Source organism: Pimephales promelas, chromosome 3 (genome assembly GCF_988280905.1).
Source record: "Pimephales promelas chromosome 3, fPimPro1.hap1.1, whole genome shotgun sequence".
Lineage (NCBI taxonomy): Eukaryota > Metazoa > Chordata > Actinopteri > Cypriniformes > Leuciscidae > Pimephales > Pimephales promelas.
The window spans coordinates 18453479-18575374 of record NC_142771.1 but is presented as its reverse complement, the minus strand read 5'-3'; the positions used below and the strand labels follow the sequence as shown (position 1 = coordinate 18575374).

Here is a 121896-nt window from a genome sequence, read left to right as displayed (position 1 = left end):
AGAATATGAAAGGACATAAGATATCCTCAATTTATTAAAGTCCCCCTGTGGTAAAAATCTAGTTTTTAATGTTGTTTATATGTAGCCTAGTGTTTTTGTGCTTTTGCCATGTGCAAATTCAGAAGTCAACACCATTGCTTAGTATTTTTTTCTTAAAACTGCAGCGAACCAAAGACAGTCTCAAAAACGGGGTTTGAAATCGCTGGTTTTTCTGACGTCACAAACTGGGGGACTTAAAGAAAGGCATGCATGGGGATAATATCCCTATGGTAATATCCACACAGCCTTCAAGAGCAAATGTATTGGTGGGGTGCAATCCGTTCATGGCAAAAAAAAACTGAAGCCATGTGGAATGACTAATGTTGTTAGGCTACGCTATGTTTCACTGATACAATATACCACTGAACTCTGTAATGGAGGTGTCAACGTTAAGTTAATTTGTAACCATCTTAAATTGATTACTCACTAATGAGTACGATGAATATTTAACCAAAAATAAATATTGGGGACATAAAAATGCACTGCACTGAGGCCATGGGTCATAAATATGATGTATGCCTAATCAATGAACAAATTTTCATTACCACTGAACTTGGTAATTTTCATAAACAGACTGTTGATTGATGTAATTGAGGAAACAATTCATATAAACATATACAAGAGAGCATTATATGACATTAAATGATCATTTTGGGTCCACTGTTGTCTTTTCACTTTACAATGGAGTAATTATTCCAGGCTATATGGAAGCTTGTTTCTGCCACATAAAAAAGTTTAAAAAGGTAACTTGTAGGCCTACCACCTTTTATCTCACAGTTTCGTTTAATTTATTTATTTATTTATTTATTTTTTATCAGAATTAAGGGAATGTTTTCCTTTGTTCGAAACAGTTTGTCCACTGTAGTAAAACCGGTAAATCACTGAGCAAGCAGTCACCATCGAGAACGTTTTAGTGAAATATAAAAATTCCACTCAGACAGGCACAGAAATAATAATAAAGAACGATTTCAGCATATGTTCTTCGGGATGATCTGGTAAATAGACTTTTTCTTAGTCACATGTGAAGGGTTCACATAGGCTACTGTCCAATTTTGACTGTCTTGTCCTCCATAGGCATAACAATTTTTATAATCAAATGGAAGAGACTAACTAAACTCTAATGTGTATTTCAGATGTATTTTCTTTACATAGGCTATTTGTTCTACTGTTCATGACTCTCCTTCTTTCATGTATCCTCTTTGCCCTAATGAACTCACAAGCAAACTTTTATCTTTTATCTTCGAAACACAACCCAAATATGTTCTTTGCATGAATAATAATTACTTTTTCTGGGTTAGGTGAGATTTTTTGTTTTACCAAACTGACCAAAAGAGTAAAGACATTTATAATGTTACACAATATTTCTATTACAATTAAATGCTGTTCTTTTGAATTTTCTATTCATTAAAAAATCCGTAAATAACCTATATACATATAGGCCTATAAATCAAATTAGAGAACACTTATGTGTTACGCGTAAAGTGACTTTGAACTGAAAAGCGCTCAATAAAATAAGTAATCCATAAAGTTGTAAAGGTACGGGGCGTGTATACATAATAAAGGCATCTCAACAGAGACAGATCAGAGACTCTTGATGAAGAAATCTCAACGAACACGACAGCATCTGATTTACTGTACATCTTATTAGAGAGCGGGCATTAGAGAAAACTGCAATCAGAACACAGAACAGAGCAAGTATGAAGTTGAACACAGCTTTGAGTGTTGTTGGAACCATACTTCTCAACATCGCAGGTAGATAAAGTCTAAGTGTATGTTTAATAATGTTTAAATTGACAAGACAATTGAATGCTGTTGCTATATAAAACCTTTGTAACTCTCTCTCTCACACACACACACACACACACAATTTGAATTTAGACTTATAGGCTATGCTGAAATGCTGAGATGCTGGCTACGCATGCAACGGGGAAAAACCCTTTTCATGTCTGGAAATTGCACAGTTAGGCCTCTTTTGTTTTCAAAGAGGAAAAAGGAACATGTAGCCTATAGCCATACGAAAACGCTTTAATCAAATGACTCAACATCCAACTTAAACATTCACAGACTCCGGACAATGTATAGCTTAAATTGAGTGTTTGTTAGTGATATAAAATTCCATAGTTTATTTCTGATCGCAGTTATATGTAAATTTCTAACGTAAAAAGAAAAGAAAAACACTCAAAGGGGAACGCCCACCACATGCGAAACAGGCCTAATTTATCTCACATGACTAACAAATTAAATAATACTTTCATGCCATGACAATGGGTCATTTTAACAATGTGGCTATAATCCGTGTATATTATCTTGATTCATGCCAATGTGCCTGTCAACACATTTATGTAAAAGGTATATTTAGAACAGTGAGGCTGCATTCAGGTAACACAAACCAGTTCATCGGCTCTGTTTATATCTGGTATCTGTCTCCTTCATAGGTTCTCTCGGCCAGTTAGATGGTAAGTTGTCATATAATGACCATAACACTCTTGTTCCACATTGCTTTTGGGCATTTTATTTGGAAATTCCCACATTTTCTTTCCTATAATCAGTATGTGGTCAAGCTCCCCTCAACAACAAGATTGTTGGAGGACAGGATGCAACGGCAGGGTCTTGGCCGTGGCAAGTCAGCATTCAAAGTGACTATTTTGGAGGCCATTTCTGTGGCGGGAGTCTAATCAATAAAGACTGGGTTTTGTCTGCAGCTCACTGCTTCCAAAGGTATGAAATTGAAGCTTAAAGGTTTAGTTCACCCAAGTTTAAATTTGTTAATCTTTTAAACACAAATGGAGATATTTTTAATGAAATTTTAGAGATGCTCATGTCAAGCATGTATGCTTGAGCTTCAGTTTAACAAATCTGATTGCTCTACGTTTGCTGATTAACATTGACATGTAAAAGCCTAAATTAAATCGGATCATCAAACACTCTAAAAAAAAAAAATGTGATAAATAATTTATGACAACATGTTTTATATTGCTTAAGTCATCTACATTAAAAAAAACAAGATTCAAATAGTTTCAAAGACAGTTTAATGCAATTTAAGTTTAAATTAACATCCAATTTAATTGTACTTGGAAATTTAAGGCAGCAAATTTTGCGAAGACTTGAATTAAACCGCTAAGATATCATATGGATTTGTTATTCATTCTCTTAATGAATGTTTTGAAGCTTCAGAGTGAATATTTCAATGGAGGGACAGAAATCTCTCAGATTTTATTTAAAATATCTTCATTAGTGTTTCGAAGATAAATGAAAGTGTAATAACAACATAATTTTCATTGTTGGGTGAACTAACCCTGTACATACTTCTCAAGACACAATTATAAATTGACAACGCATTCTCACCCCAAGGCGTCACCTTTGACCATGCTTCAATATTTGACGTTTTAGGCGCCCTTTAGCGTCACTTACATGACGCGATCCTACGGCGTCATCTAACTGACGCTAAAGGAAAGCGTCTGTTAGAGGACGCGGTTAGGTTAACACAGTCTCATCCCAAATCGTCATATAACTGACGTTTTGGGACGTCTTTTGACCATACGTCAATATCCGCCTTTTTAGGGCCCCCTTAAACGTCGGTAGATGGCGATCCCGGGCCGTCATACAAGTGACGCTTTACCTTTAACGTCAGTTAGGTGACGGGTTAGGTTTAGGGTTAAGTTTAGGTATGGGGTAGAGTTAGGATCCCATAACCTCATCTACCGACGTTTAAGGGGGCCCTAAAAAGGCGAATATTGACGTATGGTCAAAAGACGTCCCAAAACGTCAGTTATATGACGATTTGGGATGAGACCGGGTTGGTTAGGTTTAGGTGTGGGGTGGGGGTAGGGTACACGCGATCCTAGGGCGTCATCTAACTGACGCTAAAGGGCGCCTAAAGCGTCAGATATTGAAGCATGTCCAAATGCTTTCCAAGGCGTCAGTTAAGTGACGCCTTGGGGGTGAGAATGGGCTGAAATTGATCACAATGGAATTAAAACTGAGTTCGTCTATTCACAGCTCCTCCATGGGTACCATTATGATCTACCTAGGACGTCGGAGCCAATCAGGCTTAAACCCTTATGAGGAATACAGGACAGCGATTCAATTTATTAACCATCCAAACTATGACAATCCTAGCGATGACAACGATATAGCATTGCTCCAGCTCTCCTCTTCTGTGACGTTCTCTGATTATATCAGGCCTGTCTGTCTGGCGGCTGCTGGTAGTGTGTTTGCTGCAGGTACAGAGAGCTGGGTCACTGGATGGGGCCTTTTACAAGCTGGAGGTGAATTTACTTGCAAATACTGTAAAGCTCAAAAATTCACTCTAAATGGCTATTAAATGACACTAAAATCGTCCTCTCATCTATGTCACAGGCACCCAGATTCCTGACATACTGCAGGAGGTGATGATACCAATTGTGAGCAACAGTGACTGTGATAATGCTTATGGAGGTGGCATCACAAGCAATATGATTTGTGCTGGATTGCTAAATCAGGGAGGGAAAGATTCATGTCAGGTACAGCATCCATTTGAACCTTTTTAAATGTAAAAAAAAATTAACCAAGCCCAAAAATATGAACCAAGCCCAAACATTGAAACTCAAAAATATGTCACGCTCACATTTGAGATAGATAGCCTATTTTACAATCACTAATATGAAATCAATTAGGACAATGGCTACTTCAGTGACAGTTGCATTTCTTCACTGCTATTCAAAACACCTACTGTATCACGTGGCTTTATAGACCATTTCACAAGATGTAAACAAGACTGGTCCAGAAGCACTTCCTGTTTCAGTTTGTAGCTGTTTTCTTTATTTCACATGTAAAGAAAACATCTTAAATATGTTTGTTTAACTTTTTGATTCAGTTTTAAATGTTCTGTTGGTTGTATTTTATCCCAGCTTTTATGTAGTGTAAAAAAACTGAAACAGGAAGTGCTTCTGGACCAGTGTTGTTTACATCTTGTGAAATGGTCTATAGTAAACAGTCTGTCGAATATGCACTCCCGCCTACTGTTTGTCGAATACTATAAATTCAGACACACTCCTCTTTTGCAGTAGCATTTTTCACATGATTCTTCATATGGAAGTATATAATCGGACTCAGCTGTCTCATATTAGTACAGTTTTATCATTGTTAGAATATACAAAGTGTTAAATATTTCAATACAAACATTTTAGTCAAATATAATTAATGCGATATGTCTAACTTTAAACCCCACGGGGGATAAACTTTAATTTGATATTTGAAGTGATATTTGCTATTGCTGTGATGTCATGTTAGTGAAACGCCAGTAAACACGTCATTAGAGAAGAGAAGAGATGTCGCCGCAAGCGGAAGAGGACGAGTAATAATAAACACTGCAATATTCCATAAAAATAAGAATAGTTTATTGTAAATTTTTCATGGTGACTTTAACAGTTAACTGTATATTTTCTGATATAAATGTTTTTATCAATACAGGGAGACTCTGGAGGTCCATTGGTCAGTAGGAACGGCTCCCAGTGGATTCAGTCTGGCATTGTGAGTTTTGGTCAAGGATGTGCCAATCCCAAATATCCTGGTGTGTACGGCCGAGTGTCTCGGTACCAGGATTGGATCAACTCGTACATGGGCAGCAACCAGCCTGGATTTGTCGAATTCAATTCCAGCGGATTCAGAAGCAAACCTAACCTGCTTTTATTTTCAATTTCTCTCTCATTCTCCATTATTCCTTTCATATGCTCCCTATATATCTCTTCAGAGAAATTGTTTGAATGATTATTCTCAGGGTTTGATTAAGAGGACAATTGTGCTGTACAAGTTCTAAAAAGAGAGCAGGTATATTGTTATTTTGTCAATATACTATTCTTGGAAAGAAACTCTTATTATTGAGCTATTTTTTTTTTTTACATTAATAGAATGTGCACTAATGAAGTTCAACAAACATGTGCCCTTTATTCAGAATGTTTGAATAATGAGGGTACAGATTATACCATTTGTAATTTCACTCTCTGAAAACTATGAAAAGTTCTTAGTGTTTAAAAAAACCCCAACAACATTAAAAAGCATTATTAACATTCCCTTTCATCTTGCGTACTATTTCATTTGGAACTTACATGAGGAAATGTCAAAAACGTGACACAAATTCATTACATTTACAGTTACATTTATTCATTTAACAGACGCTTTTTATCCAATCCAAATTTTTAACCATCATTCCACAGCAGGGAACAGTCACAGTAAAGGTCGGAGAAAGAAAATGTTTTGCCTCTTTGAGATGGTGCCACAAGACGACATTCGCTTGCAGAGCGTAAGTTTCTGGATGGCACATAAGTCTGAAGTAGTGAGTTTAGGAGGGAGCAGTGAGGTTTGTGAGGAGAGGAAGCTGCAGACCAGCCAGGAGAGCATTACAATAGTACAGTCTGGATAGAACAAGCACTTGAACAAGGAGTTGTGTATGCTCTGTTAGGAAGGGCCTGATCCTCCTAATGTTATACAAGGAAAATCTACATGACTGGGCAATTAGCAATGTGGTCTTATGAAGTTCAATTGATCATCAATTACAACCCCAAGATTCCTGAATGACCTTGACGGAGTTATGGAAAATGAGCTTAGCTGAATGGAAAAAATGTGATGAAGTGTTGGGTTGGCCCGGGACCACAGCTCGGTCTTCACAAGATTTAGTTGAAGGTCGTGGTCCTTCATCCATCCAGAGATGTCTGTAAGACAGGCTGAGATAAGAAACAGCTATGGTGGGATCGTCAGGCTGGAATGAGAGGTAGTGATGTCACGTAGATGGAAACAAGAAGTGGTCTGAGCACTGAACCCTGAGGCACCCCAGTAGCTAGATGTTGGGTCTTAGACACCACACCCCTCCACGACACCCTAAAGCACCTACCTAAGAGGTAAGACTTGAACCATTGAAGTGCGGAACCCGAGAGCCCTTCATCTTTAGGATCGAGGATCTGGAGGCAGGAGACAGATCCAGCAGGATGAGAAATGAGGATTTGGAAGCTGCTCTTTCCAGTCTCGGAGCTTCAATTACAGAAAGCAGGGCAGTCTCAGTTGAGTGTCACTTTTTAAAACCAGACTGATTGTTGTCCAAGAGGTTGTTATGTGTAAGAAAGGAAGAGATCTGGTTGAAAACAAGTCGTTCAAGTGTTTTCGTGATGAATGGAAGAAGGGATACCGGTCTGTAATTTTGCATATGTGCTGGATTCAGAGTGGGTTACTTAAGCAGTGTTACCCGAGCCTGCTTAAAAGCTGCGGAAAAGGTACAGTGTGTAAAGAAGTGTTTATGATGTGTGTGAGTGTAAGTACAATTGAAGAAGAAATGGCTTGAAGTAGATTAGTGGGGATGGGATCAAGCGGACAGTGTGTGCAGGGTGATCGGAAAGGAGGAGTTTGGAGACTTCTGTCTCTGAAAGTAGAGAGAAGGATGGTATAATGTATGCGTTTGTGGTAAAAATGAGTGTGTCAGTTTGTGGATTGGTAAATTGACCGCTGATGGTAGTTGTTTTATCTAGGAAGGATGTGGCAAAATTGTCAGCTGTTAGGGTTTATGAAGGAGGAGGTTAAGAAGAGAGGAGAAGGTTTTGAAAAGCATGCGAGTCAGAAGAATTGTTAATTTTGTTGTGATAGTAAGTCATTTTGGCAGAAGAGATATTAGAAGAGAAGGAAGTGAGAAGGGATTGATAAAGACCAAGGTTTGTATAGGATCTTTCGATTTGCGCCACTTCCCCTCTGCACCCCTGAGTTTAGAACGATGTTCAGCGGAGAACTTCGTAGAAATTCAGATGCAGTTCTGTTTTTTTTTTTTTTTTTGTAGCTAACCAAATCTTTTTCATCTTGAGATCAAATAAAAGGTCAAAAGCCCATTGGGGGGTAAGTAGGGGGAGCTGCTTTCTTTCAAATCATAAGAATAAGTTGCCTATCCAGTAGAGTTGCCTACACTGTCAGCCTGCAATTTACAGTTTTTCCTCAATTGCTAAAACACTAAAATCCATTGGCTGAACAAAGTTCTCAGTTGCCTGAACTCATTTAGCTAATTGTGGAGTCTGTTGTCAATACTGTAAACAATTTCACAAAACACAATTTGCAGATCTCACTTAGACTTTAATTCAGCAAAACTCTGAACACATTCTCATTCTCAAAACACATTCTGCTCTCTAATCCATAGGCTACTGGTAAACAGAAGTGGCAACAATCATATACAAATAGAGAACACATGTCATTTGATTGAACAAAACCACTCAAAACTGATTCAACCGGTTTCAAATGATGTGACAACCAATATTAGCCATTTCAGAGAGCAAACTGAACTGAGAGGTTGTTGAAGGTGGAAAGGAGAAAGTCTGAGAATAGAGAGAAGAAACAATTGTAAGAGGACGAGGGCATATGCGAGATATAGGCAACGAGGAGGAGGAGGGCAAGAAAGAGGAAGAGGAGGAGGAGGAGGAGAATGAGGGGGGCAAGGGACAATATTAGCCTACTTGTGATGTCGACGAATTGCTCTGGCCTGACCCGGGACAGGCCAAAGACAAGAAGCACATTGATCACGTTTACTCCTTTCATTTGTGTCCCTTTGAGTATCGTATAGCCTACTGGAGTAGGCTACAGTGCACTCCTGTAGACTGTACAATGAAAAAATATGAAATTTATTTTGAGATTTGTTTTGACGTATAGTTCTCCCTGAGTTAATATTATTATTGTATTTTAAATGCAATTTTCTCTGCTATAGCCTGACGATAACATCGAGGATTCGAGGAGTGCCAAAATAACAAACGGGACACCCTCTTTTGGACAGACACGCGGCATTTGGGGAAGGGGGGGTTGCAATGATTGAGACTGATGCCATCTAGTGGAAACATAATATCCACAATAGGCTACTCAACCCCACTCGCATAGTTATGGAAACATGTTTCCGTCACGAGAAAAAAAATGAAAAAGGTAATTGGTGATAGGCCTAAAGGTATTTTTTTAATCTCACAATTCAGAGAAACAAGTTAACAAGCTTCCGTAAACTTTCATTATACCTGGCCAACAATAGTATGTGTCAAAATGGCATTTAACTTAGCAACTCCACTTACATTATAGAAGTATTCAGGTGAGCGGGGCGTGTAGCTACAAAAACACTGGCTAGAATTGAAAATAAGGTGTGTCAGAGGTAAATAAATGCAGGGTCCCATTGAATGTGGCAGCACTTGTTTTACTTGTCATTAGACATTCAGTGTCTATTTTCAGTAAAAGAAACAGACAAGAACATGAGGATGACATTGGGTCAAACTGTGTCTGTTTCAGTGGCCATACTTCTCAGCAGGTAAGTAACTTGCCAGATCTTAAAACAACCTTGTTTAATGGTAAAATTGTTTAAATTATGTAGAACACATTTATTATTTTCTTTGTAACACCTAAAATTCATATCCTTCCAAACAAATGTTCTTTTTATTAAAAACTAGCTATAGCTAGCTACAGTTAGAATTATTTTTCTAAGCATGCATTTATTTGATTTCAGATGACACACATTTTAAAAAGAATTTTTGTCTGTAATTTTTAAGTGTTGACTGCTTAAAATGCTAAAATGCAACAAACTGTGTCTTAATTGTTATGTTTAATAGAATGAAAGTAGGTGTTTAGGAGTCTAATCACAAAATAATGAAAGTTTTTATGGTACAGATACTTTTTATGATGTAACTGCTACTACTAAATATGTCCCTCACTGAAAAAAAACGAGTTTTTGGTTGACTTAAGTTACACGGTTGCCCTAAAATATTCAGTTCAGTGTTTTCTTATGTAAAATTTCTTTACCAAACAAGAATGACACTCTCAATTGCTTATAATTCACTCCAGTTTATGTTACATAGTCCATGTTTAAAGTACAAAATTATTCAAGTGTTCCGCTGTAGAATGGATGGTAATGAAACTTGTAGTAATTAAATAGTAGAAACTAGAAACAGTAAATAACATGGCATTATTGTAGAAATGTTGCAAATTTCTGTCTTAATTTTTGTGGTGTGTCAGGTTTTGAACTTAAGTTGAACAGTTATGAAAGGGGTATGGAAATGTGCAATTTGGATTAATGCTTTAGTGGTGTTTGTGTCTAAGTGAGAAAAAAATGCATGCAAATGAAAAGATGTCATCACTGAATGCATTCTGTGCCAAAGCAATGATAAATAGTCCACAGTTTAGCTTACACAGACTGCTGTTGTGAGTTTTAAAAAGGAGACCCTAAGGCCATGTTTACTAAAGCCATGCAAGCCAATCAGAATCCTCAGAATCGACAAGAGAGAACTTAAAACCCTAAAACGCCGTTTCTCCCAGTTGACACGACAACACATAACCGCCGTTTTCAGAAATCTCCACTTTGTCCAGAGTTTTTAGAAGTAATCGTTTTCTGTGATAAAAACTGTTTTCCCTTTGTGTAAACGGGGCCTAAGTATTGAGAAATAGCAATTGTAAAAATAAACAAACTTTTAAAACAAATAGATTGGTTTAATCAACAGAAACTCCAAAGATTGTTTGACAAAAGAAAACAAAAGAAAAAAAGTTGATAAATCATGAAAATAATTTTTGTTAAGTAAAAAAAACTCTTAACTTTGCTCTTCTTAGCTATCTCCCCAACTTCAGAACAAATCATTCTTTTGAGGAAAACTTGAAAAAAACAACAACACTTTATTCAGTACAAAGTTGGTCGGAGTAACCTAAGGACTCTAATTAAGTGTTCCACAGAAGGAAGTCTGTCATGTTTAGAATTCTTTGATAATGTTGAAAGAAAAGGGAACTATTCAAACAACCAGTTTTTCAGTTTGGTTAGCATACATCTGCATAACCTGTGCAAACCAGTTCTGACTGAAATATGCACGTCCAAGAAAAGTAACACAGAGAAAACTAATGATCATTAAATCTCAAACCTGTTTAGGAACTCTAAATATATCCTTGTTTTTTCTTATTACAGGCTCACTTTGCCAGTTAGACGGTAAGATTCTACACTCTTAATGACTGAGAAAACCTGAATGTTTAAGTAACTGGATCATGATTTGTCGATCTCAGGGGATTTAACTCCAACAATCTTCTTTTCTCTCTTTAGTGTGTGGCCAAGCCCCCCTCAACACCAAGATTGTTGGAGGACAAAATGCAGTTGTGGGGTCTTGGCCCTGGCAGGTAAGCCTTCATCGAATTTCAACTGCAAGCCATTTCTGTGGCGGGAGTCTAATCAATAAAGACTGGGTTTTGTCCGCAGCTCACTGTTTCAGGAGGTATGATGTATTATATTACTGGGTACGCTTCATATGTAGACAGATAAAGGAATTAAAACTGATTTATGTTCTCTATTACCAGCATCACCGCATCTAATGTAAAAATCTATCTGGGACGCCAGCTCCAATCGGGCTCAAACCCTTTTGAGCTCTCCAAGACAGTGACTCAGATCATCCCTCATCCCAACTATAGCCCAACTACCCAAAACAATGATATAGCACTGCTCCAGCTCTCCTCTTCTGTCACGTTCTCTGCTTATATCAGGCCAGTCTGTCTGGCGGCTGCTGATAGTGTGTTTGCTGCAGGTACAGAAAGCTGGGTCACTGGATGGGGTAAACTCAATTATGGAGGTCAGTTCAATCAAACACGTCAACGATTCAAAACTTTGAATAATGTGTCGCAAGAAAATTTCCACTGGTTTATGTTATAGACACCTCTATTCCAAACACACTGCAAGAGGTGCAGATACCAATTGTGAGCAACATTGTTTGCAATGCAGCCTATCGAGGCAGCATAACAAGCAACATGCTATGTGCTGGAGTAAATGAGGGTGGCAAAGATTCATGTCAGGTATATCAGTTTCACGTCATATATCACTCATTGTCTGTATATACTGTCAAGAGATATTAACATTAAGTGTTTATCAATGCAGGGAGATTCTGGAGGTCCATTGGTCAGTAAGAACGGCTCCCAGTGGATTCAGTCTGGCATTGTGAGTTTTGGTCAAGGATGTGCACTACCCAATTTTCCTGGTGTGTACGCCAGAGTGTCTGAATACCAGTCTTGGATCAGCTCTCAGATAAGCAGCAACCAGCCTGGATTTGTCTCATTCACTTCTGCTGGATCCAGCTTGGGCTCACACAGTCACCTCTTTTTTTCCCTTTCTCTCACATTGTCCATCATTCCCCTTATTTTCTCCTTTTATCTGTTTTCTTGAAGACCGAGGCATAATGTAATCTTTATCTGATTATAAAGTATAAACTATTTAAACAGTACACTAAAAGTTTGGGGTTAGTAAAATGTATTTTAAATTGATCGATGAATCATGAAAAAAAGTATCTTGTTTTCCACAAACAAATCAGCACAACTGTTTCACATTGATAATAATCAGAAATGTTTCTTGGGCAGCAAATCATCACATTATATGACTTCTGAAGGATCATGTGACACTAAAGAGGAGTAATGATGCTGAAAATGCAGCGTTGCATCACAGGAATAAATTTGACAAATTATTAAAACATGGTTATTTTAAATGGTAATAATCACAATATAACAATTTTGGCTGGACTTTTTATCAGAGACTTCTTTAAAAACATGAAGAAGCAAAATCTTACTGACCCCAACTTTTTAAACGGCTGTGTATATAAGCCACATTTTACTTATATTGGGAGAGACCAGAGAATCTTAATTAACATAAAGCAATACAAATGCGCAAATGCCACTTCTGTATTTAAATAAAGTTTTGAAGAACTAATTAATAGTCTTTTGTGTTTGTTCCTAATTGTGAAATCTCAAAACAACCAAACTGTGTTTTGAAATGAACAGGGAAAGGTAGCACACAAACACACACCGGACACACACACACACACACACACACCAAGAGAAATGTATATCCAGATATTTAAGAAAATTCACTTTTATTACTTTTCAAATACCTTTTATGCACAATGATTAAATTGCTTTGTCCTGTTATGTAATTCAACAAAAAGAAAAAAAAAAATCACAAAAACATGTTATGTATTTTTGCGGAGATTTGATTTTCACAAGAATGACCACCTTGTGTTCTGGTCACCAAGGAGACATGTGAGTAAAAAGCATGCTTGAGATACAACATTAGATATGGGCTGCGTTCCAGTCCAAAATTATCATGCCCTTCACTCGCTAACTTCCCTTCATCTCGTTCACTCGGATGTACGTCATTGATTGCGTTGCACGAGTGCCCACTACTGGCGGAAACCACAATGAGCTGAACTGAAAGATCCGACCTAAGCCCTTGATCACTTTGAATCAGCTATGAGTTGATTTATCATTTAAATGTTTTCCCCTTTCCTTTTTCTTTCTTTCTCTATAATTCTTTTTCCCCTAAGAATTTGTTTAATGCAGCATCCACATGTATATAGGTGTGTTTGGGTTATTTTAAAATAAATAAATTATAATTAATATATCATAGAGTGTGTGGTGGTGATTGACTTTCTGTGGTTACGTCACAATTGTACTACATTGTGGGACATATAGATGCCTGAAGTGCACAGTAGACTCGCTCCCTCGGTCTAAATCGAGGGAACGAGTATCTGTCCATATAAACTTCCCTCGTTCACACGAAGTGGAATGCACTTCAAAATGGCGGCAGGGATTCCTCCGAGCGTAAGTGCTTAGGGAAGTTCGTAAGTCTAAAGGTGCGTTCCATTCGACAGGGTCCCTACACAGTGTTCACTGCTCCCTACTCCCTGAACACGGTATATCAGTTGAAGTGGACTTCACTGACTTCCTGTGAAGTGATGTATCGATGTTACCTTATTCTCTATGCCGTTTGCAGTGCCCTTCGAACTTAACATGTTCGTTCCCTTCGAATTGGAATCTCACTTAAGATGGCGAAATACTCTGTGAAGTCCACTTCGCAGTCCACTTACGGTCGAATGGAACGCACAATAAAAGTGGACTGGAACGCAGCCCCGGTGTATGAAGTAAACCAAACAAATCATCACCCACAGGGCCACAGTTCCCTTTCAAAAGCTCGTGCATGCCAAAGATTTTGGCTTAAATGAGCTCTGATGGTGACGTAATTGGAATGCGCTATGAAAGAAATGTGTCAAAGGTGCGATCATCAGTTTCCTTTATCTTTAGAACCGCATTGTGTTAGCACTCAAAAAAATGTCTCGCTTATCTCCAAGCCAGGAGTTAGTTTTGTCAGGCAGGAATTTTTTTTCACTCTCTTCCTCCTTTACTCTCACAAAAGAAGAGTTGAAAAAAGTCTTGTCGAGAGAGTCAAAGAAATCCCTGCTGCTCACGGCCCATTTCAGATGACGATCGATGACGCATCTATTTTGTCTCGAATGTCTGGGGAAAGACATGTCCTATCAGCCTTCGAGAGGACAGAGTGTGAGCACTGTGAGACGTTTCCCATCAAAGTGCTCCCCTCCAGGCTCACATATATCAGACAAGATCGAGCTGGATGTTAAATGTGCTGCCTCTGAGCGCTCCACTTCAGTGACGACAGATCGTATGAGGAGCTTCTCGAGGTAGTCACTCTGTCTTTAGTTCACAAGTTCACATGCACTTGCAAATAATAAGAATTACAATAATAATTTGTTACATTTGTGTAGCGTTTTTTTGGGTACTCAAATCGCTTTACATAGAAGGGGGGAATCTCCTCAACCACCACCAATGTACAGCACCACCTGGATGATGCAATGGCAGCCATATTGCTCTAGAACACCCACCACACACTAGCTTACTGGTGCAGGGACAGTGATGAAGCCAATCAAGCCATGATGGACAAAGGCCAAGGGACAAAATTTGCCAGGATGCAGGGGTTATACCCTTACTTTTTTCGAAGGACATTTTGGGATTTTTAAGATGTAATGATTTAGAATGTATGTTAAACTGACATTTTAAAGATGTCTATCAGATGTTAGTAAACAGCAGATGCTTTCCACATGAAGTGATCTTTAACGGACATCTTGCAGATGTACGTGTGCTATATTACGCGAGGGAGATCACAGAGTCTGTGCAGTGTTTCGCCATTTCACATTTTAGATATACACTCACCTAAAGGAGTATTAGGAACGGAACACCTGTTTAATTTCTCAGTAATGCAATTATCTAATCTACCAATCACATGGCAGTTGCTTCAATGCATTTAGGGGTGTGGTCCTGGTCAAGACAATCTCCTGAACTCCAAACTGAAAGTAAGAATGGGAAAGAAAGGTGATTTAAAAGTGATCTACAATTTGCAAGAGGTCACCAAAATTGGACTGCTGAAGACTGGAAAAATGTTGCCTGGTCTGATGAGTCTCGATTTCTGTTGAGACATTCTGATGGTAGAGTCAGAATTTTGCGTAAACAGAATGAGAACATGGATCTATCATGCCTTGTTACCACTGTGCAGGCTGCTGGTGGTGGTGTAATGGTGTGGGGGATGTTTTCTTGGCACACTTTAGGCCTCTTTGTGCCAATTGGGCATCGTTTAAATGCCACGGCCGACCTGAGCATTGTTTCTGACCATGTCCAACCCTTAATGGCCACCATGTTGAATCCACGTAGAATTAAGGCAGTTCATAATATATATATAATATATATATATATTGTCATGAACAGAAAAGAACAAAGCGTACCAGAGGAGTAACCATCACAAATGTCTGGATGATAGCAAAGAGCCTATATCCCAGTCAACAATTTCATCTCACAGTGATTTCAGCTCCCAGGGTACTCATGATGTTGTGACAATGCGAGGTCACAGCAAGCTAAAAGTGTAACCTTACAGCGCACTCCTTGTGTGTTCTTACTATGGCCACAATGCGAGGTCACAGCAAGCTAAAAGTGTAACCTTACTGCAATCCCTGTTTGTTCTTACTATGGTCACAATGTGAGGTCACAATACACTCACTGAGCACTCAAACTGTGAGCCTTACCATGTGAGACTGTAGTACTCCTGTTAAAGACAAGACAATGAAGAGAAGGACGCATTTGTGATTGCTTCTCATCTCTGCATTTACTACTAATGGATAAAAGTACATGCATATTACAGCTGTAAACATTTTGCATAATCAGGGTTGCAATTGCCAAAGTGACACCCTAATAGATAACTTTTATATACAAAGCAAACACTTTAACTTTAGCACATATCCCCTTTATCTAAACAATAATATGAGTGATGATGTAAAATACATTACGAATCCACTCCCTTTTCTCAATTTAGAACACATACAAGTCTGTTGTCTGCATGTTACATTGAATGACAAGACACGTGAAATTCACTCAACTACAGTCACTAAAATGTAACACATTACAGTTTACAGACATAACCGCCGATTAACGACCACGTTTATAAACTAAGGATGATTTATAACACTAGACCATATTACCCCTTATGGATTAGAACAGTTTTTATACTTAAATCACTTATTTGGCGGACTTTTGGCGCTAATCGCGGAGCATTTATGCTAACCATGTGCTCGACGTGACAAGCTCATATGACATTATTCCTATAGCAAAACAGCTGCGTTAAACACACGCACAACTCGTTCAATATTATTAACAGTGTGTTCATGCTTAAATCGGAGGTGTTATTTGCAGTTACCTGTTAAAGACAAGACAATGAAGAGAAGGACGCATTTGTGATTGCTTCTCGTCTCTGCATTTACTATTAATGGAGCGTCTTCTTCTTCTTCTTCTTCTTCTTCTTCTTCTTTGAGGTTATTGGCGGTTCGCATTCTTAAAAAGAGCATTACCGCCATCTACTGCAGGAATAGATCAGAGACACACTTATACCACAACTCCCAGAACAATCAGGACTTGTGCTTTCAATGTTGCTGCGTGTTCAGCTCATAGACTGTAAAAAATATGGACGTAGTGTCCGTGACGTCACCCATAGGTTTCTGAAGAGCGATTTTGAGGCCTAAAGTGGGCGGGGCCGACCGTCGCCATCTTGGCAGTGCGTCACCTCTCGTCACTACCGGATAAATTAAAATGGGCAAAGAGGCGGGACGCGGGTGGAGCTGAGGTGCTAATGCTATGCTACTGCCGCTGAATTGACAGCTGATTGAAAAAGTAAAGCCAATGGTTAAAGTTCATGTTTTGCCCTTCGAAATATTATAATAGTTAAGACGTAACTAAAAGTGAGACTACTTTACTTTTTTTTATCAACTTTATTAATCTCACAAGGGGCAATTAGTTAAGAGCATATATACAAGTACATTAACACAGATCACACATTTCTCACAACATACAAGCAGTCAACTATGTGCATTGTGATGCATTATTATTCTGCTAGTTAAAATGTATTTGTTACTTACAATATTGCTCTAAGCTTGTGCATGTGACAGTGATTCAAGGCAAGCACACATGTCAGTCGGCATCTCACGTCAAGTTCGTAAAGAGCTTTAATTCAGTCCATTTTACAATCCGATTTTGGCCGCCTCTCAGATGGGTCAAACCAAATATTAACGTTACCTCAGAACTTCAAGTAAATGAACTAGAAATCCGCGCTCATTCAAGGGTGTGCATCTATTGCATGGACGGAGAGAACGCGCTGAAATCATCAGACATCCATTAGTGCATGCGAGGGAAACAGCTGGAAACACGGCGCTGGTTGTTCTCACCATACTCAACACGACGGAATCCAACGGCGTGCACGGGCGAAGGTATAATACATGCATTAAATTGTATGAAATAATCCCGGAAAAGCAGAAACACAGCTGAGGGTGACGCTAACAGACAGCAGACAAACGACTAGCAGTGAAAGCGGCAGCATGAATCCACCTGTCACTCAAGTGGCCACGCCCTTAATTATGCAGAACTTTAAGGCTTAAATATAATTTAAACAGATGAGTTGTAAAAAAATTCACCCCCCTCACAGTTGTCATGAAGGGAAAAATGAGCTCAATAGACCAAAGCCACTTTTTGCTCCAGGCTGTAAACATGTTTTTTTCTGCTGTAAAGTTGGGCATTTTAACATGGGGGAGATACAGATTTGACTCGCTTCTGCAGCCTGCCTCAAGCGGCCACTCGAGAAATTGCAGTTTAATTCACTTCCGTATTGGCTTCAAGAGGGAGACGGGGAGGTTGCCGCTTGGTTCAGCTCCTCCTCCTCCACTGGCGCGTGCGCGGGTTACTATGCGACGCACGCGATGACGTCATCACGCTGGTATGCCAAGCGGAATTATTTATATGAATAAATGCCCATAAAACACACTCCTTTTTAAGCATAAAGCACAGATAAACATTGTAACCATACTTAACAGTATTAGAAAATTAACAAGCAAAGAAAGGCCTATAGGACTCACTATTACAAGACCACTGTGATAAACTCTCATCCTGTTTAGTGTGAGTTCACTGTGATTTAACATTTCTCTAATATTGGTCAGGTAGCCTATATCACAAACATCATGTAGAAGTTATATTTTATTTTATTTCCATCAACAAAGTATTTAAAAAATTCAGTTTACCTTGTTTTTTGTTTTGTTTTTGTTTTTACTCTTTTCAGCCTGGTGTTGGCACTTGACACAAATATTTCTATTTGACGGATGCATTCAGATTCTATTCTAGCGATATCATAAAAGTACAGACTCCCTCTATTGTTTTGTTTCAGCAAACAATCCAGGTCTGTTTTGAAATGCACATTTAATCTAATCTCCAACAGTCAGTAAAAATATGTTATGTATTTAAATGCTGGCACACATTTTACACAATATGACCAGTTTAAAGAGGTTGCTGTGCAATTCAAGACCAGCTTCCGTGAAGAAATACCTACTCTTACCACAAGAGGGTGTGTGTGTATATTTTTATCTCTCAAATCCACAAGGGGTTTGTTGTTGGTGAATATGATTTCACGAAGTTCAACATGTTCCTGGATCAACATTCAGGAACAATTTCAATCAACCAATCACATTTGAGGTAGACCTATTAATCCAAGTTTACAGTTTATGTCAAGTTTAGACTCACAACCAGGGTTAGGTGCATCAGTGTTATTCACACATCATTTCCATCTGATTTTAAGGATAAGATATGGACAGGGTTAGGTTTAGATGTTGATCTAGGAACACGTCTTATTACACGTCTTACATGTCAAAGTCACAGTGACTGGTTTAAACTGCCAGTCGTGTATTAGTCTTGTGTGTATGTTAGAAGAATGTGTGTGTTTTGTAATGTGGTCTTTTGCCCTTTATACATACACTGTGCACTGTCATCACTTGTGCCTTGTCTCCCATTTTGTAGTGTTGCCCATTGGTGTGGATTACAGGCTGTGTGTGTCTGTACAGCCTGTTGCTGTGATGACTGATGCGTGTGTCTCAATCAGATTTGCCCTCTTATGCAATATAATTCTTCCACACCACACCAATTAAGCATACAGTCTCCTAGTTGTATTAAGCATGGGGAACATTTATTTAAAGGAACAGAAGTCACGTTGTTTGTTATGGTCTCACAAACTCTTGAAAAGAAAGGAAAATAGGTTTTAAATTGTGCATTCAGGATCGTTCAAATACATTTTACATGTGGGTCCTGAAAGCTTTGTTACAGCACTCTCTCTAAACAAGTGTTTATCTCTCTGTGTGTGTTGCCATGCAATGACTCGCAACACAAATCGGTTATGCGGGTTATCTGAGAGCTCAAGCACATTAAGGATACTGGCACATAATGGTGAAGATCATACCACTTCATACCAATAAGCTTCCAAGAGACAGATGGGGGTCGAAATAAGATCAGCTGACAACCCACCTCCCCAAAACAGCACATGGACAGACATGCTCTTCAAGCTGGTGATTAGATAGGATGAACAGTGATGCTCCAATCAAATCTGTCTCTCCTAGAATCATGAGATAAAGACCTAAATAGACTTGGGCAAACTCATTTTGATAATTTAGTTATTATAAAGCTCGAAAGGCATTCATAGATTCGGATTATGGCTGTATGAGGCCCTGGAGCATCAGCCTCTTTCCAGCAAGCAGCTAAAAAAAAGTTGTACTCTGATAAACAACACTGACACACTGATTCTGGGGTGCAGTAACTGTACATTGCACAAATTTAAAATTTTGAATTTAAAATTTAAATTTTCTCACAATTGCATCTTTGTTGGTATCGGTATCAAAAAAACCAAAACAAAACCCAAAAAACTTGTCAGAACGTTCGCATCTTAATTCCAGTTGTATATTTTGCATACATTTCAAATGAATGTCTACATACAATATCATAATATCATACAAAATCATCTCACAATTATTGTAATATCCAAATAATCAGACATAAACTTTAAAGCTGAGTTTCCAAAGCCGACATGGAAGAATGCGGTGACATCTGCAGCAGCTGAGAAAACAGACAAGAGAAAGAACGAGAACAAGCCACCAGCACCTCTCCTCCCTCTCATTCTGTTCGTCTCTCGTTCTTTGGCTCACTTTGTTCGACTAAAAATATCTAACAGTTGTCAGTGTGACAAAAGCGCAAGTGGAGACAAATTATCATTATGACTGGAATAAAAGCATACATTTTAATTAAAGTGAGGTAGAGAATTCAGAAAGAGAAATGAAGCGACAGATGGAAAGAAAAAGAGAGATAGATGCATTTGAAGAAGACAGTGTCTCTTGTGTCACGCCAGGATTTGAAAATGTATTATTAACGATTTCACTGTGAAATCAATGAAGAGGTCACTGTCATAACATATTACCGTAAAAAAACAAGCAGATTTATAATGCTGGAATAACCTGTAGTTGAGCCTTGCCTGACTGCCATTCCTCTTTGTATTTCCCAATCAACAACACATCCTTGTGAGAACTGCTAATATTAATAATAATTTCAAAACATATATGATTATAGTTGAACTCACACAACGCTAGGACTTGTTTTTCAGTTTGCGGCATTTCCCTTAGTTTGTTGTCATTGTTTTAATTGATTTGTCACTTAGTTCAGCTTGTTATTGTCACGCAGTAGGTTGAAACCAAATGCAGCAACCGTAGTACTTTTATTAAATAAACTAAAGACTAGACAGAACTCAAAAACCTCAGACACAGAGAACAAGCTCAATATCCAACAAGATCAAGAACCCACAAACACTGTAACAAGACACAGGGTTTAAATACAGAGACTAACAAGCTAAACAAGATAACAAGAGGTCGTGGTCAATTAGAAACACCTGGGGATACCAATAAACTAGAAAAACTACAAAGGACTACAAAACATGACACAAAACAGGAAATAGCTAAAGTTCACACAAGACAAGGGAAACAGGCAGGAATCATTACAGGTATCTATCAATTTTGATTGATTGATTTTATTTTACCACTTAAATACAGTAGCCTATATAAGAAAATATGAAGCATTACTCTGTCATACATTTAAAACACATATATAGTCAGGGATGACACAATAAAGTCCAAAGACTTTATTTCTCTCTGTTTCTTTTTAGTTTATCATTCACTAGCCTCCTCCTCATTCATTTCTTAAAAGTTAGACATCAACCTTCTTAGTTCTTTATAAAAAATGGCAAGAAAAAATTATAAAAGACTGCATGTTTTCCCATTCATTTTTTAATAACGACCCCAGGTGTAACAGTGTTACATTTTTCTGCACAACAATAATTTAATCTATTTTTTTCACTAAATAAATTCACATTTATTCCACAAGGTGGCAATGTCTGATACATAATGATGACATGAAGTTTCAATCATAGTTACAGCAGGCAGAAAACAAAAGAATAGGAAGTATCATCAGCAAAACTTGAAATGGCTCCGAGATTTACTGCAGAACTACTTGCATAAATATCACCACAAACAACAATATAGCATTGAATAAACATACATGCGTCTACTTATACACATTCAGTATTGGAAACTTACGTTGTCAAGAATGTACACACATCTTTAACAAAGTCTCGTTACAGCTGCAGATATGAACTTGTTTGTACATGTCCCGACTCCGCCCACAAGCGATGTCACAGATTAATTCAAATTAAGAGTTCGACAGGGATTTTATACACTACTGATACTATCAAATATTAGCGTTATTGTCACTTGATGGTGGATTTGGTGAAGAATCTGTCAGCGATCATTATATTGAGTTTTAAAGATGTTGAAAAAATGAATATGTTTGAGATCACGAATATGAGCCAGATGCTGAATCCGGGAAATGAGCTCCGACGAGGACAGCGATGATGGTAACATCATGTGAAGGTAACAATAACAATTCCTCACTAATTGTATTCAAAGACAAAACAAAACTTGATTTTATCCCAATAAAATTTTATTGAAGTGATTTATCAATACTTCCAACAACAAATATCATCTGTCAATAAAGTGCAATTCTTATTTATCAAATAACTGAGTTTTAATAAAAATAAAGATTTTTCTCTTTTACTAAACATTACATTTTTGCATGACCAAACCTGACGGCATGCAGCAAACATAAACATGAGCTCAAAAATGAACCTGTGTCCATTTAATTAATGGCAACCCCAAAAGGTGCTGTTATGATTGTATTCTCAATACAAAACTAGCAAATACTATTTACACCTCAAATTTCCATACGAAACCATTATGCTTGTCGTCAAGATCATGATCAGGATCATCATTTTTCTTTATCCCATCCTGATCATCATTTCATCATTTTTGGGTTTCACTCAATGAACGTTCTTTTTGACTATCCCTAAAAACCTGTTTCTACATGCTCAATCCTTCTGTCTCATCCTGCATTTAATAAAGTCCATAAAGTCTTCAACTCATATTTGTCTTCCTGCTTCTCAGCCCCTCTGGGCCTCCTGGGACATGGATCGGCCCAGGGCTCTGGGTGCTTTGGCAAACTCCATTCGCATGGGTTTGATGGGCGGCAGGTCCCTGGTGATCTGTTCCACTGGTCTCTTGTCTGGACAGGCTCCGTCGGGAACCCGGGCAGGAGGGAGATCTTCCAGGGTGTGTGGGGCTCCCCGGCTCAGTCGGACGCCCAGTTCTGCTGGCTTGAAGATGGGCAAGGGCAGAGTGTTCCTGTAGGGTAAGAGCTGGTGCTCCCTTACACCTGTCTCCACAGTGCCCACTCTGACCACCCCTGATGGACAGGCTTGATTGAGAGGACGGACCTGCCAATAACGGGACAGAGTCTCTCGGCGAGAGTCGTCCGACATCAGCATTGACTGGCTGTAGAGAGAGAAAAATTGAAAAAATTATGAATGAAAGGGGAGATTTGATATTTAATGTGTGTTCATAATTATTTTATGAAAGCGGCACTGGAAATAATAATTTTGTTAAAGTGTATTTTCATTAAAATATATAAAGAGGCACAAGATATTAAGGCTTGTTTTTAGAGAATGTTTCTTGATTTGAGTTTATTTTTCTACATCTTATTAGAAATATAATCATTATTTTTTCTTTACATATATGCTTTAACAGCAAAAACAAATTTGCCAAGTCTTATTATTTTATTTTTAGTTTTTTTCATTTTTTTTTTCATAGTTTTTAAAGGGAAGCACCACTGAGAGTAAATACTACAGAAAAATAACACAAATGTAATTTCTGCCTGAATAAGTTAGTTCAGTCATGATCCAAAAACTCCCGAAGAAAATTATATGTTATAAGTCGGCCTACACAATTTAAGCTTGAAGAAATTAAAAGTGTAAATAGGCCATGAATAATTAATAAGGTTGCATTTTTCCCAACTGTATTTACACCGTTGTATTATTGCTTTTGTGGTTATGTTTTGTAACTTGCTGTTTTGTGACATCTGGAGTTAATTTTCTACTCAAAATGAAACATTCGTACTCAAAAATGATCCAACGAATGTTACCGTTATTAGCACCAATTATTGAGGTCTCATTATTTCTGTTATGTAGATATTGCCTGCACAATATATTCTGTATTATTTTCTTAGATGTTCTAAAGTCTACACTTGAAAAAGCAAAGCTTAATTCAGTGTCATATTACTTGAAACTTCAAAGTAGAAATTACTGAACAAACTTTAACTGGCAAATTTAAGTACATTTTGCTTAATTCCATTTGTGAAATGTAGCCTACTGAAAAAAAATCTGCATGCAAAAACTTGCAAAATTAAGTCAATTTACTTAGTCTTAGTCTAATTAAGAAAAAAATATTATTATTTACCAAATGGAACATAGCTTTTTTGAAAGGGTCCTGCACAATTAAACTGCCATCTCGTGAGCTTAGAATTATAAGGTTCTATCTCCACTTTTGGTCGAAATTGAGTTTTTGACATAATCTGATCCATTAGGTGTTTATTAATGCCTGTGTGGTGTTATTTTTGTAAAAAAATATTTTGTTAGTAGTTATTAATAAAATAAAAAGGTTCCATCTCACAAAACATAAACCGAGTTGGGATTATAAGGTTCTATCTCCAGTAGATTCAATATCCAATCAAAACCCTTCTTGCTGCAGATATGAATATCTACTCACCGATCCTCGGGTTGTGTCTTCATATTGATGCTGCGCCAGTCGGCAGTGTAACTCTCTCTCTTAGTTGGATTTTCCTCCTTCACATTGCAACTGAGCTCGGCTCCAACCACACAGCCTCCTTTCTTCTCCAGGACTGTGCACAGCATCTTCAGCTTCTGTTTATAAGTGGCTTGAAAACTTAGCTGTTATGCTGTGAGACAGTTTAGTCAATACTGCTTTGAAGATTTAGTTTTCCCCTCTTATCTTGTCCTGGTTGAGTTTGAGGGAGGACTATCTGTCTCTTCAGCTGCCTCGTCGTCTGTCTGCTGGAGCGTGTGTCAGACTTTTATTCAGCACTGCTGCTATTTCTGTCCGATGGAGTCACTCTGCACTTTGTCCACAAGGACATCTGACACACACCCACCCACATTTCAAAACATTCACACTCACACAGTACAACATGAATATGAAGACTTAAGAAATTCACAGCGACTCACATTTACATGACATATCTTTATCTATCTATCTATCTATCTATCTATCTATCTATCTATCTATCTATCTATCTATCTATCTATCTATCTATCTATCTATCTATCTATCTATCTATCTATCTATCTATCTATCTATCTATCTATCTATCTATCTATCTATCTATCTATCTATCTCAAAATTGTCTTATCTAATATAAAAATGTCCAGTTATTATCTGAATGGATTCTGTTGCGGATGCTCAAATGCTTGATCATGTTGTATTTGCATGACAGTTGTTCCTCCATGATCCTATTAACAGACATGGAAAGTCTCTCAATGGAAACTACAGTGTTTGGATCTGGAACCAGGCAGGGGATCAACATGTTGCAGCAACTGTTCTTTACTGGTAATATTCAGACTTTTGGACACATAATCTCTCTCTCTCTCTCTCTCTCTCTCTCTCTCTCTCTCTCTATATATATATATATATATATATGATTTATCACAGAAAAAAGACTACTATGCTGCTATATTTGTTTATTTTAGGAGATGAAACAGCACATTTAGCTGGAAGGTTTTGGAAAACTACCACTGGTTACAGATCAAGATTTAAAAATATTTCATTAACTTTTTTTTCCCAAACCAAAATATGGTTAATATGGGAAAGTGTGGTCATAGCATGTGTTCAGTGAGTGCAAGCGCTGTATTCACTCATCATATGAATATAGTGCTCTGTGGATAGAGGTTGGGACAGTTGTATTCTCATGTTACACACATTCTGTCGCCTGTCTGTCATTGATTGCTCTCTCAGTGACGCAGTGGGCGATTACAGGAACTGATCTCACTTTTATGATGCCCCTCTCCAGCAATGTGGCCACTCAGCACACTATGGTATGGAAATGTAATGCCAGTCATGTAGAGACATGAGAACCAGGAAATGTCACATCAGACCACGAATGAAGCTGCTACAGTTTATGATATACACACTAAATTTGTTTCCCGTCATGCATGCATGTTCAGACATGAATAAATGTCATTGCATTACATTGAAATGACCAAAGTCAAATTTATTTGAAAGCACTATCCTTTTTTAAGCAGGATGTAAGTGTGTGGGGACACAAGAAATTCAAAATACAAAAGTATTCAAAAGAATTGGGAACTATTTCCATCAGTCAATGCCTTTTATTGTAATCTATATCAGACATTTTACCAGACAAGCAACATACAAGACAGGACAAAATACACTGAGCCATTTTAACCTTAATGGACAGTCACCACATCAAAAGAATTTACACTATTTTGTATCCCAGCTCCATATAGCACATATACATTATATAATAACACATCTGATACATCACCTATATAACTGATTGTATTATAGCGTTCCTTTTTAAGATTTTAAAATAAACAAGAAATAAAAGAAAAAGTTTCAACGCATTGCTTAAAGTTTGCTGATTTAGAAAATAATGTCACTAGAGAAAAGATAAACATTTTTCTATTTAAACTTAGACAACTTTAAATGCGAAATACAGACTATTATTATTTTTGATAATTATTTTGGTTATTCATTTATAAAGATATGTCTGTGTACTGGATTATATTACATCTTTGTCATTAAATAAAAATATGCTGGTTTTATATATTCAGGTACATAATTATGAACTCAATTTAAAATAAAAATAAAAAGATTTATCTGTAATGCATGACCTGCTTCTCTAGAGCAAAGGTTATTACAGTAACTATGATCAAAAATAAAATTAAATGATATAAAATATGGGCAGATAACACTATGTTAAGGGTTCTACAAAGAAACTTGTTAGCATACACAATGATGAATAATATTTTCACAAGTGTCAGACCATTGTAATGTCCTGAACATTCGCCCTAAAGATTTATACTAGTCTATTAATCTATTCTTCCTATAGCTTCACTGCGAGATATGGGCTGGATTTGTGTTAGTCATTAGCAATAATTTTTCATATTCAGGAGCTCTACGTCTTTTTGTTCACATTTTTGAGTAAAGCATACTTTAATTTCATTGCTTTTGAAGCTGAGCGCAAGTCTGGCCATTTTCCCTCTGAAAAATGTGTTTCAAAGTGTCCTGAATTTTAGTGTTGCACCACTTATGTTTACGTCCGTGATTAAACGACACCAAAAGTCATCATGACTAGATCACTGTTATAAAAATGTAAACGTGCACCATGTTGAAAATGACATGCACAGCGGCCCTAAACATATGGACTCTTAAATCACACTTTTTTTTTGTGCATGGAAATGCATGCACTGACTCCACTGTGATTTGTAGTACCATTTTCACCTCAAGTTTGCACAGATATCCTAGCAGAGTAACCACACGTGTTCGGCACATTTTAGCGGGCCATTTCATTTCAATAGGAATTCACACTTGAAATTTTGTGAGTGGGCGAAAATTTTACCCCTTAGATTTCGCATCAGATTCGAAGTGGTCACGCTAATGTGCCTTGTTACCCTAAAAGAAAGCAGCTTATTTTGAAAGTGGCTCCTGTATAAGGTGTGCTTCCACACTGTTGACAATATTATATTCACTCGACGTTTTTTGTCCGCAGAATGTGATCGCACCTTACAGTAGCCTCTATTTAAAAATTGACAAACTGTTTTGATGCAAGTGTGTTTGTGCAGTATTTTTTTAAAATTCTGTGCAATGTTTGGTATTTTGTGCAATGTGACAGCCATACACTCACCTAAAGGATTATTAGAAACATGAATGCAATTATCCAATCAAGCAATCACATGGCAGTTGCTTCAATGCATTTAGGGGTGTGGTCCTGGTCAAGACTATCTCCTGAACTCCAAACTGAATCTCAGAATGGGAAAGAAAGGTTTACAAAGAATGGTGTGAAAAGGGAAAAACATCCAGTTTGTGGCAGTCCTGTGGGCGAAAATGCCTCGTTGATGCTGGAGTTTAGAGGAGAATGGGCCGACTGATTCAAGCTCATAGAAGAGCAACTTTGACTGAAATAACCACTCGTTAAAATCGAGGTATACAGAAAAGCATTTGTGAAGCCACAACACACACAACCTTTGAGGCGGATGGGCTACAACAGCAGAAGACCCCACTGAGTACCACTCATCTCCACTACAAACACGAAAAAGAGGCTACAATTGGCAAGAGCTCACCAAAATTGGACAGTTGAAGACTGGAAAAATGTTGAGTCTCGATTTATGTTGTAAACAGAATGAGAACATGGATCCATCATGCCTTGTTACCACTGTGCAGGCTGCTGCTGGTGGTGTAATGGTGTGGGGGATGTTTTCTTGGCACACTTTAGGCCCCTTAGTGCCAATTGGGCATCGTTTAAATGCCACGGCCTACCTGAGCATTGTTTCTGACCATGTCCATCCCTTTATGATCACCATGTACCCTTCCTCTGATGGTTGCTTCCAGCAGGATAATGCATGTTACAAAGCTTGAATCATTTAAAATTGGTTTCTTGAACATGACAATGAGTTCACCGTACTAAAATGGCCCCCACAGTCACCAGATGTCAACCCAATAGAGCATCTTTGGGATGTGGTGGAACGGGAGCTTCGTGCCCTGAATGTGCATCCCACAAATCTCCATCAACTGCAAGATGCTATCCTATCAATATGGGCCAACATTTCTAAAGAATGCTTTCAGCGCCTTGTTGAATCAATGCCACGTAGAATTAAGGCAGTTCTGGAGGCGAAAGGGGTCAAACACAGTATGGTGTTCCTAATAATCCTTTAGGTAAGTGTATATTTAAGTGTTGCATTAGTGTCCAAACACTATTTAGGGCCACATGTGCATATGGAAAGAAACAGACCTCAATAATGTAATCACAGCCATACAACTTTGCAGTTCAGCAGGTCTCACATAATTCACTTGCAATTGCCAATATTCACTCTTTTACTTTCACTCTATATATTACATCATATACTATTAATTTTTCCCCTCATTGTATGTTCTATGCGAACAATGCAGATAATGATTTATTCATAGACCTGATATTGTAAAAAAAAAAAAAAAAGATCATTTAAGACCACATTGACAAAATGGCAGCAGAGAGCTATCAATGGAGAATGTGTTAGTGACAGGTTAAGGGTTAATGCAGTATTCTATTGTATCGCCTACACTTTACTAAGAAAAAGACACTGTGGTCTTTAGAAACATTTCGTTTGGTGAGATTTTGTCACACGTAAGACCAAAACGAGTTAGCTTCTTTGCCTATTAGAGACAAACTTCTAGCAATTTAGTTTAGATTTGTTTTCACAAATTGGAATTAAGTGAAATAAACCAAAGTGAAGTTCTGTATTCTATAATGGACACTTTGCAGAGTTTGCTCAGGAGGACACTGCTGACCAATCAATTGCCCCCCCCCCCCCCCCCCAACCATAATCAAGGCAAAATTTCCTGTTAACAAACACATTTCGAGAGATCTTGTGCCACAGTCCCCAATCCGGAAAATATCAGTCAGTGTTTGAACCGCCCAAAACCCACTATAAATTCCACAAGTGGTTATTATAGCACCAAACAAACCACTGAATTCCAATCAGTCTGCTTTGGTCCCCATAGTCTACCCCAAGTGTCCAAAGTTCATGTTTGTCCTTTTCACCCCATATTTTGTTTCCCCAACCCATTTAGCCTAGCTATTTAAGGCTGTTGTGTACAACCTTATACTTGACCTTAGTAGTCTTGGTTCTGGTATCCACCAGAGCCATCATAATTAGCCTCCATGTCGGGGGTGTATCCAGTGTACTCCGTGCCAGCAGTGGGCGCTCCTGCGGGATCCTGGCTGGGATCAGTGTAATCCTGAGAGAAGAGAGTTGAGCTTGCGCCTAATTTGTACTTCTGGAATCCAAGGAAAGCTTGACCAGCCTTTAGGAAAATGAAGATGCCAGAAGGAGAGGTTTAGAGGGTGGGATCAGAGGGATTAGCAATGGAAATTACAGGATTATGGCAGCAGGAATGAGTTTTTTTTTTTCAGTTTGGATGGTGAATAGTCAATGAAAAGGAATCAGTTAAGGAAGCCATGTAGGGTTTCATTGGAAGGAGGGAATGAGAATGATGGGATTGGACAGAGAGGGAGAGGGGGGGAAAGAGAAATAAAAGCAACATTAGTTTGATTAAGATACAAGATTAAGATGGTTAGTCAGCTTCAAACTTAACAGAGTCAAGAATAAATTTAGGAAAGGCTCAAGTGAGTGGCTAACACATAGAAAACCCATATCCAAAACAAAATGTAGAACTTGAGTCGTACTTAATAGAGTTTAATCGAACAGCATCTGTCAGTACATCATAAGATCTATCACAAAGGATAAATATACACCATAGATAGCAACAAGAGCAGCTCAGTTGTAAACAAAAATAAGATCATGAAATGCAATGGCAACATTATAGCCAAATGAGCGGGAAATAGTGTGTTTCAAACAATGTCAGGATGAGATATCTTGTAGACAACCTTACATAAAGTTACAACACAAGTCTGTCAAGAGCTCAGCTGAATGTTTCATGTGGAACTGCCGCCCTCTAGTCAATTAAAAGTGTAACTGCAATTTAAAAAAAAAACAATCAAATAATTTTCTTGAGAAAACAGATTATCTGGCACATAAACTACCCTTCAAAAGTTTGGGGTCGGTACAATTAATAATTGTTTTTGAAAGAGGTCTCTTATGTTCACCAAGGCTGCAATTATTTACTCAAAAATACAGTAGAAATAGTATCACTGTGAAATATTGCAATTTTCTATTTTAATTTATTTAAAAAATTAATTCCTTTAAAGGCACAGCTGAACTTTCAGCATCATTCTTCGGTGTCACATGATCCTTTAGATATATAATTCAAATATGATGATTTGATGCTCATGAAACATTTCTTGCAGTATCAATGTTGAAAAGAGTTTTGTGGAAAACATGATACATTTTTACATTTTCTAAAAAAATAAAAAATAAAATAATAATCTCTCACTGACCCCAAACCTGTGAACGGAAGTGTACCTTTACCTTTAAGAGATAATCAGCATATAATGACATGCTATAATAAAATGAATAAAAATAATTTTTTTCATAACTTCATAATTCCAGGCAGAGATGTGTTGAAATGTTATTTGAAGCTCTTCCTAGTTCATACAAGGGGTTTTAGGGCTTAATTTGGCACTTGATGTGGCAAAAAACAAACAGATAACATGTAATATCTTCATTGGTATTCATTGGTGACTGTAGGATTTGAAGGGTGATTTTGTAGTTGATGTCTATGGCATAGTAAACAAAACAAACAAGTGTGTGTGTGGTAAATGTTAGACAAATGGAGGTGATGTATGAGGGGTGAACAGTTTGTCATATTCCTCTTCAAAGGAGACTTTCTTTAGGCGCTCCAGGCCCAGCAGTGTAAGAACACCCTAGAGAAAAACAGATCGGCCAGAGCCAGCGATCAACAGAAAGAATGACTGGAAACACATTTCAACAACACTGGGTTAATCTTATGGATACAGCAGGCAGGTTTCTGTAAGAGAAGTGCTGTGAGAGATTAGAGGTTAGAAGGATATATGCAAACAAGCAAAGATTACAGGGGTAAATAATTCTCTGGAAAAGTACAGAAAGTAGATTAGTGAATGAAGATGTGCTGATGTCCACAGATCATTCATTGAGAAGAAAGACAGGCATGCAATCTAGCAAATTATCAGCTGAAAAACAAAATATGCTGAAAACATGGACAAAACAAAAAAAATCAAAGTCATTTTTAATGTAAATGTTGTCTCTGGATATTTAGATGGAAAGAGATTGCATTCATAGAATTATATTTATTCTTTATTGGAAGTAATACAAGGAAATTAGTGTAATCACTTTAAAACAAATATAAATATGTTTTAAATATCTAATATAATATATGAAATGTTTAAAATTAGCATTTTGGTCAAGTGAGTCCTGAATGTTTTTTGGTTTTGGTGTGTCACCGTGTTGTTACTGTTAACTATAATTACATTTTTAGATGAAATTTTTTATTTTTAGATGAAAAACACTCACTGAAAGAAACTAAAATGGAAATATTCTCAGTACAGACCCATGTAAATATGGAGAAGAAGGCGAAGGTGATGGCTGCTCTGGCTGCGTCCCCGCCCTCTTTGAGGGGGTTGTCCTCCGGTTTAGCTACCTGCCACTGATTGGCCAGGAAACAGAATCCCACAAACCACACGAAAGACCAGAAGGCTGAGAGAAAAAAGGGAAAAGGGTTCAGAATTTCAGATCAATAAACAGCACAATAAATGCATTTGATTGAAAAACAAAAACAAAACAATAAACCCCCACAAATAAATATAAAATGATCTACAAACAAGCTAAAACAGAGTGAGAGCTTATGGTATTCACAATCTAAAGGTCTGATCAAAGCAGTCAATTTATATTTACAGGCATAGATGGCGCCATTGCACCACAAATCCAGCATAGCACTGCAGCAAGTTTAGAAGCGGTTACATTTTACCAACAGTGTCTTAAAGTAATGCTGCGGGTACAGGAAGTTCGGATCACTGCTGCATCCGAAAGCTAGAGGTAGAAGGCAACAAGATACCTTCATCTGATTGATTTTTGAAGGCAGCATAGATGTATCCTTCGCTGCCTATGATATCCCACAATCTTGTGCTTTTGATTCTGTGACAGTTGAGCTAAAAAATAAAGATGGCATCTGACAAGGCAGCAACGCAACAAGTCAGCATCCTAAGCTTTAGGGATGCAGCCCTAGACTCTAAGTGTGCTTTTGAGCCAAGAAGACCTTAGAAACAAATGTATATGGAAAACATTCTTAAAACCTTCTTAGAGGCACATAAAATAACTTATAAGTGTTGAAATGAACCAAATATAATGTGTGGTTTGTAAAAAAAGAAAAAGTGAGGCAGATTCAGCAGCAGCCTTGCAGTAAATGTAGTGATATAAAATATTGATATGCAATATCAGCAGTTTACCTGAAACTCCAATATCAGCTAACACAGCCTTCTTGCGGTCTTTGACGCTGCTTATCTGAGGAAAGTAGATGTCCAGTGCCATAAATGCAGCACAGCAGAGGAAGGCCAGGGACCCCATCCCAACGGCATAGTTACAGGCGTTCTGGTTGCGGTTAAAGATGCAAAATTCCTCTACCTCATCTGGACGGTTCACATAGCCCTCGTTAGCAATGCATCCAAAGATCACGATGGAAAAGATCTAAGGAGGAGAATTAAAAGAAGGAGACCGTCAAGCGAAAATCTGGAAAGAAACAAAGAGATTTTGGGCTTCACACTTTCATTTATAAGCCAACGGTATCCTTCGTACACAATACCACGTTTAAAGTGTAAGCTAGATTAGTACACAGGCTAGAGAAGATGTGAAATGCAAAGTACCAGTTTAATACTATAGAAGCGATTTTGAGGAGGCACAAATTACTGGATTTGGAAATGTTTTTCAGTTTAGTTTCACTTTTGTTAGTGAAGTCAGCATGAAACAGAAGTTTGGATAGTCTTTTATTCCCTATTGTGATGTATATGCTTCTCGAACAGGAAAAAATGTTAAATGAGACTTGATCAGGAATTGATTGGATTGTTCGGGTTTGCTATTGCTGTGACGTGAGGTTGTCCCGACCTCACGGCGGTAAACACGTCATCAGGGAAAAGATGTCGCTTCACCAAGAAGGGGAAATTATTTACATGAAAGAATATGAGGGCACATGAATTTTAAATCAATAAGGATGTGCATAGAATCAGTCATCATTTATAATAAATACTGCAATAGTATTGTCAATTTTGCCCTAGGAGAAAGTAAACTAGATACCCACAAACAGAACTTTATAATTTGGGTTGTTTTGCAAAAAGTACCAGTGATTTAATAATTATAATAATAAAAAATAATCTGGGGCAGATTTTATACACTATTTTATACTGCAAAGGCATTTTACTACTCTGTAGCCGCAGCCCATTCTCACCCCCAAGGCGTCACTTAACTGACGCCTTGGGAAGCATTTGGACATGCTTCAATATCTGACGCTTTAGGCGCCCTTTAGCGTCAGTTAGATGACGCCCTAGGATCGCGTGTACCCTACCCCCACCCCACACCTAAACCTAACCGCGTCCTCTAACTGACGCTTTCCTTTAGCGTCAGTTAGATGACGCCGTAGGATCGCGTCATGTAAGTGACGCTAAAGGGCGCCTAAAACGTCAAATATTGAAGCATGGTCAAACATGACGCCTTGGGGTGAGAATGCGTTGGTAGCCGGGGTTCATAACTTAGGTCTTAGTACAGCGTTAAAAAGAAACATTAACCCAGAGATAAACACAGTGTCAAAAGACCTAGAGCCAATTCAAGTTGTTGAAATGTTATAGTGCTGATTTCAACTTTTCTAGTATACAAACCAAGGAAATTAAACTGTTTCTCATAGCCAACCACAACTTCTGAATGAAAACATTGTGTGCAGATGCCATCTATGACCACAAACTTCAATGATTGATTCATCTACATCTGTTTTTAATCTCACTTGCTTTCTACTGGGTTTGTTTTCTACAGGGAAGCTGGGTATATTTGACACTTCCATAATACTAAGTGCCTATTTAGATTCCGATGAGCCTTTCTCATTTTGGCTCCAGGAATAGTCAACTATCTTCAAGAGGATGAAGGCAAGTTTTGACAAAGGCCAGGGCTTTAACAGATGGCCTGTGCATCTGTGCTATATGTCTGAATGTGCGAGAGTGCAAGAGCTTTCCTTAGCAAACTCTCCCATAGTTGTTCCCTAATTGTCAGCTACAAGCCCATGATCTAACCCTGAGGGTCAGCTTCATTGTTAAACTAATATGTTAAGGGGTTTGGCAACATCAAATCAAATAAACCCTAAATCTCCTTAGATAAAGATTCAATGGCTCATTCAAACCTTGATTAAGCACATATAATCAAGAAGAGTAAAACATCATCAGCATGAGCTAGTGAGCGAGTAGTAAATAAAGAGCAAGATGAATCGCACTTTGGCAGTTGTGGTTTTTATGTGCGCTGAGGAGGAAACGAAAGAGGAGAATATGGACGTGGTCATGGCTAGGGAAAAGAGGTCGACATGGCATACCAATTTTGCAAATGGAACTTGAGGTAAGTAGTTTTAAGGTTTAGTGCAAATTTTGTGTTGATCAATTTGCATTTCATGTTGCATTTTTATTGGCTAGTCAGTAGACGTAGGTCGTTAGCCTGGATGCCAGCCCGAACTCCGCCCACAACATTTTTTGGTCGGGAAGTTCAGTCTGGACTCGATCCATTGAGGAGACAAGAAAAGTTCGGGCCAATCACATTGCCAGGGCGGGCTTTAAACGATGATGGACAGATGATCTGCAAGGACGTAATCATCACGTTATCAAAGAGCGCTTAACTGGTTTCCCTCAGAGATGACTGCAGCTGGAGATTTGAAATGTATAGATTCCACTGTCGCATCTGTTGTAAAATATATCGACAGTGCATTAATTTTAATAGACAAACAGAAAACTGCAATCAAGGCATTTGTCGATTGGAAAGATATTTTTGCCGTCCTTTCTACATGATTCGGCAAAAGTGTAACTTATCAGCTGGCTCCCATGGTCGCTAAGAAGATGGGACGTAATGAAAAGCCTGTGGTCACTGTGGTTTCTCCTTTGGTCGCACTCATGGAGGAGTAAGTAAAAGAAGCAACACTCGTTATTTAACTTCTAAAATAAGTGAGTTCTGTTCTGTTGACAACTGTATGCAAAGTAGTTAACTTACTGCGTTGCTCTGATTGGTTGTAGGTTTACTGACTATCCAATTGAGTGCAGAGTTTTTTTTTTCCTGGTTCGGTTAAGACACGCCTCATAGTCAAAGCCCTACGGAGCAGTTTCAGACACACATTCCGACTAGTATATGGGTATGACGAAGTCAGGCTAGTAGGTCGTAGCACCAAACACAATGTGAGATGATCATGCAAAATTTCTGAAACTGTCAGAAAATGATCGCAGGCTATTTTTGGTCGCAAGACCGTGACAATGGCCGTCTTTGGTCGCAAGACCGTGACAATGGCCGTCTTTGACTTTATGATGTAGAACCACCGTTTAGGAGTCAAGACCACAGTCTTCTTTCATCTGGGACAGAATCGTACAATGTGTACCGGGCATAATGGCGGATTCAGGCTGCACAATATCAGCCCGATATTGGCATGATCCGCTTGACATTGGGTGTTGTGGTGATTCATAAACAACAATGGTTGTCGAGACGCAAGAAACGATCGTTTCATCACGTATAGAGTGTCATAGTGGATGACAACCAACGCTGCATCTATTGGTGCTTTTCCACTGCTGGTACGGCTCGGTACGGCTCAGTACGCTTCGGCTCGGCGCGGCATTGTTCGGCTCGCTTCGCTTTTCCACTGCGTGGTATGACTCGGCTCGACACGGCACGGCTCGGTTCACTTTAGCTCGGTTGCTTTTCCACTGCAGTTAGTACTGCTTTAAAGTGGGTGGGATTATAGACTGTTCGATAACAGCGGTGGCTGTTACTTGCTATTTAAATCTAGCGGGTTTGGTTTCTCGTGTTGATGTCTATTGGTCGCAAATACAATGACGCTGGTAGTGACGATTCTGTCTGACCAATCAGTGATCTGCAGTGTTTCAAGTCACATTTTAGTACTGGTACAGTACGCTTGGAACCTCAACAGACCAGGTACCATTTAAAGCGAGCCGAAGCACAATACAGTCTGTATTGTATACGTACAGTGTGTACTGTATATGTCACTAGAAAATACATTGGCATAATGCCCGCCTATGTTGTACGTTGTCCAGCTATCAAATCTATCAAAATGCTTGCTCTTGAAAAATGGGTCAGTACCCAGTTTATTTGGACCAGCTTTCTCCTTAGAATCACAACCTGTAAGTGTAAATAATTATTGATACATATATTTTCTACCGGGTGTTCAAAATACTTACTTTTTGTGTTTATATTGTGTACGTTTTCAGCTTACCGGCTAACTCAAGTTAATAGATAAAGGATGGAGCAAGATTTGTTTTTAAAATGTTTATGTTACAGTTCCCGCATGTGCACCACAATAAATTATAAATATACACATCGGTTTGTTGATGAACATACACTTGTAAATGCTGATGGTGAGGAATTACAGGAATTAACATCTCATAATATACCTCAAACTAAGTAGCGTATCAGAAACGTCCTGCTCAAGTCGTCCTTACGATGGAGATTCCAGTTGAATAACTAGTTCTTCCAATGTTTCATCATCGAACTCGCGTTTGGATTAATAGGGAAAAATCAACGTAATCGTTAATGTCTTTACAGTGTGTACAATCACTGAGCTTTAAATTGCTTCCGGACAGACCTTAAGTTCTGTTATGATAATGAGTGTTTAGCTTCCGAAACACATGCTCTACACGGTAGACCAACCACAACAAACTGGGCCATCTGGCCAATCAGAACAGAGCAGGAACGATTTAGAGAGACTGATTCATCCGTCGAGTCGTTTGAGAATCGTTGAAAAATGTGGGGATGTGCAATGTATATTATGAGAAAATGAAACTGTTTTTTTGACTTTTGAAGCATGTAAACCTGTTGTAGGAGACCTCCAAAACAAAATTAGGTGCCTTTAAAATAGCATAATAAGGGCACTTGAACCTAGTTCAACCATAATTGTTTGTTTATGCTCTTGTTTTGGGAAGTCAGTTGCTAGTTACGGCTTCTTGATGACATTACGCACATCGTTAAAGACGGCAAGCAATGACTGGTCGGGAAGCATGATACTCTAACATGTTACTTATGCATGACACATCAAGAATTTAAAAGTCAAAATCACACAATCCGACACAGTGACTATTGTAACAGATACAAATATTGTGAAGTCTGTACCTGGCATAACAGTCCTGCATCGCATTTTAGAAATTGAGTGTCTTTAGAACACATAGAAAACATTTCTGGAATTGTGAAAGGTTTGCAGTCTGTATTGACTGTGATGCAATTAAAAATACGATGTATCCCAAAATGAACGCCAATAAATGTCTATCGAGTTGTCCAAGTGGAATGAATGGAAAAAAACATACACTCGATGTAGTCTGATTCATGAACTAATTACACTATGATCTGGTGCCCTTTTTAGTGAATCACAACCTTACAGCACGACCATGTTCGTGACAAGATTGTGAACATGGATGTGATTGTATGATTATTGCAATTGTATGATATATGCGACACAAGATATCATCATGACAAAGCACTATCACTGCTGACTGATTGTCCATATGACAACATGTTGGTGTTCTTGTAGACACAATTTTTTTAATAATACATTTCTGTGAATGTAAAGAGTCTGTGAATTTAAAGAGCTACTAGTCAAGTATTTTGCATGGTTTTAATAAGCTGTCTGGATCACAAGGCTTCATGGCTAATGAGTGCATGAAAGCAAGCATTGTAACAGGCAGCACACGGGATCCTGATCTTGTGATCATCAGGAGCAGACCTTTAATGCTCTCTTTTTCAACCTGATTGGAATGTTTTAGGCTCTTGTGTAAATGCGAAACAATCCATTTGAATGTTTAAAAAAAATATTGTCTTAGTTGTCTATTTGTTTATATTGTGTCAATGACGTTGTCAAGTCTCTTTAAATAAAAGCATAAACTGTCCATATTCTATACATATCCTATATACACATTATTTTCACAAGCTTTTATATTGGTATTACGATAATATATTAAGCATTTTAGAATACATTTCATTTATATTCTCTGTTTTTGTTTCGAATTATTCGAATATATTGTTATTTGCCATTTTGTGCAGTAATGCCTCAATTTCCTAGAGTGGATTAATACAGTGCTACCGTAAATATTATATACATGTCATATTTTATAGAGTTTAGAACCTCCCACAAGTTTAGTGTGTCCTCAATGTAATTTATGGTTCTTCAATCATCCAGACATGTCAGCTGTGGCTGGTTTGTGCTTGCACCATTTCAGAGCCAGCAACCATGGCTCATCCACCAATAAATCAATCGACACTTTGAGAGGAGGAGAAATACAGTCAAATAGAGCTGTCTAGTTATTCATCAGGGCTCTTTACACGAAGCAGTGTTGTTCCTGTAGCCGGTTGTGTAGCGTTAGATAGTGGCCAAGACAATGACAGGTTATAGGAAACCTTCAATAAAGTAAACCTAATCTACCGCTCATCAGTGATGCTTTAACGTCAATTAAAACCGACTAGGAAGAATTACAACTGTGTTACAAATCATTGAATTCAGACTAAACCAATTCTTGAGTCAGTGAATATAGACTTACATTTTGTATTTTTATTACACAAAGCTTCAGATTACCTTAGCAAACTTGCAAAAGTCATATAGACCACTTTTTTATGATGGTTTTATAGTGCATTTGCATTCATTTTGAAGCTTGCTTCCATTTATATCTTGAAAAAGAGCAACCATTCTATGTATTTTATTGTCTTGATCACTAAAAAGATATAATTTTCTCTCTTTTCTGTCTGTTAGCCAACATGCCTGCCAAGCTTTGCCATTCACTCTCCCCTCCCCCTCCAATCCCTCGCTTTTAATCTTCCTGACCTTGTGTTCACTATGCGGGGAAAGAGAGATCACGAGAGAGAGAGAGACTGAGTCATAAGACTACAGATGAAGACCACCTATACATATATATGTATAGGTGGTCTTCATCTTCCCCACACAATCAACCTAACCTGACCATCGTTTCACAGTATTCAGAAATCCTGTGTTCCTGCAGTAACACTGACCGAAGAAACAAGATTAAGATATTTATAAACATCAGTCATATGTACAGTAGAGCAATAGATCTGCTGTGCTATAAACAGGAAAATTAAATTCGCAAAATAGCTTACTTTATGTTAAAGATATTGTTATAGTGCGTCTGATAAAAAACTACAATGGCAAACATGTTGATATTCTTATTATTATATCAACTTTGATCATGCGCTGTTGTGGTTGGGGGGTTGTAAGTAGGTCCTGATCTTCCCCCGTTACGGGACCCCTACATCATATATTCTTAAAGGGGTCATATGATGGTTCTAAAAATAATATTATTTTGTTTAATGCAATGTGTTTACGTGGTTTGAGGTAAAAAAGCCATTATTTTACACACGCTCTACACACACTCCTTTCTGAATTTTCTAACTGTATCCTCTTTTCGAAGGTCAAACAAAATAGTTTGTCTTTCGCAACGAAAGTGTCTCCATGACATGGCAGTGCCGACGGCAACAATAACACAGCGAGAATAAACATTACGCCTTCTTTCTTTACGTATACATTTGGGCGATGTTCAGAAACTCTGCCCCAACTTACTGACGAAGATTTATGGGGGAGTGTTTGAACAAAGCATTTTAGGAAGGTGTCGAGTCTTAAAAGGGGTCATGAACTGGCTTTTTAAATTTTATTATATTGTTGTCTGAGATGAACTTATGCCATTCGCTTGGTTTTTGCATTCAAAAACATCAAAATGAACAACTAATAAGTTATTTTCTACCCAAGTTTTGAGACCAGCTCAGAAACGCTCGGTTTTTGTGGGCGTCTCGCACTGAAGACTTGGAAGTAAACGCCCACTGCTGTGAGTGGAGAACAGTTTTGCATATTATAATGAGTTTCAACTCACCCGTCGGTGCACGTGGGGAAAATTGTTTTGAAAACGTCCAATGTTGTCAAATGGCAACCGGAATGATTCGCCCATACATGTTCGACTCAGAGTCTGTGTGTTGCACCATTCCTGTTAGATCCAATATAGATGGAACAGCACCGTTCTTTACTCTTAATCGGTCTGCAAATCCAGTCTTGTTTACAAAACAATCCTCAGTGAAATGAAGCGAACAGACAGTTTTACCCTCATCAGCTGGAACTTCATTAAAAGTAAAGTTGTGCATTCCTATTGGAGTCCAGAGGAAGCTTATGCAGCCACTGACTTCTTCCACAACCAGGCACTGCACAATATTCTGTGTTGCTCGGTAGCTTGATCTGGTTTGTCATCACAAGGTAGGCCTATGTTATTTAGATATGCTTGTAATGCGCGAATCGGTGGGCGGGGCTAAACCGGCCGTGTTGATGTAGGTGTTGATCTTCTTCTGCGGGGGTGGTGTTTTATCCTCTTTGACGTCATAGTTCCCCACTTTTAAAAACGAGTCGTTTGCTGAGGCTGGTGTCAATAAAAGCTTTTATTGGACTAACAAGGACGTTTTCAGTTCTGAAACTTACAAGATATTCTTATAATATGATGACCTCTCAGATGTCAAAAGCTCAAGGAAAATTTGATTTCTCAGTTCATCACCCCTTAAACTTTTATAAAGAATATCTTTAGGTTTGACAATTTGAGCTTTGTAACTCTGCAGATCTTATCTGCACAAAAAGCTACATAACATACTAAAGAAATCAAGAAACCGCATCACATGACCCCTTTAAATAAGTTCAAATTTAAAACTGTCCATTATATTGAACTGATTCAAGAATCAATGATATGTGTGCATCATCACTCTACAGTAAACCTTCACTTTAGTCTATGTGGCAGTCTTCATATATTGAAAAATTAAATGCCTTCAGTCAAATTCCTACATTACATTCTTAGTTTTTTTCTTTTTAAAAATAATCACACCATTGCATACAAAAGGCTTCTTATCACAGAATGATTATGATTATATTATTTTATAGTATTCTATACAGTGATAAAGGCCATGTCGATTGGCATTGCCTTATATACATAATCCTTATGAAAATACCCGAAATGGCTTGAAGAACACAGGTAAACTATGGATGTCTGTCTTTATTAGGGTTTCCCTGGAATGTCATAGGGTTTAATACTCAATGAACTTGTGGACTTTCTCTTATGACTTACACTAGTAGATGAATGAAACAGGCATTACATGTGAGAGTTTAGCGCTCCATAATGCTCACATCACCCTATTATGGGTAAAAATAGAAGAAAAAAAAATACTGCTCTCAAAAGATATTTGAGGTAAACATTCAATAATTTATACGTTTGTATCTGAATGAGCACACTTTGGACTAAAGGCCCAGAGGGTTGTAAGTATCATATATACAGAAAGGTGTCAGCAGTTAATAGGTTAATGAAAACAATTGCAACAATCTGATAGTGGACAAATCAGAAATTTGTCACAATCATGCCAGAAAATTAAAACAACATTAAATTAAATAAAGCCAAAAGGATTCTCCTAATATTTTTTCTAAACAAGACAGTTACTCAGAATTCAACACTGAGTGACGTCAGCTTTACATTCTCCATATCGGTATTTTGCGAAACCCTAATTAACACGATAACGAAATTTGATTTTTTAAAAATCATCACGATTATTGTCAAAACCAGTATATCGTGGCAGTCCTACTGTAATCCAATATTTCTATGTATTTTTAATATTATATTGGTGCATGTAAATTAAAATGATTCTTTTCTCTTTTTTATTCATTAAAAAAATTGAATCTTTTTCATTTTAAGTGCTGACTTGAATCCAGAATAACAGAGTGCAAGATTGTATAAATGTGGATTAGATACAAGATAATGCACAAGTCAATAGTGATCCATTGCCAGAATACAACAACCAGACAAGAAAAAAACCTGCCAGGATATAAATGAATCATAAACTATGATAATAATGTTAGAGAGATCTAAAGAGGCTCTGTGAACTATATTTTCCCTCTTGACGTAGTAACTGTGCAGGAAAAAAGGTGGACATATGGAGAGAAATGGAGAGTGTGTCACCCTGCAGCAGTATTCAACGGTGCCATTAGTCCTATAACGGACAGTAAAATGACTGTGCTATATTTAAAGCATCACATGTGCACTGTTCTGATTATAATATATATCCTTAAAAAAAGAAGAGCAATTGCAACAGATGAGCTGGAAAAGGATGTGGTAATTCTGTGTTTCACAGACACAGACATGCTGGTTGAATACACGGTGTGACAGCTTGTTGGGAAAATAAATGAATGAACTGCTGCTTATTCTTGCCAAGAGGTTTTTCATCACCCATGTTTTCAAACTCTTTCTGTGAAATATCTGTCAGTGGAGTTTCCTGTGTGAAAGAGACTGCTCACATAAATCTAAGATTCAAAAATCATCAATTTTAAAGCGAGACTCCAAGCCAATCCATCATCATATTTTCTATCAGATCTGAATCATGACAACTGCATGCAAATGTTGCTGTTCAAAGAAGGAGTAATAGTAGAAAGAGACACTGTTCTCAGACATAGGATAAATGAAAGGTTTCAAATAAATATTCTAGAGGCAATCCCATTAATGCCTTCACTGTTCATCTATTTTCATTTTCTTCATAGTGAGCCTGTTAGTATCCAGCCTGAGGCCTCTGATTGTTGTCATGCCAACGCAGCAGCAGCATTCACTCAGCCAATCAGAGTATGAATCAGACGAATATACCTCCAATCCATCCTGAAGATTCCATACAACACCACACAAACACACACATGTCCACGGCACTTAAAGGTGAAGGGTGTAATTTCTGTGCACATGTATGCAGGTTGCCCGAACAGTCTCTTTATCCTCAATCCCACCTCCAACTAACTATTGGTTGATCTCGGGTCAGGATACTCAAACAAACAGTTTGGCTGCAATAACTAAAGCAACTTAAGTAATTCAGCTTACCTTCTAGAACAGATAAAAAGCCCCAACATCGTCACACTGAATATATCGCAGAGATTTATCCAGAACAGCCAAAACCTTCCCACCCTTTTTGATCAATACATTTCCATGACTTTTCAAGATATTCATGATCGCTGCAAATGTATTTAAATACGTAAAATTATTTTTTTAGAGATAGATTTCTATTTTACAGAACCCCTAAGGGCACATGGTGAAAAAAAATATCTGAAACAATATATGAAAAATTATATGTCAATGCTTTTGTATTCCGTTTTGTGTTCCCCCGATAAAATTTGTTTGCAAAAGTTTTGCAAGCGAGTGCAGTCATTGACAAATATTTTTTCTTCTTCACCATGTCCCATGTACTATTTGCGTTGCTATCATTAACTAAAAATAAAAACTATTGTTGCAAATTGAAAAGGTAAAATAATAATAAAAAATACATTAAAAAAACTTACGACAATAAAAATTCAAAAAGTTTCCTTGACAACAAACTGAAATATAAGTTAGAATTACTAATATTAAGTAACTAAAATAACTAAAACCGAAAAAAATAACAATAACAAATAACAAAAATACAAAAGCACATAACAAAATCACTAAAACTAAACATAAAATAAAAATCAAAGTAAAAATATGAATACATGACAAAATATAATAAAATATCAAAAATACACTAATAATAAAATATTAAAATAAATCAAATAATAATTTATACATCAGATTCAGATAATTATTCTCATTTGCAAAAAAAAAAAAAAGATTTGAATTTGGCTCAGCGGAGCTTCGTGTTGAATATAACCAGAGAATTGTTTTATAGATGTCTTTTTTTATTTTTTTAAAAACTAGGAGTAAATTACAAACTCCTAATAGAGGCAATTATCGATTCTCAATGGTAAATAGTTATTATTCTTGAATTATACCACTATTGCATAGTTGTGGCTTAATAATCTCCATTTCAGACACCTGGCCACCCTTCCCCCAAATCAAGCACTCTCTTATAATCTCCCACCACCCCCTCACCATGTGTCTCTCTCTCTCTCCACAACACGTTTTTATCAGCAAACATGCTCATTCATGCAAAATACAAAAACAAAAAAGGAGCCACTTGATTGAGATCAGATAAGGAAATAAATGACCAAATAAGCCAATTATTCAGTTAACAGTCAGAAATCTCTATTGTAAAGGTAAAAGACAGACGCTGCCGAGTAATCCACTTTTCCTTTATGAATACTGAGCTTCTTGAGTCATGGTCAAACTCTCTTTCTACAAACAAATTCATGAGATGGGGCAACAGAACACGTATTATTTTGGTGAAATGATCTGGACCAATTATTGGTCCAGATCATTTCACCTACAGTATTGCCCTAAACAATGGTCGTTTACAGCAATATCTGTATACTGATTTTCACGAATTATCAATCATAATCACGTATTCCAGAGAGCTGTGTAATTAAACAAAAAATATTAATCTGAGAAAATGAAATTGAAGAAATATTCGTATAGCGCGCGAGATGTGCATTTAGGCGGCAAAGCTTAAGCCGTTAACGAGTCATCACATGGCACTCTGGCTCGCGCTTAAATTATGTAATTAGAATCACTCTCACCCATGACACTATTCGAAGAATAGTCTGCGGTTGCTGAAAGAACGTAATTGGATCGAAGGTGCCGCCAGCCTTGCCAGCCCCGTATGCCTGCTCCATCCTCAGAGGTTCGTGATTTCTCCGTGTCTGAAGTTTTTGGTATAGAGAGATAATTGACCTTGATTTCGAATCAATTTATCCTCGTGCTACACCTTGACTATTCGTGCTTCACCCTAGTCTGTCGTGCGGTCTCGATCTTGGCAGCCCGTGCGTGTAGGTTTTCGTGTAAAACGATGTCTTTTCCTCTCCGTACCTCTCTCATTTCAAGGGTGGAGAGAGGAGACTGAGTAAACGCGCATCCGGGGGAACGCGAGAGCGCGCATTATGCTGTCAAGCTTGATCTGGGATACTAAGGCGCGCCGCCGACCTCGTGCCCACCAGACACGTAGTAGGTAGGCTACTCTCTGGTGACAGAAATACATTTGTATCACGTGTAGATTACTTTAAAAAAAACGTATCAATACTCCCCAAAATGACGAGAATCCATAGAAGACCATTATAATATGAAATTTTATAATTAGGCCTACTGTACAAATCCTTGTAACATTGTGCCACCTAGTGACTGCCCATAGCCCACACCCAGAGGACAAAATGCTTAGTCATATGTAGACACAATATTTAATAAAACATATTTATTTAGTTTATGTTAAGTAAAACCAAAAACAAGGGGTGCTACTGCTCCAAATTCAGTTGCCAAATGCTTTTGTGAAAATCTCAACTTCACAGGTGATGTACAGATCCAAATGATGAGATTATAATGCAAAATGATTTGCAAAATGTATTTTGTAACCATAAGTTCTAATATAATATAATTTGTTGTAATATAATGTAATGTAATAAATTATTTAACACAACTTCTGCATGTAGGAACATCTCTAAAACAATACACTTTACAGGAATTTGAGGGCACTTGTGAAAATTCAGCAGTTCATTTGAAGAGGAATGGTGAGATACTCCTGTTGGTACATGGATGTTCTGGTTGAGTGTATAATAATGTATTCTATGGTAATTGGCTTATGCTTCACATGTTATGAGGGCAAGGCTTAGTCAGTATTACAATAAAAGGGCAACTATTTAACGAAAATAACAGGTACAAGTGTGATATGAATAGTTTGGCCAGGAACCAGAGGCCGAAGACGATTGTTAATAATCAGACAAAAATAAAATGCATAAAACAAAAGTGAGGGTGTACATTTACTAAGGTGTTATTTACAAATGCGTGGTTCACACAGTTTAATAAGAGCGCTTAAGCAATACTTGTTAAAATAGACATTTTTTTTTCTCATAAATTCATCCATGCACATCCATATAATGCACAATCTGTATCTTCAGTCACACAAAAAAACATAAAAAAGGTTCTTTTTTTTTTACTTACACAGGTAACGGGTTCAGTGGTTCTGATTTAGTCCAAGGAAAGTCCTTCAAAACACAATTCCTATTGCTGTACCGATTCAACAGGAAGGCTTATTCAGAGTACAAAATGTGTTTTGTATATAAGCAGAACCTTTTATTCATATCTAAAAGTAGCTTTCCTACCCAAAACATTCTCCTTAAACATCTATTTAAAAAAAATGGCAACACTGGTTTTAGATAAGTACAAAAGGGTAACTTTTACCAACAGTACAAAATACAGTGTCATTATCTATCGACCACTAGGATTCAATAAGTCACATAGGAGTAAACACAAATTTATTTAGCAACCATGTCACCCGTTTGTGAAATGTACGATTTCCACACATCTTAATGGTACAGGTCTACATAAACAAATGAAAAGTTTAAGTAAACCACTACAATAAAAGAAATATAAACTGATAAAATCTCTCAATTCTTACAACAGCCCATATTTTCATCAATATCAAATTTCCATTTATATTTCTTTTGAAAAGGAAAAAGCTTTTTAAGGCTTGTGGATTGCTACCCAAAGTCAGTTTTAAAATGGCTCATGGCAATTCTTACAAAAAATGGGCATCACTTAAGCAAAGCGAGACAACATCTTGAGTGCAGATTCAAAGTTATGAATCCCTCTGGCCTCGTGAACTGCTGCTAGAACAACATCAGATGTCTATCAAAAGGACATCTAAGCGAGTGTGTGGACTTTAAAGGCTTCTTTACAAGCGACATTCAGTGCTAATTCTTGGTACCTAGTCTTGATGGTTGGAACAGAAACCTCACTCAGGTAAGTGCCATGTCTCTTATTGTGCTTTTCATCCAACTTTTTTTTTCATCTTTACACCTCATCAGTACTAAGTATCTATGCAAAAGAAGGGTACAGCCAAGACAGTGCCATAATCAGTCCTGGACAGCATGTGAGTTACTTGACATTGAACACTAAGAGAGGCCTTTCTTCACGCTTTTGCCAGGGGCTCTTCTTATTCTCGCCATCGTCATCTTTGTCATCGGCTTCGTTGTCATCATCAGGACTGGTGACAGAGTCTCTGTGGACCTCGCTGGCTCTACTGCGGGTGCTGTTGTCACGACTGCAGCCCTTACGAGGAAACGTCCCACCTCTGGACTCCGAGATCTCGTCAAGGAGTGGTGCTGTGGAGTTCTCCTCAGGCGAGTACATGGCTGAATGGCCCTCACTGCTCGAGTCTGGCGTTTCGATAACGGGAAGCTTGGAATAAATCTTTCCATGAGCTTTTCTTTCACTTCCTTCTTTTACCTTGCCCTCCTCTTTTGTTTTTCGGTGAGTAGACTTCCCTGAACTCGTGGGGATTCTTTTAGTACGGTGGTCCTGGGCTAGATTGCTGGGGCCCACGGGTGCACGCAAGGCTTCGTTGCTCAGCTCAATGTAGGAGTGTCTAACAAGAGAGTTTGAACGGCCATCAAGGGAAACAAACCAGGCACGGGGGTGCGGCTTTACCCCAAGCTCCAGCAGCTTCTTCTCTGTCATTGCTTGCAACTCTCCATTCATTTGTGCAATAGTAGAGTCATTGAAAAGGACAGGAATACGGACGGGGGCAGTGGATTGTTCAGATCCCCAGTTCTCCTCTGAAGGTCCTTCTGCTTGCTGGCTAGACTCTTCCTCTTCCTTCTCTTGCTTGGCCTGCTGCTGCGTTTGCTTTTGGTGTTGACTCTGTTGCCGAGGCAGTGTCATGCTAACCTGGATGCCATCCATATCGTGTTGCAGCTGTTGCTGCCTTTCCATGGCCTGCTCCACAACTGACAGGTCAGAGGACAGATGCATGTAATGTGCAGGGATGACCAGTGTGGGCACCATGCTGTGGTACATGCTCTCCTTCATCTGCTCCATGGAGTGACAGAAGATCAACTGGCCAGGCTGGGTGTTGACCGAACTGGCCCGAGAGAGGGGATCCCCTGCTGATGCATAATACTCTGGAGGTTTGCTGTCCTGACTGTGGTCCTGATAGTGACCAGCAAATGGTGGCAAAAGTGGAGGTGGAGACGGTGGGTCTGACGAATAGCCCTGGTTGTCTTTAGCATTATGGTGATGGTATCTGCGCTCATCGGAGTCCTCAGCAGAGCTGTAACCTTTGCTATAGTCGTCCTGTAGAAGCGGATTTCGAGTTCCTGAGTTTGAAGAGTGAGTGGCCTTCAATGGGAAGCTCTCTCCTCGCTTTGTGTCAGCATTCGTCCTGGAGTTGTGCAGCCTCTGGGTGGGGCCATGTCTGAAGAAGTCCTCTCGAGAGCTGTGGAGATCACGGTTGGAGGAAAGTTCAGATTTGATGCCGTCATGGTCACCGGCCGAGGAGGCTGTCTCCACGTGTCCACCACTGATAAGATTGAGGTGGGATGTGGATGTGCCCTGGTCTCTCTTTGAACTCTCCAGAGAGTAAGAGGGGTGCATTTTCCGACTGTGGTGCCGAGGTTTCAGACATCGCCTCCTGGAAAAATAATACCAATTTCTGTTAGCTATTATCCCACCAAGTACTGTGTGTGTGTGTGTATATATATATATAAAGAAAACATAATTTTTTTGTTGTTAACATAACTGCCAACTACAGTAACAGTTAATACAGTTTAGTGTTTTGCTCAATCTGCCAAGGGCTGCGAAAGATTTTTCTAGTCGACAAGAAGTCGTTCATTTAAACCATTAGTCGACTAATCTTTAATTAGTTTATTTTTTAATTAAATATATAATGAGGAGAATACTAAACCATAAAGAGCGTTATAGGCATAATATAGCCTATTCCGCGCTCAAGCGCACATAAACCTTGCTGCAAACCAATGAATGTGTCGGAAAAAATAGCATGGAGACATTTTATTTATTTATTAATAAACTATTGTTTATTATTGTATAGTCGGTGTCAGCTGCAAAGATGATGTTCACGATGGTGATATGCCATTTCCATCGCCTATAGTATAGGGAGAAATGTATCTTTCATATTTCATCTTCATTATGAAAAGCTTTTATTTGTACTAATCTATGGGTCTCGCAATTGCCCCATAGGGATAGATAAAGTTTTTGAAATGAAATGAAGCACAGATTACATAAGCAGAAAGTATTTCTTTTCATTTTGAATTGGTTCGTTTAACAGTAGACTTTTCAAGCTTTCTATAGATATATTCTAAACTCCGCCCAAACAATTTAATATGTGTCTAATGACAGCGTACATTTATATAGGTTAACGAAAGAGTGAGCAGCCATTTAAAGTTGCTACTTGCATGTTTCAAATGATAAGCCATCTTTAACGTTTGGATTTCCTGCCTGACATACAGTAATTATCACAAAGAACCATCATTAACAATCTGTTCCTCTTACTTCGTAACAATTTTTTTTTTCGGTGACTAACCGACTAATACAATTTTGGTTGACTAAGCCTCTTCTAGTCGACTAACGTTTAGTCTACTATTTGGGGCAGCCCTAGTTGATTAAAAACTTGCTATGGCGAAGCATACAAGGATGAGCTCTTAATTACTTTTTCGGGCAGACAACAAACATGCACACAGAGTGACAATACCTGCAGTAGTACAGTAGTAAACACAGCAGAATAAGCACTAGCAGGGCCATGGCACCCAGAATCGCTAGCAGGAAAATTGTGTGGTAGGTAGTGATGTCTCTCAGACCAGAGGTGTTCAGTCCTGTTCCTTAAACACAAAAACAAGTATTTTTATTTTCGCATTTTCTTAAGCATTAAACAATTAAACCAACCATGTTTAGAAATTAATGTCATAAAAAGATGAAAATGGTTATTAAAAAAAATTCTAAGATAAAAATCTTATTAGAATATTAAGTATATACAACATAACATGCCATGTAACTGCTGCTGTCCTCACCTGAGGCAGAGGGAAATGCTGCAAGCCAGTATCCTAAAGTTGGAGCCACAAAACTCCATGTCATCTGAGTGCCCTCTTTTTTAATGTATCCAGCACCGCTTCTGATCCATAGACCTACAGTAAACCAGGACTTTATTACAAAATGAGCGGACATGGATAAATGCAATGAAATCTTGCTTCAGCGTACAGGAAAACCTCAATTTAATGTGAATGGGCAGTGTGCCAGGGACAGATTAGACCCAAATCATGCCAAATTACACACCCAATAGCTTTTCTTCATTAAAAAGGCATTTTAGGATCAGTCTAGGTTACCATTCAATATTCAAAATCACTCTGATAATGGAATATGGTGCACCTAAGCAGGGCAGCGAGGGGCACATATTTGGCAACAAGCCCTAAGGCCAGACAAATGAGCACAGAGAGTTAATATGTTCTGACAGGATGAACCCTGGCAACCACGATTTCAAATGTCTCCCTCCAATAAAGACTAAATGCTCACCCTTTTCTAGACTGGAGCATACAAATTGGACCTGTTACTATATAGTAGTAAAACAACAACAATAAAATTAAATTATTAGTCACTGATACTTTTTTATTGTCTATTAAATATTACTTATCATATCAGATTTAACAGGTTTCAGCACTCTACAGCAGAATCCTAAGTACCAAACCCTGACACAAGCACAAAAACAGACCCAGGCAGCTGTATGCAATGTGTAATTATGCACACTAGAAGGTGCTATATGTTCAGCTCAGCAGGGGCTTTACCCAGTAATAGTAAGCTCCTTGAAGTACCTTGTGCATAAGCATTCCCTGTCTCTGTATGGGCTACTTCCTCTGTGATCTGTCTCCAAAACAAACAGGGCCTTAGTAGTCACATGGCAAAACACAATGAATGCTTTCATAATCTGAAAACATTGGGACATTCAGGCCCCACCCTTTTTAGATAAAGCACAGGACTTGGGCTCAGCAATCGGTGACATCATGTAAATTTGTGCTGTGTTAGTATATGAGACTCGGTGACTAAGGGCTTTGGGTTGTGCTTTCAGAATGTTATTCACATTTATATTCCCAACATCCACGTTTCAACAGTCAACAGAGCAAAGTCTTCTTAGACAATACAGACTTTTGTAGTTTACAGCCACACACGTCCATCACATGGTCAAAGACACACTTACAGAAAGATTTTATCTGCCCACACTCAAGAATACAGGATCATGTTCTGCAGAACTGACTCTTCTCTGGAACGCAGTTTTCTGACCACCCCCACACACTAAATATTCTGTTTTTTTCCCCCCTGAATTGATAGACTTTTCCATATCCTTGCTACATTTTTCTTTCCTTGGCTCTAAATCAAGTGCTTGTCTACCTTATCAATCATGTCTGAAAAATATCTAGACAAGAAGGAATCACAATAATATATATATGATTACTAAATTATGAATACATGATTCATACACTACCTTTCAAAACTTTGAGGTCGGTACAATTTTATAATGTTTTTGAAAAATGTCTCATGCTCACCAAGGCTACATTAAACATTCAAATAAAAACAAAATACTGTAAAGTAATATTGTGAAATATTATTAGAATTTAAAATAACTGAATTAGGATTATTAATGACTTATCGCCAATAATAATTTGGCGTAGTATATTAGAATGATTTCTGAAGGATCATGTGACACTGAAGACTGGAGTAATGCTGAAAATTCAGCTTTACCAACACAGGAATAAATTGGATTTGAAAATATATTCAAACATATATTAGATTATATAACACAACATTACTGTTATCTGTGTGAATATGTAACTTATTCTTGTGATGGTAAAGCTGAATTTTAAGCATCAGTACTCAAGTCTTCAGTGTCACATGATCCTTAACAGATTCCAATATTAACAAAAAAAGTCCTGTACTGTAGGGGGTAATACTCCAGAACATCCTTTCAACAGACTTATCTGTCAGGGCAAGAGTCAAAAGAGGCTTTTCCAGGCCAACGGACTGTCTTATTGCATTGTGAATTGAATGGGGACCTCTTATTGTATCTCTTAAATGCATTGTGGGTCATCTTTAATTACTGTACTTATATGACCCACCAATACCAGTTCAGGAAAACAAGCTGAGAATGACATACATGTAACCACACATGGGAAAGGGACTGAATACTGAAATGGGTGGGTAAAAGGGGGAGCTGCGATTAGGTTGCCATAGACTAAGCTGCTTAGTTTAAAATCATTTGAGATTTCTCAGTGGAGCTAAGAGGCTCAATGAATCTTTTAACACACTTTAGGATAGATCATAATAAGCAGTCCAGACATTAGGGAGAAGAACTGAAAATAAATGTAACAAAAAAATAACAGATAACCTGGAATGACATGTGAAACTATATCAAGAGCAATATAAGGGAAATTAAGACCTAAATGTACAGCCAGAAAGTGGGCCGATACCCTCTTTTAGTTGTATTGATTTTTCCACCAGAGCTGTTCTCTTTATTAAGCGGGCACCAGTGAAGGATCTAGGGAATTCTGCAGAGCTTGCCAGGTACTAAATCACATCCTGTTTTGGGAGCTGTGTCATGACAGGGTCAATGTCTGGAGATGATTTCTGCTTTATGAATTGGCAGGCTATTATCTCTCCAATGTTAGAAGACTGGACAGCTTTCTTTAATTAGTACTGCACATTCACTTCACTTTATCTGAACCCGCTTAAATGACTAAATTTGGAAAGTTAAACAGTCTTTCTCCATCTCCCCTTTATCATACTTTCTTACCTTTTCTCTGCTTCTTGTACACTTATTAACAATTTACGACCCCCTCTTCCAAATGCGGCCTTAAGTCCTTGTGGTCTTCCTGGAGGCTTAATTTTGCATGTACTATGACAAGGGTTTCTAATCCTGCCTCAGAAAAGTCGATGTCATACAGAGTTTAGCGCCAAGCTGCCCCAACACACTTGTCTGGACGTTTCTTGAAATCCTGAAGACATTGTTTAGCTGGTAAATTTGTTTAATTATGATTAGAGATAAACTAAACCACCATAGAATCTGCATTAGCAAAAAGGGGTGCATCAAAAGAACATGGTGCCCCCTAAAGTGGGCGTCCGTAATCACCCTCCTAATTACATTGGCAACAAAGTTGTTAGTTTGATTCATATACACTTGGATAAACTTGTCCACATACCAGTGTGCAAATGTACCCAAATTTTGTTACATGCTGTTTACCTGTTCTTTCCTCGAACCTCCAGACTGGGACACTGGTGGCAGTTTTGAGTGGAGAGTCAGAAGGAAGAGGGATAGAGATGTGAATGGCTTCTGACACCTGGACCTCAGTGCCGTTGGGCCCAGTGAGCTGAGCACACATTGCAGCTAGTGCAGTTAGCTCCACCCAGCTACTGTTGGTTCCTGAATCAGAAGTAATAGCAGAAAATGGATTACACTCCATTCACTCCATGGGTGGGGGGTTAATAGTAATGGCCAGAGAGATGGGTAACTCCACAGAAACATATCTCTTTGAAGAGGTGTTTGGATAAACTCACCTGTTGAGTTATTTTCCAAGGCGAGGGGGTAGGGGAAGCCCCCAAGCTCATATTGACTGCGGGAAGAGGTGAGCAATGCAGAGAGTGTGATTTGGGAGGTGTTTAGTAGTGGTCTGATGGCTCTCCTCTGAATCTGTACCCATGGCTGTCTCCGGGATCCTAGACAACAGAGATAAAGACTTGTTCTTTTTAAATGTATAGGTATAGTCTATAGTGAACGAATTTATAGATTCTGTTTTTGATAAAGAACCGAGTCATAACTATTTCTCACATTATTTCACGTTGTTGGTTCCCAACCCTAATAATGCTTTTGGGATTGTTGTTTCCTGCATTCACTTGTGAATGCAGTTTTATAGGATTCAGTAACCACTTCCTTTAACCAGAGTTGCTGTTATAATGAGCAAGTGATTCAACCGCTCTGCTATGACCAGTCCTCTTTTGCCAGTCAGTTAGCAATTAATTCCAAGTAATTGCTAAAATACCACAAGATTATAAAAAAATGTTTCCCAGAACTATAGAGTTCTTCAGAGTTTCCTGAAACATTTTACAATAAGAATCAAGCGTTCAGAATCCAAACTGTTGTAATCCCTTCCCCTCCCCCACTTGGCTTGCTTAGTCTGCGAGAGGCAAATAGAAAGGCCTAAAAATACAAGCGTGTATCTCTCACTGTAGGCTGTCTGCTCTGATTAGTGCTTGGTTAGCTGATCACTGATCGGCCCTGACATTCAGGATAGCGTGGCTGCAGTGGCAGTGCTTGGGGACCGTTTAAAGCTGGCAGGCCTCGATATTCCCTCTTTGTTGGTAACTGTTTTAGTAAAGTTATTTATTGACTTAGAAACTAATACAGTGCAAATCATCCAAAGGAATCTCTAAAATTAAACCCTTAACCATTTCTCTAACCATCTATCTTGAGCAACAGAAACAAACATGTATACCAGCATTTAAGACAAGTGTGAGATTCCCTTAGGCTTTAAATGGTAAGGCTAATATGAGCCTACTCACAGTCTAACTTTAGGTTTCTGACCCTAAGCCTAACTGCATAATCATGGCACTAGTAGCGATTTGCATCTTACATGATAAGGAAGGGTGCAACAGTGTCTGGCCAACAAAGCTTCCAATTCTGCTAGGATTGCACAAGGATTGGGCTGCAGATGGGTTGATCCCCTGTAAACCTGACATTGAAAACCAATGATTATGCAGTAAAAGAACGGAACAGTCTATCTGGGACTGATGAATTGCCAATCGGCAAGCCTCCTAAGGAGCTTGGGCATTATGAATTGCTTTGAGAATCCCCTTCATGTGCAGTATCATGTGGTTGGCCTCCTCTATGGGGTCGTCTACTGTCAGAGAGACGGTTAGTGATAAACCTCACAAATGTCAGTTGGCTTCATGAACAGAATGAACATAACCAAATAAAAAATATAAAATAAATACATATGTGTCACATATTTTCACATTTTCCAGGTTTCCTTTATTCTCTTTTAGTTGGGCAATTGGGCCTATTTCGAAGTGCTACCAATTGGCCAAAATCTTTCTGGTTCAGAGGGGAGTGTTCACTGCCACTCATCATTTTTAAGTCAGACAGAAAGCTAGATTGTGAAAAATGAATACACCTCAAGGAGTGAGCTCACCAAATAGATATACCATACATGAATCACTACACAGAACTTCCCTCAACTTTTGGCAAGCCTGGCATAGACGCCCAGTCAACGGAAGAAGAATAATAATAAGAAGAACGGGAACAGATACAATTGGTCCCTCCGCACCTTCAGTGCTTGGCCCCTAATAAAATGGGGTTGCATATTGTACATGTAATTCATTCCTGTTGTGAAATGCACCTAAAGATATTCACATATACAAACACAACAATGATATACAACAATGGCTTTCCAAACATTCAGATTCACCATTTATATTAGCATGTTTTTTTCTAAACAAACCCTCAAGCCCAAATCAATTGAGTGACTTCTTTTCAGGCTGGTATGCTGTGAACACAGAAATCCACCCACGCTATGGCTCACGCTATGGTTTCAGTCCGTACATTCGCTTGACTCACTTTTCATAAAAAATGCTCACAGAAAACATAACCTGACTCACTAGAGGTGCATGTTTGAGCAAAACAATAAAAGCATTATATTGTGCATTATGAATTCGTTCTCTAGATTCAGGGGACATTAACAAGCTCTTTATAACAGAAATTTAGTGGTCAGACAGCAGCAGAACCTAATTGATAGACTAGCAGATTTCAGATCAGGTTTTACATGACACATTCCTCCCACATAACAGAGACCGATATGCAACACTTTAATAACCCCTCCTCCTTCCAAAAGCACATTCTACTAGCACTGCCAAAGTTGCCATGGTAATGGGTTTTGAGGCATGAAAAAAAAAAAAAAAAAACACGCCAATGTGAGTCCTGATCTCCCTCTACTTCCCTCAGAAAGCACCATGTTATTATCTGAGGCTGGATGAACTGTAATAGTACATAATTAATAATAAAATAACACGTTTACAGTTGTTTTACATTCGAATATAGTTGCTTTATAGACTGATCGTAAACTGTTGAAATTCCAAAACTGCAGTGCACACTTATAATAACAACAGGTTGTTATAGTGGACTGGTATGGACGCTATTATAGTTATCACTATAGTAATCTTTATATTTATCGCTCTTGGTGTGAACGTTTTCTCAAGTCAGGCACACAAATAATACTTTGGTACAATAATGAATGATTACTCAAGGACTTTACACTCTAAAATGTCTAAATCAGACAGCAAAGCCTTTTTTTCTGTGCTGAGCCCAACAAGTTGCCCATTTATCTCTGGAAGAGCTTGGAGACACTGATGGTATTCTACAGCGAGAGCCTCTTTTACTAAATGTGAAAAGGGAACGAGAGCAAGCTGTTGGCTTGTCAGCAGAAGAGGGAATGGGAGGACACTGCAATATTTGAGTGCATGTAACTATAATCACGGATCACATCACCCCACACACGCAGCTACACAGTCCCTTTATGCACAGACAGAGAGATCGAGCTCATTAAGTTGATAAGAATCAGCCAGAAAGAGATGTGTCAGGATGTCTACACACACATACAGTACACAGTAAAAGAATGAGGATATGAAGCACATTTCATCATGCTTAGTAGTCCATTGGGTAAAATCAATTCCCATCCAGAATTCTTTCAACTAAAAGTCACTTTCCCAAACCACAACCATAATTTGAGCCATTGCACTCCTCATTAAACACCTGACTAGCACTGCAAAACAAACAAGCCACCCAGGCAACAGTTTCTCTAAATCTTCCTTATGTTTCCAGAAGAAACAACCACCTGCCAAAGCAAATGTGTCATTTGATCATGTTTGTAAATCTTAGTGGACGTTTATTGAGCATGGAACGTGGTGAAATAGCTTGTAGACACTGCATCCAGTCTCAGTTAAATTGGATATGCTTATTGGCAGCTCTTGAGATACGAGACTACAGTGTTAGTCTGATTATTTAAACGACCAACTCAGCAGTTCAACACATCTGCACATGTAAACACTGCAGGATGTGTGTGTGTGAATCAATGGTGCTGCTTTTGGATCTCAGATTCCTAACCATGACAAGAACAGGAACCTCATATCACTACCCACAGGAAAACTGTGGTGCTCAAGTGGGCAGTACAGGTTTAAGTCCAAACTGGGATGCCTTTTTCTCCCTAGTAATTACCTTTTTATAGTAGGCTACTATAAATAGAAAAACTGTGGTGAATTTATTAAATAGAGTTGATTCTTAAAGGCTATGATTAAAGAGATTAAAGAGTTTACCCTAAAATGTTTACTTTTTCACCATTTACTTACCCTTTCTTTCTTCTGCTGAACACAAAAGATATAGTGCAAAATGTTTAGAACCAATCAACATTGGAGCCTATTGACTTCCACTGTAATAATAATAAAACAGTGGGATATTTTTCTAAATATATTCTTGTATGTTTCACAGAAGAAAGAAATTCATAAAGCTTTGGAGTGACATAAAGGTGAGCAAACGACAAGAATTTCCATTTTTAGGTCAAACTATCTCATTAAGGAAAAAAACTAAGCAAAAAACAGAACTCACCTGGAGAACCCAACAGTAAATGCACAACATCGTCATATAGCAGGAGAGTGGCCGGTCTCTGGGGAAGTAAATATAGACTTATGGAGGCGTATACTGAAACAGAAGTGAGAGAGAGAGAGAAACGGAGGGATAAGTACACTACTGTTCAAAAGTGTGGGGTTAAAAAAAATATTAATACTTTTGTTCAGCAAGAATGCATTAAATTGTAAAAATAAGTAAAAAGTAAACACATTTATAATGTCACAAAAGTTTTCTATTTCAAATAAATACTGTTCTTTTAAATATTATATTAATCAAAGAATCTTGAAAAAGGTATCACAACAGTTGCCGCTTAATGGAGTGGATTCCACTCAATTATACATACAATGTTCATAATTTATATACATAACAATAAATTAGTCATACGGTAGTGTATTGACGTATAGATGTAATTAATATACCTTAGATGGTCCATATGCATGTCTCAAGAGAAAGTTCATTCTACTTCATGTTGCATTAGCTTAGCATGACAAACTTCTGAATTGTACTTAGCCTTTCGTTAGCTATTTGTATGCTATCCGTCCATCCACATGTCCATACAAATCAGTTAATCTCCCACTGTCTCATTTTCAGGAATCATTTACCCTGGAGAGCACAAGGATGTTGTTTTTCCTGTAATATACAGTAGTTCACCAGATGTAGCTGATTCCTCACAGGTGTAAGACATGACTCAGCACAGTCAGTTTATTACTCGCTTCAAATAAGCCTTTGATGACAGACACCGTGTAAAACCTGACAAAATCTGAGATAGCCCTGCCTGCAGCTATTAGTCTTCCTGTCAAACACTTCAGCTCTGTTGCCGTTCAGTGGATCTTAGTTTTGGATCCATATTTTGTCCAGAGGACAGACTCCTAAAGATAAAAACCAGAGCCTGTGACATATTATGTGAAGTATGAGAAGTATAAAATAAATGTTACCCATTGGCATGCCAACATTAAATATTTCTTAATTTAAAAGTCTTTTAGAGTAATCTATCTTTGTCAGCTAATCTGAAATGTACTGAGTGCTCCTCTACGGGCAGGAGGACATATGCTGGCAGTACTCCAGAAGACTGCTGCATGCTGGGAGTAGAAATCCTCCGTGTCTCTTTCCCATCTGCTACGGCACATTGTAATGTCCCCCTGACTACCCTGAGCTCAATGTTTTCCTGTGTTTATGTAATAAAAACATGATTTTATTCAAGCTCTTCAATGTAATAAATGCTCTCAGGATTATTAGCAAAAAAACTAAACAAGTTTGATCAGTTTCTATATGGAGAATGTACTGTAGCAGGCCACCAAAAGACATTAAAGGGTTAGTTCACCCAAAAATGAAAATTCTGTCAGTATTTACTCACCCTCATGTTGTTCCAACCCCGTAAGACCTTCGTTCATCTTCGGAACACAAATTAAGATATTTAAGATATTAAGATCGCTCCTGCATACAGTCCATAGGCTTCTTGAGGTACTGGCTCTTGCTGTCCCCGAAAAAACATTAAAGACATCCTTAAAATAGTCCAAGTGACTACAGGGGCTCAATCTTAAGTTTATCAAACGACGAGAACACTTTTGTGCGCAAAAAAACAACAAAAATAACGACTTTATTTCAATTATTCGTTTATTTCACCCTCTGCGCGAGTCAGGTTACTAGTTTAATAGCGTAAGCTTCTGTTATTGTACGTCACACGCATCACACACACATGACCAGCGTCGGCCAATAGTGAGCCTACGTGTGACGTAGCTCTACGCAATCACACTACGTTAACTGACTTACAGGCTCATGGAGAAGGAAGTGAATAGTTGAAATAAAGTCGTTATTTTTGTTGTTTTTTTGCGCACAAGTGTTCTCGTCGTTTGATAAACTTAAGATTGAGCCACTGTAGTCACTTGGACTATTTTAACGATGTCTTTAATGACTTTTCGGGGACAGCAAGAGCCAGTCCCTCAAGAAGCCTATGGACTGTATGCAGGAGCGATCTTAATATCTTAAATATCTTAATTTGTGTTCCGAAGATGAACGAAGGTCTTACGGGGTTGAAACAACATGAGGGTGAGTAAATACTGACAGAATTTTCATTTTTGGGTGAACTAACCCTTTAAGTGTCAGTAGAATGTATTTAGATTTCCCTGAGATCAAGAAAGCTTGTCACTTGCAGGAACAGACTGTAGGAAACATGACACAGACGATTCATGCACATTTACTCCCATGCAGTTATGCATAAATGAATGCACACACAGCACAGATGCCCTGAACAGTAGGGGCTCTTCTCTTTTTAATATTCTCTGCTTGTAGGTGTGTGAATAAAATAAAGGGAACGACAACAATACAATGCATTAGCTAGAAGCTAAAATAAAAGTCTGTATGAAGTGAGGGAGGGTAATGCATGGGCATTGACTGGTTTCATTTTACATCATTTATAACCATAGTTACCTTCTGAAGCAGTGTGACGACACATAACACATTCATACACCTAATAATGTATAGAGATGCAGAAGGTATAAGTACAATATCTGTTATCGGCCATGAGAGAGTCTTCTACCGGGCGTTCACTTTATCTTCAATCTTATTTTATATTTAATTTATTAATTTTATCTTTGACAGATCTCAAAATAAATTTCGTTTTTCATATTTAATAATGTTGTGGTGTCTAAATTGACTTGTAGCATTGAAATCAAAATATTTTGGGTGTCAGTTTTACTTCAATATATTTAAAGACAGAAGAATATGGAATTTTAATATCAAGCAATTATACAATTGACCTTAATTGGTGTCAGTGTGAACCCTTGTTTAATAGATAATTTAATAGTGAACTGTTCCTTTAAATGCTCTGGGGTCGCTGGAGATGGCCTCAAGCTATTATTCTCTTGTTATATCTCATATATTCATTAAAACCTTGTCCACACAGATGTGTGTCAGCCTAAGCCATGCGTCTGTGTGGACGTGGTTTTAATTAATATATGAGATATAACTAGAGAGTTCGGATTTTCATCATTATTTAATTACTTTATTACTCGCACCCATAAACGGTTTGGGAGTTGAGCGCGCCTATTCTCAGCACTCAAGTTAATATTAGCATGAATTGAAAGACACAAACCCCAAATGTGATATCATAGGCTCTTTAAAACCAATAAAATAGAATTATTCAGTTAAACCAAAATGGACTAAGAGAGATAGGCCACTGGAGGAAAGAACAAGTCAAGTGTTCCCGAGAATCCCGACTTGAATTGATTTAATCTGAGCCGCAAGCAACTGCCTCATCACTCCACGAGAATGACTCTCTCTCCCGAGTTTGCGTGACTCACACAGATTATCAAAGTGCTGCAGGGACAGTTAAAACTCCATGACACTGTAGATTTTTTTTAGAAACTCTTTTTCAGCATGGCTAAGAGACGAAATGGAGGAGGAATAAGGGGGCAGATGTTTTGGTACCAAACAGATTGAAGTTGGTGTACAGACCAATGCATTATTATCATTCAAATGGCTGGCATCAAATCATTTTCACACTGCTAGTCATGGAATTCATCAACCATCCAGATTAAAACATGAATCTGCCAATTAAAATAATTTTAACTATTAGTACAATTATAACCATCACAGGAATTGGCTGATAGCAGGCCACATGCAGATGCAATGAACAGGGACTGAATGATATATACATTAATGTTATAACACTTTTTTAAATATTTGATATACCATAATATACATTTTATTAATAATATAATTATTTCTTTATATACACAGACAAAATGACCAGCTTTAACTCCCCAAATGTTGGCATAATGTATCCCAATCTTCAAGCAGAACGAACTGGATGAAATCAATCCACAATCTGACTTGTGATGCAGCCGGAAATTAAACCACACCATGTTCATTCGTCTGACCAAAAGAGAACTGGCCCTGGAAGACTGGAAGGCTTTTTCCCCCCCGATATTGTCACCGATGGAGCATGGGTTCCTTTGTAACTGTCGCCTTTTGGCTTGCTTGGTTGTGGACACTTAATATTCTGTAATATTATTAACTGACTGCGCTAACACTACTGGAAGATAACCGAACTGAGCTGGATGATGATATCACCGTTTTCTTCAGTGCTGCTTTATAGACATTACTGCATAACCGATGGACTTCCACAGTTTTTGAACTGAACTGAATCAACATTCAAATAATTCAACAGAATAATGACTGTTTAATATTGTCTATAGCTGCTTTAAAGCAGAATTTAATTCTGTTTGCATCATTGGATCGTTATTTTACTATAAACCTGCTTTGAAACAATTTGTATTGTATAAAGCGCTGTATAAATAAAGGCGACTTGACTGACAAAAGTGGCGGGAAATGAGTTGTCCTTCTGGCCTGCATAACAAAATGCCCCAAATAAATCTCATTTCAACATTTTTAATTAATCGAGAGCTTGTGGGAAAATATCTATCAATACCAAACTCTACTTACCAACTTTTTGACTTTTTTCATTTTGTACAGTTGATTGGTCTTGCCATCAATACAATGAATATATCTTACATTTCTAATATCACTCAGACTTTGGGCATAGTATCTTAATCTCTAATTGATTCCTGTAAATTGATCTGTAGAGTTTAAACTTTGTCTAATGGCAAAAGGGACTGTGTCCTCACAATTCACAATCCATTTACTTCCTTTCTTCCGCAACTTCATTTCATCTACACCAGGGGTGTCCAGACCTGCTCCTGAGGGGGTCACTGTCCTGCAGAGTTTAGCTCCAACTTGCCTCAACACACCTGTCTGGAAGTGTCTATTATGCCTAGTAAGACCATTATCAGCTTGTGCAGGTGTGTTTGATTGGGGTTGGGCAGGCCAGAGACCATCCAGGACCAGGATTGGACACCCCTGATCTACTACGCCATGATTTTTGAAGCATCTCCTAATTTGGTGTGACTCAATGGGAATGTGTGCAATTCCCCCCCAAGAGGCTAATGTAATCCTAAATATGCCTTCATTCACTAGCCAGGCAGGTCTGGCACAACATGGAGCCACATTTGCTGGCTGTCTCCATATCTGTAACCCCTCTGGCTAAGTGGCTTCCAGCTGCTCGTACAGACAGCTTTATGCTGAAATACACGATTTCACTGCCTCCCCCTCCCTGAGGTCTGACCGCATAACTAGGTGGGGTTTGGGTGGAAAGAGAGGGGTGGAGGAAAGCATGCTGTTGTGCAAACAGAATTAAGCCAATCTTAGAGTGAGAGAGTCAAAAGAGGACACGGCCTTCTGGGGCCCGACTCCGAGCAGCTGCTAGGTATCACAACGCGGGCCGGCACGCTCCACACCCAAGTGAGTGTTGTTTAACATTCCTGTCCATTTGTGTGCAAAGCTCCATCTGGATTATAGATCTAGATGGTTAATCTAAATAATAGGACGAAGCCAACAGATCGCAAATCACTCGTCAGATTCGAAAAGTTCACTGAGGCCATGAGAAAAAATGACACCATGTTAACAGTTGCACTCGATTCAGATTCGATTACGATTCAGAGGGCTGCAGCACAATGGTAAACATTAATCAATACTTCTTTTTTTTCTACAATTGTATGTTAAGAATTTTCAGCTAACTGTATTGGCTATACTATAGCTTCAAAACATACAATCTAATCGGCCACATTCACACTAATGTACTGCTCTGTCTAATCCCCTACAACATAAATGACTGTGTTTACATTCATTTCAGAGCTTCAATTTGAGCTGCAAGTGCATTCTGTAGTTTAAAAAACGAAACTTCATAATCGATTCAGAATTGTTGAAGAAAGAATCCTAAATGCATCTGAGAATCGTTTTTTTCTATAGAAGCCAGGAACCATTTAATCTACAGTCAAATGCTTCAACTATATCCCTCATTTTTAATAAGGGATTCATATTTTTCCAGAGAAGCCCATATACACTAACAGGTCTTGCTTTAACAGTTTTGACAGGAAGCCCAGTTAATACGCGTGCATTTCAGAATGAAACTGGTTTCTAATAATAATCTGCAGGCTTCCCCCAACATAATGTAGAAAATAGTTCAGTCTTCCAATAGTACAGGAAGTACTCACGCGGGATGCGGCTGGCATGCCAGGGTGCTGAGTTTGTGACAAATCCATGCTTTGACGCTGTGACGATGACCCACGTTCCTGGCCGGTACAGGAATGTAAGTGTGACAATCCCATCTCCTCCAGCAAGACTGGATGCTAAGATGCTCTGGTTTCCACACACCCGAACTGTGGATTCCTTTAGGGGTGACAGGTCGCTGTTATCGAAGACCTGGACTTTAATCAGCACCTCTGTGAAAAAAAGAATTAAAGGCTTTTTAAAAGTGGACATGTTTTTTCCAACTTTCTTTAGTGTGTAATGTTGCTGTTAATAAGGAGTTTGCTACATTACAAAGCACAAAGTCCCTCAAAAGGGAGTTATTCTCTGTATCAGCAAGCACTGTTTTTAAACTCCCAGTAACACCTTGATTGCAGTCTTGAGTTTCACAATATTCCTCACTTAAAATAAAAAAGGGGGATGAGGCCTGGTTAAGTTGTGTTAGTGTGCTGAAACTCGCGGTTATGATAAGGGGTGTGACAATTCCGAAACACACTCGAAGCTTTATATATAGTAACAAAACAGTGCTACTGAGAAAATGTGAAGATAGGTGCTGCAACAATGTAAAATATGTGAAAAATTATGTTTAAAAAACAAATTCAAGCATGAAAACCTATTCTAGTATACCTCAAAAACAAAGGAGTAGTCCCCCAGACAGCAAACTGACATTGAATCAACGTGGAAACGACGTCTCCCATGACATTGAAACAACGTTGATTTTGCTCATCGAATTAACGTTGAACCAACGTCAGACGCGGCATTCTTCAAAGCTAAATGAAAATCGAAAATTGGTTTGCTTTCATAACGTTGAAACAACGCGTTGATTTCAAGTTGATTTTCCGTTAGTTTTGAAAGAATGACGCGTCTGACGTTGGTTCAACGTTAATTCGTTGAGCAAAACAATGTCAGATCAACGTTGTTTCGATGTCATATTTCCACGTTGATTCAATGTCAGTTTGCTATCTGGGCCGTGTGGAGTAGTTCCAATGAGTAGCACTGTTTCGTTCCACTTTTGACGCATAAACATTAAATCGAAAATGTACCGAACTCTTTTAATTTTTTTGTAGAGGAAAAATATGTTATATGTTATCTTTATCGTTTTTACACCCAGCTAGGTGCAGTCTGTTCCAAATCTCACTGTCCCCCAATCAACGATTTCCAGTTTTACATGTTAGTCAAACCATCTTTTCCTTTTTAACTGATTGATAAGTGGTAAATAAGTGGGACCACAAACAAAATCCACACAAGACCACATCCGTGTATGATACTAAAATTTTGTCGTCTTATTGACCTAAGAGTTTTCCTTTTAGAGAGAACCTCTAGACCTAGTGACCTCCCCTGAACAAATGACATGACTATGTTTAGAAGTGTCTGTCCTGATACGACACGTGAAATACTCTGGTTTGTTTACATTGAAGACCAGAACGGAGTGCAGTCTCTACTCAGTGAGCCGGATTGTCTGCCACCATGTTCGATTGACACTGGGCAAATGCAGCAATGCTGTCTGGTTTAGTTCCTGGACATGTGCTTACTGTTCGAGACGGATGACCTGGTTCACCCATAGAATTTTTACAAGCCAGTTAGAGACATGTAAACAGGCCAGGGAGATGGCAAGTCTTTGCCCTGTTTTTTTTTGGAAGATCTGGGTACACAAGGTTCCTTCTGGATTCAAGAAGTTGAAAATATTGTAAATACATTAAAATATAGTTTAAGTTTCCATTTTTTTTTCAGCAAATATATTTTTATTAACTCAACTTTTTACTTTAAAAGTCACGTTTTCCAACCTGAACCGCATACCAATGTTTGCTTTGCTTTCTGTTCACGCGTGCATGCTGCAGTGTCCTTCAGGACGTCTCATTCTTTTGATTCTAAATGGGTCAATTGATGCATGTTACCATGGATACTTTGAGATGTCAGCAGGCTAACTGTGGGAAAAAATGGGTCCCTGCATTTCCTGGTGAGGGGATACAAGTTCGGTTCAGAAAATAAGATCCGTTGAGTTTTTGATGGGCTGTCGATCTAGTTGCACATCACAGATTAGGGGTGGGATCTTATATCTTCTTAAAAAATCTTATATCATGATATGAGTCATTTTATTTGACAATATCCATGTATATCACAATATAGTTATTTTTGCTTTAAATAAGATTGATATAAAATTTACACCATTTAAAATTTTCTAATTTTCGTCACCAATTTCAATATCACAAAAATAGGCTTATTGCCTGACTAAAAAAAAAACCTTAATGAAGAAAAGTAGAACAAAAACTATAAAATGAGGACACAAAGGAAAAAGACCTACCTGGTAAACGTCATTTGTGAAGAAATCAGGAATACTACATAAATTGTAGTATTTAAAAAGTAATCAAAAATGCAAAAAAAAAACACTACATAGTCTCCACAGTGTAAATTAAATGTATTAATATATAAAGTTACAAAAGTGATTCAGTCAAGAGCAGTGAGAGATTTGATTTGTCTTTTGTTCTTTGATTAACATTAATGACAGATGGCAGCAGGTTTATTAGGCTGCTGTCACTTTAAGTGTGAAAGCACGGATCCAATATACTGTTACATGTGTTTGTTTTCTTAACAGTTTAACTTCATTTAATACATAAACGACTGTTTAGAAAGATACTTGCAAAGACAGGCGTTTTGACACATATTTTGACACGTGTTTTTGACCATTCAACCTCTGAAAATGCCAAAATAGTACCAAAAATAACTTGCATGCTCTATGAGCAGCGGCTTCATATGTGTGCTTCTCTAAGATAATAATAATAACTGTTTAGTTTGATGTTACCTGTAAAAGAATACCTGCTTAATAATTATGCCCATCTGAATATAAGTTTTTCACTTCCAGCTTGTGTTAATTATATAGACCTATCAATTATATAATTATATATAAAATTAATTATAGCTATCGTGGTTTGGAATTGTTAAAATATGCATGGAAAAAAAATATGAGTACAATATCGACTGCAAGCACTCACTGTACACACACATGCACAAAGTCATATTTTTTGTCAATTTCTAAAATAAAACCTTCAGACCCTTTAACTGAAAGGAATCAGAGACAGCGACATGCATAATATATTATTACATTAATATATATTTTATATTACACATTCATGATTCCTCAGAGGAACATTAACAGAGCTTTATAAACAAAATTTAAAGGATTTTCACTTCCACTCAGCCACAAGGATTTCCTGCACACAATTCCATTTCCTGTCTATTGTTTGAGTTGAAGCGCAAGGCGCAAATAATCCAGGAAACCTTTCTGAGACATAAAAGTTCTCAGCCTCAGCGGAAAACTGAACTCACAGAAAAACTTATTTTACAACAACTTTATTGAAAATCTGGCATACAGTTTATAAATATTTGTCTGCCTTTGAGTGGAAGGTGAAAACAAACCCTACATTTTTTACTCTTTTCGTGTTTAGTCCTGTCCACTGTGATAGTCTCTTTAAAACAAACAGCACTTCATTATTTGCTTGTATTAAGGAGCGAAATCTCTTCCACTCACTCACACAGTGGCCATCAGCATTTCCCTGCAGGCTTTGTGTCTTTGTTATAGGGGTGATGAGACTGCATGGAAACCACAGCACTCGGAGTAAAGCATTAATGTACATTTGTCAGCAGTTTGCAAAGTCTCACTTTTGGATAATAAACATTTTCAACATTTCCACCCTGTTGAAATGTCTTCTAGTACCACTTAAAGGTACAATATGCACGATTTTTAGCCACCAGGTGGCGCTAACTTCTTACAATAAAAAAGGCGTATATTAATGACGTATATTCCGCATTAAGCGGAATATTGTCGTCAGCTGATGGATCTTTTATGGATGAGTGAATACATTGATGTTTTAACATGACTGTGACGTATGACGTATACATGACGTATACCAGCGCCACACGCATCGTGAGACCCGTGGATATAAAATAATAATTTAACAAAATAAAAATTTCATTCTATCGAACTACACACAAGTGCTGAATTAATACTCACACAGGCCAGTTTATTAGAGGAATTTGAGGTAACGCAGCGGTTTCACTTGCTCTAACAGTTAGACTATCACAATAAACGGCTTTTGAGTGTGTTGAATGTTAGTTAGGTTGTTTGTTTGTTGGCTGAATGAGACTAAGCTAGATTAACTTTAGAGAATAACATACAGATCATCTTCTAACGTTCCATCAAGTTGAACTAAATAACATTGATTAGTTTTATATACATTTGCTCACCTGATTGCTCAAGTAACATGCAACACTTGTCTCGAAATCGAAGTTAGTCGCGGACGTGGAGCTCTTTGCATTTTGAAAGATGTTTATCTTCGTTTTAGTCCTCTTTTTGTCTCAAAGTCTGCTTGCCATGGTCCATAATGTTTGAACAATACAACAACAGCGTGAGCGTCCTGCTAGGCATAATGGGCATAACCGACCCAGTTGTCAACGTCTGTCACCATGGTTACTATAAAAATATTGACTGGCGACTCCTCACCCCTGCTCACACGCCTCATTTCCTTGGTTAAAATCGCAATTTTCTCACGATTTACAAATAGTTGGAAACATTTGGGATATTGTAAGTAATCAACTAAACAAAATATATAACGCCTCCGCTGCGCGTTGGCCGGTTCACGCCTCGCCGTCGTCCATAAAAACCTGACAATGGACACCTCGTCGGGCATTAACCCTTACATAAAGTAATACAAATTTTTTTTATTAATTATAAATTAACTATAAATTAATTATAAATTAGGCAATATTTAAAGGGATACTCCACTTTTTTTGGAAGTAGGCTCATTTTACAACTCCCCCAGATGGTTATTGATATTCTTCTAAATAATAAACGGTAAAACCCAACTGTTTAACCCAACTGTTGTAAAAAGAGGAGTATCCCTTTAAGGCGACTACATTTTCAACAGTCATTGTGTGTGTTATAAAGAGCAAACTCTCTCCTCTGACAGAAAGAGACAGACAAATGAATGACAGACAGATGGATAGACACTATACAGACAGACAGATAGCTAGATAGACAGATACGGTCTCTAAATCTTTTTAAGATGGTTTGGAGAGTCCTGGATAAAGAACATCTCATAAATCATTCCCAAAAGCCTCACCCTTTCCCTAAGCCCCAGCTGGATGATGTCCTTTGTCCAAGAAAACAGTAACTCAGGTCCTGCTCAGCAGGACAAAACGTTATGCAATAGCTAGACGGAAAAAAAAGAAAAGAAAAAGAAAACATCAAACAGAAAACATACTCCTATTTGTTCTATGCAAATATTAGAGTACACCCACTCTTCATGTGATGATAACACTTCGAGATGCACGTGGTCCCTGTCTCCTCAGGAGATGCTTATAAACCAGGAGCTTTTGCAGATATTTTCAACATGGTGGTTGTTATGTGAAAAAAAAAAAAAAAAAAACACTACTAGGATCCAAGAAAAAAAAAAAAAAACTATGTAAGATCAAACAGCTCAAGGTCTGACTTGTTATTTAGCTTGTACGCTCTGGCATCTTTACAGATTTAAAGGACTGCAAAAATAAACCAGTCATCCAGAGTGCCAGATTTGGCTGGAAGTGAAAAAATATCTTCTAAGGTCTCTGAAGGTGTTGATACAACCCAGGAGAGGAAAAGCACAGCAGAAATGTGTTGACTCAGCTCTAATGAACCCATTGTTGCTCAGGGAATTTATATAGACTTCTGCACAAGGAAATGTTTGTCAGACTCAAGCCTGAAATTCGCAAGACTGCTTGCTTCATCTGTCAATGGTAAGCACTTAAAAAAAGAAAAAAAGATTTAGACAATTTATCAAGAATCAAAAAGCTTCAGCAGAAACTTATCGTGAATAAAAACAAAAAACTTGCTTAAGGCCGTGTGTCCACCAAAGCGTTTTTTTGCCAGCTGAAAACGCTGAAGACGCCAAGCTTTGGGCGCTTGACAGCGTTTTGTCAGCGCAGCGTTTTTTCCATTGAGACTTTTCGTTGCTATGATACAGAATATCCTCAGCATTGCTTACTTGTAACTGATTTCGCAGATAATTTGTTTCATACTAAAAATGTATTTTTCATCCATTTTTTCGGTTTAGCTCTGCCAGCTGATGCCGTTGTACAGAAAGAATGTTGTGACAGTTGGTCAGTGTAGTATAGTCCCGCCCCTTCTCCACTGTGATTAGACGGCAAAAAAACGCTCAGTGCCTCGTCGTTACGCTCATGCCGTTTAGAAAACGCGGTGCTCCCATTGAAAACAATTGAAAACGTCCGCCAGGTGCATGGAAAAACGCTTTGGTGGACACACAGCCTAAAGCTACACTGTGTAATATTTTAAAATGATTGTTTAGCAAAAAACACTTCGTTCTTTGAAAATCATATGTTCTCATTAATGTGTTATCACTTCAACCAACTAATTAAGTATTCTCCTAAGTGTATAATATGCCATTTAGAATAAATACAAGCGAGTCGCTCGAATGGTGGAAGCCATGTTGTGCATCCATCATGACAAATACATTAGACAAAGAGGGACATCCATGGAAATTCAAGCTTCGCCGTTCGCGTTTTTACACTCAGTGGCACCGTGACAAATGCGAGAGGGAGATTACTCGCGACCGCCGGTAGATTTGAAATAATACGTCCACCGTAGGTCATATACAATTTTACCGCTAGATGGGAGTAAATCCTACACAGTGTAGCTTTAACATTTAGAGAGCCAAGTGCGAGATTTAAAATGACTTTCAACAGATAATTAACTACAACATGATTATTTATATGTTGTGCATCAACAATAACATGTTTGAACCATTCCTCTTTTACTACATTTTATTTATTTCCACTGAACGAGCTGCCAAACAGTAACTGTAACAGTCTGCTAAGAATACTGAATGGCGAAAAAGGATTACAAGCAAAATTAGAAACCCTTTTTAAAGCCTAATCCAGATTACTGTTTCAAAACATCACTAAACTCATATTAGACAATAATACTGAGCAAAACACAGATTTAACATAATAAACAAGCTGCTGTGCAAGAAGATGTCTGGCTAAAGTGTGTTTTATGGGCAAAGGGTTTAATGTAGATGATGTAATTTCCAATTTTTCCCTAAGCTTTTCACGCCCACCAATCAAAACATCTAGACACATTGTGATGATTTGAAGCAGGATCTCCACAGAGGTCAGGTTTACAGGGGCTCTGCTGCTGATAAATCTGCCGTTTCCTCCAAGCACGAGGGTGTCTGGTGTCAACAAAGAAATTCCTACCTTTGAAGAGCTGCCTAGGGGAGTTCATGGTGGGCTGATGGCCAGACGCACACTCCTTAAAGATGTGACGGCCCATGTAACCAGAAAATCCTGCCAAGCTATTCTATACCCTTCCGCCCACAAACAGTCCCAGCTATAAAGAGCCTTCAATAAAAGATCTGCTGTCAAAGCACATGACGTCATCACCTTTCAGCCAAAGCAGGTTCTTTAGATTTGCAAAATCACAAAACAGTACTCAATTCACTTCATATCACTCTCTAATAGTGGTTAATGGAACCATTTCAATAAGTTAAACTCTACTAACAGCATTGCATATGGGCATGTAAAATAATGCGATCATCAAACGGCATACACATCAAAACTGCCTTACGTTACCGAATGAAATGTCGATCTTGTGGTTCAGACTGTGCAGCTTTAGGGGTGTTGATGGACTTGATGGTCATTCTGAATCACACAGTCTTTGACAAAAACTTGATTTTCTCAGCCTTTTCTTAAAAGTAGCTTTTTTTAAGAAAACTACCCACATTCACGTTGATAAAAAACAAAAGATTCATAGAACAAAATATTCTGGGGGCCATGGAAGTTTTATGAAAATGATCAAAAATGCTGCCGCTGGCTGGCTGGTGGGCGGGCGGGCAGGGAAAGAGTTAAACTCCTCGCTCAGATAACTCTCCCCACTACTGGTAGAATTTTCTTTCATTTGTGAGACAATGCTTCCCTGACATTAATGGATTTTTTCAGGATTTTTGGATGTTATATGGTAGAGGGCGCTATTACACATCTTCTAAAATAGTACAGCATCTCCTGATCAAAAAACATGCGAAGAAGAAGCAGAAACAAGCGAAAGCATAAGCATGTGCATATATATGTAAAATAACGCGATCATCAACACTAAACAGCATATAAATCAAAACTATTACTTATTGAAATGTCGACCTGACTCGACCAGGACAAGTTATAGGACTGTGCAAGCATTAATGGTGTTGATGGACTCAATCTACTCCATCTATGTTTTTTGGATTATCGGTCTGATTCTGATCTGGATGTAGTCTTTGACAAAAACACAATTTTCTCAGCTATTTGCTCAAAATGTAGCTTTTTTTTATGAAACTTACACACATTTAAGTGTTGATTAAAAAAGTAATCATGGTAAAGTAATCGTTTAAAGTAATTACTTTAAAGAATTATGGGGATTGTAATTTTTCACTAGGAATTTCACTCATAAAAATGCATTGAAATAATGCGGGCTGATATACCATCGATTAACAACTATTCAAAATCAATTCCCCTATAGAGAAAATGTATTGGATATACTTTCATAACCTGACTGTAATGCTAATTATATCATGGCTGATTTGATTTCACTGGAGCTGCATAAAGTCATACAAGTTTCGATGGCATCTAATAAAAGCATCATGCAGGACAATGCAGCGATTGTGTCCCAAATAAAAGCATAGAGTGGCAATCCGGGGCAACACTCAAACAAGTGCTGTCATGGTAACACTCGACTTTGCATGAGAGGAGGATGTAAAACCCCTTAAGGGGAATCTCACAAAATCTACTGAAAGTTGACAATGCCAATGACTGTGGCGACTGGACGGTATCCGACACAATCATGAACACAAGACAAAAGGGAAGTGCAAAACTACTTTTTTCCAAACATTTAAAAGAAAACACCCCAATGCTTATTTGAATATAAACCAAAAACTATTATAAGAGGAAAAATACAGCTGTTTTTAAAACTGCAAAATGGGCAGGGTCAACACCCTACCAAAGGCAAAGATGGTTGCTCTAAAATCTCTAGCAGTCAGTGTGCATTAGTGTCAAGGCTGGCCTTCCCTCACCAGGTTTTTGTCCCGAATCTGAGGTCGCAGCTCTAGGTGTCAGCTTGATTAGGATAGGGATGTGCGTGCCTTGCCAGTTGCCACTGCAAAAAAAATCCCATCAGGATAACAATATTTCACGCTCTGGTAGATGCTTTACAGCATGTCAGAAACAAACATCTGATGCCTCAATGCAATTCACACAACCAAAACTCAACCCTTTAGCCCACAACTCTAAAGATACACTGTTTAAACATATGATCACAATAACAAAATTCTATATGTAGCCTACACAAGGACGGACGTAAGTGAAAATCAGTGTCAAATTTCCTGAATGTCATGATGAAAGTAGAGAAGTGACAGGAAGCTGCCCTGCTATCCTGCGATTGTGTTTAAAGGGTGAGTTGACAACTTATTTTATGCAGTGCTGAGAAGAAACATCAGATTCATTTCAACTTCACAATATCGCACTTTAAAAAAGTACAGACTTTAGAGGAATTAAGAATGATGTAGAATGTCGATAATCATGTGAGAAAATGAGTCATGCTGCGGTAATTAGGTGCTTCCCAATCTAACAGTAATAAATGATAATAATTATTAATAGATGGACAGATAGAGACAGATAAATGGACAGACAGACAGAGCGATAGACAGATGAACAGACAGACAGATAGATGGACAGAGAGACAGACAGATAGATAGATGGACAGACAGACAGATAGAAAGATGAACAGACAGATGGATTATAGAGAGATGAGGAATAACATTCTCTCTCACTGGGTTTTCAGAACAAATAAATAATTCAAAAACAACTCACTAATATGTGTGACATGCTTAATATGTGCATAAAAACATCAAGCACACCGAACAAAAAAAATTATCTGTGGAAGGATATGATAATGCACTTTCAAAAGACTATCAAAAGACTTTGCAAAAACATCACGTTTTTGACTAACTGATTTAAATGTTTCCCATCAGCACAACAAGGAGAGCTTAGTCAGCGGAGCCCTTTCCAGCAGACTGCTTCGCAATAAAACATGGATAAAAAGGATCCAAGGCTTTTTAAAACGTCATCCCAGGTTTCTCTCGGCTCTGGAACAGGGAACTCACACATGGTTTTATTATGTGGCTTCACCTTTAGGTCTCTCTTCAAAGGGTCTCAGTAAAGGCTGGAGTCCACTGGCTAGCTAAATTAACTTCTGATGTCAGAAGAAGAAACCTCTGATGACTTTTTAGAATACAGATTACAAACCACAAAAAGTGACAAATGCTTAAGTTTCAAGTATTTAGGCTTTCTTTACATTTCTGAATTTAAACAACCTGAGTTTGTGAGCTGCTCAGTGCACATGAGAGAAAAGACGCTTCAAGCCCACATTAATATTCATTGGAAGTCGCTGAGGAAAAAAAGGAGGTTCACAAAAGAGTTTGCACAAACAGCTCTTAAAGATCCGCTTGGTGCTATATTGACAAAATGGAAAGTTAAGTAGAACTGTCTTTAACAATCACTTGTAATGATTCTTGATTTTTTTTAATGTTCATATTAGGATAAAAGACATTTATTTAATCTAACATTAATTTTTTTTATTAATTCTTGCTTAAATTACAATATTTGTTGGCCAAAACAATGATTTGATATTTATATGTGTTACATTTTACATTTTTAGAATAATAATACCCTTTAAATTATGTTGACAAGTCCACAATGCTGTGACAGATTTTCACCGGGGCAAGTTGTCACAAAGACCAACAATTGTTCAATAAACTTTTTTTCCTCTGGTTGAGCAGGGGAAACAGAGATTTAGATGCAAAATAGACATTTATAAAAAGGATTTGTACCTCAACAAACTTTGACTTTCAAAAACAGAAATATTTTCTGGAATAAAAAGTGTGACAACTCTCCCCTACAGGATACTTTTAACGTAGCTATAGCCTAGATTTATTCAAATTAGGCTATTAATAAATACTGAACTTAAGACCGACATAAAGACCGACAGGGAACAATGTTAACGGTCAGTCAACTTTCTTTTTCATGGAATTTCGGATGGGCTTGAAAATACGAAATGATACTAGCTTTAGTATAGTTATTGTGCACTTTTTTTACATTAAGATAAGAATGCCACATAAAACTGTGTTACTAAAGCTCAGGGCCTGTTTAACAAACTTCTTCCTTTTACATATCACGGAGGGGTCATGTGAGGGGCCGAACAGTTCGAAATCCTTTGTTTCCGAACTGTAACTCCCATAATGCTGTAAAGTAAATGTGCGCAAACACAACGAACGGCGCGTGATAAATTGCTGTGAGCCCAAATGCGGCAGTTACATAATAAAGCAGCGAAACGATGTTCTGTCCTGCACGCTCTACACAAATATATCCCGCTCAAAGACGGATGCTACAATCTCAAATCAAACTCACCAACTGGTGCTGTGGTCGATAGTGATTTCGCCAGCGTCCTCCAAGAACTACAGAGGAAAAGAAAAAGAAAAAGGGAACGGGAGGTGTGCGGTGGACGCATTCTTACAGCGGCATCGTCAGATCCTCGTTAAGTAACAGTTCATCCATGTTTGTTTGCGGGATGGCAGAAGACTGACTCTCTAAGTGCGGTTGCCACTGATGCCCACTCCCTTCCCGAGTACGGCTGCTCCGCTTCTTTCAGCCCTGTTGTCCCAGATGGAGGGAGGGCGAGATCCTGGAGTGCAGGGCTCCCGTGCGTCCTCTGTCGACCGAGACTTATACAACGTTTGAAATTTGAATCATTTGAAACCCGTTTCCAGTCCTTAGTTGACTGAGCTTGGTTTCTCCCAAGGTTTTCTTTTCCTTCTCCATTCTGTCACCTGATGGAGTTTGGGTTCCTTGCCACTGTCGCCTCTGGCTTGGGGACAACTAAGTGAGGACACTTAATATTCAACAATATTATCTGAATGTACTGATGCTGCTGTGAACTGATATTGTTTTGCAGAGCTGCTTTATGTATAAAAGTAACTAATTTAATAATTGATGATCTTTACATTGCAACTGAATCACTGACTTCAGATGAACAACAGTCAGCCGAGATGGATCTTTTTAAAAAAAAAAAAACTGCTCTGAAAATCTGTATTGTATGATACACTGTATATGAAGGTGACTTGACTTTTCATTTAATAATTTATAAAGTTTTACACTTACACATCGGCCTACATAAATTAACAGAGCATTTGATAAATATGATTAAAATCACTCACAAGGTAAAGATGGCAGATATTGGCTTTAGCTAAACTACTTAGTGCACTTTTAAGAGGTGGTTTTTAATTCATATTATACTTTGTTCACAATATTTTGCCTCACTGGTCGTGTAAATGTAGCCTACTCAAACACACACAAAAACACATTTAATTTGTTATTCAACGCATTTTATTTACATGCAGGTCCAGAGTTAGACGCGTTCCATGGGTCAACTTATTTTGTTGATCCTGGAACAACATTCCTGTCTGAAAATGTAATAGGCCTAACCATATCCCACCCTTAAACCTAACCCAACCAATAAGTTATCCCTAAAATCAGAGGGAAATGACAGGTGAATTACATTAATGTACTGTAAAAGCACCAAAACCTGTTTGTAAGTCTAAACTTGACATAAAATGTAAACATTACATTGAATCTGAAACTGAAATCACGCGCAGTTGCGCAGTGCAGATAAGACATTTTATTGACTGAAAATAAAAAAAATAAAAAAACACAACAACAACAAAAAACACCAGAAATTAAATGACTTACAATGATTGATGAAAGTCAACAAGCATTATTTATGAAGTATATGCATAACAAATTTCTGTGCAAATAGTTCATGAATGAGATTAAGGGTTAGTTCACCCAAAAATGAAAATTAAGTCATTAATTACTCACCCCCATGCTGTACCAACCCCGTAAGACCTTCGTTCATCTTCGGAACACAAATAAAGATATTTTTGATTGAATCTGAGAGCTAGATCAGTCCAACATAGACTGCCTAAGGGACTGGCTCTTGACGGCCCATGAAGTCATTAAAGAAAAGGTTTCAATATTCCATGTGCCTACAGCGGCTCAATTATAAGTTTATCAAGCAACGAGACTACTTTTTGTGCGAAAAAAAAACAAAAAACAATAACGACCATGATAACGACTTTATTCCACGATTCCATTACTTCCTTATGGGCGCATGCGCGAGAACTGAGACGAGGACGTTCTTCGTCTACTTCTTGTTACCGGCTGCTCACCGCTTAGGAGTTTTACCGCCACCTACCGTATAAGATGATGTGCTGATATAGCTGGAAGCGCAAAACTTTCTGTTTACAAGCAGAGGAAGATGCGCGCTGTACATACGCTTTTCAATTTGCGTATTTTCCGCACTATAAGGTGCACTTAAAAGCCTTTAATCTTCTCAAAAAACGACAGTGTTCCTTATAATCCGGAGCGCCTTATATATGGATCATCATCTTATACGGTAGGGGGCGGTAAAACTCCTAAGCGGTGAGCAGCCAGGAACAAGAAGTAGACGAATGAGAACGTCCTCGTCTCAGTTCTCGCGCATGCGCCCATAAGGAAGTAATGGAATAGTGGAATATAAAGTCGTTATTTATGTTTTTTTCGCACAAAAAGTAGTCTCGTCGCTTGATAAACTTATAATTGAGCCGCTGTAGGCACATGGAATATTTAAACCTTTTCTTTAATGACTTTATGGGCCGTCAAGAGCCAGTCCCTTAGGCAGTCTATGTAGGACTGATCCAGCTCTCAGATTCAATCAAAAATATCTTTATTAGTGTTCCGAAGATGAACGAAGGTCTTACGGGGTTGGAACAGCATGGGGGTGAGTAATTAATGACTTAATTTTCATTTTTGGGTGAACTAACCCAAATGAACGCGGCTATTGGTTGTATGAGAAAGGCTCATTGATCTTTACTGATAATCAACACCTGCTTGAAATTATGATACTAGGAATGTTAACAAGTGCAATAGGTTGGACACAATGCTAATTAAAAAATTATATATATTTTCGCCTATTTCTGCCTAAAGATGATTTCTAGTACATCACCTAATGCCTGCAACTACAAAAACTATTATACATGTTTAATAAAACTGCAGAAAGAATATAAATATAACAGAGCAAACAAACTTTAAAAAAAAAGCTAGATCTTATGAGCCAGTGAAACGGGGCACTGCCATCTTTATATTGTCTTTGAACTTCCATTGCTGTCCAGGAGTAATTCGCTTTTGAAGTGGATTTACTTAATGTAAAGTTAACAAAAGTTATCATGAGGATTGTAATGTTTAAAGCAGATGTCTTAACAAATGTCAGTGGACTAGGAACATTTTAAAATGAGCCGTTCATTCATAAATACGCAAGATCACTGTGAAAATACAGACCGGAAGACAAAAGACAACGAGCGCAGCGCTGAAAAGACGTAAGGTCTATAAAGCATTATAAATCTCAAGATTTGCAGTCTGACATCTCGTTCTGTTCACCACTCAATTTCTGTGTGTCATCATCATCATCGTCGTCGTCACATGGAGGACGGTTACGCTTGAAAAATCCCACCTAAAAAACAACGTTGTATGGAGATTTATGTGGTATCACACTTGTGTTTTTTTATTACAGTGAGTTTGTTGTTGGCCTGGAGGCCTATATGAGACAAAGCACCCTCTGCTGTTCAACATATAGAAGTACCTTCCAGAAGATGGTGCTCAGGGCAGCCAATAGCAGGAGTCCAGCGATGACAGACACTACTATCCACCACACAGGAACCTCCTCTTGTCCATCTGGCCGTCTCCATACTATATTTGTATGTGTCTAGATGGAGTTTATGAGGGGTTTAAGAGGAGTTGCATATATTACGTGACACAACCCAAAGAACTGACGTCTCACCCGTGCATTTCCTCTGGGCAGGACAACTGGCTGGATTTTTGAGGGCACATCCGTCACCTCATAGTGAGCCGTGGAGTGAAGAACGTAATTTACATATGGTCTCTAAGCAGAGAACAGATACAAACAGGGAGAGAAAGGGGTATGATTATTAAAAAAATTCTTTGAATGTTTTAGAGTTTGATCTCTAAAGTTTGGCCCACCTTTAAGAAGGTTTGTACCCACAGCCTGCTCATCACTCTTACAATGGCTCGCTCATCTCTCTGCAGTCCTGCAGCCTCACACTCAAACAGAATACACTGGTCACCACTAGAGCAGTTCTGCACAGTGAGAGATATAGCAATATTTAAGGTAACACTTTACAATACGGGTGCACTAATATATATTGATTCATGCTTAACTAATGCACAAATAATCATGAGTTAATGTATAACTCATGAAGAACTAAACCATTAATTAATGATTACTGCATCAGGAACTAATAAAGAGTCTATTAATAGATTAAGTAATACATGAATTGCTGTATTAATTCAATGTGTCATTGTGCATTAATTCCTTAATAACATAATAGTGAGATGGAGGTATTTGCACATGCTAAATGCCTAAAATTAGAAATGTCAAAATCTAAGAATCATAATATATATATGCACTTCATTCAGTAAGGATGCATTAAATTAATCAAAAGTGACTGTAACACTTTTTTGTTACATTGTTCCAAAAATCTATTTCAATTGAATTAAATGCTGTTCTATTCTATTCTATTGCTCTACTGCTCTGTCCTATTGTTCTATTGCTTTCTATTTATCCAAAAATCCTGAAAAAAGTACCATGATATATACTTCTATGATTCTATGTTTATATGATATACATATGAAATGATGTAATATAAGGTTCTGTACCACATGGACTGCATGTTGCCACTGCTGCTCATATTCTGTTTTTTGCGACAGGTCGCGTTTGTTGAAATGATGAACCTGGCCTACGGTGACGTTGGAGGACTCCATCTTCACTAACTGTGATAAATAGGTAGTGTAATGTTTATTGCCATTGAATATATAGATGATATCATATCAAAAACATATCATGATAATTTGCGCATGGTACCATGGTTATGTCACAGTATTATGAATATCATTCAGTGTCATCAAGTTATTAAATGTTATGTACATGGTTATAACACTGTACTATAGTATATCTTTGTTTACAGATATTGCTGTTCTTCTTCAATAGTATAATAAAGTGTGTTAATATTATATTTGCAGACAAGTGTTTTCAGAGGGTTTAGTTTCAAAATCATAGTCAGTAGGGGGCACTCTCACCCCACGTGGGTCGATGTTGGAGTAGTCTGTTTGACAGGAGATGAGCTCCTGGGAGGCATTAGCAAATACATATAGCAGATAGGACTCATTTTGTGAAACAGGAAACTCCAGTGTAAGCTTTGCATTCACCGGACTGGGGCCCATGTTCCTTAGCTGAGACAGGAAATTAGAAACTTAAAACCGCTTAAGTGAAGGTGTTTACAATAATCCTAGACCTAGACTGAGAATATTACCTCATATACATGCTCTATGAGTGGGCCTACTTCATTCAACTCTTCTGGATAATCCTTTGTCTCCCATTTAGTAATAGGCAGAACACAGTCAGCAGGAGAAGAGATTCTGTAATGAAGAAATTAAAGGACAAGTTCGGTATTTCACACTTATAGCCCTGTTTTAAGTCACTTCTGATGAAATGGAACTCTTAAGAAGCAAAAATTCTCGGGAGCAGCCGCCAGCAGCATGTGTCCAAATTTCAATCTCAACTGCTCTACTTCATCTTAAAACAGGGCTTTAACGGTAAAATATCGAAATTGTCCTTTAAATGGTCATTCATGAACCAAGAAAGAATCAGTTCTCATAAAAGAGTGAGAAAGAATATTAAAAAAGAAAATTTGGCAACTGTAGTGAAGATGATTTTATACACTAGTGTTAAAAAGTTTGGATCCATAAGATTTTTGAATATTTTTAAAATAAGTCACTTATGCTCACCCAGTCTGCATTTATTGCAAAACAAATACAGTAAAAACAGCAATATTGTGAAATATTATTACAATTTAAAATGACTGCTTTTTATTTTAATATATTTTAAAATGCATTTCTTCCTGTGATGGCAAAACTGTATTTTCAGCAGCCATTACTCCAGTCTTCAGTGTCACATGATACTTCAGAAATCAACATAATATTTTGTGGAAACTAATAAACTGATAAAAAGTTAAAAAGAACAGCATTTATTTGAATTTTTTTTAGAACATTATACATTTCATTACAGTCACTTTGATGACAATCAATCAATTTAATGCTACATTGCTGAATAAAAAGTAATTATTTCCATGTGAATGGTTTATATATATACACTCACCGGCCACTTTATTAGGTACCCCATGCTAGTAACGGGTTGGACCCCCTTTTGCCTTCAGAACTGCCTCAATTCTTCATGGCATAGATTCAACAAGGTGCTGGAAGCATTCCTCAGGGAGTTTGGTCCATATTGACATGATGGCATCACACAGTTGCCGCAGATTTGTCGGCTGCACATCCATGATGCGAATCTCCCGTTCCACCACATCCCAAAGATGCTCTATTGGATTGAGATCTGGTGACTGTGGAGGCCATTTGAGTACAGCGAACTCATTGTCATGTTCAAGAAACCAGTCTGAGATGATTCCAGCTTTATGACATGGCGCATTATCCTGCTGAAAGTAGCCATCAGAAGTTGGGTACATTGTGGTCATAAAGGGATGGACATGGTCAGCAACAATACTCAGGTAGGCTGTGGCGTTGCAACGATGCTCAATTGGTACCAAGGGGCCCAAAGAGTGCCAAGAAATTATTCCCCACACCATGACACCACCACCACCAGCCTGAACCGTTGATACAAGGCAGGATGGATCCATGCTTTCATGTTGTAGACGCCAAATTCTGACCCTACCATCCGAATGTCGCAGCAGAAATCGAGACTCATCAGACCAGGCAACGTTTTTCCAATCTTCTATTGTCCAATTTCGATGAGCTTGTGCAAATTGTAGCCTCAGTTTCCTGTTCTTAGCTGAAAGGAGTGGCACCCGGTGTGGTCTTCTGCTGCTGTAGCCCATCTGCCTCAAAGTTCGACGTACTGTGCGTTCAGAGATGCTCTTCTGCCCACCTTGGTTGTAACGGGTGGTTATTTGAGTCACTGTTGCCCTTCTATCAGCTCGAACCAGTCTGGCCATTCTCCTCTGACCTCTGGCATCAACAAGGCATTTCCGCCCACAGAACTGCCGCTCACTGGATGTTTTTTCTTTTTCGGACCATTCTCTGTAAACCCTAGAGATGGTTGTGCGTGAAAATCCCAGTATATTAACAGTTTTTGAAATACTCAGACCAGCCCTTCTGGCACCAACAATCATGCCACGTTCAAAGTCACTCAAATCACCTTTCTTCCCCATACTGATGCTCGGTTTGAACTGCAGGAGATTGTCTTGACCATAGCTGTGTCTGAAATCGCTCCCTATCCACTAAATAGTGCACTATATCGGGTGTCGGCCATTTTGTAGTGGTGTCCGAATTCTGAGTGAACGACATCATTCCCTACATTCATTCACTACTTTTACCCACAATCCTCTCTGAATTCGAGTGTACATTCGATGTACACTCGCTGAAGCCCTATTTCCCACAATCCAATGCGGAGAGAACTGAGCGCGCATGAAAGTTCGGCGCGAGCAAGTTTAAACCAGAGATTACATTACATCCAGTGGAGGATTTGAAAAATGTCCGTTAATCGTCGTTTTGAACATAATAACGGTCGCCGGAGGGCGCTCGACGACACGTCATCTGTGAACGTGAGAGTTAATGTACAATTTCAGTCGATGAAACTACAAAGCTGGCACGGAGGTATAATTACAAAATAAAGTCATTATGATTGTTATTGTTGTTAATATTATTTTATAAAGTAGGTAATGTAAGATAAAAGGAGTTTTATCAGTATGCGTGACGAAGCCTTTTCTGCGACAGCTCCAACTCTCCGACGCACAGTGTAAACGTCAGCGTCTGAATTCACTCACTTCATCTCCTTCACTCCTTGCAGATATAGTGCACTCAAATGCCATACACTATATAGGGATTAGTGAATGAGTGAACGAGTGAGCGGTTTCAGACACAGCTCATGTCTACATGCCTAAAGGCACTGAGTTGCCGCCATGTGATTGGCTGCTTAGAAATTAAGTGTTAACGAGCAGTTGGACAGGTGTACCTAATAAAGTGGCCGGTGAGTGTATATATATATATATATATATATATATATATATATATAATATATATATATATATATATATAACATATAGTTATGCTAAAGCCTTCTATCAAATCATTATCTCACTTCTGTTTCCTGCTTTTTTTGAAATGGAGGAAATAAAATGATATAGTCTGACAGTACAGGAAAATGACAGTATAGAACTAACCCACGCATTTCCAGTGAAGCTGCAGCAGTAACATTAACCTGCAATTGGACCAGGTTACTGTTTGGTTTCTGGCTGTTCTTACTGAAAATAAGAGAGACCAAGAAGAAGAAACAGAAGATAATAATCATTGTCATCATGGGCACAACGTACCAGAAAGTCTGGAGCAGACCATCTGGCAAAAAAGAGACTTTTTTTTTTACTCTTTTGATTTGCTAACACACAGATGTTGTGTGTGTGTTTGTGTAGATGTTCACACCTTCGTATTTGCATTTGGAATGTGATGTGGCTCTCCACTTGTTCCAGACCACCCATGCTGAAGTAAAGACCTGCTTTCAGCTAAATGAGAGAAAACAACCGAGAGCAAATTTTACAACAGGCTCATCATGAATGGTCAAATGATTTGAGGTGGGTTATTATGTTGATTATGTCACCCTGACCTTATGTCCACCCTCCATGGGGTTTCCCAGATCACAAACCACAATGACTGAGCCATTCTCCTTCTTCTGACCGCACACCAAGTGACTGAAGTCCTGCAAAACACATTTTATACCTTATGTGACACAACTCAGCAATAATACTATTCGCATGGAAATAAAATAATTGTGCAGACAGAAAGAGGAGAAATGTGGTCCATTTGGAAATCTTGTTTTCGTGAAGACTATATACTGTACTATCTATATCAAATGGACTATCTGTACCACTTGAGTTCCGACAAACCTTGTACCAGGTTTGTTATATTTAACTAAAACAATGGGTTTCCTTTATTGAACTAAAGAATAGAAGAAAATATCAATACACTGATTTCACCCAGCCACCATTTTGAAATCGAAAGCGAGGCTCCGGTGTGAAGAACCCGAGAAGTACAGATAAATAACAATGCCGTGGACAACCAACCTGAAGCTGCTGCCTCGATTTACACTTTTGGATGTTAATATCCAATTTAGAATATGTATATAGTGTGTTCCTTCTTCTTTTTTTACTTTCTAAATTATATATAAAAAATCATTTTAATTATAAATGAAGTATGAGAGAATAACTAATTTCTACATTAAACACAACAATATGCCATCGCATCCGCGACCTTGGAGCGCTTTTATCGTGAATAGATGCGCTTCGATGGACTTCCAAAGACAGACACCCATTCACTCTATTTATAAACCTCAGAAGAGCCAGGACATTTTTTATAAAACTCTGATTATATTTCACCTGTAAGAAGAATGTCGGAATGTTTTCAGGTGAACTATCCCTTTAATATATTATCCAAATTTTCTTATCGGGTCGATAACGATAACATTAAAAATGAACATATATTGTCTGATACTGACATGATGGTCGATATGTTATTCATCCCTATAAATAAGTTTACGTTGAAATAATAACATTACTAAATTTACAACTGAAATAAAATAAAGCGAAAATGAGAAAAACACATCAAATTGCAAAAACATGAAAACTGAAAAATATAAAATGAGCTAATTCACAATATTAATAATTAATACAATTAATATGATTAATATAATATGATTATAAATAAAGTGATAAATAAATATCACTGCTTTATCAGCCTAGTCCTACCCCATTTAAGTCCCTATTGACTCCCATAAGTATGAAAAACAAATACTATTGACGTCAATGAGGCCCATCAACTGTTACTATATTCTTTTGTGTTCAGCAGAAGAAAGAAACTCATACAGGTTTGGGGGTAAGTAAATGATAACAGAATTTTCCTTTTTGGGTGAACTATCCCTTTAATGTTCTGTAGCTGTCAACAACAAACAGAAAAATGACTAAACCGTCACCTCTCGGTTGCTCACAACACCCTGATAGTGTGTGTGCGCTGGCGGGCTGATATATAGCTCAGTCTCGTATGCTCCCTCTCCCTGATTTTCGGCCTCGATAATCAGCAATGCTGGATTCTCATCGCCGATCAGGATTAGTCCTGTTGACCTGTTTCAGATAAAGGTTTGCTTAATAAAAATGTCTGTAACCATTTCATATCTATACTGTAGCTAACAAAGGAACTTACGCCACTGCTTTCAGCTTCAGGTCTGGAATACAGACGTTATCCTGACCACAGTTTAGTATTATCCGTGCCTAGACGCAACAAAATTTTTTAACAGATTAATGTTAATAAATGTGTGCCATTGTGACAACAAAAACAATATGTTCCAGCCTCCACCTGTCCAAAAGCGACACTTTGTCCATGCAGCACTGCATCTTGGGAGTCAACCAGACTGTAGTTCATCGAGAAGAAGATTGGACTTAGCTTGTCCTTAAACTCAGGCTTAAAAGGAAAGGATTGAGATGCAAAATGAACATCTAGCATTTTACTTGACAAAAAAAAAAAGGATCATAAAGAGAATTTGATTGCAGATCACATGAATGCAGTTGGGAGCACAAAAGCCTTGTTGTTTTTCTTTTTTATTGGTACTCAGAGGAAACTAGATCTAATTTATGTGTGTATAGTTTGTGACTTAGAACATTCAGTGTTCTGCAACATGAAGGTCACAGGACTTGAGCTTTTTATCCACAGGTCACATTTCCAGCGCATCAACATTTTGATGAAACACACCAGTAGGTAGGCCGTGACGTTCCTACAGACTTCTCCTGAGTTCCTATCCACAGAGATTTGGAAGTAAGCGTATGGCTGGTTGGAGTCCAGTAGGAGTGTTCGTCTGGCCATGCTCTGCTTCATCCTGTCCAGCTGAAGCTCTGTGTTGAGCACTAGAGGAAATATTTAGCAAAAAGCTGAAAAAACCTGCAAATCTTTGATAACACCTTTAATGCACCTCTCTTATTGACTCTTTATATGTACAATAAGGTGAATTCAAAACCCTAACAAAGGCTTGTTCACACCAGTAACTATAACAATAAAGATATATTTAAAAAAGATAAAAGGTTTTACATGTAAAATGAATATCAGAGTTCAAACCAGAACTATTTAACGGCAATGAGAAACGATATCGTTGGAATATCTTTTTTAGAACGATGTTTTCCTGCTGATGAAACACTATTACTAAATTCATCAATCATATTTCAAATTATTAAATTATTACACACCAATCTCCTCAGGAATTCTGTGTCCAGATACACTGATGCATGCCATAATTATAAAGCTAAGGAAAAAGAGAAAACAAGTGAAGATGATAGATATTCTATAGAAGTAAAACAACCATGTGGGTTGATACTCAAAGCATGCATAAAATACGGATTACTGATCAATGGAAGTCCTTGAGCTTTTTAGATGACTCCTAAAAAGGACGTGAGTGTATCAATAGCGCACTGTACCATTCCTCACACGAACTCTTCTAATCCTTGAGAAGCTTTTTTACAGCTGACTAAGTATTTTGAATGCCAGCCTCTTGAATCATGATGACACAGTGAAGCTGTCTCTTGTACTAAGTTCAGAAACATTACCAAGTAATGAAGGTGCTGCTCTGGTGGAGACGACACAATTTGTCTTCAGGGTTCAAAAGTTCAGGGAAGAATAAGAGTCGAGCCTGTGTCCTCACAACAGCTTGTGCTCTAATAAAAAGTCAAACACGTTATTGTTCCAACACACAGAATCATAGCAGTTGTTCTCAATTGGTTGGTCATGACCCCCAGCTGGGAAAAACTGCTTAATGCATATTATATAATTCATTAAATAGTATAATAAAGGATTCAAGGATAAAAGGAAATTCGGTAACACTTTACAATACGGGTGCACTAATATGCATTAATTCATGCTTAACTAATGCACAGATAATCACGAGTTAATATATAACTAATGAAGAAACCATTAATTAATGATTACTGCATCAGCAACTAATTGCTATTAATTCAATGTGTCATTGTGTATTCATTCCTTAATAACATATTTTATTAACTAATAGTGTAAATGAATGTGTTCATTACCACAATTAGTCAAAGCTATGCACTTCAACTTCCAGTTGTCTGCTTTAATTAATCATTAGCTAATGATTTGCAAAGGTATCATTATGTTATGACTTTACTTGTTGGGGCACATCATTATTAACTAGTCATTTAGTGATTGTAGTAATATGCACATGAATCTGCACTAACAATTAAGTAATTAATGATGTATTAATCCATATTAGTGTACCTGTCATATTATCTGGAAGTTGAAATACAGTACAAGGCTTTGGCCAATTCTGGTAATTAACATATTAATTAACACTATTAGTTAAAAAAATGAGTTATTATGGAATTAATCCACAATTACATATTTAATTAATAACAATTCATGTATGAACTAATACATTAACCTTACAGACCCTTAATTAGTTAATAATTTGGTAATCATTAATGAATAGCTTAAAATAATCATTAGTTACACATTAATTCAGTATTATCTGTGCATTAGTTAAGCATGAATTAATGCTTATTAGTGCACACGTATTGTAAAGTGTTACCAGAAATTTGTTGCTTTACTTTCATATGATAAAGTAATTTTGGCACTGTGGCCAAATTTGATGTCTAATGTAAATTACGGGTCCTTAAGCAAAACCAGTTGAGAACCTCTGCTTTAGACAAATATACTGAAAAGGATGAAGCATATATATGGCTATTTGATTACAATAAACAATTTAACTGATTTTAAATTAGCACCTGTAGGTTGCCACTTTACTCGCACCCCAAGCACCAATGATGAGATCTAAAGGAAAAAACAAAACGTATTGACATTTACAAATCTATCTATCAGCAAACACCACAAAGAGAGTGAAACAGAGATTGAGCTACAAGACAACCATGTTACATTGGAGGAAAAGAGGTGTGGGGACTACTTTGTCTGTGATAAGTGACCTAAGAGCAGCGAGAGTCCCTCTTAAGAGATTGAGGTGCTTTGTGTCAAAAAGCATTGCCATGTCCACAATGGACCCCGATGTCAGAGCCCTTTTCCATTTACATCTGCACTAAGAGGGCTGTGACTCTGACTAAAGCATTCCTGTCTCATGGTGAATCCCAGACAGGCTCTTTACTCCTCCCAAGGGATTGTGGGAAAAGGCTGTTAGTTGAGATTGTTCACAGCAGACATCCTAACTTTGAGGACAGTCTCTGAAGCTTTTGTTGGCACTGTCATCCGGTTATTGGTGGGTTTTGTACTCCAAGCATGACTCGTAGATGGCTATAAGGGGTTGCTGGGAAGGTTATGGTATTTTGATGCAGTGACCCAGTTTCCTGGTCAGATTTTAATGGGAGCTAATGGGAGGGGTGAAAAGAGCTCCAATTTGCTGACAAATTATTTAAGGCGTTGTTTTTTTTAAGCAAAATAAAGTAAATGTAAGTATTGAATTAAGTTCACCCCAAAAAATGAAACCTGTCACCGTAATGATGTTCTAAACTTGAACCACCACCAATTCTTCCATTGAACACAAAAGGGGATCAATAGAATGAAAGCGTTTACATGCTAGTATGGTGGCTCTCATTGTATGTATGTCAATGTATTCTTTATTATTCCTCTTTTTATGTTCCAGAGAAGAAATAATGCATACAAATATATTCAAGGAACATATCACATACCTGGATATCCATTATCATCAATATCCATCCCTCCTCTCATGCTGAAGCCAAACATTGGAGGATCTCTGAGGGTGTGAAACGGGCTCTCGATGACTTGAACAAACTGGGTGGTCAAACCATCACCCTGACCCAGGTAAATAAACACCTGACCTCCTTCACCAGAGCCAGGTGCCCCCACAGCTACATCTGGAATATTAAATCACATTTGCAGTTTATTTTTATTTAACCATGCAATAAATATACAATCGTCCAGCATCTACAAAAAGGATAAAAAAAAAAAAATGGGTTTACTGTTACCATATACTGCAATATCATTATGTATTTTTGACAGTAAAAATTACAAATGACCTTATCAAATCTGTATGATATTTAAAAAGACAATACATGTGCTTTTATAATAAAATATATATCTAAAATTATGTTATTATGCACTAATTTTTGGATCCGTAAGATTTTAGATTTTTAACTTTATTCAGCATAGACCCTGTAAAGTGTCTGTAAAGTTGGATTATGCTACAGTGTTGTTATTTTGAACTTTAGATAATCATTAAAGAACCCTGCAAAATCTATCACTGTAACAGTTATGTTATGTATAATTCTGTTTTACTGTCATTTTGTTGTTTTGTCATTGTGTAAATTTCATTATAATAGAATGTTTTCTGAAGGATCATGTGACACCGAAAAAGACTGGAGAAATTATACTGAATATTCAGCTTTGCCCTCACTAGAATAAAATGCATTTCATTCATTATATTAAAAAATATAATATGTATATATATTTCATAATATTACCAAATCAATTTACCAATTTTTCCAAATCACAAGCAGCCATGGTGAGGATAAAACAATATATTTTTGGAAAACATTAAAAAAAAAATCCAACCTTTTCCGGTAAAAAAGCTATAAAACTGTAAATTGATGTAACCAGAAGCCCCTGTGTGATGCATCACTTCTGATTATATTTTATCTAAATACATATGCTTCATTTTTCTTCCCATGATACCTGAAACATTGCCATATACTATTATGATGAACAGGATTTTTTTACAGTGTATTCTTATGACAATGCTGTCCTTAACATAAGCACTGAAACTCAGCATGAATCTGAATTATACTGTCACAGCTGAAGAACACCTGACCCATTTATGTCAAATCACTTTCAGATGCTGCTTTCATAACTGAGAAAAATACTATGGCTTGAGCTCTTGCTGTTATTAAGAAACAAGACTAATTTGATTGTAATTAGAAAAAAGATTCTGATGGTGCTGAATGCAATTTTGTATAACAGCAACCACAGTGCCTAATTTAACACATTGCCATCTGTAAAGAGCAATGCCTGTGGCAACTGCCAAATTTCCACTCTGTTTTATACTCTTTGTCTACATTAAACCCATTTGGCTGTTCATTTTCTTCTAGTACTTATACACAGATGGTTTGTGCTCAGAATTATCAATACAAATGTTAAACTGCGTGATATTTTCACGGTAAATACTACTTTGTAATGTCAGAGCAGTCCTCACCATTAAACCCATCATGGTCGATGTCTCCCAAAGGGGCGATGGAGCTGCCAAAACGCCCATAGGCATATGTCCCTGTCAGCATCTGATTGGGCCTGGAGGAGAAGGAGAAGCCCTCTCTTTGCAGGTAAACATACACTTGTCCCACTTCTCGGAATTTCTGAGTGGACAGCTGCTCCATAAAAAGCGGTGCTCCAATCAGGATGTCATCGTACCTGATGACCACAGAGAGGATGTAATTCATTTAATAAAACATTTAATAAATTCTCATGAAGTAAGAAATTAGTTTCTGCAGGAATCATTTACCCATCTCTGTTGATATCTGTTACTGCCACAGAATGCCCAAAATAAGATGCAATCTTCAGAAGACAAAACAAAAAGTAAAATTACTGCATTTAAATCTTTAGTGTCCTTACCTTGACAACATACACTACCATTCATAAGTCTGGGGTGATTTTTAATGAGTTTTAATAAGCTTATCCTCACCCAGTCTGCATTTATATGATCAAAAATACAGTAAAAACAATAATACTGGGAAATATTATTACAATTTGAAATATTAACTTTCATAACTAAGACATTTATACATTTATTAATACATGTATTATATCATCACTGTTGAATTGATGCTTATTCCTGTGATACTTTTGTTCAGAATTCTTTGTATATATATATATATATATATATATATATATATATATATATATATATATACAGTATATATATATATATATATATTGTATATATATATATATACAGTATATATATATATATATATATTATTTACTCAAAACTTTGAATAGCGTATATTTCTGATACTCTTGTTAAATCTAATACATTATAACAGTCTTTTACTATCACTTTAATTGATTAACTCCTTGTCCATTTAAACACAATTGTTCTAGTTCATATCCAACTCAAATTTAAGATACAAGTTAAACCTGAGTGCCACTAATCGCCTTCATGATTTGCAGGGACACTGTTGCTCCGTTTATTATTTTGACCTACAAAAAAAAGAGAAACAGTAAAACGACTGATTACATTAACTAATTACATAATCAATCGTGTAACTGCGCAAGAGCTTAATTGGAGTGCACAATCATCCATATGAGCACTTACAGAGCCTGCAGTGTGCAGATCGTTTGGGACGCCAACAACATAATCTGTAATCATTTTAAAATAAGAAAAGTGTAAAAAAATATTGCTGTTAAGAGCTGCAGACCACTCATTTAGCATTTTTCTAAAAACTGCTGTTTAATTTAAATGTGTAAAAATGTAAGATACTGTAGCTTGTTGTAACGTGCGGACAGAGACGGTCGGATCCATGTGCAGCACTTTATTCAAACAAGCAGACATGAACACAGGCAAACACTTAAACAAAGGGGCAATCCAGAAACTCGTGGTCAAAACAGGCAATGGTCGAGGCAGGCAGCACAGGTTCGTGAACAGTCCAGGAAACAGGCAAGGGTCAAGAGTCCAGGGAAACACGGAGACACAGAACAGGGAAGAACGCTCGGAATTGCACGCTTACAGTGAAACAAGACTTCGCAAGGGACACAGGGAAAACTCAGGCTTAAATAAGGAACTCAATAACCAATGATGAAACACAGCTGAACATAATGAAACACAAAGAGTCCAGGGGAAACAAACATGGGGAGAGGGTGCCCTCTAGAGGCTCTCGAGGGCACCACGGCTGCTGATCGTCACATAACCCCCCCTCTAAGGAGCGGCTTCCAGACGCTCCTAAGAGCTCCGGGGGGAGGTCGACGGGGGCTGGGATGGAGGGCCAGGCCCATGGAGAGGCAGGAGGCCAGGCACATGGAGAGGCCTGGGGCCGTGGAGCGTGGGTGACCAGGAAGGAGCAGGACGTGATGGCGGCCAGGGCGGAGCAGACACAGGCGAGGTCCATGACAGCCTCGCCTCCATGGCCCTCACGGACTCAGAGGTCCATGTCAGGATCACCTCCATGGCCCCCACAGAGTACCTACTGCCCCCCCCCAAAAAATACTTGGGGAAATTCACGGGAGGAGCCTCTGGGTGGTGAACTGGTACAGGAAAGGCCTCCCGGAGCTTGAAGGGTGCAGGCAGAGCGAGGCGCAGAGGCGGGGCCGGCAGAGCGAGGCGCAGAGGCGGGGCCGGCAGAGGCGGGGCCGGCAGAGGCGGGGCCGGCAGAGCGAGGCGCAGAGGCGGGGCCGGCAGAGCGAGGCGCAGAGGCGGGGCCGGCAGAGCGAGGCGCAGAGGCGGGGCCGGCAGAGCGAGGCGCAGAGGCGGGGCCGGCAGGGCGAGGCGCAGAGGCGGGGCCGGCAGGGCGAGGCGCAGAGGCGGGGCCGGCAGGGCGAGGCGCAGAGGCGGGGCCGGCAGGGCGAGGAGTCTGGGCACGCTCACCGGGGCCTGGCGAACCAAACGAGTCCTCCTTCTCCTCCTGCGGCGGCGCGTCACAGGGCTAGACACACTCGCTGGGCTGGACAACTCACTCACTTGAACTGGAGATGCAGCGCTCACTTGAAGAGGAGATGCAGCGCTCACTTGAAGAGGAGATGCAGCGCTCACTTGAAGAGGAGATTCAGCGCTCACTTGAAGAGGAGATTCAGCGCTCACTTGAAGAGGAGATTCAGCGCTCACTTGAAGAGGAGATTCAGCGCTCACTTGCAGAGGAGATTCAGCGCTCACTAGAAGAGGAGATTCAGCGCTCACTAGAAGAGGAGATTCAGCGCTCACTAGAAGAGGAGATTCAGCGCTCACTAGAAGAGGAGATTCAGCGCTCACTAGAAGAGGAGATTCAGCGCTCACTAGAAGAGGAGATTCAGCGCTCACTTGAAGAGGAGATTCAGCGCTCACTAGAAGAGGAGATTCAGCGCTCACTTGAAGAGGAGATGCAGCGCTCACTTGAAGAGGAGATGCAGCGCTCACTTGAAGAGGAGATGCAGCGCTCACTTGAAGAGGAGATTCAGCGCTCACTTGAAGAGGAGATTCAATTACTTGAACTGAAGACTCACTGGACAGACTGAATTCAACACTGGACACACTTGATTCACTCGGCTCAGCACTTGACTCACTTGACTCGGCACTCGATTCACTCAGCTCGGTATTTGACTCACTTGATTCACTCAGCTCGGCACTTGACTCACTCGAGTCGGCTGGCACGCGCTCAAACTCCGGTTCGACCCGCGACACCTCAGCTGTCTTAGAAACAGCACTTTTAACAGGGCCAGTGCGGGATACGGGCTCGAGGGGTCCGACATGATGAGTGGTTTTGGCAGGAACGATATGCTTAGAAGCGCCTCTGACGGTCCTTAAGGGAGGATCAAACAGTTTAGCGAGCTGAGGCTTATGCGGCGTGCGGAGTGAGTGAGAGAAATCCGCCGCATACGAACCTCCCCGGCGCAGGGAAAAGAGCAGTTCCTCGAGACCCTCCTTTTCTGCGGGGAGTTCAAAAGCCTTTCTGAACAGGGCGGTAAACACGTTGAAAGGAGGAAACGACATCCGACCTGGTTCCCAAAACGTGCCTGCCCACTCCAGAGCCTTTCCAGTCAACAGTGAGCAGATGAAAGAAACGCGGTCGGTATCCGAGGCGTATAACTGGGGCTGATGTTTCATATATAAACTGCACTGCTGAAGAAATCCTTCACACGCTCCAGGTGAGCCATTAAACTTTTCGGGAAACGGCGTACTGGAATTACTGCATGCGGTACTCACACAGGGTTGCGGTGGAACAGGTGCAGCGGGAGCTTGGGCTTGATTAGTGCTTGTGCTCTGCGGAGACCATGACTGCACGGAGCTTGCTAGTTCCTCGAGGAGAGAAGTTAGTCTCGCCAGCTGAGAACTATGAGAGGCTAGCATTGAAGCTCGGGTCTTGACCACGGCGGATAGATGCTGAAAGTCTGCTGGATCCTCGTTTGGCGAAGTCTTCTGTAACGTGCGGACAGAGACGGTCGGATCCATGTGCAGCACTTTATTCAAACAAGCAGACATGAACACAGGCAAACACTTAAACAAAGGGGCAATCCAGAAACTCGTGGTCAAAACAGGCAATGGTCGAGGCAGGCAGCACAGGTTCGTGAACAGTCCAGGAAACAGGCAAGGGTCAAGAGTCCAGGGAAACACGGAGACACAGAACAGGGAAGAACGCTCGGAATTGCACGCTTACAGTGAAACAAGACTTCGCAAGGGACACAGGGAAAACTCAGGCTTAAATAAGGAACTCAATAACCAATGATGAAACACAGCTGAACATAATGAAACACAAAGAGTCCAGGGGAAACAAACATGGGGAGAGGGTGCCCTCTAGAGGCTCTCGAGGGCACCACGGCTGCTGATCGTCACACTTGTCAATTATGATCATCACCTGGGACATGGTCTGTATTAAACTGCCCAACAGCAACAGAGTATCCTATAAGGCAGAAAAATGAAAAATCCTCAATGGATTTTTCAGATTTTCATTATCACTTTATCATTATTATTTTTTCACTCTTAGAAGAAAAGGTTCTATATGGAACCTTGAAGGAGTTTCCATCGAGCATTTTATGGACTTAGTTCTAAATTAATTTTGTTTTAATTCATTTTCAATTCGAATGGAATTAAATGGATGGCATAGCGCGTAAACATAGGCTTACTTTATCGCAAGAACAATATAACCCATTAAACATGAAAGTATTAGGCAATCATTTAAAACATAATCCTCCCCTGTCACACAGCTGTCACATCTTACCCAGATACAGGTCGTAGTAGTCACGCCTTTGTGGTGATTTGGTCTCACCGTTCACTGAATGCTTCGGAGAGAACGTGCTGCCACTGCTCATGATGTTTGCAAGAGATGCAGTGATGATCTGACCTGAAGTAAAGAGAAACAATTACATAACTATAGTCACAGCACACTTCACAAAGATATAGGCTAACTCCCACTGAAAGTGCTCAGTCAATGTACATTTAAAACAAAAACCCACAGTTTGACTCACAGTGAAGACAGCCATGAATAGTGGACTTCAAGCTTTTCTAACATATTTTACCTTGAAAATAATAGCCTCCTGGTGCACCAAGTACCACTCTGCCATTCTGTCACAACCGGCGCAAGCAGTTTTTACATGCAGGGGAAAAAAAGAGACGTTAAACTCTTTAAAGCCTACTGCAAATTACTCCACAGCCAGAAAAGAGAAACAAGGAACCTCGGTGATGTCTGTGGTAAATCCAGCCTCACAGTAACGCCTGTCAGGATCTGTACACGGTCAGAGTGCTTAAAACATTAGGCATTAATACAGAGTATTTCAAATTTATAAACACTGCTGTAAATCTATGGCAGTTACATTTCTGTATGTGACCGCGGTAAATTCAGTCTCTTACAGCCTCTGGTGTAAATCGCCTCTACATATTCTTCCCTGCAGGGGGCGTAGTTTGCCAACTCTCCTGTTTGCATGTTCAATAGCTGGCAGTTCCCAACAGGCGTGTTCATGGCCTCCTCCTTTTCCAAAAGCACGTTCCAGTGGAACATAGGGGCACAGGCCTACCTCATATGAAACATAAAACTCGATTTGAACTCTGAATTAAAACCGGTAAACCCCCCTCAAAACGTAAAGACAACAAAAATTTCTAACCTTAGCCTATCATATATTTATAGATGACAAAAATGTGTTTAGTTTAAAACATCTTCACTAAAGCTGATGTCAGCTTTCATTGTTTTAAGGCCGACAAAATGCTTTATGCACAGCTACACTACGTCCTGAACTTCAGCCAGCTCCTTTGTTTCCTGTCCCAAGTTATTGGAAAAACTGATTAATCCAGGTGTGCCTGACCTCAGTTGTCACATAGACAGTATAAGAAGTGGACAGAGTCATCTCATTGGAACTCCATTGAGACAAGTGAAGGCCGTTTTTGGCGTTTTTTAAGCGCTTCCTTTCCTGGAGGGCAGACTCAAACCGACTCAAACAGAGCTTGATGACGTAGATGTGACGTGAGCAACCCATCTGTCTTCTAGTGGCTGTGGCAAGAGAAATCCGAATCATTCCCTTCCGAAACATGCAGAGGCGGAGAGTGTGAGTAGGAGCTGTCAATGAGCTAGGAGCAGGATAAACTTTTGCTAGGTGTTCTGATTAATTATTTTGTCATTTTGCCTCCATGTTTCCCCGATTGCCCACGAGCTTCTCCTCCTTACCATACGGTAATCTCTCTACTGTGTGACAGAGTCGCTTGGTTGTGACACAATCGTTAGCCTACTTTTACAATAAACTGCTTCTATGGGGCCATAACATAAGCTACAAGGTAATGGAGCATTTTATACATTGTCATGTTTCTTTAGAAATAAATAATGGACAAATGGGGTCTTCAAACGCCTCAGATGTAAAGTTATTCACTGTCAAACTACGCCAAAATGAATGGGAATCAATGGAAATGCTAATGCAAGTGAAGTTCTTCTACAAGATGGCAGCTCCTGTGAGGCTTCAACTTTCAGTCGATGGATTACCCCCTTGAGTAGTCACAGCAACAATAATCAAACACACCTGACCTGGATTAATCAGTTTGGCCAATAATGGCAGACAGGAAACAAAGGAGCTGGCTGAAGTTCAGGAATTAGTGCAGCTGTGCAAAAAACTACTGGAAGAAATCCCTTTAAAGGTGCCTGAATAATTTACATTCTATGACCAATTATAACAAACTGTTTCAAACTTAAAAGTATACGGCTTTTCACTGGAAAAAACCCAACAACAACAACAACAAAACAAGATGCTTAAATCAATTCTATGAACTAGAGCTGTTTGTGAAATGCTGTAACTCACCAAGATGTAGTTCTTGTAGGTTCGAACTGAAGCGCCCAGCCACTGGTTTGATTTGTGAGCCATTAAGAGCATTTTACCAAATGTGATGTTTTCATCACCTAAAACATTCATTGAAAAAAGAAAGAAAAAAAAGAATACTTTACTGTACCACATTTCATGATACCAACTTACATACTGTGTTGTTTCCCACAGGATTTGTAAAACCGTGTTGCATGGGTGGACCGTCCTTCTAGGGGTCTGAGGGCATATTTTTTTAATTAATTATTTAAGTTAAATCATCAATCTAGACTAGTGCACTTTGAGAATTTAAAATTAAGAGCTCCAACCCATATTCAGTGTGCAAATGGTAGAATAAATGTCTGTGCATTGACTTGTAGGCCTATAAACTTTAAAAGGGACTCAAACCTCTTTTTAGCTGTGATATAGTGTGTCAGACTACATTACACTGCATAATAATAATACATTTATAATATTATTCTTATGACAGCTATATATTGTAAAAAAAAAATTAAAAAATTTCCACTGAAAAATAAATTAAACTTTCATAATTAGTTTTGTCCTAAATTCTATTCTTGAAAGAGATAAACACGAGAGCTTTAAATTTGTCCGAAACTGCAGTAGAGCTTTTATTTAGGCGAAACCAAGTTTACAAACAGGTCTCATTATCAACTATGCAAATGTAAAAATATTGTGTAACTGGTGACCATTACATTCCCACATGCACACCAAACTCAGCGCATGCACAGATGAATTTCACTGCATTCATTTACTGTGAACTGAGACGTGAACATCACATGTACTGTGCGGACTTCTCTTTGTGCAGCACTTTTCGTCTTTTGCGAATTGATAAGGACACAAAGCCTTATCGAGCTTTTGATTTGATTTTATTTAACAGCAATGAAAAAAATGACTTTAAAGGACCTTTTGTTATTATAAAAAGAAAATATATTTTCAGGCCGCCACAGACTAGGCTATTTAATGAATGGGAAAATGTATTTGTGGCGAGCCAACACAAATAAATTGTATGGGAAACCCTGCATACTGCATACTTAGGCTACCTTGTACATATTACCAAATGCATTACTACTCACCTTTTTGGTCAAAGTTTAAAGTCTGACACGATTCTCCACTTAATGTCCAGTTACACATGAAGACAGAGCCACCATGCGAGATCGCAGGCTGGCTGGTGTTTGCTCTGGGTGCTCCAACCACCACACTTACACTGAAGGGTGGACACCAGAGCATACATAGTCAGAAATTTTCACAGAAAACCTTCATCATTTTTTACATTAAAAAGCATAATTTAATATGATTTGTAAGCCGTTTTCCTCATGGGGACAAAAAAATGTCCCTACAAGGTCAACAATGTCTGGTTTTGCCATCCTTATGTAGGGAATCTATAAGGGAATACCTAAGAGAGACAGTTTGGAACTTTTTATTAAGCAGCAATTCATTCAATTAATCAAAAGTGACAGTAAAGAAGTCATTATATCGTAACGCAGTCATTATAACGTAACGCATGATTTCTATTTCAAATAAATTATATTCATCAAAAAATAATTCATCAAAAAATGTATCAAAGTTTCCACTAAAATATTAAGCCACACAACTGTTTTTTAACACTGATATGATCATATTTAATTATCAACAAACCAGAATATTATAATGATTTCTGAATAAATGGCTGCTTATAAGAGACTTGTTTCAAAAACATAAAATCTTACAGACCACAAACTTTTGAACGGCACTGAATAATTGTAGCATTACTAGAATCATATCTGGGTTTACAGATTCTGGAGCAGTTAACCAGCTAATCCATTATCAGAAAGTTTGCTGTGGAGGTCAGCACCACTCACCTTTTGCTGCTTGACCGATAAAAGTCAACTGAGAAACCAAAGTAGCTGTCCTCAGGGCCAGAGAAGACTGTGTAATTGTTCAGATCCAGGTTAAAGCCACTGATGTGATTTGGATAAATTAGCATGGACAAATACACAGTAAAAAACACCAAACTGCCTTTCAGCCTTTTCTCCATCTTCTCTGAGATTTCTGAAGTTGTCCAAACTCGTTCGACACAATTCACTCTGCCACTAGGAAGAAGTTAATGTTGTTCTGTCCCTTTGGGAGAATCTGCCACAACTCGTTACAACTCTGTGGTTATTCTAGTCAATATGACACTTGTGGGTGCCTGTTTCTCATGTGCTTCCTTCAGATAAGATGAGGTACATGTCATGGGTTTCCTGAATGCTCAGTACGTGTCTTATGGCATTTATAATTAAAAATGTGCCATTTTAAATTAATTTTCAAACATTTTCTGTTTTGAGATTGCAGTATGAGCACCCAGCCTTTCAATGAATCCACATTATAGAGAAAGTGAACAAGCTAATGTACCAAAATGTAATTTGACAACAGCTTAAAACAGTCAAAAAGAAGGAACATTTTCAAAAGTGATAGCAGATAAGTGACAAAATTGTGTAAGCAGAGGCCATGCTCGGTGTAACGGCACCCGAGACATGTTTGAATCCATATGCAGCTTTATTGAAGGTAAGTCAGACAGGCAAGGGTCAGAGATCGGCAAGGCAGGGTTATCACAGAACAGGCTCAGAGAATGGTCGAATAACAGGCAGAGAATCAGGACAGGCAGCAAACAACAATAATCCAAAACAATCCGGGTCGGGGCAGGCAGCAGACTAACGAGAGTGGCAGAACAGATCAAGGTCGGTACACAGGAAAGGCAGGCAAGGGAAAAACGCTCAGTCATTACAGCCGTGGCAATGCAATACTTCGCACTGGGTGAATGTATGAGTGTGGCTTATATAGGAAGTCCGATGAGATTCAGGTGTGTGTGTAATCAGTCCCAGTAGTGGTGCATTATGGAGAATGGAGTCCTGCTATGATTAATACTCCGGTGATGGCTCCCTCTGCTGGTTGAGAGGAGGCGGAGCGGGAGCCTGCTCCGTAACAGAGCCCCCCTCCTGCGAGCAGCTCCTGAGGCGAGAAGGTTGACGACGCCGGGGTCTTCCACGAGGTCGAGGGGCCGGTTTCTCCGGATAGTTGCGGTGGAATTCCTCTGTGAGTGATGGGTCCAGAATATCACTGGCGTTGATCCAAGATTGTTCCTCCGGACCGTACCCCTCCCAATCCACCAGATACTGGAGAACATTACCCCGGCGCCTGGAGTCCAGCACTTCGTGCACACGGTATGCCTCCTCGCCGTTGATCAGGAGCGGTGCAGGATCTGGGGCTGTGACTCCCGCTTCCGACACTCCCCTCGGACCCACAGCAGGTTTCAGGAGGGATACATGGAAGGTAGGAGAGATGCGGTAATCAGCAGGCAAATCCAAGCGAAAAGACACAGGGGTAACTTGTTTTACTATTTGAAATGGACCAACATACCTGGGACTGAGTTTACGGCAGGGAAGTCGGAGTCTCAGATCTCTAGTGGAGAGCCACACCCATTGACCAGCGCTGTAGTGAGGGCTAGGGCGTCGATGACGATTGGCCTGTAGTTCTTGTCTTCGGACAGCATGCAGAAGATGAGTATGGGCCTGATTCCAGATCCTTTCACTCCTTTGTAGCCATTCTGTTACAGAAGGTAGTTCCGTCGGTTCTCCGGACCAGGGAAACAGTGGAGGTTGGAAGCCGAGTATACACTTGAAAGGGGTTAGTCCTGTAGCTGGTTTGACCAATGAATTCTGCGCATATTCTGCCCAAAACAAGTATCTGCTCCACTCTGTTTGTTCCTTTTGACAGTAAGCCCTTAAAAAGCGTGTGATTTCTTGATTTAACCGTTCTGTCTGACCGTTGGATTGAGGATGGTATCCTGAGGTTAAGCTGATGTTTACGTTTAAATTTTTAAAGAACGCACTCCAAACCCTTGAAGTGAACTGGGGACCACGATCGGAGACAATGTCTTCAGGTAGACCGTAAAAGCGAAAGACTTGATTGCAGAGAATTTCAGCAGTTTCTAAGGCGGTGGGGAGTTTGGGTAGGGGTATGAGTCGGCAAGCCTTGGAGAACCTGTCAATTATGGTAAGGATGGTGGTGTGTCCCTGAGATTTGGGTAGATCGGTGATGAAGTCGATTGCGATATGAGACCAGGGGCGTTGAGGTGTGGGGAGTGGTGTTAATAGGCCTGCAGGTAGCTGTCTGGGTGTTTTGGACATGTTACAGTTAACACAGTTCTTCACATGCTTAGTGGTATCAGATGCTAGGGTTGGCCACCAAAAGCGGTTTTGGAGGAGCTGGATAGTTGCTGTAATCCCTGGGTGTCCAGAGCTGGGAGTTGAATGAACGTGGTCGACGAGTCTGATTCTGAGAGATTCCGGGACGTATAGTCGGTTGTCTGGACATGCGGATGGGATCTGGGTGTGACTGTTAACCTGTTGGATTTCTGTGATGATGTCCCATTGGACGGGAGCCACCAGTAGATTGGGTTGGATGATGTTTTCTGAAGCAGGACTCTGAATGGTACCTTCAGCTTGACGGGAAAGAGCATCAGCCTTGATATTTTTGGACCCTGGGCGATATGTGACAGTAAACTGGAAACGGGTGAAGAATAACGCCCATCTTGCTTGGCGAGGGTTGAGACGTTTAGCCGACCGTAAATACTCTAGATTCTTGTGATCCGTAAAAATGATGAAGGGCTGACTTGCTCCCTCCAGCCAATGTCGCCATTCCTCTAGTGCAAGTTTCATAGCCAGTAGCTCTCTGTTCCCCACATCATAATTTCGCTCAGCCGGTGAAAGTTTGCGGGAGAAAAAGGCGCATGGATACATTTTCTCTGGATTTCCTTGTCGTTGTGACAACACTGCTCCTACACCAGTGCTGGACGCATCCACCTCCACAATGAACTGCTTCTCGGGATCTGGATGATGGAGGATGGGTGCTGACGTAAATCGGGATTTCAGTTCTTTAAACGCCTGTTCTGCCTCGCTAGACCATTTCAATTTGGATGATGGGCGTTTGGTCATAGCCGTGAGAGGAGCAGCAATGATGCTGAAATTGCGGATAAATCTTCGGTAAAAGTTTGCAAATCCTAGAAAACGTTGTAGTTCCTTTAGAGTCTGTGGTAATGGCCATTCCAGGACCCCCTTTACCTTTCCTTCGTCCATGGCGACCCCCTCATGACTGATAATATAACCCAGGAATGATGTGCTTGTCTGATGAAATTCACATTTTTCAGCTTTGGCAAAGAGTTGATGCTGGATGAGTCGTTCGAGAACTAGTCTGACCTGCTGAACGTGTTCCTCCATGGAATTTGAATAAATCAGAATGTCGTCTATGTAGACTATCACCCACTTGTCCAGCATGTCTCGAAAAATATCATTCATGAAAGATTGAAACACAGACGGACTGTTGGATAATCCGAACGGCATGACGAGGTACTCATAGTGCCCACTAGTGGTAGAAAATGCCGTTTTCCACTCATCCCCCTCTCGGATACGGATTAAATTATAAGCATTGCGTAGATCCAGTTTGGTGAAGAATTTGGCCTGCCGAAGTTGTTCGAGAGCTGCTGGCACTAGAGGAAGAGGATAACGGAATTTTACAGTGATATCATTAAGAGCCCGGTAATCGATGCAGGGTCGTAAACCTCCGTCTTTTTTCTTAACAAAGAAGAATCCGGCTGCAGCGGGAGAGGTAGACGGACGAATGAAGCCCTTAGCGAGTTCCTCCTGGATATAGGTTCTCATGGCGTCAGATTCGGGTTGTGATAACGGGAATACTCGGCCTCGGGGTGGAGTGGAACCTGGGATGAGATCGATAGCACAGTCAGTGGAGCGGTGTTCGGGAAGTTGGGAAGCCCTCTTCTTGCTGAATGCCTCTCTGAGATCAGCATAAACGATGGGTATCTCTGTTTCCTCAATATTTATTGTTTCTGGATCTGTCTTGGACACTGGGCTTGAATTTTCTCGGGGTAAATCAATTTCACAAACGCTTCGAGACTCGTTATTTGCTGCGTGAGAAGGGGCGCGGATTACCGGGGTTAAACAGCGATCGTGACATGAAAGATTCCATTGTATGATTTGCCCCTCTGACCAGGAAATTTGCGGATTATGAGCTTGTAACCAGGGAAAACCCAATACTATGGGGTGATGAGGTGATTGTATGACATAAAAGCTGATCAGTTCAGTGTGCAGGGAGCTGACGCGTAGTTCAACTTCTTCGGTCTTATTTTGAATTCTTCCTTCCCCTAGGGGTCTGCCATCTAGCGCCTCCACTGCCAAGGAGGAAAGACAGGGAATTAGTTTGAGCTTGCAATGATCAGCGAAAGTATGAGATATGAAATTCCCCGCGGCACCAGAATCGATAAGAGCCATGGCATTGATCTGTTCTCCTCTAATAGTGATAATAATGGGTAATTTGAAGTTAGAAGGTTTCAATAGGCTTTCTGAGCATGAACTCACCGGGCGAGGAGCGGTTGTCGGGCGAACTGGACAGGCGAACTTCAGATGTCCTGACTGGCCACAATACATGCAGAGTCTTTGTTGTCTGCGACGTTCTCTCTCCTCTGGCGTGAGATGAGAGAATCCTACTTGCATGGGTTCAGGTTCGGCGAAATTCTCAGACTGGAAACGTTGGTTAAACCGGACTGGTCGACGGGAGCGGATCAAAGCATCGACTTGGATGGCCAGGTTGATAAACTCAGATAAGGATTTACCTTCATCACGGCAGGCGAGTTCTGACTGTAGCTCAATAGAAAGTCCTTTGCGGAATAGAGTTTTTAATGTGCTCTCTACCCAGTTGGTTTGTGCTGCGAGGGTGCGGAAGGCGAGAGCATAATCCGCTGCGGATCTATTCCCTTGAGAGAGAGTCAATAACTGTTCACCGGCATCCCCCTGTTCAGATGTATGTTCGAAGACTTGACGGAATTGTTGAACGAACTCGCTGAACGAAGTGAACGAAGAACTGGTATTATTCCACACCGCTGTCGCCCATTCCAGTGCTCGTCCGGTGAGCAGGGAGCAAACAAATGCGATTCGACTGGAATCCGTACTGTACAGGGATGGTTGTTGTTCTACGAAGAGGGTGCACTGGAGAAGAAACCCTTTACATTTGGTCGGATTACCGTCGAATTTGTCCGGAAACGCCAGTCTCGGGGCTAAGGAAGTTGTGGGGTTCACTGGTGGATTCTCTACCGGAGGATTAACAGGTGTAGTAGGCGGATTAGCGATGGCGGATCGTAGCTCTTGCAAACCTTGGACCAGCTTCTCCGTGAGAGTCGTCAGGTGGCTGAGTTGCTGATGATGAAGATCAAGGCGGGAGGCTTGGGACGTGAGCTCGGATGAGATCTGTAAGACCGCTGCTGGATTCGTGGTCGGCGAAGTATTCTGTAACGGCACCCGAGACATGTTTGAATCCATATGCAGCTTTATTGAAGGTAAGTCAGACAGGCAAGGGTCAGAGATCGGCAAGGCAGGGTTATCACAGAACAGGCTCAGAGAATGGTCGAATAACAGGCAGAGAATCAGGACAGGCAGCAAACAACAATAATCCAAAACAATCCGGGTCGGGGCAGGCAGCAGACTAACGAGAGTGGCAGAACAGATCAAGGTCGGTACACAGGAAAGGCAGGCAAGGGAAAAACGCTCAGTCATTACAGCCGTGGCAATGCAATACTTCGCACTGGGTGAATGTATGAGTGTGGCTTATATAGGAAGTCCGATGAGATTCAGGTGTGTGTGTAATCAGTCCCAGTAGTGGTGCATTATGGAGAATGGAGTCCTGCTATGATTAATACTCCGGTGATGGCTCCCTCTGCTGGTTGAGAGGAGGCGGAGCGGGAGCCTGCTCCGTAACACTCGGGAAGTCTCACCCTAAGAGACAACACACTTGTAATCATTAAAAAAAAAAACAAAAAAAAAACGTTATTACATTTTTCAGTGTCTTTTAAGATCTGTTGCAGATTTGGGTTTGAGTGCAGCCTGGGGCAATTCATTAGTTCTTTAAATGTGAAATATTTACTTGCTGTTCAATATACCTTCCAATAAATGGTTGTTGTTTATAAGTCTACGTCTGGTGGATGAATGTCTTACTTACTCTCTTTATTGTGTCCTTCCCATATACAGGTCAGATTAAGTACTGTATGTTTGGGTATGTTTAAATATGACTTTGTTTCTGTGCTTTTCCCAGTACATGTCGAAGGTGTTTTTTTTTTTTTCTGTTTCTGTTTTGTGAAGTTTGTTCTTTTTTATTTACTACATTAGTTTTATTTAACCAAACAAGATGTATGAATATATTGTTTAAATTAACATTAACCATCCACATTACAATTACATTTAGTATTAAAAAAGGGATGCATGAAAAAAAGGATGCATGCATTAAATATTTAGCCTAATGTTTGTTTGATGTCGTTCAATTCTGAGACAATCTGTCCACTTCAGCCTAATAACAGACACAAAATAACAGGCTAAATATTTACTAGCTCAGAAGGATTTTCATCTTATTTTCTGACATTGGCTACATTCTGTATTGCTCTGAATTAATAATAAAAAAAATAAAAAAAAAATAATTTCACAAAGATAATAAACCTATAAGAGGCAAACATATTGAGATAAGAAACAGTCAAGTGCAAGGGAATGACATTTGCACCAAGAAGCTGTCAGGGTTATGTTATCATTCCATTCTTTATTGGGAGTTGGTAATAAAAATATCCTAATTTAAATTAAGTGCAAAAAGCTTTTACAGAAATTTTCCTCAAATGTTTTACAGAAAAACACTGTTTTTTTAAAGCTATTATCTGAAGTATTACGATCAAACACCTTAAATGTAAAAAAAAAAAAAAAAACCAAAAAAACACCCATTAAAAACAGTCTATAACTGTCAGGAATGGCTGCTATACAAAAAACATAAAATGAATGTAAAATATCCTCAGTCCTCGGGTCTTTACATTGGCTGCCAGTTACATTTCAGATTAATTTTAAAGTATTATTACTGGTATGTAAATTTCAATGGGCTAGGACCTCAATATATTGCAGATATGCTCACTGAATTTAAAACTAACTAACAGATCATTTAAATCATTAGGATCACATCAGTTAGAAATAACAAGGTTTCACTCTAAGCATGGAGAGTCTGCTTTTAGCTATTATGCCAGCCGCAGCTGGAACCAGCTTCCAGAGGAGAAAAGATGTGCTCCTATAATAGTCACATTCAAATCCAGACTCAAAACTCATCTGTTTAGCTATGCCACTGTTTGTCTGACTGTTTTTACTGTACTGTATTTTTTTAAACTGTTTTTCTAAACTGTTTTAATTATTCTTATTTGTTTTGATTATTGTAATTTCTTATATGTAAAGCACTTTGAATTACCATTGTGTATGAAATGTGCTATAAATAAACTTGCCTTGCCTTGACTACACATCACTGCATCAACAACTACACAGTTACTGTCTGTTAAATGAAGCAACACACAGCATTTTATTAGTGTTTCTCTGCTCAACTTGGACTGCAAAAGAACATTCAACACAAACAGATCTCTCAAGATTTCTGCATCCTCACTTATTACAATCCAGACTTTATTTCGTTCATACTAACATTCTTATTGAGAATAAACAGAGGTTTAGAAGTTGATGTTTTATTGAAAATAATAAAGTTTGATGTCACCATGATGGAAGTCAGTGTTTGCTTTGGTTGGTCTCTTGAGCCTTTAGTTTTAACATTACTTTTTCTCTGACTGCTTTAACTGTCTCTGATACATATTTGTTATGGTAGAAATCCAAGAGAAACTCAGATCAGATGAAATTGGTCACTTTATATCATCATAGTTGCCTGCTTTATTGATACCACCTGAAATGTAATAAATGAGTAAGTTATTAAATATTAGTTAATTTTGCATGCCAATGCTGTTATAGAGGATTATGCAGTGCTGTGACAATCATATTTTATGAAGTCATTATACAGAATTCTTTTGACAGGATCACACAGACTTCAAGAATCAGCTAGAATCAACTCTGAACCACTAATAGTCACAAAAAGACTTTGTTGATGGTCACCATGGTTGAGATTCATATTTTGATTCTTGATGTCTCTATACTCCTTAAGAAATAAACCAGCTCATTACATTTTCTTTATAATAAATATTTTTAAAATTCCAATTTGTTATAATATTGATCCACAATAATTCAAGGGTCATATGAAACACTATGACATTAATCATAATTATAAAACTAAAATCCATCAATACATAATGTAACCTCAGCTAATACATTCAGTGACTTGACTACTATATCAGTGAATCAGTTCACCATATGATGACTATAACATCATGAATAAATGAACAACATCATCCGATGTTATCTTCTGAATTTATTGCCATAACAAATGTAAATCAAAACACTATAAAAGCAACAAGATATAAACTAAGGTTAAAAACTCAGGGGTCATGAGCCCAACTAAATCAAATACTGATCTCAACAATGGTGACATCAAATTTCTGTTAACATTTTTTGCACTTTATTTGAATTAGCATATTTTACTTTAATTTTATGGTTTTTGTTTGGCAGCCATAGCTGCCAGTCATTTGACCCTTTTTAATATATATATATATATATATATATATATATATATATGATTTTTCTACAATGAAGGCATTTGATCATAATAATGCAGGAAATACCCATGAAATAACATTTTTTGTTTATTTAAATTAGAATATTTTAATTGAATTTTTTTTTAAAATTTAAGGTATATGATCATGATAATTCAGGTAATACCAGTAAAATAACAGTGTTTTTTCAGTTTATTTAATTTAGGATGTTTAACTTTAATGTTACAGTTTTTTGGGAGCTGCCAGTCAATTGACCAGTTTATCTTGAAAATAATACATTTTACAAAAATACAAAACATTTTCTGTATAGAAAATGTAAATTACTGGAATGTGTATTTGATGTCAAAATACCTAAAATAACAGCCAAATTTTTATTTTAATTATTTGTAATTTTACAGTCTTTTGAGTACAATTTTAAATGAAAGAAAATAATTGTCAAAGAAATCACAGTTGTTTTCTGTAAAATTTTGATTTTTTTTTACAGTGTGAGATACAAGGTTTATTTGAATGACTATGATTTTTATTAGATAATTCTGTTTTAGATTCATGACAATTCCATATTGTTCCCTTCTATATTGTTTTCAGGACCTCTGGGCTGCTTTGAAAGATCTCTCCAGAGCACCTCCATACATTCTGTCACCCAGTCGCCAAGGCAGCTCCAACGAGGATGGAGCACCAGATCATGCAATAACCAGGCAAGGAGAGAACCATACAAGGCCCCAGCCAATACACCTGCAAAGGTGAGGTGAGACATGAGAATGTTCTCAGTAACTTCAGTTTGTTCATACAAAAGAAATACTTTTTCACTGACCTGTAAAATTATTTAGTTCATATTTTTATATGGCTATCTATGATCTGTTTTTCATCACACAAGATTTGTTTACTCACCCAATGATTGTGGAAGTTCATTGTCAGCACAGCTGGACCAAATGACCTTGCAGGATTCATTCCACAACCCGTGAAGCCGATCTGCAGATCAAAATACACAGGACAACTATGGGTTCTATTTGGCAAGAATTTCTTGCCAAATCTCTCTCTATTTATTTTGGGGCAAACAAGCAGTTTATTTGTATTTCAGAAAAAATACTAATTAAATAATGCAGCCAAGTATGTTCAGCTGTTCATCGACTTGAATTACATGCGTTGCCATTTCACACAAAGAGTCCTTTAATACAAGTAAATTCAACAAGGAAAATGTAGGAGAATCACAGGAAACGATGTTCAGGAAACAACCAAGTTTTCATAAATGAGACCGAATCAAAAACAGAAAGAACACTTAAATGAGGCTTAAATACACAGGGAGGATAATCAACTGAAACAAGTATGTGGAACTAATTAACAACCAAGGAAACTAACATGCAGGCAGGCAAAACAGGGACAGAACATTTTACATTTATTCATTTAGCTGACGATTTTTATCCAAAGCGACTTACACTACTTGCTATATATGTCAGAGGTCGCATGCCTCTGGAGCAACTAGGGGTTAAGTGTCTTGCTCAGGGACACATTGGTGTCTCACAGTGGATTCGAACTCAGGTCTCTCACACGAAAGGCATGTGCCTTATCCACTGTGCCATCACCATCCCCACCCCAGAACACAGTAAAAACAAAAACAAAACTGAACATATATAGTACAAACTAAATATACACTAAATTTAAATTATATTTTCATAAAAAAAAAAAACAGAGACTTATGACTTTATGATCATGAAATTACTACTCTTTACTCTTGTGCACCAGTGAGCCTTCAGTTCACTTGGAAGTTTGTATCATGATGAATACGTTTTATTCAAAACTTTAAGTCGTATTCTCATCTGCCATCCTTACCGCCATGAGGTGACCAAGGATGACCGACAGGCCAATGACTGCAGGGGCCACAGAGGAAAAGCCTGATTTGGGATGAGTGGCAGCCTGGACACACAGCACTAGCTGGAATGTAACAGCCATCTCCACTAACACAGCCTGATACAGATATACCCCCGGGGCCACCTGAAAGAGTGTAAGTGGTGTTTTATCTGTTATTGTTGGACACTACAGTATATGTCTTTTCAGACTGACTCTATCTCCTTTCCTCATTCACTTCAATTACTTGACAAAATATAAACTCTCGCTCTGTACCCCCATCCATACCCATCCTGCTTTTTCTCACTTTTTCTGATACACACAGACCACTTTCCCTTGCTCATTCTTATTTTGATAATTTCTTGCCATTTCCTTCTCCTCAGTGATTACCTGACCTATCTTTCTATTATGATGCATCTTATGTTTACTATTACAAACTTTTTGATAGATCTGTATTGTAACAAAAATAACACACAAAAAAGAGCAATACAGAAGAAAATGTTTCACTGTAATTTCATGCTGAAAAGGAACAATACAGAATAGAGGGTGTCTTACATTTCTACCCTATACTATCAAATTTCTACATTATGTATTTTTTCATTGACAACCATCAAAGGTTAATCAAAATTGAAAGCAGTATTAGCTCATTAAAGAATTAAAAGTATAACACTTTGCACTTCACAATAAAATTAAGAATAATTTGCAAGAAATCATTAAATTAGATTGTGGAATAAATGAGAATGGCTTAATAGCTTGGCAATTATCCAGAGTTAACATTATAATGGTGAATAAAAGCCCTAATTTTATCCAGCAAGCGCATTAACTATAGACACAGAAATGTTTTAGATAATTCTAAATTGGTTTCTTCAAGATTTTCACAGGTCTCCATTGAAACCAAATGGCAATTCTTTAAGCTACATTTAATTTAGCTTCTGACAAAGTTGAACACAGAGATGAGAAGATCGAGATTATAGTAATCAGAGGATCTGAAACACAGATATAAGATGATCCACAGAACAAAGACATTAGAAGATACAGAAAGCAGATGATCCACAACAAAGACATCAGAAAAATAAAGAAATAAAGGCTTAGTTAGAAAAGTGGCGTAGTCTTCCCCTTATTTTAGCTGGAAGAATAAATTCAGCGAAAATGACAATTCATCCCAAGTTCCTTTATTTGTTTCAATCCCTACCGACTTTTTTGCCCAAATCCCTTTTCCATTTAATTAATCAAACTATATCCTCTTTCATTCGGGAAAATAAGATCCCCAGAGTTAACACACATATTCTTCAGGGGACCCGTGATGCGGGTGGTTTAGGCCTCCCAAGTTTCACTCATTATTACTGGCATCAAATATTCAGAAAGTATTATTTTGGCTTCATTGCCCAGAAACAAATTGGTGTTTAATTGAAGCACAAACATGTCACGCTTCCTCTCTCCCTGCTTTAGTGTAGTCTGTCACTATAAATTTACATCAGCATCAGTTTTGGGTCCTATTTACAAAAATCATCTATTCCCTCCCTCTACAACAGACTCATCAATTAGACAGTGGGTAACTTCTGGTATAATATCCAACAAAGATTTATATACTGAGGGTTAATTTACCAGTTTCGAGAACTTTCCCTGATTTTCCCCCTACCTCGCCTTCAGAGACTCTTACTCTCAATTTTAATAATAAAGGATTGATTTCCATATTATATTCCCAACTCATGTCCTTGAAAGGGTACAATCTGGATAATATTAAATCCAAATGGGAAAGTGAACTGAACATGTCATCTGAGGCTTTTTGGAGGGAGGCATGTAAAAGGGTTCACTCATCATCATCCTGTCTTAGGTTAGGGCTCATACAATTTAAAGTGCTTCACAGGGTTCACTTGAGCAAGGAATGGTTAGTGAGAATATAGATGCAACCTGTGATAGATCCTCTTTCTCTCGAGCCAGTCTGACACATACATTCTGGTCTTGCTCCTCTCTAAATAGTTACTGGGAATTGGTTTTTAAAATTATCAGTGAGGCTCTTGGGGTGACATTGCGGCCTTGTTCCTCAATTGCTATTTTTGGTTCTCCCAGTGACACTATAACAATTACCTTAACTTCAACCCAGAGGGACATCATTGCATGAACTTCTTTACTGGCCTGCAGAGGAATCTTGTTAAGTTGGAAATCCCCTACCCCTCCATCTGCAACAGTTTGCCTAGAAGATGTGATATTCTTTTTGAAGTAAGAAAAGATAAAATTTACAATAAAGGGACCCGTGGACAGATTTTATTTGAAATGGGAACCTATTTTGTCATATTTTAAAAATTTGGAAAAATTACCCAGCTAACCTATTTTCCATGTATCTCTTTTTTTTTTGCTTCTTGTTGTGTCGTTGTATTTGCTGCTTTGACCTCAGTGTAGTCTGTCTCACAAAAATTGGCAAAATTACTATTATCATTGTTTCTTCTCTCTCTTTTGTGTATGCATTTACACTGTATTCACGAGTTCACACTCACTAATGATCAGAGAATAAAAATAGTTATGCGTATTTGGCGTGCTGTCCGGGGGGAGGGCTCCGAGCTCGGAAATTGGGCCCGAACCCAGAGTACTCCCCCCGTATCTCTGTTTAGGAAGATAATTAGGCAAGTGTGAGGAGATGGGGTGGTGGAGGGATGCTGAGAACAGTCGAGGAATAAGGGTGAGTCAACTGTGTGTTTTTATAGGCTTTACTTGTGCTGATTGAGTGAACCAGTTGATTACTGATTGCTGACAGCTGGCTGACTCGATTGTTTGATCATTAGAACGTGATCCTCCCGAAACTTGTTAATAAAACATCGAATAGTGATACTTTTATCATCACTACTTTTGTTTTGGTTGCATGGGTACATGCCTTGAAAAGGTGCAGTGGCATAATGGTTATATTTTGAGTTTGAAATAAAGAAATCAAACAATCCAAAATCCAGATATAAGTACAGAGCACAGATATCAGAAGTTACAGAAATCAGACCATCCAGAACAAAGACACCAGAAGACAGAGAAACCAGAAAATCCTATAGCCTATAAGACAAACCTGTAGAATCAGTAACCTCTTACCTCAGTAACACCCATGTTGCTCCTTAGGGCAATTGGTGTAATGCCTAACAGCAAAGCACAGGCACTGAGGGCACCAAGCAACTGGGCTCCCACCAAAAGGACAGCCCGCCAGGGACTCACCCTTAAGCCTGCGACCAATGCCAGGGTAACCACTGGGTTGAGGTGAACCTTGCCGAGGCAGACACGGGCCAAGGCTAGTGATACTCCGAAGGCAAAAGAAACACGCAGCGGGTCGGTCGAGCATGCCGGATCAGAGTCCAGCGTCGGAAGGGGTTCGTCTGTAATGGAGTCCCAGGACAGAGACCCTGCATGCGGCCACAGCACGACAGAAGAGAGGCTGATGAAGAGGAAAAAAACGGTCCCCAAAAACTCACAGAACATGTCACGTAAAAACAAGCCAGTCCATACATCCCTCAGGATCAAACTGAACGTGGACATGGGTTTCATTGTGCTTACGTTGTACTGCTCCTTGTATAAGATCTCCAGTAGCAATTAATTTCGATTTTGCAGTTCTGATTCTAGATCTTAAAGAGACATCCGTATGATGAGATTTAACGAGTTACCTTGCTCAAATTCACACCCATGTCCGTCTTATATTTGCCATTCAGTACGGGAACCTGTGACGTCTACAGTTGTATCCCTCAGCTTTCACCCTGCCTTCTTTTGTCCACTGGCCTGATCTTTCCTGTACACTGTTATAGAAGAGGCTTTCATCAGGTGCAAAGTGATGAACCAGGAACTGCTTTCAGACTCTCTCTATATGCAAACATGTCTCATTCCCAGACCCAATTGGATTTTCTTATTGAAAACCAGCGGTCCTCTCTCTGGGGATTCACCTGCCTGATGGGGCTAAGGTTGAGGGTCTGAATTGATTCAGTCCCTTTATCGAAAAAGCTCTCACGTATTCCTCTGAGGTTTTCGTGACTGAAATGGATTGAGATGTGTCAAGTATCCAACTTTTTACCCAGCAAGTGTTAAGACAAAGATCTACAATATTAGATAATTGTAGGCTTTAAAAATCAGAAAGGGGCCAATATTGTGGGGCCAATTTTGTCAATATTGTTTGCACTGAGCTGTTCTACCCCAAATACAAACAAAACTAATTTTAAATCATAAAACTAAAGTATTAAAGTAATACTCATTGGGATGTGTTCCATGGCTATACCTGCTCACATGCTTTCAGCGGCAAGCACTCTCAAAGTGACTGAGAAGAAAGAGTGGAAACGAAAACTCATGCGATAACATGGCTGACCACAACAATAGCTGCACAGTTTTAGACTGAGCTTCTATGACATTCTATAGAGGTCACTATGAATGTAGGATCAGGATTGATATGAATGAAACATGATTAGGAACTATAAGGTTACCCCTTTTTAGGGGAAAACAGCTAGCTCTTCTGTATATGACGAGGCTTTTGACAGAAGGACACTTGGAGGACTCGATGTATGGAGAGAGGGAGCAGCTCATTGCCTTCCTTTGTGAAAATGGCTAGTCCGTATAATGCATTTGTTTGAAATCAATGTGTCATTAACTAATATATAGTGTAATCATGCGTTGACTCAAAACAATAGAGACGAGAGAACCAACACAAAACTGCTCTCTCAGAATGTGTCTCAGCAAACAATAAACACAGGCTAAGTAACTGAGGGAGCAACTAAACAGTCCTCCCTTCAATGATAACAAACACACACACACACACACACACACAAAAAAAAAAACACACGAAAGTTGTTGATGCAAATTTTGGTATACTGTTTTTTTATTGTATATAGTAGGGAAGTATTCAATTTTGGACGCAGAGACTGTTTCAGATTTATGGGGGAAATATGAAACAGAATAGCTGAATTTTAACCACAATAGGGTAGTTGTGTACACAAACATGTGGACACATCATTTTGTTAAAAAAACTAAATTGCAAATGAGTATCAAAATTTTATTAGCAACGTTTTGCATCCGGTATATCCTTTTTCCCCAGAGTTCCTTGTTTTTTTTGTAGATTTTTTGATCTACTTATATGGTCTTTTCCCCCACGCACCTATCACCTGCAGGTGTGCGACGGTGTTTGCTAATTGTTAAAAACTAAATAAAAGTGAATTTTGTACAATAGGAAATATCTGACATTGACCAGAGTGATAAGGTACACAAGTGAGACCAATGACTCAAACTATTTTTAGCTGATATCCAAGAGAAAAAGGTCTTTCGGTCGAAGCGGTATTAAGATTCCAGTTCAATATTCTCGTCTCAGTAGGTTGATGGCGTCTTATCTCACAACCTCAGTCTGCGGTTTTAGCCAGCTCTCAGATTTATGTTCATTTTGTTCAGTCTCTCCCCTGGACAGGGTTGGGTTTATATTCATTGTCCATCCTCAACCTGCGACCACCTGTAAATCGTTTCTGAGCTTCTGCAGAGCCTCAGAACCATGCAGGTATAAATCTAATCAGGCCACCCCTCCTGCATTTGAAGATTACATTTGTTCACCCCACCAGCACAAGAGTTTTGTTGTTCTAAGAAGTCCAGAAGAGTATCATTTTGGATTGGATTCCACTGGAGGAATTTTGGAATTTATTCAGGCCTCAGGGGTTTCACATCAGTTTTTGTTCTTTTAGTGGAATTTATCTGGGAGCTGAAGTCTAAGCATTGCACTTTTCCCCTGACTTGCATATCATGTCAAGTGCTGCTGTTCAATTCACAACAAAGAGCTAATCATTTATATATATATATATATATATATATATATATATATATAATAAAAAAAGTGTTCTCACTGTGAATCACAGTGCTAAAGCCCCATAACATGTGTGAATATAGCAGGATAATTAGGTCCATGAAAGTTTCTAGGCAATTTTGTCCATTAGTATAAATATTTCTAGCCAAGGCTGCTTCAAACGTCATCGGATATAATTTCCTGCAACTCCAGCCGTCTGTATTTATTATTAATGACAAATCTAATAAGACTAAAACAGTCAAATTTTTGATGAGGTGAAAAGGTTTCTGAAGTTATGTCATTTCAGCCCTAAAGGAGATCATTTCAGCGAGTCCATTTAGCACGAGTTTTCTGACTCATTACTCATTTTTAATAAATGGGGGTCAGTGGACAACCAGTTCCTATTTCATTTTAGACCGGTGACAGTGAAAAGGTGGCAGGATGTTAGTGGGGAACCTGTTTGATAACAGTCATTATTGTTTGGCATGGTTAACACATTTTGCCTGTATTATTTCAGCTAAACATACATAGTTTAAATATATCCACTAAAATTCACAAAAAAAAAAAAAAAAAAATGCAATACAGACCATAGACCTGTCCTTCAATCAAGTGTTTCATTCATCATCTGTGCATTGAAGACTTCACAGAGGTCAGTTAACGCTGGGTAAAGCACCTCCCCGCACACACCTCTAACTTCACATAATCGAAGGTGATGACACATCCATTTTCACGCCCGACTTCCAGCCTGCTTCTCACCGACGAGAGTGAAGCAGTGTGTCATGATCATCCAGCTGATAGCTGTGGTCTGTTGACTGTTAGTTGACCTTGAGTCATTGTAATACTCAGTGGAATCCAAACTTCAAACTAGGGCTGTAGTATATATTATGTAGCAGTCATGATTTTGGACTTTTGGACATGAAAATTTTGCTGTTATTACTGTGTTTTTGGTATACATTTTTTTTTACATCATATATATATATATATATATATATATATATATATATATATATATATATATATATATATAAGATGTATATTAGTTATATTAGCTCTTCCAAAGGCACTGCTATTGAAACGTGCCATTTGTCCTTGATAGCCACAGATGCAGAACTTTGCTAGAGTGTAGATATTTATTCAATAATAAAATGATAGCCAGTGAAGTAGGACAAGGACACCCAGAAATATTACCTTTCATTAGTTATAAAAGACAAAAGAAGTAAAGTTATGGATTTTGAAAGATTTACTGCAAAAGTCAGATATTAAACACCAAAAGCATTCTTCATTTTAAGCATCATCCTCTTTTAAACCATGTTCAACATGCCCCACTGCTTTATTAACATTCTCTCACTAGATGGCAACATTACCATGTAACACTTAACACTACAGTAATTAGACAGTAGTTCCAAATCCCCAATTTACCCAGTAATACTAGCATGTCAGATGGGTGTAAAGATGTATGAAATATATTTTAGTGATATAATTCATGAATTGCATGAACATGATATTAATGGCAAGGTAGAGGAGTAATGTGTGCAGGCCACTGTGCGACACTTGTCTATTATTTTACGCACCCCCATTTATCTGTTTATCTGGTTGTGAACGATATTGCAGAGGTTTAGAGTGCTCCTTGTCCGCCAGCACATTTGAAAGAGCATATTTCCATGTGGCAGGGAAGCTGATATTTTAAATACCATGGAAACATTTGTGTCATTTTGTGTTGAGCCTAATGAAAATCAGTGTGACACTAATCTGATAAACCAGGGGGATACAAAATATTTGCTAGCGGTCTTATCAGGGTTCATTACATGATAACTCATTTATATATTTCTTTGTACCTTACAAGAAAGGCAGTGCAAGAAAGTAAATAAAAACACAAAGATCCCTATCTTGCACCCGGCGCAAATGACTTTTGTACACTATGTATAATTCATATTTTGCACTGCGCAAAGCAGCTTTTTCCTCCACAGACGCACGTCGGTAAACTAGGAAATGAATTTGCACTACCTGGACGGGTCGGCGCAAAAAGGAAAGAAAAAAAAAACAGTCTTAAAGTCAGTGGCGCGTTGCCCACTGTTCATAATGCTATTTTAAGCGTACAAGAGTACAAGCGTGCTATTTTTAGCCAGTGCACACAGCCCATTCTCACCCCCAAGGCGTCACCTAACTGACGCCTTGGGAAGCATTTGGACATGCTTCAATATCTGACGCTTTAGGCGCCCTTTAGCGTCAGTTAGATGACGCCCTAGGATCGCGTGCACCCTACCCCAACCCCACACCTAAACCTAACCGCGTCCTCTAACTGACGCTTTCCTTTAGCGTCAGTTAGATGACGCCGTAGGATCGCGTCATATAAGTGACGCTAAAGGGCGCCTAAAACGTCAAATATTGAAGCATGGTCAAAGGTGACGCCTTGGGGTGAGAATGCGTTGGTGCACAATGCGCATACACTTTCTCTTATCAACACAGATGCAGCAGTTTTTATTTTTTGCAAATCATACATTATAACATCTGACAAATTAGTTTGTCCGTCAAGAACCAGGAAAAAAAATCTCAATCGGTCTCTTTGGCTGTGAATGATCCTTGCGCACGCCTGGTAAATCCGCCATAATAATAACAAACCACAATGCAACATGTGCACCTGCTCTTAAAGGGTATGTTGGATGACATTCTGATTGGTTTATGTCATGTTACACCCAAACTACACCTTTGAATAATGAAGCTATTTCAGACCAACCCATTTTAAACTTGCGTAATGGCAAGAGCCATTTATCCTGCCAGTAAAATAGCAACAGCGCCCAAGACCCGTCCTTGCGCTTCGCGACTTGCGATTCGTTAATATAGGGCCCAAAAGGAGTTTGGTCAGACAATGTGAGATATTCTATTGGTTTCATACAACAGATTCACTGCACTGCCAAATAACAATCAAGTTCTGTCCATTTGTTGTTCGATAACCCCTGATGTTTACTGCAAAACTGCTTGAAAGAACCGAGATCTGAGAGTACAGCTCTGCTCTCAGAAACCTGTAACCCATTCCAAAACCATTTAACACTTTTGATCATAAGCTAAAAGGCTTCAAATGTCAAACTTTTAAAACATCAAACAAGCAAAAAAAAAAAAAAAAAAAAAAAGTGCTTCTGTAGCACTAGTGTCACCAAAACAACCCTGCAATAGAATAGGCCGTGGCATTTAAACAATGTCCAATTGGCACTAAGGGGCCTAAAGTGTGCCAAGAAAACATCCCCCACCCCATTACACCACCACCAGCAGCCTGCACAGTGGTAACAAGGCATGATGGATCCATGTTCTCATTCTGTTTACAACATAAATGTCTCAACATAAATTGAGACTCAACATTTTTCCAGTCTTCAACTGTCCAAATTTGGTGAGCTCTTGCAAATTTTCGCCTCTTTTTCCTATTTGTAGTGGAGATGAGTGGTCCCCGGTGGGGTCTTTTGCTGTTTTAGCCTATCCACCTCAAGGTTGTGTGTGTTGTGCCTTCACAAATGCTTTGCTGCATACCTCGTTTATGGTTATTTCAGTCAAAGTTGCTCTTCTATCAGCTTGAATCAGTCGGCCCATTCTCCTCTGACCTCTAGCATCAACAAGGCATTTTTTCCCACAGAACTGCCACATACTGATGTTTTTCCCTTTTCACACCATTCTTTGTAAACCCTAGACATGGTTGTGCATGAAAATCCCAGTAACTGAGCAGATTGTGACATACTCAGTCTGGCCCGCCTGGCACCAACAACCAAAATTTGCTCAAAATTGCTTAAATCACCTTTCTTTCCCATTCTGACATTAAGTGGAGTTCAGGAGATTGTCTTGATCAGGACCACACCCTTAAATGCACTGAAGCAACTGCCATTTGTGATTGGTTGATTAGATAATTGCATTCATGAGAAATTAAACAGGCATTCCTAATAATCCTTTAGATGAGTGTATATGTACACAACTCCCTTTATTTTCCTTGATTGTCAATACTACAGCATTTACAAATAGATTAGGTGCATGTCAGATACCCTTAAGCAGGTGTTGTCTGCTTTGGCTGTATTGTACAGTATCAGTTGCTGTTCAGAAACATTGTTCCTAGCAGATTTAACAATGGGTTTGAGTTGGTCACTCAGATCTGCCTTAAAGACAAACAGAAACATGCTTGGTTTAAAACGGACTTCTGTGTTGTTTATTATGTACAGCATTGATCAGTGGAGTTTTTTTAAGGCAAATTTCTCTAACATGACGGCACAAGATTGAGATCCAGCTGGTCTCATTCATGGCGCCAGCAGCAGCTAATCTCCTCACCTTTATATACTCATTTTCTCATCTCTTATGTCAGATCGTTGTTTGATGACCTCTCTGCTGTGTGTTGGTCCCGTTCCTGTGTCGGCGATCCAGTCTCGTGCTCTTGTTCCTGTTTGGTGTTTCCCTTTGGATTATGTTCTATGTCTGGATTCTGTCATCACCTCTCACCAGCTCACGTCATCTCTTCACTTCATCTGTTCCGTATTTGACCATCAAAGTATCTGCGCCACCCATTCCATCTGCCATCTGGACTCTGTTTATTATATATTAATAAAGAATTTACTTGCAGTTGCTTCCTGTCATCAGTTATGACACTATCAGTTCCGTCCAGGCTTGGATAGATGGGGTGGTTTGCCTAGAACAGAACCGCAGTTCATACACACATACTAATTGACAACCTGAAGCAAGTCTGTTAATTTGATGTACTTTAAGTGGTCTTGGCTGATTTTTTTTTTTTTTTCAGGGTGGTCAGATGCAACAATTTACATTATCAATTTACATGGAATTGTCCATGAATTTTCCTGGCATGAACTTTTTCCAGGATAGGTTGCCAGGGCTTTCCCTAACCCTCCCCATCTTATGGAAAAGTGTATCCAATTCTCCGATACTGCATGTTTTTGGGTTGTGGGGGAAACCGGAGCCCCCATAGCAAACCCACACAGACACAAGGAGAACATGAAAACTCCACACAAAGGTCTCCTGGCTCAGCTGGGACTCAAACCAGCGACCTCCTTGCTTGTGAGGTGACAGTGTTACCCACTGAGTCACTGTGCTGCCCCAAATGGCATGTGGCATTAAACAGAGTCCTATAGTGTCCGATATTTTCTTCTGCTGAAGTTGTAACCCTAAATACAAGATACATTTACTCATAGAGCTGAGAGTTTTAGCTGAGAGCAAGAAAATAGCTGGCTTACAAGAACACAAGGTTCATCAACCTTTCGATGCAAAAGTTAAAAAAGCCACAGATGCTTGGACATCTGTGGAGTAGCGCCTGTACAACTCGACTTATTTTGTATTATCACCATATGTGTGCCATCACTGCAGACAATTTTAGTTGAACTAAATAAATAAATAAAATATTAATGAACATTTACTTTTTTAGTCTATACACTTCCAAATGAAGATTGCAAGTCAACAGAGCTGTAGATACGCCTGTGTCATATTAAAATGGCTTACAATAATAGTAATAAAGTTAAATGCCTTAGGTGGTTTATGGAAGGCGTTGTAGCATGCTAAATACAGTATATTTGACTTTACTAGCATACATTTAAGACTAATTGAAAAATCAATTCCACAGGCTGTTTCTGAATGACTTCAATTAAAAGGTAATTAGAATCATAGTGAATAAGGGTTGGGTGGTACTAAGATGTAATTTTAATATACCTTATTCTGGAATTAAACACATGCTGTGCATTAAAGAGGCCAGAAAATACACACTTATCACAAGAAACATGATGTGCATGCAGAATGTTTTTTTTCAAGAATACCTTTTCAACAGCATTATTATTATTATTTTAAAGTTATGTGAACTATGTGTCAAGAAACCATGGTATGCTCTATCATACAAATTTATGTGCATTTATATGAGTCATTCTCCACATATTTTTGGTTATCAAACCAGCACAAAATTCTGCAGAATCTTCAATCCCTCAACACTGTGTTGGTCCTGGATAGAGGATTGTTGTTTTTGTGTGCAGTGTACTGCTAGTGAGTTTATCTTGGAAGTTTATCCCATCCTCCAGATCAGTCACACACAAGGTCCTTCAGTGTTTTTCAAGCAATCTTGAAAAGGCACAATGAAAAAGGCAAGCGATGCACTGTGGGAAATAGGAACCTGAACAGAAATGTGAATCAGAGTCAGCTTTGGGCAAACATTCAATTGTTCGAGCACCAGTTTTCCACTCTTAAAACTGCTAGCAATTATACTGTAAGCTTTTATTTTAGCCAGGGTTTGAAATCCGTTCCATATACCTATGTGTGTGTGATTGAAAATGCACTTTAAAAAGACCTAAAATTTCACAGACAAGCCTTAACCCTCCCAGACTAAAATGCATGTTTGAGCTGTTTTAACTAAGCAACTGGCACTGACAGATCTTAAAATATCAGAGGGATTGTTTTGTCTTAAGATGCACAAATTAAGATTTTTTTAAA

General features: G+C 38.7%; 7 protein-coding genes across 9 annotated transcripts; 2 read left to right on the top strand and 5 right to left on the bottom strand.

The window, feature by feature from the left end:
- The first annotated feature begins 1627 nt into the window (after positions 1 to 1627).
- On the top strand, positions 1628 to 6089 carry LOC120489138 (trypsin). Its single transcript, XM_039685789.2, has 6 exons — positions 1628 to 1791; positions 2475 to 2495; positions 2589 to 2757; positions 4039 to 4307; positions 4399 to 4541; positions 5491 to 6089. Exons 1-6 carry the CDS (start codon positions 1737 to 1739, stop codon positions 5785 to 5787), a joined length of 954 nt encoding a protein of 317 aa, XP_039541723.2. The 5' UTR covers positions 1628 to 1736; the 3' UTR covers positions 5788 to 6089.
- Positions 6090 to 9170: 3081 nt separating this feature from the next.
- On the top strand, positions 9171 to 12739 carry LOC148981999 (trypsin-like). The gene is made up of 6 exons (XM_089128417.1): positions 9171 to 9325; positions 10956 to 10984; positions 11096 to 11264; positions 11347 to 11615; positions 11696 to 11835; positions 11918 to 12739. Exons 1-6 carry the CDS (start codon positions 9201 to 9203, stop codon positions 12200 to 12202), a joined length of 1017 nt encoding a protein of 338 aa, XP_088984543.1. The 5' UTR covers positions 9171 to 9200; the 3' UTR covers positions 12203 to 12739.
- A 9468-nt stretch (positions 12740 to 22207) lies between these two features.
- Positions 22208 to 24704, bottom strand: tcap (titin-cap (telethonin)). The gene is made up of 2 exons (XM_039685741.2): positions 24372 to 24704; positions 22208 to 23102 (listed from the first exon to the last, which is right to left on the bottom strand). The coding sequence occupies exons 1-2, from the start codon at positions 24515 to 24517 to the stop codon at positions 22712 to 22714; spliced, it is 537 nt and encodes a 178-aa protein (XP_039541675.1). The 5' UTR covers positions 24518 to 24704; the 3' UTR covers positions 22208 to 22711.
- A 1281-nt stretch (positions 24705 to 25985) lies between these two features.
- On the bottom strand, positions 25986 to 45372 carry syngr1a (synaptogyrin 1a). 2 transcript variants are annotated; one of them, XM_039685663.2, is made up of 4 exons: positions 45048 to 45364; positions 32776 to 33013; positions 31881 to 32026; positions 25986 to 29699 (listed from the first exon to the last, which is right to left on the bottom strand). In XM_039685663.2, exons 1-4 carry the CDS (start codon positions 45141 to 45143, stop codon positions 29508 to 29510), a joined length of 672 nt encoding a protein of 223 aa, XP_039541597.2. In that variant the 5' UTR covers positions 45144 to 45364; the 3' UTR covers positions 25986 to 29507. The 2 variants fall into 2 exon arrangements, with proteins under 2 accessions (XP_039541597.2, XP_039541598.1); XM_039685664.2 differs by lacking the exon at positions 25986 to 29699 and adding an exon at positions 29709 to 31218 and having other exon boundaries at positions 45048 to 45372.
- An 892-nt stretch (positions 45373 to 46264) lies between these two features.
- fam171a2a (family with sequence similarity 171 member A2a) lies at positions 46265 to 75869 on the bottom strand. The gene is made up of 8 exons (XM_039685662.2): positions 75536 to 75869; positions 64018 to 64245; positions 57947 to 58039; positions 53851 to 54009; positions 53537 to 53716; positions 50322 to 50435; positions 50006 to 50132; positions 46265 to 48928 (listed from the first exon to the last, which is right to left on the bottom strand). Exons 1-8 carry the CDS (start codon positions 75633 to 75635, stop codon positions 47395 to 47397), a joined length of 2535 nt encoding a protein of 844 aa, XP_039541596.2. The 5' UTR covers positions 75636 to 75869; the 3' UTR covers positions 46265 to 47394.
- A 2487-nt stretch (positions 75870 to 78356) lies between these two features.
- Positions 78357 to 99433, bottom strand: itga2b (integrin, alpha 2b). Of its 2 annotated transcripts, XM_039685661.2 has the most exons (30): positions 99133 to 99433; positions 98368 to 98498; positions 97277 to 97374; positions 95847 to 96006; positions 95672 to 95721; positions 95516 to 95561; positions 95218 to 95340; positions 94855 to 94899; positions 91629 to 91672; positions 91451 to 91513; positions 90816 to 90868; positions 90513 to 90724; positions 88993 to 89178; positions 88081 to 88126; positions 86887 to 86994; positions 86530 to 86585; positions 86042 to 86193; positions 85649 to 85753; positions 85496 to 85563; positions 85269 to 85416; positions 83907 to 83999; positions 83726 to 83805; positions 83470 to 83550; positions 80548 to 80653; positions 80315 to 80467; positions 79895 to 80008; positions 79199 to 79315; positions 78999 to 79100; positions 78801 to 78923; positions 78357 to 78671 (listed from the first exon to the last, which is right to left on the bottom strand). In XM_039685661.2, exons 1-30 carry the CDS (start codon positions 99306 to 99308, stop codon positions 78564 to 78566), a joined length of 3147 nt encoding a protein of 1048 aa, XP_039541595.2. In that variant the 5' UTR covers positions 99309 to 99433; the 3' UTR covers positions 78357 to 78563. The 2 variants fall into 2 exon arrangements, with proteins under 2 accessions (XP_039541595.2, XP_088984538.1); XM_089128412.1 differs by lacking the exon at positions 80315 to 80467.
- Positions 99434 to 108369: 8936 nt separating this feature from the next.
- On the bottom strand, positions 108370 to 113163 carry LOC120489152 (aquaporin-1). Its single transcript, XM_089127596.1, is given in 5 exon segments — positions 108370 to 108536; positions 108539 to 108557; positions 108714 to 108794; positions 109653 to 109814; positions 112740 to 113163. Coding segments are annotated over 5 exon segments (810 nt in total). The 5' UTR covers positions 113121 to 113163.
- Between the last annotated feature and the right edge of the window lie 8733 nt (positions 113164 to 121896).

Bases quoted from the DNA above. Each gene is read 5' to 3' on its own strand.
- LOC120489138 (XM_039685789.2), top strand. From the start codon at position 1,737: ATGAAGTTGAACACAGCTTTGAGTGTTGTTGGAACCATACTTCTCAAC. The intron at 1,792-2,474 runs GTAGATAAAGTC...TCTCCTTCATAG, and splicing joins CATACTTCTCAACATCGCAG to GTTCTCTCGGCCAGTTAGAT. The intron at 4,542-5,490 runs GTACAGCATCCA...TTATCAATACAG, and splicing joins GAGGGAAAGATTCATGTCAG to GGAGACTCTGGAGGTCCATT.
- LOC148981999 (XM_089128417.1), top strand. From the start codon at position 9,201: ATGTGGCAGCACTTGTTTTACTTGTCATTAGACATTCAGTGTCTATTT. The intron at 9,326-10,955 runs CAGGTAAGTAAC...CTTGTTTTTTCT, and splicing joins TCAGTGGCCATACTTCTCAG to TATTACAGGCTCACTTTGCC. The intron at 11,265-11,346 runs GTATGATGTATT...CTCTATTACCAG, and splicing joins GCAGCTCACTGTTTCAGGAG to CATCACCGCATCTAATGTAA.
- tcap (XM_039685741.2), bottom strand. From the start codon at position 24,517: ATGCTGTGCACAGTCCTGGAGAAGAAAGGAGGCTGTGTGGTTGGAGCC. The intron at 23,103-24,371 runs GTGAGTAGATAT...CTCTCTCTACAG, and splicing joins AAGACACAACCCGAGGATCG to CCAGTCAATGCTGATGTCGG.
- syngr1a (XM_039685663.2), bottom strand. From the start codon at position 45,143: ATGGAGCAGGCATACGGGGCTGGCAAGGCTGGCGGCACCTTCGATCCA. The intron at 33,014-45,047 runs GTGAGAGTGATT...TCTCCTCCTTAG, and splicing joins TTCTTCGAATAGTGTCATGG to ATCTTTTCCATCGTGATCTT. The intron at 32,027-32,775 runs GTAAACTGCTGA...TTTTTCTCTCAG, and splicing joins AGCTGATATTGGAGTTTCAG to CCTTCTGGTCTTTCGTGTGG.
- fam171a2a (XM_039685662.2), bottom strand. From the start codon at position 75,635: ATGCGTCCACCGCACACCTCCCGTTCCCTTTTTCTTTTTCTTTTCCTC. The intron at 50,436-53,536 runs GTAAACAGCATG...GGTTTACTGTAG, and splicing joins GAGGTTCGAGGAAAGAACAG to GTCTATGGATCAGAAGCGGT. The intron at 48,929-50,005 runs GTATTGTCACTC...TTATTTTTCCAG, and splicing joins TTACTACTGTACTACTGCAG to GAGGCGATGTCTGAAACCTC.
- itga2b (XM_039685661.2), bottom strand. From the start codon at position 99,308: ATGGAGAAAAGGCTGAAAGGCAGTTTGGTGTTTTTTACTGTGTATTTG. The intron at 94,900-95,217 runs GTAAGATGTGAC...TCTGCCTTATAG, and splicing joins CTACTACGACCTGTATCTGG to GATACTCTGTTGCTGTTGGG. The intron at 85,564-85,648 runs GTGGAGGCTGGA...TGTTGCGTCTAG, and splicing joins AAAGTGTCGCTTTTGGACAG to GCACGGATAATACTAAACTG.